We start from the raw sequence: 144,179 nt of genomic DNA, 5'->3' as shown, positions 1-144,179 counted from the left end.
CCCTGCAGAAGTGGTATTGGACAACCAACAAATTACTAGCTACTCCTTTTTTCGGCACGGTCATGTCGGAGTACAAATTTTCTCTGATAATGAAGTATTTGCACTTTCAAAATAATGAAGAATTTGATAAGACTTCTCATCCAGCACCAAAACTGAAAAAGATTTGGGAGGTATATCAAATTATTCAGAAAAATTTCCAGCAGACCTATGTACCAGATAGAGACATCAGTATCGACGAAAGTCTAATGGCCTACAAAGGAAGACTCAGCTGGATACAGTATATCGCGTCTAAGAGAGCACGATTTGGCATAAAATCATTCATGGTCTGTGAATCCAGCACTGGTTACATATGGAATTCGGTCCTTTACACCGGGAAAGGAACCAAATTCAACAAAAGATTCAGTAATTATTGAATGGCAACTGCTTCAGTTCTTACTTTGATTGAGCCATTGCTGAATCAGGGCTACTGTGTAACCAGATAATTTTTATACTTCTCCAGAACTCTATGAGTTCCTTCTAGAGCACAAGACGGATGCATATGGGACCGTTAGAGCTAACCGGTGTGACATGCCGCCAACCTTTGTCAATAAAAAGCTCAAGGCAGGAGAAATAGTTGCCTGGCAGAAAGGCAAAATGATGGCACTGAGATGGTGCGACAAAAAAGATGTGTGCCTAATTTTATTTATTATTTATTTATTTCAGGTACTTATATAGCGCCGTCAATTTACGCAGCGCTTTACATATACATTATACATTCACATCAGTCCCTACCCTCAAGGAGCTTACACTCGAAGGTCCCTCACATTCATACATACTAGGGACAATTTAGACAGGATCCAATTAACCTACCAGCATGTCTTTGGAGTGTGGGAGGAAACTGGAGTACCCGGAGGAAACCCACGCAGGCACAGGGAGAACATGCAAACTCCAGGCAGGTAGTGTCGTGGTTGGGATTCGAACCAGCGACCCTTCTTACTGCTAGGTGAGAGTGCTACCACTACACCACTGTGCCGCCCCGCCTAATGAGTACAATCCATAACACCTCCGCTGTCATGGTACACACAAAAGGTGGAAAAGACATCATGAAACCACAAGTCGTGATGGACTACAACAACACCATGAGAGGTGTTGACAGAGCTGACCAGGCCATGACATTTTATCTAGCCATGAGAAAGCAGCAAAAAAAATATTACAAAAAAATCTTCAGGCATCTTCTTGAACAGTGCCTATGGAATGCGTTCATTCTTCTAAAAAAAAAAGAGTGACAAGCCTGTGGTTCATGTGGACTTTGTTTGGAAAGTTGCCGAACTTATATTTCTCAACTACCAAACACCAACGACTGTAAATAGATCTGGACGTCGTGCTGCTGGCGTTGTGAACCCGGAACACCTGACTGGTCGTCGCTTTATGGACCCCATTCCACCAACGGAAAAGAAGTCAGCACTCACAAGGATGTGTGTGGTTTGCTGCTCTAAGAAATGTCAGTGTTTTTGATTATATTATTTACTAAAATTTATTGAATAAAAAGTATTATTATTATTATATTATTATTTGTTATTATTTATAGTTATTTATTATATTATAATTTATGATTCTGTGTTTCAAACTTTATCATACCCAAGATGTCTACTAGACTCTGGTTTGGACAGATTTAAGTGAGTTATTCCTAAGAATTACAGGCCTACAATATAAAACTCCAAATTTCCATGCAAAATAATGGTACCGCTTTCAGCACCTAAAATCTGAAACAATCATACCGCCAGGGAGGTTAACTGATACTATACTATACCCTATTGCAGTATATACCATATATAAATACTTTATATTATCTGTACATTTGCTCAAATGAAGAAAAAAACACTGTAACAAGTCTCACGTTTTAAACAGTCACATATAACACAGAAAAAAAAATCATGTTAAATCATTTTTTTCTTTAACAGAAAAATTAAATGTACACTAAAATAAAACTCAACTGTTAAAACTACAAGCTCTCCTTCATTGAAGGGTCGAGTTCGTGAGGTGAGAGGCCATCCTGTGTGTGGTGGAGGGGTCACTGTCACCGGATTTGACACCTTCTACCTTATATATCTCTGCACCTTATCCACATAACTGTGTGCACCAGCTGGGATTTATCATCATGATCTTTAATATTGCTATTCTATGGACTATTTAGAATTGTGCAACACTTTTTTACTTTTATAGGGCATACACACGGTCGGACTTTGTTCGGACATTCCGACAACAAAATCCTAGGATTTTTTCCGACGGATGTTGGCTCAAACTTGTCTTGCATACACACGGTCACACAAAGTTGTCGGAAAATCCGATCGTTCTGAACGCGGTGACGTAAAACACGTACGTCGGGACTATAAACGGGGCAGTGGCCAATAGCTTTCATCTCTTTATTTATTCTGAGCATGCGTGGCACTTTGTCCGTCGGATTTGTGTACACACGATCGGAATTTCCGACAACGGATTTTGTTGTCGGAAAATTTTATCTCCTGCTCTCCAACTTTGTGTGTCGGAAAATCCAGTGGAAAATCCGACCATGTGTACGGGGCATTATGCTTATTTGAGGTATTTTTTTAATTACCCTTGAGTGTCTGCCAGCAGTCAAGTTTTTGCTGTGTCCATTTATGTCAGCGCTGAATATCCTCTTTCATTATATGATGTCCCTAGATTGAAAAATAACACTGGGACTGGATGTAATTGCCAGCGAATGAATGCTTGTTAAATGCCATTCACAAATTTCTATTAAAAGTCTATTAAATAAAATACTCTTTATTTTTCTCATGAGCAGGCTTTTTTAGGTTTAAAAGTATTATATGTGCATAAAGATCAGTAATAAAAGGGAACTATAATCAAAAGAAATGGGTAACATAACATGAGCAGAGTTGAATATACAGTGCTCATTTTTCATGTTTTATAAGGTATGAAATTAAACACAGAGCAATAAACGGAATATCATAATAAGCAAAGAAACAACAACTATTTTAAAATTGCTTCCAACTCTAAGGCTGAATTTGCCCTAAGCCACTTCTCATTGACATGTTTTAATTACATAATAAAATTGGCAATAGAATACTTACAGCAATTACAACATCTAGAAAATGAGCTGTCCTGGTAGTAATATGGCTCTCACTGTACTTTTCTCAAGGTGTCTGCGCTCAGAAAGTTTTATTTCATGATTGTAAGCTTCAGATTGTAAGCTCTAATGAGCATGGCCCTCTGATTCCTCCTGTATTGAATCGTATTGTAACTGTACTGTTTGCCCTAATGTTGTAAAGCGTTGTGCAAACTGTTGGTGCTATATAAATCCTGTATTATAATAATATATAGTATTCACAAAAGAGAAATCTGAATAGCAAAAACTTCACAACAAAATTGCTAAAAGATTTTAAGATATAGAAATACATGTAAAAGGGTGTTAGTCTCATTTAGGGCTTTTCCAGCCAGTCTGGACTTTTATCCTCTTAAAGTGATTGTAAAGGATCATTTTTTTTTTTTTTTTATAACAAACATATCATACTAACCCCCACTGTGCAGGTCGTTTTTCACAGAGTGGCCCCCAACATCCTCTTCTGGGATTCTACTTCTGGGACTCTGCGTCATTGGATTTGATTGACAGCAGCGGGAGCCAATGGCTGCACTGCTATCAATCTATCCAATCAAGAGCCGGGACCCCGTGGAGAGAGGGACAGAGCGTCCCCGCCGAAGAGATAAAGGGGCTCAGGTAAGTAGAACGGGGGGGGGGGGCTGGGGGGCCGGTGACTCCCAGGTGTTTTTTCACCTTAATGCATAGGATGCATTAAGGTGAAAAAACACAAGGGTTTACAACCCCTTTAAGCTGGCCATAGATTGGTAGAATTCATAGGAAAATAATGTTCAAAGAAAGTTCATTCATTTTTTTAAGTTAATTTTTGACGAGACAATTTAAAGTGTTACTAAACCCACAACAGTAAAATCAGTCTGTATATGTAATAAAGCATGCTTGTTATACTAACTGTGGAAGCTAAGGGGCTAATCCTCCACATCGTGTAAAAAAGGCTGCTTGATCCTGTATGCACAGATCCTCCCCCTCCCGGCACTGTCCCCCTGGACAAGTCTGGATAAAATAGAGCCTTTGGAGTCAGGCTGCACATGCTTAGTTTGGTGTGTATTGCTAGAGAGGTTTTTTTTTGTTTCTTGGGAGAGTGCATGTGATCAGCACAGGACCAATCAGCACTGTCCAGACAGAGGGTCTGGGGCCCTGCAGCCTCACAGGACAGCTCAGTACAATATGAAAACTCCTCCTACAAGCTTCACCAGGAACTGATAAAAGTCACAAGATTGCTATTTACAGATATAGTGAATGCAGGGTCCTGGGTTTAGTAACACTTTATAGGAGAAGGATGAAAATGTTTTTCTCTGCGGAAGGAGCTGTGATGTAGAGTCAGTAAACTATTCAGTGCTGAAGTTGTGTGCACCCTTGGGAAGTCTGCTATTAGCGAGAGCTAAAGAAGCCAGTGTTCTTCCTATGACTCTCCACTGGATTGTTAAGAATTCCACTCCTAGCCTGGTCTATATTAAGAAAGCAGTACTATATTTTGGACACCAAGGGCACCACTAACCCTCTGTAACAGTACAGGGGGAACTGCGGAAAGTTAGCATTAATTCCCAGGGACTCGCTATATGGGTGAATTGCTGCAATATGTGAATACTACAAATGAAGTAATAAGTTAAGAGAGAAAAGTGGTTGTGCTATTACACCTTGGGCCACCCACAACCAGGCAGACCCTGAAGGCCGCAAGGTTGCGGTGTGTATCCCAGCCATGAGGGAGACTAGGCCTTGCCCTCGTGTTTTTAAGCATCTACAGCCTAAAAAAAAATAGAACACAATCTGTGCAGATTGACTAATGGAAATACATTGACTTTACCTAGGGTCCACCTTGGTTTATAAAATGCCCTGTGTAAAATGTTATTATTGTGCATTCCTACCCCAATGAAAAATGTGAGTCTTGTTTGAAATTGTAACAATCCCCCTAATTCAACAAAAAGTCCTTGAGTCTAAGTGCTAATTTTTAAAGAGGAATTCCACCCTTCCTAGCTAAAATTTTATTCCTTGGTTATTTTTTTTTTATATGTCTATAGAATCCAGCATTCTCCTCTTGTAGCCCAAAGTTCAATCTTGGGGATCTGCTCCAGTGGCACCATCTTGGTTGGATATCCTGAACATGGACAGATACAATTGCCAGTACACTGATCAAATATTGTCACAAATGCCAGTATGCTTACTGCTTATTGCTGCATACCTATGCCTATGTATTATCACCACTTAATGCTATAGTGTCTTCAGATGAGTGTGTGACCAAGTCTATGCTGTTTGTTTTGAGGACCATACCACTTATTTAGCACACCACAGTGGGTTGTTCCCTTTCTAAATGATCTATGGCTTCTGTAACTCCCTAGATATTTATGTCCCTCATGACAATATTCACCAGGGCAAACAGAGGGAATTTCCCCAGCGGGAACACTGTCGGCAATGAAGGCCTGTACAAAATTTGTTTTGACTATGGCAGCACTAGAAGAGGTTTGTTATGGGTCTTGAGCTGCTCAATTTCTATAGGTACTGGGTAAGGCGCTGGTACTCCAGACCAGCAGTTTCTGTGTGTATGGTGAATAGCACCTCAAGTGAAGGGGTGTACACAGGAAGATTCAGTTTGAGATATTATTGATGCTTTAGAATAAAGGTACATCCTAAGAATTTCTGGATATTTAGGCTCGGCCAATCATCCACGTCTCCATGTTTTATTTTGTTGAAAAATCACATTGAACCCCCTCTCTCCTCCTAGCATTTCTGGCCCTGGCCGTGAGTGAGTAAGGGCAGATGATTCATGTAGAATTTACTTCCTGAAATCCACATCTGCCCTTAGGTCAGGCACGCAGGCAGGATGTACTTAGCTGAGAAAAACCCTCCTCCCCTTCTGAAGACTCCTAGGATGTATTACGTCATTTGCCTAGGCCTGGAAACCAGGAAGTAACAAAATAAATGTAAAATTAAATATGATAGGCTTTCTTTTCTATGCGCACACGTATACAGAATCAATGAAAATCTGAAAATGATTCTAACCATTCCACACTCCATCCAAAACTAAAAAAGGGGTTGGCTTTAGATATACTTGCTATAAAGGAAAACTAAGGATTTTTTTGTTATTTACAGTTTCACCCTCCTCCAGCAGTACAGACAGAGAGTCATTAACCAATTAACTGGGCACTTAAACCGCCCTCTTGCCCAGACCAATTTTCAGCTTTCAGCACTGACGCACTTTGAATTACAATTGCACGGTCCTACAACACTGTACCCAAATGAAATTTTTAATATTTTTTCATACAAATAGAGCTTTCTTTTGGTGGTATTTAATCACAGCTGGGGTTTTTATTTTTTGCTAAACAAAAATAGATGGAAAATTTTGAAAAAAAAAATCATGTTTCATAGTTTGTTATAAAATGTTGCAAACAGGTAATTTTTCTCCTTCATTGACATGCGCTGATGAGGAGGCACTGGTGGGCACTGATAGGCTGCACTGATGGGTACAGTTAAGATGGCACTGATAGGCACAGATAAGGCGGCACTGATGGGGACAGATAAGGTGGTACTGATGGGCACAGATAGGGTGGCACTAATGGCCACTGATAAGATGGCACTGATGGGTGGCACTGATAGGTACAACTGATAGATGGCACTGATAGTTGGCACTGATGGGCACTGGTAGGTGACACTGATGGGCACTGGTAGGTAACACCAATAGGCAGCACTGTTGATGAGTCACTGATTGTGGGCACTGATGGGTGACACTGTGGGCACTGGTAGGTGGCGCTGTTGTGTACTGCTAGGTGGCACTGGCAGGTGGCACAGGTGGGCACAGATTGAGCTTGGGGCAATCTCCTTGATAAGGACCAATGTCCCTCTCAAAGCCGCCAGTGATCGGCTTTTTTTCCCCCTCACGCTGTCAGCGCGAGGAGAAAAAATAGCCGATTACCGGCTCTGTTTGCATCACACGATCAGCTGTCATTGACTGACAGCTGATCACGTGGTAAGGGGTCAGGATCGATGTACTCCCGGCAAAGTAGGTCTGCACTGTAGCCGTCATTCACCTATAGCGTGGATTTGAACAAGTTAAGGCTCGGTTCTAGGTGTTGCTATTTTACAGGCAATTTTCAAGCGTTTTTGTACAGGAGTTTTGAAGTTCAAAAGGTCAATTTAAAAGCCGTAAAATGCCTGTAATCTGTCAAAAAAGAAGGTCATGTACTTTTTTTAGCGATGGGTGTTTTGCTTTAGGTCACAGAACACTCAGATGTGAACAGGGGCCATTGAAATAGATGGGATTTGTCTTGTTTGGCGTTTTTAGAGCTGAGGCTTAGAGCAGAAAATCGCCCAAAAATGCCTAGATGTGAACGGAGCCTTATAAGCCATAAGTTCAGGCAAGAAATGGTTAGACTCCATGGTGGCCTGATAGCCTGAAACTGGGCTGACATCTCACTTCTGACACGTAAAATAAAGAACAGCACACACACAGCTATCCCTGAATAGAAATGCTGCAATATTATAACAAAATTCTAATTATTTGAACTAGCTATTACCAGCTTAAGGCGGTTCTAAAAACAAAATGTTTTTTACCTTAATGCATACCCTGCATTAAGGTAAAAAATGTTTTATAGCTTTCTGTTCTCCCTCCTTCCCTGTGTGAAAGGGAAGAGATGGGAAAGGAGATACAGCTCTGTGCAAGGCTTCATCTCTTCTGCCCTCTCTTCCTCTTCACAAAGGGAAGCTAATGGCTCCTGCTGCTGTCAGTCAAATGCAGTGAGGTGGAAGTAGAGCATGGGGCTAAGCCTTGCAGTGTGGGGGAGATTTTCTAAAATGCTGCACATTGAATCTGATGTAGCTGTGCATAGTAACCAATTGGGGTGATGATGACTTCTAAGTCGAAACGTGTCGGGAGGATATGCTGAGACCACTGTCTTCTTTCATACAAGCGCTTGATTTTACTGCTAAACACATGAGTGTATTTCCTTTGCTCTTCATGTATTAAAATTTCCATACGGAGTTACGCTACATGCGTTCCTCTTTCTTTTAATGGTGGGGCTGAATGCCTATATCTACTGAGTCCATCCATACCTTACACCTGTTCGGAGATCCATCTGTAGGTCATATCTGGATAGAGCATCTGATCCCCTTGGTATATTATATCACAAAGCTTGATTGACTCACTAGGTGTACACCTATTTGAGTTTAATCCCTCTGGTAAGCAGCTTCTGGTGTCTTTGGTGGTGGATCTACTATCAACTGTTATTACATCATACATATTTGAAGTTAAAGACTGTCACTATATTATAATCACATGTGGTTGAGGATTATCATCACACATTATTGAAGCTTGTCACTGACTTTTTTCTTTTTTGGACATCACACGTCCAAGTTCCTCTGTTTATAGACATCACATGTCATAATAGAGGACTGCTTGGAGTATTTTTGAGCACATCATTTATTATTCACGTTTTTTGTACTCATATTATTTGTTATGGTTTATAGGATCACATAAGCGCTGCGCATTTCACCCAATTTGTCATTTTTGCAACTTTATCCACTGCTGTGCTGGCTGCTTTAGTTTTTTTTTTATTTCTTTTGTAGACAGCGCGGTATATATTTTTTTATAATTTACAGTGCATAGTAACCAATCAGCTTCTAACTTCAGCTTGTTCAATTAAGCTTTGACAATAAAACCTGGAAGCCGATGGGTTACTATGCACAACTGCACCAGATTCTGTGTGCACCAGTTTTAGTATATTGCCCCAGTGGGTCTATGAAGCACGGCCACATAGACATACACAGCTTGGGAGCGAGCATGCATTGTGCGTCCCCATAGCAAGCAACTTGCTATGGGGGCACACAAAGAAGAGGGGGAGCCAGGATTACCAGCAGGGGACCTCAGAAAAGGAGGTTCCAGGGCTGCTCTGTGCAATACCAGCACACAGAACATGTGAGAAAATGTTTATTAAAATATATACAGTATCTCACAAAAGTGAGTCCACCCCTCACATTTTTGTAAATATTTTATTATATCTTTTCATGTGACAACACTGAAGAAATTACACTTTGCTACAATGTAAAGTAATGAGTGTACAGCTTGTATAACAGTGTAAATTTGCTGTCCCCTCAACACAAAGCCATTAATGTCTAAACCACTGGCAACAAAAGTGAGTACACCCCAAAGTGAAAATGTCCAAATTGGGCTCAAAGTGTCAATATTTTGTGTTGCCTCCAATTTTTTCCAGCACTGCCTTAACCCTCTTGGGCATGGAGTTCACCAGAGCTTCACAGGCTGCCACTGGAGTCCTCTTTCACTCCTCCATGACATCATCACAGAGCTGGTGGATGTTACAGACCTTGCGCTCCTCCACCTTCCGTTTGAAGATGCTCAATATGGTTTAGGTCTGGAGACATGCTTGGCCAGTTCATCACCTTTACCCTCAGCTTCTTTAGCAAGGCAGTACAATAGAAACATTTTTTTCCTCTTATTTGGGATTTTAAAGGGCGGAGGTCTCCAAAAAGTATAACAAAAATTATATAAAAAATGTCAAATTTTATTATATCAAAAAATTAAAAGCATGACACATACTGAATAAAGAATAGCGAATAACAAAAAAAGTATTATAGATGCCAGAGTGTACAAATGATGGTAATACAACAAGGATATACAAGACAAGTTGACAGAGCTACACTTAACCACAGAGGCTGTTTGAGCGAAGGAGCTAATCAACAGTGCAGGCCCAATGCGTTTCGAGGTATTTTATAGTGATTACGACCTCTTCTTCAGGGGCTGGAGGTAAGGTGTATATCTGTCTGGGGAACATTTTTGTAAAAAAAGGGGGAGACAAAAAGAGACACACAGTAGAACATATTATATATCAAAAATAATGCATATATACAACTATTTACATGATCAAGATATTATAGTATAATTACAAAAACGTATTCTAACCATAATATTGCAAGATCAACATCACATGGCATCCGATTCAGGAGAGGGGAGGGAGAGAGTGGTTAGCCACGGGGGTCCAGAACCGAATATCGGCGCCACCGCCGCGAGACCGAGACCGTCAGCAGATCAGGACCGGGCACAAAGGGCGTTGCATCCGTCAGCTAAATAGTAAATGATCTTGTTAGCTAAGGATTGAGCAGGGTATATATAAAAAGAAGGATTGTCCCAAGAGGTGTCCTCGTAGTTTATTAGACATACCCCCTAATGGTAAATTTGAAACACGGGGCTCTGATAGGTGTTTAATCATACATACCTATTGATGTGTAGGGACTAAGGTTATCTCTACTCTGGCTTCAAAAAAATGGATAACCATCAGCTGATAACACCCCGAGTGATTGGGATTATGGAGATGTCATAAACTAAAGACAGGAAAAGAAAAGAGAGCAGAATGGTAAAAGGTAAAAGGTATTGCTCAATTAGATATTTATCTCTTATATGCAAACATCTGCAAGAGTCGAGTAAGCATACCTAAAAATGCATGGTGAGTAGTAAATCCCTGTGCTAACTCACATGGAGGTGTTGTCTATAGTGGCTAATAGATCTCAAAAGCAGTAATCCATGAGGAGATAGTAATAGATAGTAATCCTGTACTGAATTGTATTGTACTTGTATTGTCGGCCCTAATGTTGTAAAGCGCTGCGAAAACTGTCGGCGCTATATAAATCCTGTATAATAATAATAATAATAATAATAGAGCACCTATGGTCAGCAGCTACAATAGAAAGAAGAGAGAGCATGAATGCTAATGGTAAGTGCAGGCTCTTACATGAAGAGCACATAATTTATTAGTATCATAAACTACAGGGACAATAATTGTGCTCAGGATGTAAATACATCCTACAGCTACAAGTGACATTCAAAACACACCTTAAGTGGATAAGAAAGGGGCTAAACTTCTTTACCTTAGACGGTCACAGCAACTGCACATTCAGTTCAGTAGCCTCCCAGCGAGTGAGCTGGCAGCTTTGTGTGCAGCTTAAATAGTGCTGCTTATTGATAGCACATTCAAGACAGCTGACTCCACTAGGAGCAGCGTCATCGCTGACAGGAGGGGCTGCCCTCCGAGTCCCCGGCACGCAGACCAGCCCCCCGCCCCACACACAGGTCCAATCCAGGAGCGGAGTACATCGCATCCTGGAGGGGAAGGAGGACCCGTGCTGGGAGGGGACTGACGTCCGCGTCAGGCACCCGCGGCGCGCTGATCGCCATGGCAACGGGATAAACATATCCCTGTCATAGGCGATCACGTGGGGGTGGCCATAGCGCTGCCGATCCAGAGCCCCGGCGGCACAGACACTCAACCCCTGAGATGAAAAGGAAACACATGATGTTAACCCACGGATGGTCATATGGGGAGAGTAAAGAAAAGAAGCAGAAGAGAAGAACAGGCAGACAAGTTGGCTGAAAATAATACTGCAAAGAGGAAGGGAATAGGGGTGTTTTGGAAAATAGATATATATGCCGACATGTTAGCAAAAGCAATCCATACAAAAGATTATACTTATGGTGACATAAAAAGAAAAGAAAAAACAGAAATCATTTGCTCATTTCTAGTGCCACCATCCTTGTTTAACCGCAGATAGCTGATAACTAGCCGGGTTCATTTAAATGCTGCTGGTACTACAGGAAGAGGGGGGTATTCACGCCGGGGGGTTCCCACTTGGACCCCCCTGAGGTGAAACCCTCAAGAAAGGGTCTAAAGGACGTGGTATCGTTAAGGCCTGGTGCCTTGGTGGCCTGGAGACGAAAAATCCACTTTTGTTCTTTTTGCAGCAAGATTTTGTTCCAGTCCCCCCCCCACGTAAACCTGGATGGACGCGGTCCAGAATCAGGAAGGACAGCTTGGGAAATACCCCAGAGTGGAAAATGGAGACGTGTCTGCCCAGTGGTAGACTGAGATTGCACGTTTTCATAGAAATTATGTGGCGGTAGGCTCTCCGCCAGAACTCCTGGTTCGTTTTGCCAACATAATAGCATGAGCAGTCGCACATAAGTAGACATACTACGCTGATTGTTTTGCAGTTAGCAAAGTGTTTTCGTGTTTATTTACTGCAGGTAGTTTGATGTTTGATTTGGTATTCATAAACTGGAAATATGAGCACCCACCACACCGAAAGGTTCCCAAGCGTTTACAGGGGTCCCGTTTTCCTACCCCACCCCCCACATATTCGCTAGATACCAAGTTGTCCTTAATGGACCTGGCGCGTTTGAAAGTGAAGGACAGTTTGTCTTGTATGAATGGACCAATGGTAGGGTCTAATTTTAAAATGTCCCAATAACGTTCAATGATGTTTTTAACAGTTTTGTGTTGGTTTGAAAACTTAGAGATTATCCGAATAGGATTAGTTTTTTTCTTATTTGATTCAGTACTAAAGACAAGTTCGTATCTTGTCTTCAGACATGCACGTTTATACGCCCTCTTCAGGCATTTTTTGGAGTACCCGCGTGTCAGCAGTCTCTCCATCAGCAAATCGGCCTCTCGTTTAAAGACTTCATCACTGGTGCAGTTACGTCTGACACGCAGGTACTGACTGTAGGGAATCGATTGAATCAAGGATTGATGGTGGAATCCTCTAAAAAAATGTTTCTATTGTATATGAACACAGGGATGTGGGCTGACTGTCTCCTTCCACTAAGTCCGTGTCACCATCCATTGTTCTTTAGCAAGGCAGTGGTCATCTTGGAGGTGTGTTTGGGGTCGTTATGTTGGACATATGCTGCCCTGTGACATACTAAAGCAGAGCATGATCCCCTCAGAGACTGGGCCGCAGGGCATCATGCTTTGCTTCAGTATGTCACAGTACATGTTGGTATTCATGGTTCCCTCAATGAACTGTAGCTCTCCAGTGCCGGCAGCACTCATGCAGCCCCAGACCATGAGACTCCCACCACCATGCTTGACTCTAGGCAAGACACACTTGTCTTTGTACTCCTCACCTGGTTGCTGCGACACACGCTTGACACCATCTGAACCAAATAAGTGTATCTTGGTCTCATCAGACCACAGGACATGGTTCCAGTAATGCTTGTCTTCAGCAAACTGTTTGTGGGCTTTCTTGTGCATCATCTTTAGAAGAGGCTTCCTTCTGGCACGACAGCCATGCAGACCAATTTGATGCAGTGTGCGGCGTAAATTAATTTTTTATCTTGAAACTTCCCTCTTAAAGTGAAGGTGCGTGTTATACGCCGATAAATACGTTATAGCCAAATAACACGCCCAAGCTCATCCTTAGTCCTGAGCAGCGCTTGGGGATTCGTTAGGGCCACAAAAGATATATAATATATCCAAATAACACACCCGACCTCATCTCTTCACCACACACAGCCACAAAGGCAAGAGAATTCTTGTTGGGCAGTGTATTAGTGCTCGGACGAACACACCGCATTTTAATGGTTCAAAGAATGTCAGGCAAAATGGTCGATCCTCACGCATGTTCACTTCATCAAATCTGGCCCTCTTTGAAAAAAGTTTGGACACCCCTGGTCTAGGCCATCTTTATGAAGAGCAACAATTCTTTTTTCAGATCCTCAGATAGTTCTTTGCCCTGAGGTGCCAACTTCCAGTGACCAGTATGAGAGAGTGAGAGCGATAACACCAAATTTAACACACCTGCTCCCCATTCACACCTGAGACCTTGTAACACTAGCAAGGCACATGACACCGGGGAAGGAAAATGGCTAATTGGGCCCAATTTGGACATTTTCACTTAGGGGTGTACTCACTTTTGTTGCAAGCGTTTTAGTTATTTTGAGGGGACAGAAAATTTACACTGTTATACAAGCTGTACACTCACTACTTTACATTGTAGCAAAGTGTCATTTCTTCTGTGTTGTTACATGAAAAGGTATAATAAAATATTTACAAAAATGTGAGGGGTGTACTCACTTTTGTGAGATACTGTATGTTAAGTAATACTTTAAAAAAGGATCTGCAGTACAGTCTTCATTTCCTTTTTAAGATATGTGTGTGTATGTAACCAGCTCAATATAAATATCAAACCAGTATAACATTTAAAAAAATATTTTTTCTATGAACGTATAGGCAGCCATGTTTGAGCAGTACATATGCAGATTGTGCTTTCTGTATGGCCATTGTAAATGTAAGCCATTCTAAGTGAGGAAAAAATCTCTTTAATACCCCCCTTTCAGATAACAGTAAAAAACAGATGGGGATGCTCTGTGCTTTGACCTCAAGTGGTAAACAATTCTGTTTGGCTGTATTGCTGCATTGTTGATCTTCTTTGGGGAGAGTGGGAATAAAGGAAAGTGATTTTATACTGCATAAGCACTATTGTGTGGCAATTCTTTCTTCTATGGAAATGGCTGATCCAAACTTGGCATGAGAATACCTATAAAGTCGAGTACAGAGGAAGAAGGAAAGGTGGAGGATCCCATTTTTACATCTGTGTGAGTCCTTGAGGGACACAAGCATTATTTGACCATACTTAGTAGTGAGGTCATATAAATCCAGTTGAGAGCACACACAGTGGAAGGGGAGCACATTGATTGCTGGATTATAAACACTGCATGGGGATATACTTGTGAAGAATTTTATAATTTTTTTGGATTGCACATATTTTAATTTAAAGGACTTCTTTTGGTTTGTGATTGTGGGCACTCATAGTTTTGGGCTTTGAGCCTATAAGATAGTCCATTACAATTGTTTATAGGTTCACTGGATGTTTCCAAATTGTATAGAATTTTTTTATGTTGTATGATATACGTTAACAGGTTAGAATAGCGTGGCACATCATGGTTTTATGTTTTAGCACTCATGTATATATGGGAATGTGTTAGGTGCTAGCAGGTCACAAAATAAAATTGCACACATAGCAGTTTACAAGGTCTAATACTTTTTTTGTAAAAAACAGACATGGGTTTTAATGCTTACCCACTATGTCAAAAACAAAAAAAAGTTTTGGCTGGACTAACACTTTAGTAGACCTTTCATATGTGCTTACCAATCAGGCCCACCTGTCAGTTTTTCAGGCCGACTTGAAACAGCATGTGAATCAATAGGCAAGTGGATGTAAGAAACACATGTCCGTTTATGTCCGCTTGCTTTCAAGTCCATCCAAATCTGGAAACAGGATGGAAAATGTCTGCATCCTTTTCCTTTTTCTGCACCTAAATGTGATGGATAGGAGGTAGTCTGATGAAAATGGGCGCAAGTCTGTTTATGTTGGGCCACCAATAGATCTATTATGGGTCCCAAAAGCTTTGGTTTTTAAACACTGGATGCACACAGATGTCACAAAAGTGTCCTGTTCTGCTCTGATTCCTCAGAGAATTTGTTCACTGATCCCCTGCTGAACAGACTGGAAGGTGCCGTGTGAAAGGGGCCTTAGGGATTATTCACTTACAATGGAGTTTCCTGAAGAGGCAAAATGCAGGAGGTGTCATAGTACAGTAGCAGTGGTGTTATTGAAATGGTGAGCAGCATGTTTCCACAGGAATCAAAACACTAGATTTATCGTATTATAGAATTTTCTTGTTTATCTAAGACAATCTGCTTTCACACAAAATGACTAAAGTACCAAGGATGCGATGTTCTACAAAGTAAGTTTATTTTTCGGATTATGAGAAGGGTCTGTAAATGAGGTACTACATTTTTTTGTACTTATCTGTAAAATCTCCTATCTGAGACAAGGCCTAATGTTAGATCTAAAAGAACGCCAACAGTTATGCGTAAGTAATTACTATTTATTGAGGCAAGAATGACCCAATTAACATTTACAGTACTGGAAAAGACCAGAAATCCTAGACAAATGTACATATTTAGATAAAATCTTATAGAAACATTTAACATTTTATTGGCCAGTTTACATTGAGGTTCATGACCAAATGTTCATTATTTAGCTGCCTATGAAACAATAGTCTCATTATTTGCCAGTATATCCAAAACAAAAATCTTTTTCAATTGACAGACTGCCATTTTTGCTCCACTTACAGTTATCTTTACATTAAAAAGACTTGGACAGGCAATATGACACTTGTAAGAAAGAATATCATGACAATTTACAAGCAGCACCAATAAAAGAAGAATCTTCCAGAAAATGGAACCTGTCTCAAAAGCTTCTGACAGAAGTAGTCATCCTTTGACTCACAGATTGCCTATTATGGGGCGTACACACGGTCGGACTTTTCAGCTACAAAAGTCCGACAGCCTGTCCGACAGACTTTCGACGGACTTTCGACGGACTTGCGGCGGACTTTCTAACGAACAGACTTGCCTACACACGATCACACAAAAGTCCGTCGAATTCTTACGTGATGACGTACACCGGACTAAAATAAGGAAGTTGATAGCCAGTAGCCAATAGCTGCCCTAGCGTGGGTTTTTGTCCGTCGGACTAGCATACAGACGAGCGGATTTTTCGACCGGACTCGAGTCCGTCGGAAAGATTTGAAGCATGTTTCAAATCTAAAGTCTGTCGGATTTGAGGCTGAAAAAGTCCGTTGAAAGTCCGGAGAAGCCCACACACGATCGGATTACCAGCCAGCTTTAGTCCGTCAGCGTCCGTTGGACTTTTGTAGACGAAAAGTCCGACCGTGTGTACGCGGCATTAGTTTCAAGGAAGTGATCTGTAACCTTTTTAGGTTCACTCCAAGTGAGGTTGCTTCCCTGGAGGTAGCATACCATCTTTGGGTCAGGGAATGGAAGCTTTTATTTCCATGAAAAGCTATGTGGGTTCATGTAAACAGCTAAATAGCAAAAGGTGTAAAGTATTTCTCAGGAGCCTATTAGAACAGAGGCGTATTTATCTACCTAGAGATGACTTTCTGCTAAAATCTCATAGATAAACACTAATGCCCTGTACACACAGTCGGATTTTCCAACGGAATATGTGTGATAGTACCTTGTTGCTGGAAATTCCGACCGTGTGTGGGCTCCATCACACATTTTCCATCGGAATTTCCGACACACAAAGTTTGAGAGCTTGCTATAAAATTTTCCGACAATATAATCCATTGTCGGAAATTCTGATTGTGTGTACACAAATCTGACGCACAAGGTGCCACGCATGCTCAGAATAAATTAAGAGACGAAAGCTATTGGCTACTGCCCCGTTTATAGTCCCGATGTACGTGTTTTATGTCACCGAGTTTAGAACGATCGGATTTTCCGACAACTTTGTATGACCGTGTGTATGCAAGACAAGTTTGAGCCAACATCCGTCGGAAAAAATCAATGGATTTTGTTGTTGGAATGTCCGATCAATGTCTGACCGTGTGTACAGGGCATAATACTTAGATCACTGACAGCTATGACTGATATAACTCTTATAACCCAAAATGACAGCGACAAAAAAGGAAAGACAGCACAGAACATTTGCTGTTCTGGTCAAGTATATTATTTTTTAGTTCAGGTATGACAAGGTAGCTTATAATGCTTGTCTCATAACACTGGTGTCCCTGGTCTGGTTCCCTACCTGCATGGAGTTTGTGTTGGTAGAATCTATATTCTTCATACGTGTAATTTTTGGACATAGAACATACTGTAAACTAAGGCCGATGACACCACCTATAATCTCTACTGTGACAGCTGCCAGGAGCTCCCTGAAGAACCTTTGTGGTATGAGATGGATAGACACACACCTTTCCATAAGGCTGTGGAACATAGCTATTGAAGGGGCCCTAACAACCTTCAGAGAGTCAGTGTTTGCAAAGGAACATTGGGGCACTTCACTCCAGTGGTGCTCTAGTAAGGCATACTGTTTGACAGCACTACAGGTTTATCTAGGAGCATTAGATTGTAAACTCGTTCAGAAGAAGCAACTGACAGTTGGATCTATACACTTTAAGCTGCTTATAAATCTTACATGTATTGCTGCAAATGGGGAGCTCATCCACCTAAGTAACCTATTTTAGACCAAGGGTCTCCAGAAATTTTAAACAAAGGGCCAGTTTATTATCCTCCAGACTTCAAAGGGGCCAGATTGCGGTCAGTGAGAGTAGAAAGTGTTCTGGCGTTGATAACAATGCCACATCATGGGTGTCAGTGGGAGGAATGGTGTCCCATCATTGGTGTCAGTGGGAAGAATAGTGTCCCTAAGGGCCAGATAAACAAAGGGCCGCAGTTTTGAGGCCACTGTTTTAGATTAAGTGTCGATATCTGTTCCTCATACCTGCTACCTCATCTCAATAGCATGGGTCAAAAGCATTTATGTCACTTTGCTTTGATGCACCATGACAGAAGACTGCAGAGTCTAGTAAAAGTGACCTTTCTTTGCCTCCTGATGTATTACAGTCTACGTTTTCAACTGAAGTAAATGCAGGCTATTAGGAATATTGGGCTAGTTGCAGCCAGAGAACCAGGCTATGTATCTGTAAAAGATGCTTCTATAAGCCATATGTGGAAAAGCTTTGGATGCTCATGTTCTGTAAACATTATGTGAGAATTTGGCGGGCACATTGGTCTGAAATTATTAACACATAAGATATGTTTATCTTCTATCGGGTGTTGATGTTTAACTTGCATTCAGGTCAAAGGACACGTTATTCAATTTCACCATATTCTGTGTGAAACCAGCGTTGCGGTAAAGATGATTTCCAGCCCAAATGTCAGAGTACTTAAAGCTAAATCAGACATTTATTTTTTAGCCGGTTAATTAAAATCCCCTTTTGTAATAGTCTGACAATATTATCGTTTTTCTTCCCAGCGGAGCAGAAAAATTTCACAGCTTTTATTTAATCAAGCTTGGCGGTGTGTCCACAGCAAGGCTTTCCATATCCGTCATTAGCACTAAAGAGTGGACCTGCAGAAGGATTTTCACAGGGAGCTTTGTTTTCATGCAATTATTTTAGTAGCAAGACTTTTATATGACTCTAATAAATTGTGAATGCAGTGTTTAAATACTAAGACTGTTCAGCAGACTAATCTGATTTAATGAAGGAACAAAATTATTTACTGAATATTCCAAAATTAAAGGCATGTTGCAACAGGGTGGTTACCGTAGTTCCAGTCATAATCCCCCCTCCCCTAAGCACAAAGCACTTTGGCTTTTGAAAGTTATTGCGGTCATTTATGGGGTGGGAACATTGGCATACGGAATTTTAGCATATAACTTTTCATCTGCAATAACTTTTTGCTGAACATACAGTAAATACATAACACTTCCATTGCATAAGATGTTTGGCATTGTTATAATTATACCAAAAAACCCAGTTCCTGCTTACCCTACCAGCTAAGCAGAACACTTGTCAAGGCTGGGCTCAGCCCTTCCTTCTCTGAGCTGGCCTCTCAGCTGTTGGCTAATTGCCAGCTCCTTTCTCTCCACAGTGACTCAGCTGTTGATGATCTGCTCGTCAGTCCTGGCTACTTAAAGCCATCCAGTTCACTTCATCTCTGCCTTCGCCTTTGGTCACATCTCAGAGACTTTCTCCTGCGTTCCTGTGGAAGACTTGCTGGCTGACGTCCCTTCTGGCTCTTGATCCTGCTTGCTGTACTACTACGTTGATCTCTGGCTCTCTGGCATTGGCTGACTACCTGATCTGGTTACTGAACTCTGGCTATGTATTGACTACGCTTACTCTGTTTACCTTTTTATTATTATTAAACAAGTGTGATTAACTGTACTTCTGTCTCGGTCTGATTCATGGTTTTTGACAGTAGGCGAAGGCCATGAATTCAGAAGATGCAGTCAGTCCACTTGTTGGTAATATTTTTTCCAGATTGGAAAGGATCACCACATGGATTAGTTTGCCTTGGCGTTATAAACGCTCCTAAGTCGCACGGCTCACTTGGAATCTTCCACTATGGCTGCTCCGGTACAACCTGTGTTGCAGGCCGTCCCTGCTGCTGCTCCAGTCTCTGTGCAGGCACCCGCCTCGAGTATTACCTCTATAAGAGGCATGTCTGGTTCTGCTCCACTTCCCCAGCGATTTGGGGGTGATCCAGTTCAATGCAGAGGGTTTCTCAACCAGGTATTTTGAGATGCTGCCCCAGGCGTTTCCCACGGACAGAAGCAAAGTAGGTTTCGTGATATCTTTGCTTTCTGAGAGAGCTTTGGCCTGGGCAAACCCTCTATGGGAGACGCAAAAACCCGTGGTCCTGAGTTACCCAGAATTTGTGGCTTCCCTCAAAAAGGTATTTGACGTTCCCGCACGGTCCGCTTCTGCTGCTAAGAGCCTCATGTCCATCAAACAGAGTACGAGAACGGTTGCCGATTATGACATTGAATTCCGTACTCTGGCAGCAGAGGTTGCTTGGAACAATGAGGCCCTCGTGGCTGCTTTCTCTCATGGTCTTTTATGGAGCACTGGCGCAAGCCTCCTGTACATCTGTCTCAGAGCTTTGCAGTCCCACCCTTGCCTCCCTCACCTCCCATGCCTCCTTATACCAAGTCGATCTGTGAAGATGAACCCATGCACTTGGGCTTCACGCGTCTCTCTGCGGATGAGAGAGCCCTTAGGAGGAAGGAGAGATTGTGCCTTTATTGTGGCCAGGCTGGTCACTTTTTGAAGTCTTGTCCTACCATTTCAGGGAACGCCCGAACCTTGAGGTCCTGTCACAGACAGACCTTAGGTGGCGTTGTTTCATCTCCAGTTTACCAGAAAGATAAACCCCTGGTTTTGGTTACCCTGTCTTGGGCTGAGTCATCCGTCAAGATACAGGCTCTAATTGACCCTGGGGCTGCAGGCCTGTTCATTGATGCTGCCTTTGTATCGAAGCACTCGATTCCCATAGAGCTGCGTGACACTCCACTTGCCATTGAGGCTCTTGACGGGAGACCTCTACAGCCTGCCCATGTGACTCATGAGACTGTTCCGTTGTCCATGGCCGTAGGGGCCCTTTACCATGAGATAATTCAATTCCAAGTTATTTCCTCACCTAAGTTTCCGCTGGTTATTGGTTATCCTTGGTTACAGAGGTACAACCCTTCTTTTGATTGGCTCCCTGCTGAGGTTCTGTCCTGGTCGCCACAGTGCAGTGAGAGATGCTTCCAGCAGGTAGCCAAGGTCCTGTGCACCTCTTCACTCTCCTCCCTGCCGGAGGAGTACAGCGATTTTAGCGATGTCTTTGACAAAGGACAAGCTGGTACTTTGCCTCCACACCGGTCGTATGATCGCGCAATTGACCTTCAACCTGGTGCCGTACCCCCTCGTGGCCAGGTTTACCCTTTGTTGATCTTGGAGGATAAGGCCATGGAGGAGTATTTTGCAGATGCACTTTCTCTAGGTTTCATCTGCAAATCCTCGTCTCCTGCTGGTGCTGGTTTCTTTTTTGTGAAGAAGAAGAGTGGTGAACTGAGACCTTGTATCGATTATAGGGGTCTCAATCGTTTCACGGTTAAGAATCCCTATCCAATTCCGTTGATTACGGGGTTATTTGACCGCCTCAAGGGAGCAACGGTTTTTATGAAGCTTGATTTGAGAGGGGCACACAATTTCGTCAGGATTAAGGAAGGCGACGAGTGGAAAACTGCGTTTAATACCAGATCAGGTCATTATGAGTATCTCGTAATGCCTTTTGGCCTTTGTAACGCTCCGGCAGTTTTCCAGGAGTTCATTAACAACCTCCCTCGAGATTTGTTGCAGTTATGTGTGGTGGTTTATCTCGACAATATCCTCATATTTTCCAAGACCCCGGAGAGCCACCACACAGATGTCTGTCGTGTGCTTCAGAGACTAAGAGAACAATCTCTATTGTAAATTGGAAAAGTGCGAATTCATTGCATTGTCATTTCCACTGCTGGTTTTTCGATGGACCCAGTGAAACTTTCCTACAGTGGCCTCGACCCGTGGGTTTACATCCTCTGCAGCGTTTTCTTGGCTTTGCCAACTATTATCAGAAGTTTATTCATAACTTCTCATCTCTGGTCAAGCCCCTGACTGATATGACCAGGAAAGACGGCAACCCACAGAGTTGGTCCCCGGAGTCCATTAAGGCTTTTGAGTCTCAAGGCTGCCTTTGTTTCTGCTCCTGTGTCGGCACATCCTGATCCTACGTTGCCTTTTATCCTGGAAGTTGATGCTTCTGAGACTGGAGTTGGCGCCCTTCTGTCTTATAGTCCTAACTCTGAGTGCGCTATGCATCCGTGTGGCTACTTTTCCAAAAATTGTGACCGGCAGAGTGCAATTACGAGATTGGTGACAGAGAGCTGTTGGCGATCATTTTAGACCTGAAAGAATGGAGACATCTCCTTGAAGGCACCACTGTGCCGATTCTCATTCTTACTGACCATAAGAATCTCACATTCTTGTCTGAGGCTAAGCGCCTCTCTCCCAGGAGGGCGCGATGGGCTCATTTCTTGTCAAGTTCTAATTACATTGTCTCATTCTTACCCAGTACTAAGAATGTAAGGGCTGACGCCTTGTCACGACAATTTTCCTCCACTTCCAAGATGGAGTTGGTTCCAGTCCCTGTGATTCCTCCTGATCGTATTCTGGATACGGTTCACACCAGTCTTACTTCTCCTTTGGGTGACAAAATTCTTGCTGCTCAGGTCGATGCTCCTCCTGAGAAACCTTGTGGCCGCTGCTTTGTTCCTGAGAGTCTCCGTACTGTTGTGCTCCAGACTTACCATTCTCCCAAGGCTGATGGCCACCCTGGGAAGAATCAACTCTTTTGGGCCATTTCAGAAACAATTCTGGTGGCCTAGTCTCTGTGCTGATGTAACCGCCTTCATAGCTGCCTGTTCCGTGTGTGCTCAGAGTAAGACTCCACGACACCTTCCAGTGGGCCTCTTACAACCCATACCCAATGAAGAGAGGCCCTGGACCCACCTGTTGTAACGAGCCCCTTGCTCGCTCGGTTCCACTCTCCCGACACTCCTCTGCTGCTATAGAATCAGATTGCAGATCGCACCATCTGATTGCTCGGTCATCCGATGCTCCGGGATTAGAACTACAGCTCTGTGCCGTTCTAACCCAGTTGTGATAGTTCAGAACAAACACCAGGCAGGCTGTATGTAAGTTCAACCAGGAATCTCACTTTATTGCAAAATACAGGCTTTTATACACTAAAAGTGGAGGTGCAGACTTCCTGCTCATATTACTCTAACAATACAGCTGTAACCTAATTAACCTAATTAACATGAGCTAATTAACTAATCCCTTTAGACAGCCTAGATGACTCAGACATGACTTTTAGGCCAGACTGGCCGTCTTGTAGTTGAGAAAATCCAATCAACATTTTCACAATCAACATAGACTCTTCTTCACACAATAGCAGAGTTAATTAACACAAACAACAATGGGGATCTAATGACTCTTAGATCCCATGCTATAGACTTATTTACAATACACATTTTATCAGACAAAAGACAGACAGGTGCTGGAATTTACATCAGCATCTCCTAACAGTATCTGTCCCAGCATTATGAATCAGCCACTATTCCAATATGGCAAATCCAGGGTCCCCAGGGTCTGTGTATCCTGGGGGACCAGGACCCGAATCCACAGTAATACCACCTCAAGGGTCCCCAGGCATACAGCTCACAAAGAGCACCGTTCCCCCAAATGCAAGGGCCCCCGATCGATTGGCAAGAGGCTAGCATACAGTCCCCTCCAAAAGTCTCTCTCCCGGCTAGGTCTGTCACACCTGTCTATGGATTTCATTGTGGAGTTACCCAACTCCCATGGCAACACAGTTATCCTTATGGTGGTTGACCGGTTCTCGAAAATGTTGCATTGTATTCCACTCAAGAAGTTGCCTACTTCTAAGGAACTGGCTTCTATTTTTGCTCGGGAGATCTTCCGCTTACATGGGCTACCCAAGGTGATTGTCTCAGACAGGGGTAGTCAGTTTGTGTCCCGGTTCTGGTGAGCCTTTTGTGCACAGTTGGGTATTCAGCTTGCTTTCTCCTCTGCGTATCACCCACAGTTTAATGGGGCAGCAGAACAAGCCAATCAGTCCTTGGAGCAATTCCTACGTTGCTATATTTCTGACCATCATAACAACTGGTCAGACCTCTTACCGTGGGCAGAGTTTGCTCACAATAGTGCCTTGAATTCAGCTTCCCGTTTGTCCCCGTTTATGGCGAATTATGGTTTCCAACCTTCCATTTTGCCTGCCTCGTTTGTTCTGCAGAGTATTCCTGCATTAGAGGAGCATCTCCGTGGCCTTCGTTCCACTTGGGCACAAGTACAGGAGGCTTTGCGACATACTAACGATAGGTACAGACTCCATGCTGACCGCAGACGCCTGCCTGCGCCTTCCTACCAGATTGGAGACAGAGTCTGACTGTCGTCTCGCAACCTCCAACTTCGTGTTCCTTCTTTGAAGTTTGCACCTCTGTTTATTGGGCCTTTCCGTATCCTTCGCAGGATTAACCCAGTGGCTTACGCTTTGGACCTTCCTCCTAGTATGCGCATCCCTAATGTGTTTCATGTCTCCTTATTGAAACCTTTGGTCTGCAACCGCTTTACCACCTCGGTGCCACGTCCTCAATCTATACAGGTTGAGAACCATGAGGAGTATAAAGTACAATCCATTGTTGTTGTGGTCCATAGGTTCTGTGGGCGCATACAGTACCTTGTGCATTGGAAGGGGTACGGTCCGGAGGAACGCTCTTGGGTCTCATCCTCAGACGTACATGCCCATGTCGTCCTCCGTGATTTCCATAGACGTTTTCCCCTCAAGCCCGGTGGTCCTCCGAGGGGGAGGGGTCATTGAGGAGGGGGTACTGTCAGGGCTGGGCTCAGCCATTCGTTCTCTGAGCTGGCCGCTCAGCTGTTGGCTAATTGCCAGCTCCTTTCTCTCCACAGTGACTCAGCTGTTGATGATCTGCTCATCAGTCCTGGCTACTTAAAGCCGTCCAGCTCACTTCATCTCTGCCTTCGCCTTTGGTCACATCTCAGAGACTTTCTCCTGCGTTCCTGTTGAACACTTGCTCAGCTGATGTCCCTTCTGGCTCCTGATCCTGCTTGCTGTACTACTATGTTGATCTCTGGCTCTCTGACATTGGCTGACTACCCGATCTGGTTACTGAACTCTGGTTATGTATTGACTACGCTTACTCTGTTTACCTTTTTATTATTATTAAACAAGTGTTATTAACTGTACTTCTGTCTCGGTCCGATTCATGGTTTCTGACAACACTCAACCTAAATTCTGGCCTCCAGGTAACCACAAATTTCAAACTAAAGTCATCCCTTAATCCTAAAATAGCCATAATATCGCTGCAGATATTACTAAATATTTTTATCTTAATTTTGGTGTCAAAATACTATGATGTTAATTCAATTCAATTAAGAACTGTTTTGTGTGAAATATCAAAAAACACATTTTTTATATTTGTCGATTTATGAGCTTATAATAAAAACATGAGCAGGGAATTTAAAACAGAGTAGCAAATGAAAGCCTTATGTTTGCTTAAAAAAAAAAAGAAATGTATGTAAAAAAGCATTAAGGTAAGCAAATGAGTCAGTTTGGCAAGTTAAAATAACTGTAAAGCTTTTTTTTTTCATTATAATAATAATCATGCTATACTTACCTGTTCTGTGCAAAAGTTTTTCAAAGCAGCCCCGATTCTTCTCCTCTTGGGTCAACCCACTGCCGCGCCTGGCTCCTCCCTCCCACTGAATGCCTTCCTAAGGGTGGCACTCGTGCTTGCTCGACCCTGAGTCGCGCTGTTCGCGTCTATTCAAACACATGGCCTGGCTCGGGCCGCCCCCCTCTCACAGGTTTTGACTGACAGCCAAGCCTGTGAGAGAGGGGAGAGGGGATAAGAGCTGCTGCAGATTTGCACAGCAATGGATTGAGATCGGGCTCAGGGGAGTATTTGGGGAGGGGGAGCTACTAAGTGGGGGAGCTACTAAGAAAAGGTGTTTTTTTTACATTAAAGCGGACTTCCACCCATTTAAAAGTCAGCAGCTACAAAAAGTGTAGCTGCTGACTTTTTTTTTTTTTTTTAAATAACAGTTTTTATTATTGTTATAATTCGTGTTAGCAATACAGAATAAAGAAGCATAACAAGTCTCAAATATTATCCAGCATATCTTATCCACAATATCAAACATATACTTATGAAATAAAGGTATTGAGTTTGTGTTAAATTTCAATGATGTCTCAATGTTTAACTTTTAGCAGTTCCTTTTGTAGATAAAGAATGTTAATTCAGTTACTCTGTTGCCAAATAATGCCTGTGGTAAAACATATCTTTAGAACCTGTGGTGTAGAGGGATAAGTGGGAGTAAAGGAAGAAGAGAAAAGGAAAAGAGGGGAGAAAAAAAAGAGAGATAGGCCATCTGAGTAAGGTTGGTACCTGGTCATGGTGGATCCTCCCGGAGATTGCCACAGCTCCCAAACCCCGTTGTGTGCCTCCAATCTATCTTGTATTCTAGCCGTCATTTTCTCCATCAGTTCAACATCCTTAATTCTAGAGTAAAGATCTTCGACAGAGGGTGGAGTACTGCGTTTTCAATTTAGGGCTACAAGGCATCTGGCTGCTGTGAGTATGTGCCTTACTAGTTTCTTATATGGTGTGCGAAGTTTAAGTGGTGCTAGTCCTAAAAAGAAGAACTTTGGGGACGCTTGAACCTGCATTTCCAGAAGGTGGGATAGTAGGTGTTGGACCTTGTCCCAAAAAGGGGTAATCAGTGGGCAAGCCCAATAAATATGTATGAGGGTGCCTTTTGCTCCCTGACATCGCCAACACCGATCTGAACTAGTGGAGAAAATTACACGGAGCACATCTGGAGTCATGTACCAGAAGAACAGGATTTTACATGCATTTTCTTTATAAAGTGTGCACATTGAACTCTTAGCTGTCTGTGTCCATATCGCCTGCCATTGTGCTATAGGGAGTTCCTCATCAAGGATTTTCTCCCACTTAAGCATATAAGAGTGTTTGCCTTGCTCTTCTAGGGAGATGGCATTTAAAATCTTATAGATTCCAGATATGATACCTTTCTGTGCATTACCCGCTAAAATTATAGTTTCAAACGAGGATGGGGAAGAGAACTGCAAGTTCGAGGTTATAGTCAATGCATAATGTCGAATTTATAGGTACCCATAGAATGCCTGTCTCGGTAAATCGTGTTTAGCCTGTAAGTCAGAAAAAGATAGTAATCTACGGGTTCTGGGGTCCACTATACTTCCGAAATGGAATAAGTTTCTAGAGGACCAAGGGTGGGACATTTGGTGTGTTAGGCTATCTGGCACTTTAGGATTACAGACAAAAGAGGTCAGTGGTGATCTCTCTGAGGATAGTTTATGAAGCCGAGCCAATGTACGCCAAGTCCGTCTTAGCAGAGACATGGGGCCCAGCAAGCGGTCAGGAGCTACTTCTGCATTCGAACTCCATAGAAGATTGTTCGGGTGTATTGGAGCTAGCCAGAGCTTTTCGATTTCTGTCCATTTATTATATGATTTTTGAATAAACCATGAGGCTACCGCTTTCAATTGCGCAGCCTGGTAGTATTTGATAATATCAGGAAAAGCTAGGCCTCCCTCACTAAGTGACGCCAGCATTACCGATTGCGGTATCCTATGCCTCTTATAGTTCCAAACAAAATGGAGTAAGTCTGACTGAAGTTTTTTCAGGTGTTTAAGTGGTATGGGTATAGGGAGAGTTTGGAAAAGATATAAGAGCTTCGGGAGGATGGTCATTTTGATAGAGGCTATACGGCCTAAAAGGGAGATATGGTGCTTTTTCCACTGAAGCATTAAGGATCTAATGGAACGGAAAGGGGGGGGGGAGTTTTCTTGGTATAGGGTATCATATTTTGGGGTGATATAGGTCCCCAAATACTTCAGAGCAGTTGTTTTCCAGTTATAATTGAAATTGGCTTTTAAAAGTGTGAGCTCAGCTTCAGGGATATTAATGGGTAAAGCTTCTGATTTTGATGCATTGATTTTATATCCTGAGAGAGCCTTGTAACGATCTTATTCCGCATGAAGAACCAGGAGGGTAATAGCTGCTGACTTTTAATAATCAGACACCCACCTGTCCCATGGTCCAGCGATGCGGGCGCATGCAGCTCTGCTCCTCTCCCCCTCCACACCGCAGCGCCGGCATTCTAACTGTGGGCGCCCGGCTGTGGCTTCATAGCCGGGCGCGCAATGCGAATGGCCAGGCAATCTTCTGGGAGCTGTGACTTGTCCCAGAAGATTGCAGGGAGGGAGGGAGGGGGGGGGTGATCTTCCTTCCGGCGCCGTGGCGCCAGGGGAGGAAGTGGGAGCTGGGTGCCTGTAAAAACAGGGTACCCGCTCCCCCCCCTAAATAAATTCATACCAAATGTGGCATGTCAGGGAGTCACCAGCACTTAAAGCGGAAGTTCCATTTTTGGGTGGAACTCCGCTTTAAGGCAGATAATGAATTAAAGTAAAAGACCTTTTACCTTTACATCCACTATAAAGTGGTTCTAACGTCTAATTGTTTTTATATCTTTAATGTGTTTCCTACATTAAGTTCGAAAAACGTCCCAATACTTGTTGTGCCCCCCGCTCCCCCAACACTTACCTGACTCCTCCACCAATCCAGTGCTGTCCCATCTGCAGGACCACTCTCCCCTCTTCCTAGCTTCACAAGGCATAGGAAGGAGGAGCGGAGAACACCAGCAGGGGCCCAGAAAGGAGGAGGTAAGCCACTGCTTTGGGCAATATATAATCAAATATAATCTCTTTTTTTATTTTTATTTAAAAAAACAGTTTTTACAATCACTTTAACAGACGTATACTGAAGCTGCAAAATTAGTTTTGGACACCTAAGCTGCAGTGACCTCTGGTAACTTCAAGGTAGTGGTGGAGCTTACTGCTACCTTTCACCCTCCACAATTCTTATTGGCATATCAGTACCTCACTGGCCTATAGGGGTGTGCAGTAGGCGGGAAGCTAGTTTTGGCACAATGAAGGCAGTCAGGCAACAGATGCAGAGATCTCTCTGAGACAGATTCTCTTTACTGTGCTAGTCTGTCTGTACCTTTAAGTATAAGTTATGAAATGTTAAATGTAAATCATTGTAAACAGGAAAATAAAGATATTTAAGATCTCTAATGATCTTTTGAAATATGTACGTTATTGGAAAAATTAAATTTTACAAAGCCGTACAATTTTTACTTTACAATGTTCACTTTAAAAAGACACAATTTTAAGTAACGTTTCCTGGGGAAAATAATTTCTACACAAACTGCCCGAACTTGATACAGAAGGCCTCATTATGGAAAATGTCTGAAGAAATAACTATTTGTTTTACCCAGGAAACTGTTTGCTTTACTGCTTGTAAAGAATAAAGTGAATTTTAAAAAAGATGTATGGGTTTTTTCTTTTTTTAAAGAATCATATTTACCTAGGTGGATGCAACATCAGCCTCTAACAAGAACAAACTGCACTCCTGTCATCCACAGAAGAAGTACAGCCAAACAAGCTTTGGCTGTACTTCTCCTCTAACCTTCCCTGCTGCCTGTGCCTCTGGGCGATGCTTAGTTGTAAGAAAATCCTCTGCTGAGGTGTCTTTCCAAACCAACACTTCCAGGAGTGTCAATCTGCTCCCCCACCTCCCTCCTCCCCCTTTCCCCACTGTGCTCTATGGTTCCTCCAGGAGACCCCTATGTTGATACTGTAGTGACGTAGGGAACAGGTAGACACTGAGCACTAAACTTTTGAAGCTGGCTGTAGGTGTGAGGCAGGAAGAGAGTCATGTGTTGCCCTGGACCTGAAATCACAGGGTTTTTCAGTAAGTTAAACCAATGGATCAGAACAGCAAGAAAGTGGTGCCTGCTACCAAGCTGTAGTGTGACCTCGATTTGTTTTTTTAAATACAAAGTTACTTTGTGTTACTTTTGTGTTCCTGAAAACCTTTTCCAAACTTTTATTTTTTTTTATCAGGAAACATTTTATTAAAGAAAAGTAGAATATTGTAGAGCAGACAAGTTACCATAGATATCTATTTATTAAAACACGGCTCACAGCAGTGAAGGAATAATCATAGTCAAAATTCCAAATTCTTTTTAGGGATCGTTTAACATCAGCATCATTGTCAGGAAGGATAGACTCTGGATGATCTGGTTTCAGAATAAAATACAAATTGAAAAGTATATTGCTTTACTTAACTTTTGCTTCATATATGATATGGCTCTGTCTTCTATTCCCATTTTTCATCTTAGTGCATTACCAGTTAGTCAGGCTTTCATTCTTCCTGACTATTATATACAATGGTAATAAAGAGTAATCTAACATCATACAGTCTTTGGTGTTTTGAAGGTTTTTAAATTTATGAACGTCCTCCTCCAGAAATCATCATGCTGGGTGAGGTCTCTTTAGAACCTGCGCAAACTGAACAGGGCATTTTTCCTTTTTACTGCTTTTGCTTATTATTGGTTTCCAAGAAGGTCATTAAGTTGTAACATAAACAATACATGGCTGGACAAATGAACTGAATAGTGCTTTTAGGCAGTACTATCGCTTGAAAAATTACAGTTGTTTGAAACATTTGTTGTGCAATGCATAAAGCACGTTTATAAGCTGAAATTAAGAAAAGGCCAAAAAAAAAAAAAAAAGGAAAGATAAAATGCCCATCGCACTTACTAGCATGAGATTAAAAAGCTAAACATGCATCCATTATTTTTAACGTTGATTCTGTAGCAATGTGACTCTCAGTCAGATGACCTGTGCCAAGGCAGACGATGTAGAAACACCAAGGATTTTGGCAGACAGCCATCAGCAATCAGCTCAGGCAGATCCATTCAGTCTCAGGGTCATAACTACAAGGCTGAGGAATTTTGGCCTTCCCAGTTGATGACACATTCCTGATCAGCGAGCGAACAGGCATCTACTATCAGGAAGATGGCTCAAGCAATCAATAACAGTACAGTATTACACAGGAGGATGAGCATGGGACATGATGAAATACAATTGGAGGGTAATCAATTATATTTTTGCATTGCTTCATATATTTGATTTAACAATTGATCAACAACAATTGGCACTAGGTCAGCTTTAGCTATAAAATCTACTTTAATTAAAATATTACAATCTACATATAAATGATATGTAATACTGCTATTTAACGACAATGTAATTTGTAGAAACCATCATAATTGGAATTGTATAAATAACAAGCGCCTAAAATAACGATAAGGTTTTTTTTAACTTTCTGAAAAAAATCATAAAGTAAACATTGTTATATTATGTTACTTACCAAATCATCGATCTTTTTCTGCAAGCTGTATTTTGACAACTGCAACAAGAAAAGTGACATTATTTACATATAGATCACAACAGCAAGAACTAATTAATGAGCACCTTTTCAAAGCAGGTGATGTCAATCAGTGAATATTGGCATCAGCCAGTAAACATTGCTGCTGTGTAAAGTTTAACCTACTCTTCAATAAGGATGGGCTCAGGCGTGTTCGCAAACCGCACGTGCAGAGCCCGCCAGGAATTTGGCACTGCACAGCGCTTATCACAGGCAGTAAGACATTTTCTCGATCCGCAGCTGCACAGATAGGGGAATGTCTCACTGCCTGTGATTAGCGCTGTGCAGTGCCGACTTCCTGGCGGGCTCTGCGCGTGCGGTTTGCGAACACGCCTGAACTCATCCTTACTCTTCAATGCTGACTTACTACAGGACCAGATAATATTGCAATAAATTTACTGAAAATGTATATCAAGAGGAAAAAAAATGCAGTACACCTCCTGAATACATGCACATTTCCTTATGATTTATCCTTTTAAAGACCCTGCAAGTGCAAAAAAATAGATATCGATCTGCTAGAAATGCATTCAGCTTCTGAGGCTAGCCATTAACGAATTGGCTTCCTGCTGATTCGGCCGAAATTCGAGCCATGGGTGGCTCTGTCAGTGCCACCTGGCTCAAGATAGATCAATTAAAAAAATCAAAGGAGCTGAGTGGAAAACTGTTTGCTGAACAGTAACAGCATCCAATTAGATGGAATCACTGTTAAAGCGTTTGTTAACCTAGAAACAAAAAAAAAATTGGATCCTGTTCTCTTAAAGCATGTTATATAGCACAGTGCTTGTGCTGTGTAATTTGGCACCTTCTATCACCTGAAATACCTGGCTGATCCTGCCTGGCTATGTCCTTCCCCCTGTAAACTAACCACGGTTTATTATGGCTGCTAAGCCCTGACACCGGGGTCAGTTTACATGCCTCCATCATCCCCTGCAGCTCCCCTCTGTCCCCCTCTGTCCTCCTTCCCCCTCCCCTCCCTGCCTGTCAGCTCTCACTAGCGCCGCTCTGCTCCTCTCCCTGCTGCTACAAAACTATCTGATATTTATATCATCCCCTCTGTTAGATAAAAACCTATATCCTAGTGCCTGTGCTTTATAAAAAAAAAAAGCAGATTTCTACCTGTTTTCACAGCGGCTCCCGGCGCTCACGTGACTCCCTTCTTTCTCCTCCTCTCCTCCCTGCCTCCCCGACTGACGTCAGTGGGGGGAATCTCGGCCCCACCCACTGGAGCTGTCAGACAGGGAGAGGAGAGAGCCGGGAGTCATGTGAGCACCGGAAGAAACTGTGAAAACAGATAGAATTTTTTTTTTTTTTAATGAAGCACAGGTACTAGGATACAAGTTTTTATCTAACAGAGGGGATGATGTGAAGATTAGATCTGTCTGAATTTAGTTGCTGGCAAAGAACATAAATCCCTCCATGCTGTTCAGTGTGGATGGAGCATCTACTATATTTTTTTTGCTCAGTCTGTGGGCAATCTGTGGGAATTCTACATGTGTATGGCTAGTTTAAATTTTGTTGCGGACTAACAAAACACAACGTTTTTGTGGAGTAAAGCTAAACATAAATAGATCAAAATTCGGCCAGTTCAGTCTGGATGAATTTCGATCCATGTGTGGGTGTCACTGTTTGACAGAAGTCGATCATTAGATTCTGTTGAATGGGAATGGTGGAAAACTTTTGTTGATCGTCGGCTTCAGGTGCTGATCAGTGTATTCAGACAGCGGAGAGTCCCAGCATAAGGGATTCCTCCGTCCACCTTGCTTGTGTGGATGGGGTGAATTGTTCGTTTTTTTTTTATTTAGTCTGCTCACTGAAAAAAAAAAAGATCCATCAATGGCCAGCTTAAAGAGTAACTCCACTTTTATTAAGGAAAAAACAATTCCCTCTGGGTGATCTATGTACATTGCAAAGATTTTAACAAATTTTGTAGCAGAGTCATACCTGTTTCTGTTCTTAAGAAAAAGCTGTATGTTCCACTATGTCCTTGGAATTTTGGTTCCTGAATGTGAATGTCTGTGTTTAATCTAATCAGCTGATGCGCTTGCAGTCTTCCAACAAGGAAAATTGCAATGTCTACATCCCTCATCCCTTAAGTAATTAACCCTTTGCAGTATCTCACAAAAATGAAATTTTTGTTGTAAAAGATGCCTAAAATCGGATTTGTATCTTTATTCAGACTTCTGGGAAAATCAATGACCCAATCACACAAGCAGGAAATGACACACCTGGGGAAGTTCTCTACACCAGCTGTACACAGGAAGCTTCCAGGTTGCCACATTGTACTGAATTTTAGATAAAATTATAGCAATTGAAAAGGAAAGGTCGTTTTTAAAGAATAAGTTCACCTTTGTTGGAACATGTTACATGTTCCACCAATATTTAGGGTGGAACATGTAACATGTTCCAGCTCCTTTCCCCCTGGTCCCCTCTCCTTGTGACAGTGGATGGGGGTTCCTCTCCCTGCACTTACTGTCATTTTAAAATAAAACCACGGCTGTGTAGGGCTCCACCCACACAGCAGCGTCATTCATTCACAGCTTCCTGTGAATGATTAAATTACAAATACCGTCAGCTAACACTCCTTTTCAAATATGTAAACCAAATTATTTTGTTTACAATTTTTTTTTGTACAGTTTTCTTTTTTGTACAACTATAACTATTACTACAAGTAATACAACTATTTTTTGTGTCTGTTTACTACTGTATGATTACTTTGTTATTTCTTCTTTTACTTTTATACTTTTTTTTACATGTTCGAAAAAAAAAAAAAACTACTACTACTACTACTTATAGTTTCAATGGGCTGCAGGGGCGTTGATGGGCGGTCTTGGGGTCCACTGACATGTTCTCTGGCTTTCAAACAGAAAGCTTATACAGAGGTATGGGATGAAAGCCAGAGGATATGTCTGCAGGAGCCCATGATTCCTGGTGCAATGCTTTCCAGAATCTTGCAGGAAAAATAATAAATTCACATTTTTCTTTCAAAATACCGTATTTATCAGCGTATAACGCGCACATTCGTTTTAAGAGGGAAGTTTCAGTAAAAAAACCTTAAATTTTAAATAAGGAACTTTGAAGCAAAATAAGGTTCAGTGCCCATCTGCAGCCTCACCATTGCCATCAATGCAGCCTGATCAATGCCAATCTGCAGCCTCACAAGTGCCATCAATGAAGCCTCATCAGTCCACATCATTGCAGCCTCACTATTGCCATCAATGCAGCAGCCTCGCCATTGCCATCAATGCAGCAGCCTCGCCATTGCCATTAGTGCAGCCTGATTGATGCCAATCTGCAACCTAGAGGGGACAGGGAGGGGTGGCAGGACGAGCACCGACAGAGTACATACAGTGAGAATCTCTTATGATAGACAGAACAGTGGTCCAATGGTGGCCCAGGAGACGGGACTTCCTATTACAGAGGCCGCCAAGTAAACAGGAGATTCTCACTGTATGTAATCTGACGGCCTCATCCCGCCCCCCTGCCTGTCCCCTCCGTGGCAGCTAAAATTGAAGTATTGGCGTATAACACGCACACGCTATTTGCACCCGATTTTCATGGTGAAAAAGTGAGTGTTATATGCCAATAAATACATTATGTGCATTTATTATTTTTTCTGTAAAAGTGAATTTAGCATTTAATAATATGAAATTACAATATAGCTAGTGTAGCAATTGTATTTACTATATTACTTTTTTTTATTTGCTATTTTTTTTCACAAAAGTTAAGTTATCCTTTAAGTGCTCTCAGTCCTGATCATTGTCTTTTGCTAAGCAACTCAACCACTTCCACTCTCAGATCTCTACAAAATAAAGGCTAATGGATTCCACAGTCCAAGATAAAAACTAGGAAGCTCCTTGAGATAACACAAGACATGTGCAGAACATTGAAAAAAATGTACACCTGACGGACTTCAAGGGTCCCACAAAAAAAAAAAAAAAATTAAACCATTTGATTTTATTATTGTACATATAAACATATTGTTACATGAAAGAATGAATAAAATGTTTAGCATATTTATATACATCAGTCTAAATATTGATTAGGATCATCCAAAGGGTATGTTTAGCTAAGGGCCAGCACCCCCCCCCCTCCCCCAGTTGAAGATATTATAAACGCTAATATTTCTTAATAAATATTATTATGAATATAACTCATTACTTATATTGGGGAAGCTGTATTCCGATATTTGGAATTCTGTATATGAATGTGCTATAAATATTATTTATTCTCTCATGTAGCATTGTTTTTATACGTACAAAAATAAAATGAAATGGTTCTGTTTTACCCTGCAATGATGCAAAGAATGGTAATGAAAGTTAAGCATGCTGCATTGCAGTACCAATTATTTTCAATGGTATACCAACAGATCTAGACAATGCACCTGTGAACCATTTGTGTGTTGTGCTGCACTGAATAAAAGTGTCCATGTCTTTTAAAATATGTACCACATTACATCACACCTGTCTAAATGTGCCTTTAAACTTAGCCCTGTAACTCCAAACTTCCAAAGTTCACCTTTAAAAAAAATAATAATATAATATACGCATATTTTTTTGCAGGCTAAAAAAAATGTGCATTTACAGTTTTTTTTTGTAGGAGCCTGGAATGAATTGCACCCACGATCAGCAGATCGTGGGTGCAATGCTGGGCTCCTGCACACTGTCAGCGTAAGCTGTCTGCTCGTACCTTGTACAGGCAGGCAGTAACACAATGGCAGGAAGAAACAATGAAATACAGCACCCTACAAGCTATCAGCTGCAAAAGCTGTTGGTACTTGTAGTTCATTTATTTGCAGAACTCTGTAAATGAATGGCGCGGTTGTATGGATTGAGCCCCCCACGGCGGTGCTCTATTCAGATAATGATAGCGGGTGCTGGAAGAAAATCTCCGACCTGCTGTCACAGGGAGAAAGGAGGAAGGGGGATCGGGTGGGTAGCAGTTGCGGGAACATATTACATGTTCCACCCTAAAAACGGGAGGAACATGTATCATGTTCCCAAAAGTTAACTTATCTTTTAAAAGGAACATATGAGAACAGAAATAATGAAACTGTCATAGCTAACTTGGGGTCTGTAAGAGCCATCATTTTGATCCTGACTTTACTATCTAGTGAACCGGAACAAGAATGCAGGGCAAGAATTCACACTTTTCAGACTTATCTGGCTACATGTGATTCTAGGTGACTGACTCACTAAATAATTAACCTAGCGTGGCAGTGATAGTCCCAGAGCCTTTAATAATCAAGTTAGCATAGTCAGTTCTAACATTTAGATCATCACAGGTTCTATACACACACTTAATCTAGCTAATCCCAAAAACAAACTTTCACATAATGTTTTTCGCTAACAATTACCGCATAAGTTCATACATGACCCACACTAATTCATAGCTAAAATAAATCCCAAAATATACAGATTTCTATACAGCTTCATATGGGAAACTATGACTGGCTGTGCGGCAGCAGGGCTTGTAGAACAATGTACAGTACAGCCATGACTTGTACATGTTATGTGTGGATAGATAGATAGATATTAAATTACAGCTTGTGTATGTGTGTGTGTGTATATATATATATATATATATATATATATAATATTATATATATATATTTTTTTTTTTGCCAAAAAATAGTTATAAGTTAAAACATTTCCTTAGAAATGTGTGTTTCTAAAAATGATAGGTTTTGGATTTTACAGAAAAATGAAAGCAACCAAGCACAGGCGACAGTTTTCAGAAAAGAAAAAAAATTGAATAAATGTAAGATTAGTAAAGGCTAATATTGATAAAATACAAAAGAACAAAGAAAACAGGATGCTGATCTCTATATGTATAATTCCCCTTTAAAACAGATCAGCTATATACAAACACTGCATTATATTTTATTGTGACAGGTATTAGTGTTTCATTTACAGGTCAGAATACCATTTAGTACAAAATGTCATGCCTTCACTTAGACACTGCTACTCAATTTCTCATCTGTCTGTGTATCAGGAGCAGTGGACCATAAGATACACTATACATCACTTACACTGTGGCATGTAGTGAACTAGGCAAAACAAATCCCAACTGATCATGAGATAAGGTCATCCTTGTGGGGGCATTTATTTTGTTTCCAAAATGCAAGAAGCATTAAGAAGATGATTGAGCATGCCCAAGCTGACAGGGAAAACAAGCTATTTGTAGAAGAATTTTAATAAGAATCAAATGCACCCTACCTCTGACAGTACAAATAACCAATTCTAATGGCAAATAATGTTCGAAATCCTTGGGCTGCTACATTCAAATGCCAGATATTTGAAATGTTTTAATATTTCTTCAGGTAAAAGGGACAATCTGGCTTATCTTCTCATGTAAACAAATGTTTAGACAATTTTACATGTCATAATAATTTTGTTCAATCATTTTCACTATTTCCTCATAATTTATTTGACTTAATTGGGCCAATTTTTAAAGCTGTTTTTAAAGTGTACACAGTTTTAAACTGTTTTTTTTTTTTGGTCCGATTTAGCCATATACTGTGCAGTAAACACACAATCTTTGTTTTATAAGTCACTTACTAATCATTAATCTCCTAAACCCCTGGTACCCAAACTGCAGCTCCTTGGTTCTTGCAGCCCTCAGACCCCAGCAGCTAATTACAGGAGCACTGATTTGCAATGTAGCTATAATGACTGATCTAGAAGTCTCAGGTAACATGTCCCTAATATCTAACAGTCTCTTGCAGCATGTCCCCAGCATTTAACTACACCAGCGAAATGTCAACAGTTTCTAACTAGTAGTATGGTCTCAGACAATCCTCTGTAGCATTACATATACTGAATATTATGTGTGGCCCACATGTTGATTTCAGGTTCAAAGATGAGACCCCCTATGTCTACTAAGTTGACAACCTACCTTTTTAGTTTGGTATCCAATTATTGCACCTTCTATAGCATGGGTGCTCAACCTGTGGCCCTCCTCCAGCTGTTGCAGAACTACAAGTCCCATGATGCACTGCAAGGCTGACAGGTGCAAGCATGACTCCCAAAGGCAGAGGCATGATGGGACTTGTAGTCTGGCAAAATCTGGAGGGCCACAGGTTCAGCACTCATGTTCTACGGGGATACAAATAGCAATATGTACTGTAAAAAACACATCAGAAACATACCAAACCAAAAAAAAAAAGAAAATTCCTGGTGTGAATTGGTTTTAACAGGAAACTTCAATGTATGCAGCTACAGTGATGAGTGGGATACTAGTATGACTGGGATAATGGTAGGGATATTATCATGCTACAAATGTCATGCACTTACAATGTATGAATAGCTGTGCACATCACTATTTGTTGAACGTTAGCTTTTTTTTTTGCTTATTTTTTAGTCATTCAATGTATAAAAGCACGTTTGCTGACTTAGTTCACTGGGAGAATTTGTCACTTTACACCTTTTCCAATTTATTATTTGCCAACCTTTTTCACTGTATTTTGCCATATTTTAGTAAACTATGTCACACTTATAAAGATGAAGGGATACAAGGGCTTTGAGAACAAAATGTTGGCATGTTTCATGACATCTCCTTCTAAATAAGCTCAGTTGGTTTATTCCATATTGGCAACTGTGTTCATCTCACTTTTAAAAACTATCCCACTTTTTGCCCAATAATAATACATCAATTTAGATTAAAACTGTAATGACCAGCTTACTGTCATTCCAGTATGTCAGTTGGCCATTTAAGGAAGTAGTAAAAAATGTCACCTGGCAATTTCTTTATAAAATTGAATTTATGAATTACAATTGATTGATTATGCTGAGGGAAATACCTGGATAGATTCAGACATTTTAGATCCACCTCCCATGTCAGGCTTAGCTAATAAGTCACAACGTTTCCCCAGTTTCTCTAATAATAAATATCTTCAGATGTTTTTGGAGGCAACTACGGAGGATATACGAGCTATAAAATGTGAAACGATAGAACCCACTCCGGATAACCTTTCACCTAATGAAAAGAAAACGCTTCAAGAACTAAAAATGCTACTAAATTGTATCATCAAACCTATTGATAATGGAGGGTATGTAGTTCTGTGGCCAAAAAGTGACTACCTGGAAGAAATTTATAGACAGCTGACTGATTCCAGCTGCTATGAAAGATGGCCAGAGAACCCTTTTCCGAATTTGGTCAAGGAAATAAACTACATTTTGACTAGAGCACAGGAAGTTGGTCTATTGACTCAGAAGGAATTTCTCTTTCTGAGAGTGATTAACTTCAATACATCCACTTTCTACATTACCCCTAAGGTGCATAAAAATCTAAAAAAAAACCCCGGTAGACCAATTGTGTCTGGAATGGGGGGTCCCCTTGAAAGGGTAGGAAAATACATCGACAAAAGAATTAAGCACCTTAATCAGGAACTACTGTCCTATGTACAAGACTCTGCAGATATTCTGCGAAAATAACTTGGAGATACCCAGGGATTGCCTATTGGCAGGGATCGATGTGAAATCCCTTTACTCCTCTATTCCTCATGAGGTGGGGATACATACAGTATCGCAATGGCTGGATATCAGACACCCATTGGCATGTCCCCATAACGAATTCCTGATTGAATTGATCGAATTGGTCCTTAACAACAACTATTTCATTTTCGATGGTAAATACTATCGACAAAAACGGGGAGTGGCCATGGGGGCTTCATGTGCCCCATCCTACGGATGCTTGCACTTGGGATGGTGTGAGAGAGAGGAAGTATACAACCACCCAGCATTCCAGAAACATGTGGCCCTTTGGGTACACTTTATCGATGATGTTCTGGTGGTGTGGAGGGGTACTGTGTCGCAGTCTGAGTCATTCATAAATCAATAATAACACCAGAAATATTTTTGTCACCTACAAGGTGGACAGTGTGCAAATTGAGTTCTTGGATCTGTTGATCCGTAAAGAGAATACAAAAATTGTGATCAGCATGTTTAGAAAACCCACGGCCAGAAATACACTCCTCCACGCCACCAGTCCTCATCCATGGCAACTCATTAGAGGGATCCCTGTGGGACAATTTTTGAGAATCCGCAGGAATTGCTCTTGTATCAAGGATTTTCATAAAGAGAGTAACGAATTAAGTCAGAGATTTAGGAAACGGGGTTATCCAAACTCTGTAATAAAACAGGCAAAAAAAAAGCTTGGTCTAAGAGGAGGGAAATCACTCTGGGCAGCGAACAAGATCAGGAAAAATTGAATAAGGCCACCACAGACAGAATAGGTTTGGTGACGACCTACGGTACCCATTGGGATTACCTAAAAAAAGTACTGGGCAGACATTGGCATTTGCTCATGTTAGATAATAGATTAAAGCAGTTTTTGGGCCCCCATCCCAACATGATAGCTAAACGTGCACCAACACTAGTTGACGTACTTGTTCATAGTGAATATACCCATAGAACAAAAAAACAAGAACAAACAAGCTGTCCCTGCCCTTTGCTTCACATGCGGAGGGTATGTACCCCTGTGGGCATTGCTCTATATGTAGTTTTGTTATGAGGACAAATATCTTTAAGGACTCTACTGGTAGAATAACATACAGGATAAAACCCTTTGTGAATTGCTCAACGACCTATGTCATATACCAGATTATTTGCCCTTGCGGGAAAATTTACGTAGGAAAAACCATAAGAGAATTTTGCAAAAGGATGGGTGAACACCTCTCCAGTAAAACTACTGAAGATGACACATCACCTGTGGCAATTCACTTTAGACAACCATGGGGCAAAACCTGATGGTTTGAAATGCATGGTTGTCTATAAACTTGAGATGTCCAATAGGAGAGGGGATTGGGACAAAACACTATTGCAGAAGGAAGCCAAATGGATTTTCTTGCTAAACTCGATGGTGCCGAGGGGGTTAACCACTTGCCGACCGCCTCACGCTGATATACGTCAGCAGAATGGCACGGGCAGGCAGAATCACGTACCTGTACGTGATCTGCCTCCCGCGAGCGGGGGGTCCGATCGGACCTCCCCCGGTGCCCGAGGCGGTCGGCGTTTGTCCCCCGGCGATCAGAGGTGAGGGGGAGGCCATCCATTCGTGGCCCCTCCCTCGCGATTGCTCCCAGCCAATGGAAGCATTCCCCTGCCACAGAGGCAGAGGAAATGATGTCATCTCTCCTCGGCTCGGTATTTTCCGTTCCGGCGCCGAGGAGAGAAGACTGCAATGTGAGTGCACAACACACACACACACAGTAGAACATGCCAGGCATAAATTACACCCCCCTTTACCCCCCGATCTCCCCCAATCACCCCTCCCCCCGTCACACTGACACCAAGCAGTTTTTTTTCTCTGATTAATGCATCGGTGTCCGTTTGTGACAGTTAGTGTGGTAGGGCAGTTAGTGTTAGCCCCCTTTAGGTCTAGGATACCCCCCTAACCCCCCCAATAAAGTTTTAACCCCCTGATCACCCCCCGTCGCCAGTGTCGCTAAGCGATCATTTTTCTGATCGCTGTATTAGTGTCACTGGTGACGCTAGTTAGGGAGGTAAATATATAGGTTCGCCGTCAGCGTTTTATAGCGTCAGGGACCCCCATATACTACCTAATAAATGTTTTAACCCCTTGATTGCCCCCTAGTTAACCCTTTCACCAATGATCACCGTATAACCTTTACGGGTGAAGCTGGTTAGTTCATTTCTTTTTTATAGTGTCAGGGCACCCGCCGTTTATTACCTAATAAAGGTTTAGCCCCCTGATCGCCCGGCGGTGATATGCGTTGCCCCAGGCAGCGTCAGGTTAGCGTCAGTAGCGCTAACACCCACGCACGCAGCATATGCCTCCCTTAGTGGTATAGTATCTGAACGGATCAATATCTGATCCGATCAGATCTATACTAGCGTCCCCAGCAGTTTAGGGTTCCCAAAAACGCAGTGTTAGCGGGATCAGCCCAGATACCTGCTAGCACCTGCGTTTTGCCCCTCCGCCCGGCCCAGCCCAGCCCACCCAAGTGCAGTATCAATCGATCACTGTCACTTACAAAACACTAAACACATAACTGCAGCATTCGCAGTCAGGCCTGATCCCTGTGATCGCTAACAGTTTTTGTGGTAGCGTTTTGGTGAACTGGCAAGCACCAGCGGTCGTAGTCAAACCAGCACTGCAGTAACACTTGGTGACGTGGCAAGTCCCATAAATGCAGTTCAAGCTGGTGAGGTGGCAAGCACAAGTAGTGTCCCGCTGCCACCAAGAAGACGAACACAGGCCCGTCGTGCCCATAATGCCCTTTCTGCTGCATTCGCCAATCCTAATTGGGAACCCACCACTTCTGCAGCGCCCGTACTTCCCCCATTTACATCCCCAACCAAATGCAGTCGGCTGCATGAGAGGCATTTTCTTTATGTCCTCCTGAGTACCCCTACCCAACGAACCCCCCCAAAAAAGATGTTGTGTCTGCAGCAAGCGCGGATATAGGCGTGACACCCGCTATTATTGTCACTCCTGTCCTGACAATCCTGCTCTTTGCATTGGTGAATGTTTTGAACGCTATCATTCACTAGTTGAGTATTAGCGTAGGGTACAGCATTGAACAGACTAGGCACACTTTCACAGGGTCTCCCAAGATGCCATCGCATTTTGAGAGAACCGAACCTGGAACCGGTTACAGTTATAAAAGTTACAGTTACAAAAAAAAGTAAAAAAAAAAAAATATATAAAATTAAAAAAAATAGTTGTCGTTTTATTGTTCTCTCTCTCTCTATTCTCTCTCTATTGTTCTGCTCTTTTTTACTGTACTCTATTCTGCAATGTTTTATTGTTATTATGTTTTATCATGTTTGCTTTTCAGGTATGCAATTTTTTATACTTTACCGTTTACTGTGTTTTATTGTTAACCATTTTTTTGTCTTCAGGTACGCCATTCACGACTTTGAGTGGTTATACCAGAATGATGCCTGCAGGTTTAGGTATCATCTTGGTATCATTCTTTTCAGCCAGCAGTCGGCTTTCATGTAAAAGCAATCCTAGTGGCTAATTAGCCTCTAGACTGCTTTTACAAGCAGTGGGAGGGAATGCCCCCCCCCACCATCTTCCGTGTTTTTCTCTGGCTCTCCTGTCTCAACAGGGAACCTGAGAATGCAGCCGGTGATTCAGCCAGCTGACCATAGAGCTGATCAGAGACCAGAAAGGCTCCAAACATCTCTATGGCCTAAGAAACCGGAAGCTACGAGCATTTCATGACTTAGATTTCGCTGGATGTAAACAGCGCCATTGGGAAATTGGGAAAGCATTTTGTCACACCGATCTTGGTGTGGTCAGATGCTTTGAGGGCAGAGGAGAGATCTAGGGTCTAATAGACCCCAATTTTTTAAAAAAAGAGTACCTGTCACTACCTATTACTATCATAGGGGATATTTACATTCCCTGAGATAACAATAAAAATTATTAAAAAAAAAAAATGAAAGGAACAGTTTAAAAATAAGATAAAAAAGCAAAAAATAATAAAGAAAAAAATAAATAAATAAAAAAGCACCCCTGTCCCCCCCTGCTCTCGCGCTAAGGGGAACGCAAGCGTCAGTCTGGCGTCAAATGTAAACAGCAACTGCCCCATGCATGTAAGGTATCACCGCGAAGGTCAGATCGAGGGCAGTCATTTTAGCAGTAGACCTCCTCTGTAAATCTAAAGTGGTAACCTGTAAAGGCTTTTAAAGGCTTTTACAAATGTATTTATTTTGTTGCCACTGCACGTTTGTGCGCAATTTTAAAGCATGTCATGTTTGGTATCCATGTACTCGGCCTAAGATCATCTTTTTAATTTCATCAAACATTTGGGCAATATAGTGTGTTTTAGTGCATTAAAATTTAAAAAAGTGTGTTTTTTCCCAAAAAATGCGTTTGAAAAATCACTGCGCAAATACTGTGTGAACAAAAAAAAAAAACACCCACCATTTTAATCTGTAGGGCATTTGCTTTAAAAAAATATATAATGTTTGGGGGTTCAAAGTCATTTTCTTGCAAAAAAAAAATAATTTTTTCATGTAAACAAAAAGTGTCAGAAAGGGCTTTGTCTTCAAGTGGTTAAAAGAGTGGGTGATGTGTGACATAAGCTTCTAAATGTTGTGCATAAATTGCCAGGACAGTTCAAACCCCCCCCAAATGACCCCATTTTGGAAAGTAGACACTCCAAGCTATTTGCTGAGAGGCATGTCGAGTCCATGGAATATTTTATATTGTGACACAAGTTGCGGGAAAGAGACACATTTTTTTTTTTTGCACAAAGTTATCACTAAATGATATATTGCTCAAACATGCCATGGGAATATGTGAAATTACACCCCAAAATACATTCTGTTGCTTCTCCTGAGTATGGGGATACCACATGTGTGAGACTTTTTGGGAGCCTAGCCGCATACGGGACCCCGAAAACCAAGCACCGCTTCAGCCTTCCTAAGGGCGTAAATTTTTGATTTCACTCTTCACTGCCTATCACAGTTTCGGAGGCCATGGAATGCCCAGGTGGCACAAACCCCCCCCCCCCCCAAATGACCCTATTTTGGAAAGTAGACACCCCAAGCTATTTGCTGAGAGGTATAGTGAGTATTTTGCAGACCTCACTTTTTGTCACAAAGTTTTGAAAATTGAAAAAAGAAAAAAAAAATGTTTTTTCTTGTCTTTCTTCATTTTCAAAAACAAATGAGAGCTGCAAAATACTCACCATGCCTCTCAGCAAATAGCTTGGGGTGTCTACTTTCCAAAATGGGGTAATTTGGGGGGGGGGTGTTTGTGCCACCTGGGCATTCCATGGCCTCCGAAACTGTGATAGGCAGTGAAGAGTGAAATCAAAAATTTACACCCTTAGAAATCCTGAAGGCGGTGATTGGTTTTCGGGGCCCCGTACGCGGCTAGGCTCCCAAAAAGTCCCACACATGTGGTATCCCCATACTCAGGAGAAGCAGCTAAATGTATTTTGGGGTGCAATTCCACATATGCCCATGGCCTGTGTGAGCAATATATCATTTAGTGACAACTTTGTGCAAAAAAAAAAAAAATTTGTCACTTTCCCGCAACTTGTGTCAAAATATAAAATATTCCATGGACTCAACATGCCTCTCAGCAAATAGCTTGGGGTGTCTACTTTCAAAAATGGGGTCATTTGGGGGGGTTTAGTGCCATCTGGGCATTTTATGGCCTTCAAAACTGTGATAGGTAGTGAGGAGTGAAATAAAAAATTTACGCCCTTAGAAATCCTGAAGGCGGTGATTGGTTTTCGGGCCCCGTACGCGGCTACGCTCCCAAAAAGTCCCACACGTGGTATCCCCACACTCAGAAGCAGCTGAATGTATTTTGGGGTGCAGTTCCACATATGCCCATGGCCTGTGTGAGCAATATATCATTTAGTGACAACTTTTTGTAATTTTTTTTTTTTTTTTGTCATTATTCAATCACTTGGGACAAAAAAAATAATATTCAAGGGGCTCAACATGCCTCTCAGCAATTTCCTTGGGGTGTCTACTTTCCAAAATGGGGTCATTTGGGGGGGGGGGGGTTGTACTGCCCTGCCATTTTAGCACCTCAAGAAATGACATAGGCAGTCATAAACTAAAAGCTGTGTAAATTCCAGAAAATGTACCCTAGCTTGTAGACGCTATAACTTTTGCGCAAACCAATAAATATACGCTTATTGACATTTTTTTTACCAAAGACATGTGGCCGAATACATTTTGGCCTAAATGTATGACTAAAATTGAGTTTATTGGATTTTTTTTATAACAAATTTAGAAAATATCATTTTTTTTCAAAATTTTCGGTATTTTCCGTTTATAGCGCAAAAAATAAAAAACGCAGAGGTGATCAAATACCAGCAAAAAAAAGCTCTATTTGTGGGAAGAAAAGGATGCAAATTTTGTTTGGGTACAGCATCGCATGACCGCGCAATTAGCAGTTAAAGCGACGCAGTGCCAAATTGTAAAAAGTGCTCTGGTCAGGAAGGGGGTAAAACCTTCCGGGGCTGAAGTGGTTAAACAGTGACATGTCTTTGCAGTGCTTTTTATAAAATCATCTGATGTCTGCATTACTCTTTCCCCGTTCCCAACGGTGACATTTCTACTTTCTATAGAAGACACACACTGCCATTGAATATACTACCCCACCCTTTATATTCTTTTTGCAGATATGAGAGTATTCGCTAAATTTCTATTAATGGAGGAGACCACTATATTATATAGATTTAATGCTTATATCCTTTATTGGTGGTACCTGGCATTTCTTTTGATTTCAGAAATTTAATGCTGGTAACCTATAATAGAATAGAATGGGATCGGCTTAAGTGTCTTTATATTCTAGTGTATCTACTAGTAAAAGACTTGGGTCGCACCTCTGTTTCTCTTGAATAGAGTAATCTTCTGCCTCTATTGAAGCCGTGGTATTGTGCCCATTGGGTTCGACACCTTATCCACACCTGTTCGCTTTTGCCATATACCCTCCCTTTTTGGGTGATGCAGTACACAATGTGAGAGATGAGTACAGTATCTGTCTGCGATTATATCTTAGGCATATGTGTTGCAGCATATCAATCAGGTGAATGCTTGTGGACTGATATGGATGCGGTGTTGACGGTGCTGGACCTATCAGGTGCAGTCAGTAGGAAGTTGTCTGGTGTGTGGTTGATTAGTGTGTAAACACACCCCGTTCATCAGAATATATGGAATTCTCTCAAACATGGTATAGATTGATGAATGAGTGAGGAGCCGTGTAGATAGACACTGCTATACCGAGGTGACTTAATATCTCATGAGGTTGCACAGTGATGTGAAACTAGAATGATATGGTGATCTAATTTAGTCAACTTAACAAATTATGTGAATAACGGCAAAACACCTATGTTGGGTGCAAAACGAATGTGTCCAAGCACCGTTGTGGTTATCTTAGATACTGAGTTTGGATTAAATAATGTGGGTTTATCCCCTTCTTTCTCTGGGAATCCGCTGATTTCCTGTTTCCATGCACGACGGATCGGACATCGTTAACAGTATGAATGGATTACTTATGTATGTTCTTTTGTACGATAGAACACTAACATGTAGTAGATCGGTCCATGTATTTACTTGTCACTAATGTGTAGGTTGCCATCACATTGAGAAAGTTAGTAACATCATAAATGCATGTGCTATGTAGCGCTGGGCGCAATCTACAGATTGTTCAATATGGTGTCTTATCTATGAGTGTATGTTTGTCAGATGATGGAATGCATACACCTTGCTCCACCTATCTCTCTATGGGGATACTGGGGTGTTTTGAATAAACACTGGAATGTTTGTCTGGTGTATGAATGGTCTGTTTATGTCCACCTATCGTAATACAGAAGTTGTGATATAGTGCCAATAAGTAGTGAAGACTACCAAATAATGATCGCAACTATATTACTGTGTGTAAATATGACTATAAATTAAACAATGTGTTCTCAGGGAGGATAAGGTGGAGAGCTTGGCAGTCTGAGAGTATTGATTTGTGTGTCTGTCTGAAGTGAACATTCCCTTGATATATGTTATTATCATTATTCCTTCTTTGAATGGGAATTACTGTATGGGAAAAAGTGGAAAGATGTAAGGCGCCTTTCACACGGACGGCTATTCTGCCGCAGTTAAAAGCATGTTTTTTTCCTGTGAAATTCAAGACTCCAGGCACTGCGATCAGCTGCATTTGCACAGTGGGATTAGCTGCGGTTGCCAGTGCGATTAGCTGCGGTTGCGTTTAGCTGGGGTTTGCCATTTCCATGACAACCCAACAGGGTACCAACTCGCACTGCTTGGTATGAATCTTGAGGGGGAACTCAACGCCAAATTTGGTTCCCCCCCAGGAGCATACCAGGCCCTTCGGTCTGGTACGGATGTTAAGGGGAACCCCCTACACCGAAAAAACGGCGTGGGGTCCCCCCCAAAATCCATACCAGACCCTTATCTGAGCACGCAGCCCGGCCGGTCAGGAAAGGGGGTGGGGACGGGCGAGCGCCCCCCCCTGAGCCGTACCAGGCCGCATGCCCTCAACATGGGGGGTTGGTGCTTTGGGGGAGGGGGCACCCTGCGGCCCCCCCACTACAAAGCACCTTGTCCCCATGTTGATGAGGACAAGGGCCTCTTCCCGACAACCCTGGCCGTTGGTTGTCGGGGTCTGCGGGGGGGTTTATCGGAATCTGGGAGCCCCCTTTAAAAAGGGGGCCCCCAGATCCCAGCCCCGCACCCTATGTGAATGAGTATGGGGTACATGTTACCCCTACCCATTCACCTAGTGAAAAAGTGTCAATAAAAAAAAACACTACACAGGTTTTTAAAGTTATTTATTAGACAGCTCCGGGGGTCTTCTTCCGGCTTCGGGGGTCTCTCCGGTCCTTCTCCGCGCTCTCCGGGTCTTCTGCCGGGCTCCTCCGCTATCTTCTGCTCTTTTGCCGCTCTTTTTGCTAGCGGAGAAGCCCGGTCTGCTGCCTTCTGCCTTCTTCCCTCTTCTCTTCTTCCGATGTTGACACGATGCTCTCTCCGGCTGAAATGCTCTCTGTGCGCTCCGCTCTGACTTATATAGGCGGAGACCCCGCCCCCTTATGCCATCACAGTCCCTGGGCATGCTGGGACTGTGACGTTTTAGGGGGCGTGGTCAACATCACCCGGTGACCACGCCCCCTAAAACGTTACAGTCCCAGCATGCCCAGGGACTGTGACGGCATAAGGGGGCGGGGTCTCTGCCTATATAAGTCAGAGCGGAGCGCACAGAGAGCATTCTAGCCGGAGAGAGCGTCGTGTCAACATCGGAAGAAGAGAAGAGGGAAGAAGTCCAGAAGCCAGAAGTCCGGACCTCCGCTAGCAAAAGAGCGGCATGAAGACAGCGGAGGAGCTGGCAGAAGAACTGGAACACCGGGAGAAGAGGCCAGAGACAGCGGAGCAGAACCAACTGGATGCCGGGAGAAGAGGAACCGGAGGGACCCCTGAAGTCGGAAGAAGACCCCCGAAGCCGGAAGAAGACCCCCCAGCTGTCAAATAAATTACTTTAAAAACCTGTGTAGTGTATTTTATTATTGACACTTTTTCCCTAGGTAAATGGGTAGGGATACCATGTACCCCATACTCATTCACATAGGGTGGGGGGCCGGGATCCGGGGGCCCTATTATTAAAGGGGACTCCCGGATTGCGATAAGCCCCCTGCCTGGAGACCCCGACAACCAACGGCCAGGGTTGTCGGGAAGAGGCCCTTGTCCTCATCAACATGGGGACAAGGTGCTTTGTGGTGGGGGGCCGCAGGGAGCCCCCTCCCCCAAAGCACCAACCCCCCATGTTGAGGGCATGCGGCCTGGTATGGCTCAGGAGGGGGGGCACTCGCCCATCCCCACCCCCTTTCCTGACCGGCCGGGCTGCGTGCTCGGATAAGGGTCTGGTATGGATTTTGGGGGGGACCCCATGCCGTTTTTTCGGCGTAGGGGGTTCCCCTTCACATCCGTACCAGACCGAAGGGCCTGGTATGCCCCTGGGGGGGAACCCACGCCCAAATTTGGCGTGGAGTTCCCCCTCAAGATTCATACCAAACAGTGCCGGGCATTGGCGGGGATCCGAGTCGGATCCCCGTGCTTGTCGCTCATTGGGAAAGGAAAAATCATTTTTCCTTTCCCTAAGAGAGGCTCGGCGCTGTTATCCGCAGCTGACACAGTGCACTGCGAATACCTGCGGTTATGTGTGGATAGCTGCGCTAAATCGCTCCTGGACGCAGGCAATTCTATTTTTTCTATCCGCACAGAACCGCAGGCATCAAATTCGCCAGCTAAACGCAGTGTGTGAATGGGGCCATAGGAAAGCATTGTGTGCTTTTAGCTGCGGTAGAAAATTAGAAAATCCGCAGCTAAAAGCACCATTCTATCCGTCCGTGTGAAAGGGGCCTAAGTGTGCGGGGCAGCACACCACACACATTTTTAATTGGTTTGAGCACTTGTGGAATTACTATATTGATTACTAGAAGTAATGGATGGGTGGCACCTGCATTGTTTTTAATATAATTAAAGGTGGGGTGTGGCCCTATATTTAAGCAAGTAACAGCTGACTTATCCCTAGGTTCTGATGAAGTTCCGGTATCAGAGGAATGAAACATGTAAACTTTTACGCTGGGACAGCACCGCTGTCTTATACCAACCCCAGCCTACACCTTGTTCCCTTGGGGACATCGTTTTGAAAGCAAATGATGCACTACCTGAAACAACTAATCTGAAATGCTTCATTAGAGATCTATCCTGTGTACCAGACTCCCTGGACATTGATCTAATTGACCGTTGGATTATCACCAGCCTGCCTTGATAGCATTGAAACACTGCATAAACTGAAAACCTACAGAAAAATCACAGATGAGGAACCATTTGCTGAGGAATTGTATGCATTGCACATACACTGACAAATTGATCTACACACAAGACTAGTGGAGATCTCTGCGTTGCCAGCTGAATCCGTGAGTAACCACTACAGATTGAAAAAAAAAACGTATCACTATATCAAATGCCTATGGGAGTTTACCTGCACGCTGCGGGAAACCTAGCATGTGGTTACATTGAATATACCTGTGAATAAATCTGTTGCTTTGAGACAATATCACTTGGATTTGCAGTGTCTAGGGACTTATATCATCTTTCTGGCATGTGGATATACATCTCTGTCTCCATTTTTGCACTTTAAACACCAGGATGAGAGCAATAGGGATGAATTGATATTGGAGAATCAATACATCTGTCCGTAAGGGAGTCTTTTTTACCATTTTTTTTTGGCTAAACACCTACTTTCACTGAGACCAATAACTTGTGATTTTACTTAGCCCCACTGACTGACCCATGATACTAACAAGCAATATGGGTGCATCAGAATAGTGTGGATCGTGCATCTCTCCATTTTGGAACAATGTGAGTACTATCTGTGTTTCACGGAAACACACTGGTCCCTTTAGGAATCATATGCTGGTTATTTGTTTACAGGTGGCTTGGGGGATTCTTAAAAGGTATTATAGGGGATGCTTTTTATCTAGGGGAGGGAGGGGTCTGTGGACTGTATTTACCCATTTTCTCCCAAGTTTTGTGAGACAGCTATACATTTACAAAGGTTTTCTATTCCTATTGATGTAGGGAAGTATAGAACATTAGGGAATTTCCATAATTCCTTTTTGGCCTATATACAGGGGATAAGTGGGATTTTTGGCTTGTTGTGATGTTTTGTAGTTTGCATTTTTTAAGCAATAAATCAAATTATAGGTAACTCTTTAAGGTGTGTATATATCTCTTTATTTTTTATTTTATTCTTGATTGGGGGTTCTTTATAAAAGACCCTAATGTGTGAAGGAATATGGACACAGAAAGCACCTGTGCATAGAAGCCTTAAATGGACCATATAATAAAATGTGAACTCACCTGCAGTACTTTTATGTCTTCTCTTAAACCTAGATTTTCTCTTTCCTTTGTTTCTGCAGTTAACTGAAACCTTCCCTTAAAAGAATAGAATGGAAACAGACTTATGTATACAGCAATTACAAGACCAGATATGTATATCTGATATCAGATATACTACTTCAGGAGAAGGTTCATGACAGTTTTCTACTCATCCATTTGAAATATCAAAAGCTTGTCCTAACTGAATCACATTAAAAAGTGTTTTCCTATTATTCACACAACTAGGAAATAAATATATTTTTCTTTTCTAAAGCATTTCTGTAAAACTTTTAAATTGAATTTGAAGAATGTGTGAAATCTTGGGTAAAAACATTGACTCTTTGTGTCAAATTTCTTGCTATACAAATAACTTTTGCTAAAATCTTTGCAAATATATATTGCTGGCTGTGTTTATGTGTCAATCAATTCAAGAAGTGATCACTTGAAATCTAAGAACAATAAAGCTTTTTTACAATGGTATCATGTCGATCACAGATCTCTCAAGGGGACTTGTTCCTCATTTTAGGATAGTATCGGTTATTCATACCTTTTCCAGTTCCACTGCACACATTTTTGCATTAAACTGTTTAGAAGAAAAAAATAAAATTTCAGTAAATACAGTACAAACAGCTATTTGAGCAAACAAATGTAAAATGCAATAGGTGCATTCTTATGGCGAGTGCTGTGAATAATTTTGGAAATACAAGCATGTATTAAGCAGCCCATACACTGAGCAAAGTTCTTTCCTGCAATCACGGCTGGGAGAAGACAGTGATAGTATAGCCGCTAGCGATATTGGTATGCAAAATCCTGCAGGCTGGTGGTACCAATATTGATCGATCAACTTGATACATTCAACCTGCCTATACTTGGTTCAAATCTCAGGCAGTTCCTGCTGAACTGGCCAAGGCTCGAGCAGTCTATGGCCGGCCTAGTCTCTATAGTAAATTGTATTTAATCAAATGACATGTAATTTAAATTATATATGATATTTAAATGTAATAAACAATGTTAAAAAAGTAATCTAAAAACAGACTAAAATAACACAAAACAGCGCTAATGTTGAGCAAACTATAATATACATGTGGCCAACTACACATGCAAAAAGGTCCTTTTTTGAGAAAAGTGATGAAAAGTTCAGAGTGCAGTTCATAAAGTGTTCATCAGGTGATCATGAAAAATAATCTCAACGTGCACCTTCCACCGATCACTCCAGATTCCACCCCGTGCGAACACACTCCCCTCAGGGGGTTACACTCACCAGAGCTAGATAGTAATTAAGCATCCAAAAAGGAAAACAATTCACGCCACCAGCTGCTATTAACACCACTCCAGAGGGATCTCAGATGCTCAGGGCTCACAATAAATCTCTAGGGCTTAATAACATGTGTCAGTATTCCTTAAATTTTGCAGAACGTTTGTGATCCCCCGGCACAACACGGCTAATGTATAAAATCTTCAATCCAGAGATTTCCCTCCAGTACCGTTTTCTGCCACTAAAGGTCCTCAGTCTGATAGTCAACCCACTTCCTCTGAATCCAGCTCATCCTGGAACATCTTGAAGAGAAGCGTTGTATACAGCCTGGGCCTAGGATCCAAGGTATTTAACCATATATATTCCTTCAGCTCCTCGTAACGCCTCCCACTGATAGAACCGCGAATGATTCATATCCTCATAGCAAAGAGCGGCTTGAGATGGTCAGAACATAGAATGGCTGTGCGTACCGCGAGCAGCTCCCCGCACAGCTGGAGGAAACAAAGCCTAATAGATTCCCGATGGGCGGCTCACGTCCTCCATACTCCGGGCTTTACAAGCAATTATTTCCAATGTCTGATGTCTTGATAGACAGTGGAAGACATCAGAAGACATCAGACAGTGGAAATAATTGCTTGTAAAGCCCGGAGTATGGAGGACGTGAGCCGCCTATCGGGATTTAGTTTAGATTACTTTTTTAACACTGTTTATTACATTTATGTAGCAATTATTTAAACGGCTGCTTTTCCTGCCTTAGGGCTATACACCTGTTTGCTCATTGGCATATTGGGTGTTATTCATATATTTATTTTTTTGTTTCTGTATTCAAAACAGTATCTTGTCCTGGCGCTGAGTGGTGTATCTGCAGGCCTGGTTTAAACACCTATTTATATTTCTTTTATATATGATATTTAGGTAGAAATTAACTGCTGTTTAAGGCTTTGAAAATATGAAGCCTGATAAAAGATAAGTCCCAAAAGCTTGAATCTTTAATAACTTACTTTAGCCAACAAAAGGTATCATTTAACAACTCACCTACAAACTTTCTGCATTAAACAATGGCTAACACAGTACAAGACTCTATTTAAAAATTAACGATAGTCTGTTTACGGTTTTTCCAATATACATGATCACCTAATTTAAAATAATGTTATCAATGGGTGTTACTGTTTTAAAAACTTTTGCATATATATTTTTACATGTGGGCACTGTTCTCCTCTCTCTGCAAGCTTATGAGTCAAGTATGATGTAAGGAAAATTTTAAAAAAAGGCAAAGGTCTCATTCACTCGCATGTACTATAGCGTACGCTCATACGAGGGCCAGGTTTGCCCACACAGGCATTTCATGCATCTCTGAGCAGACAGCCCCATTTATTTCAATTGGAATGCAGCAGCTGCACAGATGCAGCCATTGCTCCCAGTTTGACAGTCGTGCAAGTGCGAATGCATTGCCCCGAATGCAGACAGTGTACGTTCAGGGTCATGCATGCGCACCCAGATGGCTGGGAGCAGTTGCTGTGTCCATGCAGAGGCTGCATCCAAATGAATTGGACTGCCTACATGGGAATGCATGGAACACTTGTGCATCCCTAAGTAGGTAAACACAGCCCTCGCATGGGCTATAGAACGCTCGTGTGAACATGGTTTAACTGAACTTTTTTCAACAGGTATTAATGTAATTTTTAACTCTACAGTGTACAACCAGGTGGGAGCACTGAAGGTGTTGGAAAAGAGCTAAGGGGAAATACAAGTGGAGTCTACCTATCTCCTTTATTCATACAGCACAGTCACAATGGCTTTGAAGATCTGTTGCAGTTCACTTCATGCGCACTTCTGAATGGACTCTTTATGAGAACTTGACGCTTTTAATTATTACCACTGGGCACTTTTGCTTGATTCTATGTATGGTTTTTGATACACATTGTATAGATAACAAATAATACACACAAGTGGTATTCATTTAATCAGTGTTTATTGGCATTTCACAATCCAGTACAAGCAATTTGCACATAGGGAAAGCACAGCTCTTTTTTTATAATATCAGTAATTATTTAGGATGCTTTTTAAATTATTATATAATGTTCTGAAGCTTCTTTCAATTTTCATAGTAAGGGTGGTTTCTTGTAGGGTCCTGTGGAGCCTGGCTGGAGCTACCAGTTCTGCACACCCAGAATACCTGCTAATGTACCCATCATGCAGCCTGAGATTAAATGGACATGCCTCAAGCAAAACATTGACAGCAGATTGAAAGAGCCATGCATGCCTAGTGACACCATGAAGTATGGAACGTGTACGCCTGAGGAAGGGGAAACAGGTTACTGTGCACAGGGCCAGATTAAGAGCATCATGGGCCTGGAGCTGAGGATTTTGGTGGGCCTTTTTATGGAAATGAATAAAATAAAAACACAAACAGGTATCCAGTGCCCACATATACCACCTTCAGGGCTATGCAAGCTCACCCTATATAGACAATATAAGTATATGTGTTTTCCTCCATGCACAAAGTGTGACTAAAAATCAAATATAAATTATTGTGCTGCTACTTAAAAAACACATTATACATACAGTTGTGCTCATAAGATTACATACTCTGGCAGAATTTATGATTTCTTGACCATTTTTCAGAGAATATGAATGATAACACAAAAACGTTTCCTTTCACTCATGGTTAGTGTTTTGCTGAAGCCATTTATTATCAATCAACTGTGTTTACTCTTTTTAAATCATAATCACAACAGAAACTACACAAATGACCCTGATCAAAAGTTTACATACCCCAGTTCTTAATACCGTGTATTGCCCCCTTTAACTTCAATGACAGCTTGAAGTCTTTTGTGGTATTTGTGGATGAGGCTCTTCATCTTCTCAGTTGGTAAAGCTGCCCATTCCTCTTGGCAAAAAGCCTCCAGTTCCTGTAAATTCTTGGACTGTCTTGCATGAACTGCATGTTTGAGATCTCCCCAGAGTGGCTCAATGATATTGAGGTCAGAAGACTGAGATGGCCACTCCAGAACCTTCACTTTACTCTGCTGTAGCCAATGACAGGTCGACATGGCCTTGTGTTTTGGATCATTGTCATGTTGGAATGTCCAAGTACGTCCCATGGCTGATGAATGCAAATGTTCCTCCAGTATTTTTTGATAACATACTGCATTCGTCTTGCCATCAATTTTAACCAAGTTTCCTGTGCCTTTGTAGCTCCCACATCCCCAAAACATCAGTGATCCACCTCTGTTTCACAGTAGGAATGGTGTACCTTTCATCATAGGCCTTGTTGACTCCTCTCCAAATGTAGCGTTTATGGTTGTGGCCAAAAAGCTAAATTTTGGTCTCATCACTCCAAATGCCTTTGTGCCAGAAGGTTTGAGGCTTAGCTCTGTGGTGTTTGGCGTATTGTAAGCGGGATACTTTGTGGCATTTGTGTAGTAATGGCTTTCTTCTGGCGACTTGACCATGCAGCCCATCTTTCTTCAAGTGCCTCCCTATTGTACATCTTAAAATAGCCACACCACATGTTTTCAGAGAGTCCTGTATATTACCTGAAGTTATTTGTGGGTTTTTCTTTGCATCCCGAACAATTTTCCTGGCAGTTGTGGCTGAAATTTTAGTTGGTCTACCTGACTATGGTTTGGTTTCAACAGAACCCCTCATTTTCCACTTCTTGATTAGAGTTTGAACACTGCTGATTGGCATTCTCAATCAGTGCAGCACTGGATGAAAGATGCAAGGGTCTGTCAGGAGTCCAGAAACTCATTGACCTTTTATACACACATACTAATTACAAGCAAACAGATCATAGGTGAGGATGGTTACCTTTAATAGCCATTTAAACCCCTTTGTGTCAACTTGTGTGCATGTTATCAGGCCAAAATCACCAGGGTATGTAAACTTTTGATCAGTGTCATTTGGGTAGTTTCTCTTGTCATTATGATTTAAAAAAACAGTAAACACAGTTGATTGATAATAAATGGCTTCAGCCAAACACTAACCATGAGTGAAAGAAATGTTTTTGTGTTATTCATATTCTCTGAAAAGTGGCCAAGAAATCATAAATTCTGCCAGGGAATGTAAACTTATGAGCACAACTGTATAAGGTGAAATAATTTTGAAAACAGATTTTAAATAATAAATAGTTAGCATATATCTATTTTTTACAATCTTTTTTCACTTTTTGTTGCGCTACTGTGGAATATTGAGTTAATTATTTCACCTTATATGAATACTGTATAGAGAATATACAGTGCCCATCACTGTACATCACAGTGTGACTTTGAACACATACAGTATATGTAGATGATATATTACGCCAGCCATACACATCCAATATGGACTATAGTGTGTACCCACATTTATACCAATTGCTCACGGTGTTTATTCAGGAAGGGGCTGGTAAATGTGGCATGACATGTTTACCAGCCCCCCGCTCTCCATCTCCTGGTAGCTGCCTGAATCCCGCCCAGTAGCAGCTATAGGGGAGGAGGGGAAGCCGGCCAGCAGCTGCAGGGCGGTGGGCGGTGAGCGCGGGTTGGTGCTGCAGTGGGGAACCCAATACAGGAGGTGCTGAAGCACCATGGGAGGGAAGAGTATACTTAAACAGATTTGGATTTCCTGGCCCAAAGTTTCCGTGCAGTAGCTAAGGCCAGCCGGAGGGAAGCTAGCCAGCAGCGCTGCAGGGAGGTGGCATGGGGCATTGGTGAGGGGGTCAGTGTGGGGGTCAGAGCAGTGGGGGGATCGATTATTGGAGTTAAATCCCCCATAAGTCCCCTGCAGCACTCCAAGTTGGCGGTAAGGGTGAGGAGCAAACAGCTGCAAAGAAGTCACAGGACATCGGTGGTGGGAGAAAGGGGGAGCATAAGCAAGGAGGGGGGGCATCTGGAAGCACAGATGGAGCAGCAGCTCCTCCATGTGTGTGTTGTGTATTAGTAGATCACAGTAAGCCCCCTCAGGGCCTGTGTGCTGCACACATGGATGATACGCCACTGACTATGCCCCCTATACACATTCTATATGGACTGTACACTGTGCCCACATGACATGCAGACTCCATGCAATAGAGGTCACACACAGTCTATGCCCACAGCTTCTCATATACAAACATACAGCCCATGTGGAAAGGTGCCAGGTACAGACCTCCTATGCCCACACTCCCAGCAGATGGCTGTCTGATTGGCTGCACTGCATACTAATTCCATTGAGAACAGCCTTGCCAGGGGGCCGAAGTGATGAATATACAGTTAGGTCCATATATATTTGGCACAATTTTCATACTTTTGGCTCTGTATGCCACCAGAATAAAATTAAAACGAAACAATCTAAATGAATTTGAAGTGCAGACTTTCATCTTTAATTCAAGGTGTTGAACATAAATATCAAGTACAAATTTTAGGAACTGCAACCATTTTTATACACAGTCCCTCCCCATTTTCAGGGGCTCAAATGTAATTGGACAAATGAATATAATCATAAACAAAATGTTAATTTTTAATATTTTGTTGAGAATCCTTTACTGGCAATGACTACCTGAAATCTGGAATCCATGGACATTACCAAAAACTGGGTTTCCTCCTTTCTGATGCTTTTCCAGGCTCTAACTGCAGCTGCCTTCAGTTGTTCTTTGTGGCTCTTTCTGCCTTAAGTTTTGCATTCAGCAAGTGAAATGCATGCTCAATTGGGTTGAGATCAGGTGATTGACTAGGCCATTGCAGAATATTCCACTTTTCCTTCAAAAGCTCCTGGGTTGCTTTTGCAGTGTGTTTTGGATCATTGTCCATCTGTGCTGTGAAGCGCCATCCAATCAACTTTGCTGCATTTGGCTAAATCTGGGCTGACAGTATATCTCTAAACACTGCAGAATTCATCTGGCTGCGTCTGTGTTCTGTCGCATCATCAATAAACATCATGCCATCACACTGCCTCCAACATGTTTTACAGATGACGTTGCATGCTTTGGATCATGAGTGGTTCCAAGCCTCCTCCACACTTTTTTTCTTCCCGTCATTCTGGTACAGATTAATCTTAGTTTCATCAGTCCAAATAATGCTTTTCCAGAACTGGTCTGGCTTTTTTAAATGTTTTTTAGCAAAGTCTAATCTGGCTTTTCTATTCTTCAGGCTTATGAAGGGTTTGCACCTTGTGGTGAACCCTCTGTATTTGCTCTCGTGAAGTCTTCTCTTGATTGTAGACTTTGACAATGATACGCCCACCCTCCTGGAGAGTGTCCTTCACTTGTCTGGATGTTGTGAATGGGTTTTTCTTTACCATAGAGAGGATACTGCAATCATTCACCACTGTTGTCTTCTGTAGACGTCCAGGCCTTTTTATGTTGCTGAGCTCACCAGTGCATTCTTCTTTCCACAGAATGTACCAAACTATTGATTTGGCCACTCCTAATGTTGCTGCTATCTCTCTGATGGATTTATTTTGTTTTTGAAGCCTTACAATGGCCTGTTTCACTTGCATGGACAGCTGCTTTGAACGCATGATGTAGGTTCACAGCAATAGATTCCAAATGCAAATACCACACTTAGAATCAACTCCAGACCTTTTACCTGCTTAATTGATGAAGAAATAATGAAGGAGTACCCTGGACATGAAACGGCTTTTGATTGAATTGTCCAATTACTTTTGGTTCCTTGAAAAGGGTATACTTAAGAGCTGCAATTCCTAAACCCTTCCTCCGAGTTGGATGTGCAAACCCTCAAATTAAACCTGAGAGTGTGCACTTTCAGCCCATATCCATTATATAACTATAGCTTGAATTGGTAAATACCTGAAAAAAATAGAATTGTGCTTGTGTCCAAATATATATGGACCTAACTGTAGAGGAGTTATTGATATAATAATAAAACATTTAGTACTACTTTGGGCAGGGAAGCCAATAACTTCTGGAAGAAAAAAACAATTGCTATTATGGAAATTAGTGATTAAAGCTCAGTACATTGTATCTTTAATCCATTCAGGAAATGTTTATAAAAATGTTACCATAAATGAAAGTTAATACCTAAAATGGTAATCATACAGTACCTGTTTCTTTAACACAGATAAAGCATCCTTGTGCCTTTTTTCAATGATTTCTTCCTGATTTGATAATGATTCCTAATCAAAGATGCAATACATTTTCTGTAATAGCAGTAAAATAACAAAACAGTGGACACTCAAATAACAAATATATTCCAAAAAAGGCACTAACATAGGACTAGCACATATTGGAAAAAAATTACTAAGTAATTGGCTCCTGTCTAAATTGGCACTAGTATGTGTATGTACAGTCATGGCCAAAAATATTGGCACCCTGCATTTCTGTCAGATAATGCACCACTTCCCCAGAAAATTGCTGCAATTACAAATTTAGGCATCCTCATGTTTATTTATTTTGTTTGTGTTGGTATGGCACCTAAAAAAGTGGAGAAACAAAAAGCCAAATCTGACACATTCCACGCAAAACTCCAAAAATGGACTGGACAAAATTATTGGCACCCACAATTTATTATTTGTTAGCACACCCCTTGGAAAAAAAAAACTGAAATCAATAGCTTCATATAACCATCAATGAGTTTCTTACACCTCTCTACTGGAATTTTGGACCACTCTTCTTTCGCCAACTGCCCCAGGTCTCTCAGATTGGAAGGGTTCCTTTTCCCAACTGCTGTTTTGAGATCTCTCTACAGCCGCTCTATGGGATTTAGGTCTGGACTAATTGCTGCCCAGTGCCCAGTTCAGTACTCTCCAGCACTTGGTCTTAAACTATTTCTGGGTGCTTTTTGATGTGTGCTTTGGATCATTGTCCTGCTGTAAGACCCAACTTTGACACTGGGTCCTATTTTGCATCCCAGAATTCTATGGCAGTCTTCAGATTTCATAAAGCCATGCACACAGTCAAGGCATCCAGTACCTGAAGCAGCAAAGCAACCCCAAAACATCAGTGAACCTCCACCATGTTTGACTGTAGGGACTGTATTATTTTCTTCAAATGCCTAATTTCTTTTTCTGAAAACAGTAGAATGATGGGCTTTATCAAAAAGCTGATGTTGTTTCGTCTGTCCACAGCACATTCTCCCAAAGGGATTTTGGCTTTCTTTAGATAGGTTGGAGTTTGCCAAAACTTGACTTTATGTTTCTGTGTCAGCAGTGGGGTCCTCCTGGGTCTCTTGCCACAGCGTCCCTTTTCATTCAGAGGGCGATGTATAGTGCGAGCTGACACAGTTGTACCCTGTGCCTGAAGGTCAGCTGGAATTTGTCTGAAACTTGATCGAGGTTCTTTATCCATCATTTGAACAATCCTTCGCTGCAATCTTTTATTCATTTTTCTCTTTTGTTCACATCCAGGGAGATTAGCTACAGTGCCATGGGCTGCGCACAGTGGACACAGGAACATTAAGATCTCTGAAGATGGACTTGTAACCTTGAGATTGTCCATGCTTTTTCACAATTTTTGTTCTCAAATCCCCAGACAATTCTTTTCTGCTCTTTCTCTTCTCCGTATGGCACACAATGACACACAACAGAAAGGCTGAGTCAATTTTTCACCATTTTAACTGGTTGCCAGTGTGATTTTTATATTGTCAGCACCTGTTAATTGATACAGGTGAGTTTAATTACAAACTACAGGAGCATCACAAACTTGGAATGCAATTATTTCTTACAATTTTGAGAAGGTGCCAATAATTTTGTCCAGTCCATTATTGGGGTTTTATGTTGAATGTGTGAGATTTGGCTTTTTGTTTCTTCACTTTTTTGTGTCACACAATACAAACAAAAGAAACACGAGAATGCCTAAACATTTGTAATTGCAACAATTTCCTGACAAAGTGGTGCTTTATCTGACAGAAATGCAGGGCTGCATTTGGCCATGACTGTATGTATAAGATTCAGGGACCGTAGATTGTAAGCTTCTTGAGCGTAGGGATTGTTGTGAATCTACAATTTATATATATTAAATTGACAGTGAAAATTTACAGCGTTATACAAGTACAAGTAATAAATAATAAAAAAACAAAATATAGTGTACTGCTTCTGTGTGTCTTCCTTTGAAGTATGGGTAAAATTCAGCAATAATTTTTTATGACTGCCTGCTAAACATTTATGTTGTTATGATGCAGGGTGACATTATTTGTTAGTTTCAACATTACATCCTGCTAATGAAAAACTCCTTTTACGGCTTTTTTTATTTGTATAAACTACTACCATTCACTACTAATACAATTCTATAAACTACTGAATCTCTGCCATACAGCAGTCTGATTCTTTACGAGTGTGCCAGCAGACAGCTGGAATTACTGAACAGCAAAATGTAGAAGTATTGATATTCTTCTTGTCAAAAATGGGATAAAGATGTGCTTGTTTGACGTTATTGTTGTGAGAATCAAACTACTATGTAGCAAACCTTTGTCAGTTTTTGACATTTACTTTTTGAACTTGGTAGATTAGTTCAAGTAATTACATGATAGCTTGCTTTCTACAATTACTTAGGGGTACAAAAAATCAGTTGCTGCGAATTGTCAGCCTTACAGTTAGGGTAGATTTAGACGTGCTTCTAAATCTCCCTTGCCTCTGAAGCCCGATCTACATTTGCATTGAGCTCCAGAGGCTACTGATAGGCGGTGAGGAAGTGATGCAATGCCTCCTCACCGCCTGTTTTAACCCCATTCTTGCTGATAAACATACCACAACCGCACGTATTGCATGCGGTTGCGGGGCATTTGTGGCGTTCCCCCATTTACGTGCATGTGAAGCGTTTGGCAGACTTGCCGCCTGCTGATTGCTACAAGTCAGGTTAACTTTGCCGTGGGCAAAAAGCAAAGCATCACGGCGGCAGCTTAAGGGGGGGCAGCAAAAACATTGCTCAGCCACACATTTATGTTGCCCTCCAACTGCATGTCTAAATGATGCCTTAGTGTACACAATAATTTTCATTCATTCACATTTCTTTGTAAAGAATGTTAAAACGAAAGCAAAAAATGGTCACAAACTGACTTCAGAGTGTATGTACAGCCAAAACTTTTTTTTTAACTTTGGTTAGAGTGGGGTAGGATTAGAACAACTGTCAGGTTTTTATTGTAAAGCGCTGCGTAAACTGATGGCGCTATATAAATCCTGAATAATAATAATAATAATATTGTTGTCTGCAGAGATTCATCCTCACTGCTAATCGTAGTGACCACTGCCTCCATATGTGGTGAGCATGTGACTCACACCCCTTCTCAAATTTGAAAATGCTGTCAGCTGGAGATTGGCCACTAATGTCACATGGGGGCAGGAAAGGAGTCCTTATGCCACGTACACACGATCGGAATTTCGGCCCGCAAAAGACCGATGAGAGTTTTTTGTCGGAAAATGCGACCGTGTGTATGCTCCATCGGACTTTTGCTGGCCGAATTCCAGCCAGCAAAAGATTGAGAGCATGTTCTTAATTTTTCGGTCGGGAAAAGTTCCTATCCGAAAATGCGATCGTCTGTGGCAATTCCGACGCGCAAAATTCCTACGCATGCTCGTAAACAATTCGAGGCAGGCTCGGAAGCATTGAACTTCATTTTCTCGGCTCGTCGTAGTGTTGTACATCACTGCGTTCTTGATGGTCGTAAGTTCAGCGAACTTTTGCGTGACCGTGTGTATGCAAGGCAAACTTGAGCGGAATCCTGTCGGAAAAGCCGTCATATCCTTTTCCGACGAGAATTCCGATAGTGTGTATGCGGCATTAGCCCTGTATAAGCTCCAAACAGTTGGTTTAGAGCTCAACAAGGGCTTTCTTTCTCCAGTCCTAGCTTCTAAACAGAGTAGCTCAGGAGTAAAGAACATTTTGTATACAGTATGAGCTTCTGGGGAAATCAAGGGGATAAATTACCCTTTTACTTTTCCCTGAGGCATAGGAAGGGGTCATCATAAACACATTATGCTAGAAGTATAATTTTTTTCTACATACATTTTTCCATGAAAGTTCCTGTTTTTCCATAATAAGTTTGCTAATTTGCTCTTCATACTGAAGTTTTGCAAGCTGAAAAACAGAAAAAAAAAAAAGACTAACACAACCAAAGTCAAAAATCCTAGCTATCCCTGGAAGACCATAACTTGAACTGTTTAAAATGAAATCCATACCATTTTATGTGTACTGTATATATTATAGGTGTACATGCATGTGTATAAGTGTACATGTAAATAATTTTCTTAATGCTTGCAGCACACAGAAGTGCAATGTCAACAATATAATATGCAATTGCCTACTTACCCAAGAATTAGCTCATTAAACAAAAACCATCACTACTAGGTGTGGGGAAGGAAAAATAATATATACAGTATAACTAAACCAAGCCACTGCCAATTCCCTTTAACCACTTCAATACCAGGCACTTAGACACCTTCCTGCCCAGGCCAATTTTCAGCTTTCAGCGCTGTTGCAATTTGAATGACAATTGCGCGGTCATACAACACTGTACCCAAACACATTTTTTATCATTTTGTTCCCACAAATAGAGCTTTCTTTTGGTGGTATTTGATCACCTCTGCGGTTTTTATTTTTTGCGCAACAAATAAAAAAAAAACGAAAATTTTGAAAAAAAAAACAAGTTTTTCTTTGTTTCTGTTAAAATTTTTTGTAAATAAGTACGTTTTCTTCTTCAATGATGGGCACTGATATGGCGGCACTGATGGGCACTGATACGGCGGCACTGATGGGCACCGATAAGGTGGCACCAATGAGGTGGCACTGACGGGCACTAATAGGCGGCACTGGTATGTGGCACTGATGGGTTACTCATAGGTGGCACCGATGGGCACTCATAGGCGGCACTGATGGGCACTCGTAGGTGGCATTGATTGGTACTTATGGGTGGCAATGATGGATACTTATGGGTGGCACTGATGGGCACTGACAGGTGGGCACTGATGGGCACTGACAGGTGGCACTGAAAAAACTGATTGGTGGCATTGCTTGGCAGACATGAAACATGTTGGTGCCAATCAGTGCCCATTTGTGGGCACTGATTGGCACAGATTGGGCACATGTGGATGGCCATGGGGTACATACCTGTCCATCCACATGTTGCCCCTTCCCTGGTGGTCTTAGTGGCGATCCCTGGTGGTCCAGTGTGGTGATCTGAGGGGGGCTGCACTGATAAACAATCAGCGCAGACCCCCCCTGTCAGGAGAACCGCCGATCGGCTCTCCTCTACTCACGTCTGTCAGACGCGAGTGAGGAAAAGCCGATCAACGGCTCTTCCTATTGACATCGTGATCAGCCGTGATTGGACACGGCTGATCACGTGGTAAAGAGCCTCCGCCGAAGGCTCTTTACCAAGATCGGTGTAGCGGTGTGTCAGGCTGACACACAGCTCCACCAATCGCCGCAATGCGCACCCCCATGGGCGCGCGGCGGCATGTTATCCTGCTGGACGTCATATGACGCCCAGTCAGGATAACTGAACCACTTCCCGGACGTCAATCCGCTATAGGCCGGGCGGGAAGTGGTTAAAAATGTATCTGCACTGTATTACATTGTATGCTAAATATACTGTACATTACTAGCAAATCAACAGAGGAAATAACAAACCACCTGAAACAGTGTATGTACAATATGCAGCACTCTATATAGAGGTCACCTGTATATACAAACACACACACAGGGTGGGGTATAGGGGTGAGCTTTTAGCAATAATGGTATTTCAACATCAGTGGTGCCATTAACCACATGACCCCTGGAAGATTTACCCCCCTTCATGACCAGACCATTTTTTGCCATACGGGACTGCATTGCTTTAACTGACAATTGCGCGGCTATGCAATGCTGTAACCAAATAAAATTTATGTCAGTTTTTCCCACTAATAGAGCTTTCTTTTGCTGGTATTTGATCACCACTACATTTTTTTTTTTTTTTTTTTTTACTGTAAACAAAAAAAAGACAGACAATTGTGAAAAAAAACCAAAACAATATTTTTAGTTTCTGCTATAAAACATATGCAATAAAATATGCTGGCACTAAATAACACTTTGTGGGAACCAGTGACACCAATACAGTGATCAGTGCTAAAAATATACACTGTCACTGTGCTAATGACACTGGCTGGGAAAAAGTTAAACATCATGGGCAATAAAAGGGTTAACTGTGTGCCTAGCCAGTGTTTTGGTGTACACAGTGTGCTGTGTTTACTAAGGGAAGTGATGGATTTTATGCAGGGACACAAAACTATCACTTCCCCCTGTCAGAACAGAGCTCTGCTTTGTTTACATAGGCAAAGCTCTGTTCTGTGTCTCTGCCCGATGATTGGTGGGTGCCAGCAGACATTCAATGGCCGGTACCCGCAGATCAGCTTCTGCTGCCAGTAACCACAGCAGAAGAGGTGCGCCCCCTAGGTGGAAGTGCAGAATCACGTATATATACATGTGACTCTGCACAGGAGGGCCACCCTATAGCAGTACATCTGCTATAGGGCGGTCCTTAAAGAGGAGTTACAGTCACCTGTAGAAAAAATAAATGCAAAAAACTGTAGCTGCTGACTTTTAAAAAACAGCCACTCACCTGTCCCACGATCCAGCGATGTGCTTACCCGAGTCGGTCTCACTCGCTGTCTTTGGCCCCCAGCATCTTCACTATGGGCACTCAGCTGTGACAGCTTGCAGATTCACAGCCGGTTGCCCACTGCACATGCACGAGTCGCGCTGGGCATCGTGAATGGTGGATGCAGAAGACTGCAGGGGGGGAGGGAGGAGAACGGAAGTGGAAAGCGGGTATCTGTCAAAAATCAATCAGGTACCTGCTCCCCCCCCCCCTCCCGCTCCTCAAAAAAGCCAATTGTTCAAGAGGAGCAGGGAATAAGTCCTTAATGCGGAACTTCCCTTTTGGTAGAGCTCCGCTTTAAGTGCTTAAATTGTATGACAAGCGGAACAATAAACTTATCTTATTTGCTCCGTTTTTGTTCTGTCAAAAATACCATTAAAAGAATTTTGCTATATCTGTTTTATAAGTGCGAAAATAAATACCTATTGATCATGTCAAAAATTTAGAGCTGTCCTGTGCACACTTCCTGTGCTTTCTCAAAGAGTCTCCCAAGTTCTTATCTTGGATTACTGAAAAATAAGTCCCTATGTTGAGGATACTGAGAGGGCTTCAGTAGCTTAACAAAAGATATCTAGGCTGGGCTGACACCATTCAGTCCACAAACATGTAGCGTTCTATCAGCAAGTAAGAGGAAATCAAAGTCTGAGGGCTATTCTGGCAAATCAATATGTCCTTTTTTTATACTTGGAACATTTTTGGGATAAAACGTGAGGAAATCTGCATTTATAGCAAAGATGTACTGCAGTTTTTTTTTATTATTCTCTTTACACTTTATTATTCTCATCTCAGGTCAGAGAATATTTGTGGGTTTCACTTTTAGCTAACCACTTGTAGTTGTTCGATTTCCTAAACTATAATGTATATTTATATATTTTTTTATAAGTCATGGCAAAGGGTTTGTTTGTACAGTATTTTCTGCAATTTGACATGGCATAATTTATTAAGTTTCAAACTAAAACATTTTGGGAGTAAACGATAAACTGTATCCCCTAAGTCATTTTCATTTTTCCTCATGACCAAACACTATTTGAAAATGTGCAAATGAGTTTCAGGCAATTACAAAAATCACAAACAACATATGAAAAAAAATTTAAATCATTAAAGTCGGATAATTTCCCATCACTAATGTGCAAAAATGACATTAGAAAGAGTCTTTCTTTACTCCTACATGATTTGATAAAATTGAAATTGTTTTGCTTGTCTTAAAAACAGCTTGTGGGTGTAAGTTTTACAAAATGTAAAAATATTATTCAATTCTGATATTTAGTTATAGCTACAAAAAGGCAAATAAAAAAAATGACCAACCTTCCCCAAAATGTATGCTATCCAAATAAATGTATACTTATTTTAGAACAAACAGATTTGAAATGTTTGAAGGGCAAAGTGACATTTTAAATTTCTAGATTAAAATGATTGTAAAGGATATTAAAAAAAAAAAAAAACAAAGACACAACAAACATGTCTATACTTACCTGCTCTGTGCAATAGATTTACACAGAGCGGCCACGAACCCCCTATTCTCGGGGTCCCCCACTGGGGCTGCTGGCTCCTCTTCCAAGTCCGGTGCCCCTATGTGGAGACGCTTCCCATGGGGGCATTTGTGCATGATTGCTCCCGAGCCCCGCTGCTGCGTCCATTGACACAGACAGCAGGACTCGGCCCCCCTGCTCCCTCGTCAATGGATTGGATTGACAGCACTAGGAGCCAATTACATTAGCAAAGCCAGCGAGACCAGGATGTGAGGGGAGAGAAGAGATGCAGACATGCACAGCACTGGATCGAATGGGGGCTTAGGCAAGTATTAAGGGGGTGAGGGGCAAAATAAATTTTTACACATGCATTTAAGAGGAACTTCAGTCTGCTCACATAATTTGTAATAAAAACATCTTTTCCATTCTGAAGCTTCTCTTCAACCACTTTGCATATTATTTTATATATACTGTGATTCTGTACTTACCAAATATGCTGCAGAAATCTCCCTCCACTGAGTCTGGCTGCAACCATTTTACCTGTGGGCAGCTGAAGCTGCTGCCTGTTCACTTCCTGGATTTACACAGAAACATACCCCCAGCTCTGCAGCCCTGCAGCTCTCATTGGCCCTTATATGACTCATCCCCCTCCCTTCCTGTCAAACTCTAACGAGAGTTATGCCGCGTACACACGGTCGGACTTTTCGTCTACAAAAGTCCAACGGACGCTGACGGACTAAAGCTGGCTGGTAATCCGATCGTGTGTGGGCTTCTCCGGACTTTCAACGTACTTTTTTAGCCTCAAATCCGACGTACTTTAGATTTGGAACATGCTTCAAATCTTTACGTCGTAACTACGACGGACCCAGAAATCCGCTCGTCTGTGTGCTAGTCCGACGGACAAAAACCCACGCTAGGGCAGCTATTGGCTACTGGCTATGAACTTCCTTATTTTAGTCTGGTGTACGTCATCACGTACCAATCCGTCAGACTTTTGTGTGATCGTATGTAGGCAAGTCCGTTCGTTAGAAAGTCTGCCACAAGTCCGCCGCAAGTCTCCTGAAAGTCCGCCGGAAGTATGTCGGACAGGCTGTCGGACTTTTGTAGCTGAAAAGTCCGACCGTGTGTACGCGGCATTAGAGAGAGAACTGTGCATGATGTCATAAACCTAGGCTAATGATCAGACAAGAAACAAGAAGTGGGCTTTATAAGGTATTTACTGACAGAAAAAAAATTACTGGATTTTACTATCCAAAGTTAAAAAACAAGGGCAGAAGATTTAATAGATGGAAAGATGAAAAAATGACTGAAGGCCCACTTTAAGGTAAAACATGTTTAAGCTTTATAACCACTTTAATTCTAGATCACCTCAAGAGATGATTTCTGATTAGCAACTTTGGCATTATCAGTGCTTGCTGCCTTTCTTTACTGAATAAGCTTAAAAATATATTTCATCAAGGTAACCTCACATATGAATGCCCAGTTCACATTTATGTGCATGCAGTAATGTGTATTATTATTGTGCATTAAATTCACAGCAGCGTGCATTTTCTATGTGAACATATAAAAAGCTTAATTAACATTAAAGTATACCTAAACCAAAAACTTGTTTTTTCTTGGAATATCTTAGAAGGTTGGAATAGGAAATGGCTTTAAATATACAAAGCCCTGTGGACAGCTGAGACTAATGCCCCGTACACACGAGCGGAAATTCCGCCAGCAGAAGTTAAATCAAACTAAACCCATCGATTTGCTTCTCAAAACAGTTTTATGAAAGGCATGCCGTGAATGATAATGGTCACAGTTGCTTGTGCTCTCAACCCAACTGTTAAGCCTTCAAATGGTTGGTGCAATAACACGTGCAGCACCATGGCAACTGCAAATCAAGTGGATCCTAAGATGACAGTTTCCTTGGCTGTAAAGGATAGGAGGGTTTAGTTCTGCTTTAGGATTGTGAAAAAACAAAAATGTTGTTTTCTCCATATCAGTCACAAGCACCACATACCATGTATAGGTATGGTTGCCACCTGTCCGGGAATCGCCCGGATAGTCTGGGTTTTGAATCATGTGTTCGGGTTTCAGGTGGACTGAAACCCGGACACATTATTCAGACTGGGCTGTGGCTACCAAAGTAACCAAGATAGTCACACACAAATCTGTTGCCATCCGGGAGCTGCGGGCAGCTGTCTGGGGGCAGGTTTGGCATCACTTGGGGGGCAGGTGTCAGCCAGAGCAATTTGGCCACACCCACTGTTCAATGCAGCACGCTATGCACACCGCATTACTACTCTCCTTTTGGCACCCAATGGTGTCCCAGGTTGCTAAAGTGTTCAGGTTTTGATTGAAGAAAAGGTGGTAACCCTATGTGTAGGTGAGAAACCTATGTGACACATATACATCCACAATCCTGCTAGTCAGTGCCTCACAATATGTATAGACATTGATAGATCGTGCAGGGCCCTGCATATATTTTTAGATGGTTTTATTGATGTTCTTGAAGTAAAGATTGTAAAGAAAGATTTGCTAATCTTTGATTGCTGAGACACTTTTTCTATTATGTATGATGATTTGATTTGCTCCCTCTATAAGGTGTCTTATAGGAGACCAGTGTGCTTTCATTTTGTATGACACCTATGATGGTAACATTTCATACTAAATAATTGTTGGGGTATGTAGTGTACCGGCAAGTTTCTGGCCGGTTGCAGCCCACGTTGTGTGGCTTGTTATAATATGTATTGTATAAAACAAAATAAAAATAATTTAAAAAAAAATAATTGTTGGGGTCAGAGGCATAGCTTAAAGCTTTTGGGCCCTGATGCAAAAGTTGAACTGGCCCCTCCCCCCACTACCACCCGCAACTTCCATTGGGCGCCAATATACTTCCACCGTGCCAAGTGGCTAAATAATTATATCAGACCTTTATTTACATATTGAGAGGGTAATTCAAATGAATTGGGGAAGTAAGTAAAAATGTGGACAGTTCAATTTTTTGAATGCCCTGGAGCAGGGGTGTGCAATCTTAGAGAGGTGGAGATCTACATGAACAATGTGAAAGAGATCAAAGATCACTGGAGTTGGGCAAGAAGTCAGTGAGCGGTATGTAGTGACAGGGAAGTCAGTGGGCGCTATGTAGTGACAGGGAAGTCAGTGGGCGCTATGTAGTGACAGAAGTCAGTGAGCAGTATGTAGTGACAGGGAAGTCTTCCATGGCAATGACAAGGACCCCTCCTTCCCCCACCATCCTGGCAATGACATGTCCCACCAGCCCTGATGCTGCTCAAATTGCAAGCCCGCAGCGTGAGCCTGGAGCTGATGTGAGTGCCTGGCGGGCGCGATGACTGCCGGGCACCCGTAATCGCTCATGACAGAGCGAGAACCGGGAACTGTGTGTGTAAACACACAGATCCCGGTTCTTTCAGGGGAATAGAGACAGATCGTGTGTTCATACTAAGTATGAACACCGATCTCTCTCTCCTCCTAGACAGTCCCATCCCCCTTACAGTTAGAACACACCTAGGCAACACAGTTAACTCCTTGATCGCCCCCTAGTGTTAACCCCTTCCCTGTCAGTGACATTTATACAGTAATTAGTGCATTTTTATAGCACTGATCACTGTACAATTGTCAATGGTCCCAAAAATGTGTCAAAAGTGTACAATTTGTCCGTCGCAATATAAAATTGCAGATCGCCGCCATTACTAGTAAAAAAAATTAAATAAATAAAAATGGCATAAATCTATCCCCTATTTTGTAGACGCTATAATTTTTGCGCAAACCAATCAATATACGCTTATTGTGATTTTTTTTTTACCAAAAATAAGTAGAAGAATACATATCGGCCTAAACTGAGGAAAAAATGTTGTTGTGTTTTTTTTGATAAAAAATGTGGGATATTTATTATAGCAAAAAGTAAAAGATATTGTTTTTTTCAAAAATGTCGCTCTTCTTTTGTTTATAGCGCAAAAAATAAAAATCGCAGAGGTGATCAAATAGCACTAAAAGAAGGCTCTATTTGAGGGAAAAAAAAGGACGTCAATTTTGTTACCCTTTGAATAAATTCAGACCAGGTTTAAGAAACAATTCAAGAACTCTTCTTAAAAACGCTTCAGGAACATTACAACAATAAAGTGCATCTCAGTCCAATTCCTAGCTAACTTCTCTGTGACTGCCCAGGCGTACCTGTAGATGTGCGAGTCCATAACTGGTGAATCCCTTGGGGGGTGACAGATTAAAGTTACATCCTTCCAGGTGATATGGACCTTCCAGCTCCCATGCGGTCCCACACAAAAATCTCTCTAGCCCGGCCTTTCCGCAGTGTATATATATCTCAAAAGGGGAAGGATGACAGGACCCAAAAGGCCAGGTAAATCGGTGGCAAGAACTTAACTCTTGCCTAACCAGGGCAGACTAAATTTACTTCCTATTGTACAACATTCTGGTGGCTTTTCTAATGGCTGACATGTCTAAAACCATGGAGTTGCACATTATGCCATGAATTCTAAATCATTAATACAAATGGGCACCTGGAGATGCTTAGTGTTCACATGTAATATTGGTTTCAGAGCCACAAGTAAATCGTTGATACAAAGGAAATTACATAAACAAAGCACTAAGGCCGCTTTTACATGGCTGTAGATTAGGGATACAGCCATACAGAATAAAATATACTTGTTGTTGTGGTGCCCAAGAGCCACAGCTACAGCATATTTTTGCTTATTGACATGCATTACAGAAAAACGTGCATGGCTACATGTGCATAACCACTGGCACTCGTGTTTACATGCGCACAAGTGTGGGAATATTTTTATAACATAAAACTGTACATTTTATAAACTACAGTACGTCCATATGTATGCATGTGTCCATGATAGTGCCTGCGGTTACACGCATATAGCTGAGCAAGACATTTTCTGTAATGCATCTCAATGGGCAAAATGACTCCGCAGCTGTGGCTCCTGTGTGCCACAACAAGCGTGTTTTACTCTGCACATCACCTAATGTACTAATGTGTGTAAGAGCTCTAAAAGAGCTTATCAGACAAATTTTTATCCCCATCTCCCCCCACTTAAAAAGAAGCCTTTTAGCAAGAAAAGAAAAATCATAAACACCATACAAACTTTCCCTGCCAAGATAAAATAATGCCTAAGCTTCCAAACTCTGTTACATAAAGGCAGAAAAAGTCGTAATTCAGGAAACAAGACCTTTAAAATGTTCTATTTTATGACATGCCTTAGGACTACAAGCATTTAAGTGTTTTTCTATAAACACTATCATAAAACTAAAAGATGAGTAATTTGATGGTTTATTTACCAGTTCTAACCTTTACAAAGTGTCAAGCCTTCTTCAAAATGTTTGCTCCAGGCTGTAGTTTTACAAGCTGGACACAGACTTGTTCGGGCCTTTCTGCAATTGACCCAGAACTGATTTAGGAAGAGAATACATAAGACTAGTGTTCTTGATGTTTTTTAAGTTTTTTTTTCTAATGCATAGTCTGCCTCCTACAAAATAAGAAAAGTTTCCATGATGCTTAGTCAATTCCATCTTTCACTTTCTGACTTTTAAATTGTTTTCTCAAAAAAAAAAAAATCAGCTTCAGTAACTGTGTCCGAAGTACAAGAAAAAAGAAAAGCAGCATTTGACTACTTACTCCATTACTATCACATTGTAAATGTATATAAATATGCAAATGTACTATACTGTATATAGATATGCAAATAGGCAGAATACATTTCTATCAACCGTTAGATGCTGAATCTTTGGTTTGTGGCCTAATGTATGGTGACCTAATCCATTTGGAAGAAGAGCTGGTGCAATTTCACCTAGAAACTGGACCCCTGTGTTCTATGTAGTTTCTTATTAAGGTTATTGGGACAAATCAAGCAATATGGTGATGTTCCTTTTGGCTTATGCTTCTGAGGGATTTTGTATCTCTATTCTATCCTCTGTGATCCCATTTTGGGGAAACTATGAAACTGTGACAGAGATATAATATAAGACAAGCATTGTCAAAATTTGCTTGAAGAAGCAGATCCTCTTCTGTGAAACATGTCCAGTTTGCTGGCTGCCCAGGACTTACCTACCATATCTCAACCTACACAACATCTGCAAAATACGCCCCTTCCTAACCAATGACACCACAAAGCTTCTAATTCACTCCATGGTTATCTCTTGCCTCAAATACTGTAACTCCCTCCTCATTGGCTTACTTTTACATAGACTATCTCCCCTTCAGTCCATCATGAATGCTGCTGCCAGGCTCATCTACCTTACCAACCGTTCAGTGTCTGCTACTCCTCTTTGCCAATCCCTCCACTAGATTCTGCTCACCCAACAAATTCAATTCAAAATTCAACTTACAAAGCCATCCACAACTCGGCCTACATCCAACTACATCACTAACCTAGTCTCAAAATACCAACCAAATGGTTCTCTTCATTCCTCCCACAACCTCTTACTCTCTAGCTCCCTTGTCATCTCCTCCCATGTCCACCTCCAGAACTTCTCCTAAACCTCTCCCATCCCATGGGACTCCCTATCCCAATCTGTCTGACTATCTCTTACTTTGTCCACTTTTGGGGGCAATCCCTGAAAACCCATCTCTTCAGAGAAGCCTATCGTTACACACACTAAAATTCAGCTCTCCTGTTCTCCCATCTCTATAAAGCATGTAGTTCCATCAGTGCAGAGACACTGGAAAGAGAACTGAAAAAAAATACTACCCAGCACCACTGAAAGCTGGGCAGTGTAGAGGGGCACCACGCTACATCTGAGGTCTAATCTTTTGATTACTACATATGGTGGCGTGGTGGGACACATAGCTTCACTTTTATATTAAGGTGGAAGTAACACAATCATTCAACATAATGATTGATTCTATGAAAGGCTTGTATCTTCCAGAATTTTTTTTTTTCAGTCATTTAGATCTATAAAAACATACACTATATTGTCAAAAGTATTGGGGCGCCTGCCTTTACACGCATATGAACTTTAATGACATCCCAGTCTTAGTCCATAGGGTTCAATATTGAGTTGGCCCACCCATTACAGCTATAACAGCTTCAACTCTTGTGAGGAAGCTGTCCACAAGGTTTAGGAGTGTGTCTATGGGAATGTTTGACCATTCTTCCAGAAGCGCATTTGTGAGGTCAGGCACTGATGTTGGACGAGAAGGCCTGGCTCGCAGTCTCCGCTCTAATTCATCCCAAAGGTGTTCTATGGGGTTGAGGTCAGAACTCTGTGCAGGCCAGTCAGGTTCCTCCACCCCAAACTTGCTCATTCATATCTTTATGGACCTTGCTTTGTGCATTGGTCCAAATCATTTGGTGGAGGGGGGATTATGGTGTGGGTTTTTGTTTTTCAGGGGTTGGGCTTGGCCCTTTAGTTCCAGTGAAGGGAACTCTTAAGGTGTCAGCATACCAAGACATTTTGGACAATTTCATGCTCCCAACTTTGTGGGAACAGTTTGGGGATGGCCCCTTCCTGTTCCAACATAAATGCATGCCAGTGCACAAAGCAAGGTCCATAAAGACATGAATGAGCGAGTTTGGGGTGGAGGAACTTGACAGGCCTGCACAGAGTCCTGGCCTCAACACGATAGAACACCTTTGGGATGAATTAGAGTGGGGACTGCGAGCCAGGTCTTCTTGTCCAACATCAGTGCCTGACCTCACAAATGAGCTTCTGGAAGAATGGTCCAACATTCCCATAGACACACTCCTAAACCTTGTGGACAGCCTTCCCAGAAGAGTTGAAGCTGTTAGAGCTGCAAAGGGTGGGCCAACTCAATATTGAACTATATATTGAAGACTGGGATGCCATTAAAGTTCATGTGCGTGTAAAGGCAGGCGCCCCAATACTTTTGGTAATATAGTGTATGTCCACTAAAAAGGGATGCTCTGCCATGGCAGAACATCCAAATGAAATTGACCAAATCAATCTTTACTTTGTTGAGTTGAATTATCATTATTAAAGTAAAAGACTGCTTTACACAATTACATCTATAATCAAGCGTTTGTTTCAAAACCTATTTGTGTAAACAACAGAGGGCAGAAAAATATATTAACCACATTAAAAGAGATTTATGGCTTTTTTTTGTTTAAGAATTATACTTACCTAGGTGGATGCAGCATCGCTCTGATGCTGCATATGTCCCCTGGCGCCTCTAACACTGAGAACCGATCGATCGAATACTGCCGATTGCTCGATTCTCACAGGTCCCCAAGCAGAGAACTCTCTGCTCTGCACACCCCCCCCCCTCTTGCGCTCACTGGAGCGCTGGGCTGTAGAGGGGGATTATCTAGAGGCTCATGCCCTCAGCGGCTCTCTGAGAGGCTGAGTTGGCTGCTGGCCCAGGCATGTGGACGGATCATTGTTGCGATCTTGCCTGAGCCTGGACTGGCTCTGTGACATTAGCGGGCTTCAGCCCACTGTCTGCTGAAAATGGGTCACAGGAGTGCAGAATGAACGTCCATAAGATTGTGCTCTAATATAACCCCCCAAAACTTTCCGGATGTTCTGGCCAACATCAACAGAAAGTGTAATCTGAAAGGCAAGCACTAACCCAAATTAAATGACTTAAGCTTCCAGAGTACACACTTCGGCCCTATTCACACCTCAGCGTTTTGGAGCTTCAAGCTCCAAAACGCCGGGGGGGAAAAAAATCTATTATTCCCTATAAAGATGGTTCACATCTCCACTCAAGTCGCCTGAAGCTCAAAAAAGCTCAGGAGCTTTTTTTGTAGCTTGAATTGGGCAGATTTGAGCATTTTTGGCGCGTTTTTATCCACATAGATATGAATGTAAACGCGACATTAGCGTGTTTTTGTGCACATTCTCATGCGTTTTTGTGCGATTTTCTGCTCAAATTAGAAAAGTAAAAAATAAAATAGTAATAATATATGAATAAATAAATGTAAAATAAATACACAAATAGCTAAAAATCATCATGAATAAAATAAATCAATAATATGTAATAAAAAAAGAACAAATAATAATTAAACCCTAACAAATATTAAATTATTATTATTAATAATAATAATAATAAAATAACAATAAACACCCAAATCCGAACAAAATGTTTTGTAATTATTATTAATAATAATGTATTTATTTTGTGTTAGGTTAGGGTGTTTAGTTATTTATTATTATTTTTTTTTTGAAGGGGTAGGGGTTAAAGTTAAGGGTTAATTACTTATTTATTAGTTATTACCGTATTTATCAGTGTATAACATGCATAGGCATATAACACGCACCTTCATTTTAAGAGGGAAGTTTTAGGAAAAAAAACGTATTTTTTAAATGAACAACTTTGAATTAAAATAAGGGTCAGTGCCCATCAATGCAGCCTGATCAATGCCCCATCTCTCATTAATGCCCATCTGCAGCCTTAATGCAGCCTGATCAATGTCCATCTGCAGCCTCAATGCAAGAAAACAGAAAAGAGAGGGCGCACGGGCCTTGTGCATTATCCTTTAACAAGTTTATTTAACAGAACACGTAATAAAAACTACTCACAAAAGGTAGCTGAAAAATCACGCTTAAAATAGTCTTTGACTATCACAGTCTGTCCACTGATAGCAGTTTCCAAATCCTATGAAGAGGACGTACAAACCACTGCTGGCTGACGCGTTTCGAAGGTAGCACCTTCTTCTTCAGAGCCTCAGGCTGGAAGGCAGTCATATGACGGCCTCCTGTGATTGTGCCCGGCGCTGGGCGCAGGCAACGCACTCTGTGATCACAGTGTCCAGAGGACACTGCTGATCACAGATAGGGGTGAAGAGCCAATCAGCGGCTCTTTACCACGTGATCATCTGTGTCCAATCACAGCTGATCACTGATGTAATTAGAAGCCGGGTATCAGCACTCCTTTCCTCATACTGACATGCATGAGGAAAGGAGAAGAGAGCCGATAACCGGCTCCTCAAAAAGGGAAGTCTACACCGATAATCAGGGCACTGATTTCCTGATTATCAGTGCAGTCCAAACAGTGATCACCAGTGCTGTCAATCAGTGCCCATCAGTGCTGCCAATCATTGCCTCCTCGTCAGTGTCACCTATCAATGCTGCCTACCAGTGCCGCCTATCAGTGCCATCTATCAGTGCACGTCAATGCCCATCAGTGCTGCCTATCGGTGCCCATCAGTGAAGGAGAAAAATTACCAGCTTCCAAAATTTGTAACAAACTATGAAAATGTTTCTGTTTTTTTTAAAAAACTTTCGTCTTTATTTGTTTATTTAGCAAAAAATTAAAAAACCCTGTGGTGAATGAATACCACCATAAGAAAGCTCTATTTGTTTAAAAAAAAAAGATACAAATTTTGTTTGGGTATAGTGTTGCATAACTGCACAATTGTCATTCAAAATGCAACAGCGCCGATAGCTGAAAACTGGCCTCGGCAGGAAGAGGGGAAACATGGCCAGTAGGCAAGTGGTTAAGCAAATAGCTTTGTACAGCTGTCTTCCCCCATTCATGTCTAGGGGGGCACAGTACTAAGACATCTGGGACATCAGAAATACGCAGTGTCTTTATGCTGCACAGGTATGTAGCCATTATGTGTTTACTGGTGTTACAGCTTAGCAGGGCCATAATATAGGGCAGTGATGGCGAACCTTGGCACCCCAGATGTTTTGGAACTACATTTCCCATGATGCTCAACTACACTGCAGAGTGCATGAGCATCATGGGAAATGTAGTTCCAAAACATCTGGGGTGCCAAGGTTCACCATCACTGGTATAGGGTGTGACTTGATGATGGGCAGCACTTGAAGCCTACAAAGCCCTTAGCTGCAATCCTAACCCTCATTCCTGTATACCTAGTGCAGGAGAGCCACCTTACAGGTTATGCAGTCAGCAAGCAGTTAAAATATATTAAAACACTCTAACGATGCCTTTGAACACATTTATGCAAATAGGTACAAAATGTCTCCTACCCGCAACATACGCAGTTCTTCCACAGCTTCCAATAAATGTGTTTTAAACTCAAATAGTTGGATAGGCAACAGCGTTTCAGTGGACCCTTTTAATGTAGAGCAAATGTCTTCCGACTTTACTTCATCTTTGTCCATAATTACCAGTACCTACACAATGCAAACAAATATCATTAGGCAACATAAATACTTTAACAACAAAACAAAATTGGTTTATCTCTGGGCAACTGCATGCTTACAGTGGTCCAGCTTGGCATAATGTAATTGTGCATTATTTGCACCTGAGGGAAGGCTGGGGAAGCAGACACTGTAATAGTTGGCACTACTACAGTGATCACTACAATCTTCCTGTGCCAAATGGTTGCCCCACTGCACACTGACCACAGGGGGCGCTCACTCGGCACTGTTGCAATTTACAGAACGCCTTATATTTTTTATTAATGAATACAAGGCGTTCACTGGTTAAAACGAGGTAGCGAATGTGATGTCTCTGTCCCTCCTCTTCACCTCGTTAAATCAGAGAACAGCTTGTGGTGCAGCATGCTGGTTTTAACTTGGCATGTCAAGGTGTCTTTTAGGCCTCATGCACACAGGACTTTTTTACTGCCGGTTTTAAGGGAGTCAGACATTTTTTTTCCTGCTTCCAAACGACCCTCCGTGTTAGCCTATGTGTCCATGCACACACTTTTAGCAGTGTTTGGTGGAAGCGTCTTTTAGAGGCAGGGAAAAAAAAAAATCGCACTGCGTCTAGGCAGAAAAAATGCTTGACACTTGTAAATGTGTGTTAATTCTAGGAGAGCTTAGCGCTTGAGCGTCAATTCATTTCAATGGGCAGAATAAATTATTCTGGCCAATTAAATTCATTAACACCCAAGCGCTTGATGCCTGTAAAAGCTTAAAGCAGGGCACACGAGCTGAATGTTGGGCGGCATTGGCCGATTCAATGGAAACCAGCCAACATTCGGCCCATGTGTACTGCAGCCGGTCCGGCTTCTGTCAAAGGGACATGACTGAAAAAGGTCTGCCGACTGGCTCCAGGATCAGCACTGACCAGGGTGTTCTGGCAGAGGGGCCATCGTCCTGTCAGAACACAATAGCACAGCAGAGATCGGTGTACTAACAACTGATAGTTAGTACAGTGGCTCCTCCTGAGCTGTCAGGTTTTTTTTTCCATTCAGCCCTGCTGGGTTGAACAAAAAGAAACTAGTAGTATGCACTAGGCTTTAGGCACTTTACAGGCATCAAGTATTTTTTCTGCCAAAACGCTGTTGCCAGGCGGAAAGGCTTCTAAGAGTTCTAAAAATTATATTTTGAATTCGCTGTGAATTATATTGTACTGATTTTTTATGCTGATTATACTGTAATAATTTTTCAATGATGATAATAAAAACCTTGAATGAGAAGAGTTCTAAAAATGCCCTATGTGCGTGGTGAGGCCTTATGCCGCGTACACACGGTCAGAATTTCCAACAGAAAAAGTCCGATGGGAGCTTTTCATCGTATATTCTGACCGTGTGTATGCCCCATCGGACTTTTTACGTCGAAAATTCAGACGGACTTAGATAGAGAACATGTTCTATATTTTTTGGACTTTAGTGTGACCGTGTGTATGCAAGACCGCTTGAGCTGAATTCCGTCGGAAAAACCTTCAGAGTTTATTCCGATGGCAAAACCGGTTGTGTGTACAGGGCATTAAAGTCAATCATGTACTAAATGCAACTATAGTGGTTGCAGTGGGGTATTTCAATGTAAAATCTTCTGGAAAACTGGCGTTCAGGAGTCTGCAGTCTGCCTTGTAAACCGGACCTAAATTGAAATCTACTAAAGTGATCCACAACTGATCACTTTTCAGAGCCTGCCACCCATGTGAAAGAAATTCAAGAGGGGATATCCACGTGCTTTGAAGGAACCTCTTACTTCCTTCTGTGTCTCTGGGACAGGAAGTGAAGAGAAATCTTGCAGACAACAAAATAAACCCTGACCTGTTACTGCCGGCCATACACATATATCTGGCAGCACAGAGGTGGGCTTTAGGACCGTGCTGCCACATATATATGTGTACAGCTGACGTTGCTGTTCTGTGCTAGGAATGTGCTAACTTGGCATCTCCAGCATTGTGACTGAGCTGCACCTAAGGTGCAATCACAGACATTGGATGTGATTCACACTGCATTGTTGTGCAGATCACATGCGATATCTGTGCGATGCATATTCAACCATACAATTTGTATAGCTGAATTCGCATTGCATTCAGACCAAAATGGTTCAGGACCCTTCTTTGGTCCGTGCTAGAATTGGATCGCATGGATGTTCACACCCACGTGATCCGATTCCTGTACTATTTCACAGTTCGCACTGCGATCTGTGAACCGATCTGGGGGTGTCATTAACTTTACATTGACGCCCGCAGCAGTTTGCAGATGTCAGCGTGAACCGGCTGCGATTCAGGTGCCATGCGGGAACCCACACAGGAATCGCTGGGTTTCCCGCATCACACCAGTGTGAACTGAGCTTCACGGTTTACAATCAGGAGCCCATAGAATGGGCTGCAGAGTAAAGTACCCCTTAAAGGGCCAGTGGTAAGGGGTTAACCACTGCCTACACTAAGGGTGGGTTCACACTTATGCAAAGTGGATGCAGGTTTTCCCGCATCCAATTTGCAATACAGGAGATTGTGACTGGCTATCAATGGAGCGGTTCGCACTGGAAAAGGGTTCTGTGCGTCTTCTGGTCCGTTTCATGTCCGGTTTCAGGCAAAAATTTGGACCTGATTCGCACAGGGATGCACCGGACCCCCTACTGTAAGCCGTGGCTGCAGCTAGTGTGAACTCAGCCAAAGGGCTCGTTTACACCCGATGCAGTCGGGTGCGTTTTTAAATGCAGTAAGAGGGTTCAATAACACCACAATCCCCATGTTTACTGTGCATTTCTACATGTGCATTCACGTGTTTTTAGTGTGTTTACAAGCATTTGCAGTATGCAAAATTGCAGCATGCTGTACTTTTTTTTTAAAGGCACATCAAAGCACTGCAATGGTGTAAATTAGGCTCATTGGAATAAATTCATTTTTCTTACATAGAGTGAGGGAAAAAATTTTTGACCCCTTCGCTAAACATGACTTAGTACTTATACAAACAAAAAAGGAGACAATAAGCCCTACTCCAATCCTCCTATCTCAGCGCTAAAGGATATTCGGTATATGCAGATTGAAGATAATAATGGTAATAAACCGCAGTGATTTAACCTGATGTCACCATATTCTGAGTGAGATATCTCTCAGCAGCCACTTAATACAAAAAGAAATATAAATATGGATGAATGAATGTACTATATGAAACAGCAATTAACCCATCAAAGCTGCGCTATTTTCAGTCCTCAATGCTGACTGATAAAACAAAGTCTTTGTAAATGCAAGCAAAACACATGCAGGCAGGCAAATTCCAACAAAGACACAGCGGTTGGAGCTCGGTCTGGATTCCCTTATATGAATAGTAGATCTGATGAGTGCACCTTTCACCATCTATTGGGACACCTTGTGCTGCACACACCCCGTAGGGGTTCAAACTCACCGGAGCCAAGAGGTTAACAAGCCTTGGATCAAATCCTCTCTCTGGTTACTCCCGAAGTCCTCCAGGGTTGAAATTCGGATAACAGCAACAATGTCCACATGTAAAAAAGAGACCCCGAATAGTCCAGTACCATTTTGATAATTTAGTGTAAGTCACAAATAAGAGAAAAAACTAATAAAGTAAATACACTGTAAAAATCAGTGGGCGCAGTTCCTTACAAAGGATAGCCTTCTAGCTTTCAGTTGGTTGGTAATAGTGGATAACTCAAACTGCTTCTCTCAAAGCACAAGGGTACTGGTTGCAGACTGGATGGATGATACACACTCACAGCTGATCAGTCCTTCATTCCACTAGTATACAACTACAAGCTTGGAGCGCACTACGTGTCAACCAGGCACAGCTGATCCGCACTTCCTCCCTCTCGTGTCTGAAGCTTCAGGCTAGAAGCACACTGCGTCCTCACGTGATAACGGTTGCCGTGGTATCGTGCTCTGACTAGTTTCGTCAGGAAGACTTTTTCAAAGAGCATGCTCTTTGAATCGTACGATAATCGATTCATTAGTACAGAGCTTTTGAGAGCTGATCATGACAGTTCATCCGATGGGACAAGCACGAAAATATTTCTCGTATGATACCAGATCGTACGATTTGTTGTCCAAAAATGCAATACAACATATAACATCACTTCCGATTTTTTATTCTGTCGTAGGAGAATTTTCGTAACTTTAGCAAACTCTCCATTTTTGGTATGCGACTATCATGCAAAAAAAAACAGACGATCTGACATCCAATTTTCGGATTGTTTGTACGGGTCATAAGAGAGTGCTCCTAATCTTAGCTCGTTACCTGTATAGGAGACACCCGGGAGCCAAAAATCTTGCTGATTGACAGGGGATCAAATACATATTTCGCTCATTAAAATGCAAATCAATTTAGAACTTTTTTCCAAATGCATTTTTCTGGATATTTTTGTTGTGATTCTGTCTCTCACTGTAAAATAAACCTTCCATTAAAATTATAGACTGATCATTTCTTTGTCAGTGGGCAAACATACAAAATCAGAAGGGGAGCAAATACTTTTTTCTTTTTAAGTAGAGTTTGTACTGCCCCGCTCCGCCTCGCCCCGCCTACCCCCCGTCCCGCTGCCAGTCTGTTATGGAAAGGGGCGGGGGTAAAGTAGAAAAGTATCTGCCCTTATCACCGCCCATCACACCTCCCCTTAGAATGTTGTAAGAGCCTCGGGAGCGTGCGGGGGCATGTGACATGAAATGTTATCAAGTGTGCATGCGCCCAGCTCAGCTGTTCATTTTCGGATATTTACGGAGTGTCCCGCTGTGCTTGCGCAGTAGAGAGTGGACAGTATCCGATGGGCCAGCTGAGCTTGCACAGTAGAGGGCGGACACTATCCGATGGGGGACAAAATTCGATAGGACACCGGCGGTCACTACTACACTAGGACACCTCTGAGGTGGGGGGGCGCACCGCTGTGGGAATCTGATGTAAGGGGGGCTCCACTGGGGACACCTGATGCAAGGGGGGCTCCACTGGGGACACCTGATGCGAGGGGGGCTCCGCTGGGGACACCTGATGTGAGGGGGGCTCCGCCGGGGACACCTGATGTGAGGGGGGCTCCGCCGGGGACACCTGATGTGAGGGGGGCTCCGCCGGGGACACCTGATGTGAGGGGGGCTCCGCCGGGCACACCTGATGTGAGGGGGGCTCTGCCGGGCACACCTGATGTGAGGGGGGCTCCACTGCGGACACCTAATGTGAGGGGGGGCTCCACTCGGGACACCTGATGTGAGGGGGGGCTCCGCTGGGGACACCTGATGTGAGGGGGGGCTCCGCCGGGGACACCTGATGTGAGGGGGGGCTCCGCCGGGGACACCTAATGTGAGGGGGGGCTCCGCCGGGGACTCCTGATGTGAAGGGGGGCTCTGCCGGGGACACCTGATGTGAGGGGGAGTTCCGCCGGGGACTCCAGATGTGAGGGGGGGCTCCGCCCAGGACACCTGATGTGAGGGGGGGCTCCGCCCAGGACACCTGATGTGAGGGGGGGCTCCGCCGGGGACTCCTGATGTGAGGGGGAGCTCCGCCGGGGACTCCTGATGTGAGGGGGAGCTCCGCCGGGGACTCCTGATGTGAGGGGGAGCTCCGCCGGGGACTCCTGATGTGAGGGGGAGCTCCGCCGGGGACTCCTGATGTGAGGGGGAGCTCCGCCGGGGACTCCTGATGTGAGGGGGAGCTCCGCCGGGGACTCCTGATGTGAGGGGGGCTCCGCCGGGGACTCCTGATGTGAGGGGGAGCTCCGCCGGGGACTCCTGATGTGAGGGGGAGCTCCGCCGGGGACTCCTGATGTGAGGGGGAGCTCCGCCGGGGACTCCTGATGTGAGGGGGGGCTCCGCCGGGGACTCCTGGTGTGAGGGGGGGCTCCGCCGGGGACTCCTGGTGTGTGGGGGGCTCTGCCGGGGATTCCTGGTGTGAGGGGGGGCTCCGCTGCGGGCACCTGATGTAAGGGGGGCTCCGCTGGGGGCACCTGATGCAAGGACGGACTCTGCTGGGACATCTGACGCAAGGACGGACGGCTGGTGGCAGGCGACGTGGCTAGTGACACGCTCAGGGATCCCACTGATTCTGCATTATGGTGAGTTGAATGATTTCATTTTATATAACAATGTAGTAATAGAAAAAATGCACTTCAATCATCCTGACACCATAACAACCATGGTGCTGGGATGATTGAAGTGCTAACACCAGGTGTTTGGAGTATCTTTATCTGCTGATTGTTAAACTTTCTAGAATACACATATTTTTATTGTGTAGGATCTGGGGCTGCTGTCCCGTCATTTCCCTCTCCCCCACTCCCCCTTTCATCTCAGACTCTAACCTCACCCTCTTGAGCCACACCCATTTAAGCCACGCCCACTATGCCGCGTAAACCACGCCCTTTTTTGGCACGCCGCACTTATATATTTTCCCTAAGCCACGCCTACAAACGAATGCTCGCCCCCTAATTATTGTACGGCTCCGCCTACAGCCACAAAAGTGTCCCACGATTTTTTTTTACAATGTTGGCAACCAGGGGCGGACTGACCATTGAGCCACTCGGGCACTGCCCTAGGGCCCTGGGCCACTAGGGGGCCCCATCAGGGTTGCCAACCTCAGTAAAACCAGGGACAGTATGTATAAATCTGTGTTTTTTTTTTACATCTGTCTGTGTATACTGTGTGTACATGTATGTGTATACTGTGTGATTGTATACTGTGTGTGTGTGTACTGTGTGGCCCTATAATCTCTGATTGCCCGGGGGCCCCATGAGTTATCAGTCTGCCCCTGTTGGCAACTATGGCAGGGCTTTCATGTGTTTATCAAAATACTACAGCATGCTGCATTTTTCCACACCTGAACACAGTGCAAATGCATGGGAACGTACATAAATACACCTCAAACACGCGTGAACACATGAAAACGCACCGTGAATACACGCAAACAAATGTAAATACAACTTAGTGAAAAAAAAAATTATTAAAATTTTTAAAAATCCAAAAAATGCACTGCAAAGATACTACAAAAGCTTGTAAACGCACTGTAAACTCATTGCAAATGCATGTAAACGCACATGCAGAAACGTATGGTGAACGCGGGGATTGTGGTTTATATGAGCCCAAAAAAAAAAAAGAAAAGGATTAGGCTTTGTATATACTTATCAAAGCATACCAACACTGCTATATACAGTATATATTAAAAAAAAAAACATGGCTCAACCACCTGGTTTTACCACCCCCAGCTCTAAGAGATTTCCCCTCACCTTGTTGTGTCTTTGGGACAGAAAGGGCCCCTTCACATCAGCAGGAACAGGCTGTGCTCTGGATAACCTGCACCAAATGGTGTGTGTTGTGTAGATGGGGTGTCATGCATTAGTACAACACCTCACACTTTTTACCTTTTTTTTTTAAACTTTATTTAAATGTCACAAAATGACATTTCATGCAACTCCAAGCGCCGTGCTGTATAAAAACATGCAATTTGTCCTATGTTTTTCTTGCACACATCAATGCAGCACTGACATTGCAGAAGACATAGAGCAAATGTATTGTAAATGTGTCAAGCAACTGGACTGATATGAAGGAACCCAAAGTCAGAATTTCCCCACAGGGTCCCAGACAGCTAAACAAATAAAACCTAGGATTGGTTATAGGCGATCCTTACTCTCCTGAAATATAAAATAAACTGTATAGATATACTTTATTGCCACTTCCTGAGGAAAGTGCATGGGGCTACACAAGGCCTGAGGTAGTGCACACTGAGGTAGCCATATTGCGGTGAAATCAAGGTGACACTTGATTGGTTGCCCTAAGTTACCAAATGTTTTCTATCTCCCGATAAAAGCTTTGCGCCCATCACTTCACAATTGAAAACTGTGATAATGGAGGAAATACAGCCATACGGGAGTGGACATGGCTCTCTGTGGTGACAGAGTACAGACATCACTGGCCACCTCACTGCTCAGAGCTTCCCGCCAAAACGACACTACACACCTCATGGGTGAGAGGGAGGAGCCACCCCGGTTTGGTCTCTTTAACGTTGCTAGTCAGAGATAGGGGCACAAGTTAGGCAGTAATGGGGCAAAGCATATAGTCAGTATAATGGAGGAGAGTAGTATAGGGATATAGGACAGTAATTGGAGGAGAAGAAAAATGCGACTTCTACCTTGTGAATGTCGTCATGGACACAAAGCTTGGCCTGTATTACAGTGTACATGTAAATAACATTTCCCTCATAGGAGCCCTCACCTCATGTATAGCCTTCAGGGAGCAGGAAGACTGAATAAAAATGTACTGACCATAGAGATGAATAGTCTGCTCGTTGCTAAGGGAAACAGCAGTGAAATGCACCTTTCCTGTCTATGGTGGATGTATGTGCAGTCATGCCAAGTTTAGCAGCTTCTTAGGCCTAGTTGACGTGAACATGCAGGCAGTCCCATTCATGTCCATTACTATGTAATGTAGGGGAGTGCGGTGTGGTGCTCAGATTTTAATAGTTAACACATGCTGTGAGGAGGCAATATATTGACTCTGAAAAGTGATCCACCATGGATAATTTTTTCAGAGGATGGCTGCAAGTGTAAATGAGGCCTAGGCTCTTCTGAACGCTTTTCTCCTGACAGGAGAACAGCAGCATTAAAAAGGTACCTAAAGCCGCGATTTTCAAACACGCTTGGGCGCATCAGTGTTTATGGATTTTATTGGAAAGAATATTGATGTATTCTGGCCATTGAAATGAATAAACACTCAAGCAGTAAACATGCCTTTCGTTTAAGCACATTGGGCCTTTTTTCTGCCCATACATTCCACTTCTGAATGAGATTTTGGTGCGTTCAGATTTCTGCTACTAAGGCTGGGTTCACACTTGACATCGCATGTGATTCGCACCACATTGCTGTGCACATCACATGCGATATCTGTGCAATGTGAATTCAGCCATTCAGTTTGTATGGCTAAATTTGCATCAAATTTGGACCAAAATGGTGCAGGATGCTTTTATTTGGTCCGCACTGGAATCGGATCGCATGGGTGTTCAGACCCATGTGATCTTATTACAGGTCGATTCCACAGTTCGCACTGCGGTCTGTGAACCGATTTAGGGGTGTTATTAACTTTACACTGACACTCGCAGTGGTTCGCAGAGAGCAGTGTGAACTGCCTGCGAGTCTGAAAATCGCTACAAATGTAGAATATCAAGGCTCCCAATAGCATAAAACTGCTCGTAAAGACATGTACATCACTGTCAGAAACTCGCATCAATGGACGCAGTTTGGACTCGATGCAGCGTCATGACATCAGCACGCAAGCTCCACCTACTTTTATATTTTTATTTACCATGAGGGATTACACGAGGAGTATTCTTTCAACATAAAAATAGTAATTTTACTTTGAGATTCAGTGTGTGATTGTGTATTACCCCAGGGTTTTATTTTTTCACTTCTAATAGTCAGGCTTTGTTTTGGAAATGAAAGAAAATTATGTTTTTTAATGAATAAATGAATAAATAATGAATTAATTTTAAGAATGGGCACGGTGGAAAGTGAAAATGAACCCAGTCCCCACTAGAAGGCCTGTGCCACTATAATATTGGTGATTGCAATCACAAGGCACAGAGCCACACTGATTGGCTTGAGACCTAATTCACATGGGGCGTATCACAGCATGTGCCCATGCAAGGGCCAGGTTTACCCACATGGGGGTGCATGGAATATGATACTGAACTCATACTGTCTGTGTTCGAGGACCCACACCCGCACAGATATCAAATTGTCCATGTCCAAGCTGTCCATGCAGCTGCTTTGTCTCTATTGATATCAATGGGACTACCCACATGGAGTTGCATTGAACACCTGTGCATCCCTGTGCGGTTAAACACGACCTTTGCACAGGCAAACACTGTAGTATGCCCCGTGTGAACATGGCCTTATGCCATGTACACACGAGCGGACTTCTCGTCCGCCTGAACTCTGCAGGACTTTGACAGAGTTCTGACGAAACTGACTTGCCTACACACGATCCCACCAAAGTCTGATCGTTTTGAACGTGATGACATACGACCGGACTAGAATAAGGAAGTTCATAGCCAGTAGCCAATAGCTGCCCTTGCGTCGTTTTCGGTCCGTCAGACTAGCATACAGGCGAATGTTTTTTTTCGATAGGAATCGAATCCGTCGGAAAAATTTGAAACATGTTCTATTCCTAGGTCCGTCGGAATTTTCGGCAGCAAAGGTCCGATGAAGGTCCGATGAAGCTCACACACGATAACAATTGTCCGACGGAATCGTTCCGTCGGACCTTTGATGCCGAAAAGTCCAGCCGTGTGTACGCAACATTAGATGATAAATGGGTGCGCCTGGAGAGTGCATGCTAATTGAAATCAAGAATATATTTATATATCCTTTGTATACATAAATAGGGTCAAGAAAAAAGTTATAGAGCTCATTTACACCTGCAGCAGCCATTTCCACCCCTTTGAAAAAAGCTGCGCAGTGAAATGCTTTTTAGCAGGCGGTAGAGCAGTGGCTGCCAGACAATCAGGAGCCATTACCGCCCCCCTCCAAAAACCCCAGCAGAATGGAGATCTTGTATGTAAATACCATGCCATGAGCCAAGTGATTGGTTCATAGTTGCGCCATGGACCTATTTACTTGAATGGGTTGTGTGTGGCAGCTTAACCACCTATCTTCTCTACCCCTAGCTGCCCGTGTTTGTGAGGCCATAAAGTAGGGAACCAATGCATATATAAAACTGAAAAATGACCCTCAGGGCCACTTCACACCAGAACATGGTTAGAAAAGTCTGTTCCATGCACGTTTCCCATACTGTGCTCAAAATGCATCTGCTGCGAGAGCCAAGATTGACACTCAAAATGCAAATGGCTTATGCAATTCTTTTCCAACCAAATTGCATGCTACTGCATTACCCTGCAATTTGGTGCGCCTTTTTTTTAAACTACTGCACGCACTACTTTTTGAGCAGTCCATTGCAATTTGCATCCCATTTAAATTAATAGACTGCAAAATCACACCACACTGGTACATGCAGGAATCGCACAGGAACGCAGACCACATTCCTGTGTGAACCAGCCCGTGAGGGGAATTTGGAACTAAAGCAGCCAAGTAAGGTTATTTAACCTAATAAAGGTACAATTGGAGGATAAAGGATAAGGTTCCTAAAAAATTAATGTCCTTTAAAAGAGGACCGGTTTAGAGCTACAACTGTGCGATATGTTCTGCAAATTCAACATTTCTGTAATTAAACAAGTTTTTAGTTTTATGTCATCTTGCCAAGCACAACGAGGTCCTGACACAGAATAAAGCTATGACAGCAGCATCTGGCTTCTTATTATTTAGGGCCTTCCACGTCCCCTGTAGTGACAACCCTGTGTACTCTTCATGCTACATCAGGTGGGAGATGTCCACTGCGGAAGATTCTTTTCTAGAAGGAAAGCGTTCTCCGTTGAACCCATCCAGTTATCAATCACAGGCCTGGACAAATGAGCCCGCTCACTTCTCCAGTATCACAAATGACACAGTGACCCAGGGCCAAGAGCTTTATTTGCTTCTCCAGTGATTCACTTCAGCAGATATTAAGCAATTTTATAATCCATGAAAGGCAAAATTAAAGGACACCATCCATAAAACAGAATAATTCCGATCAGCTACAAAGTGATGTCTGTATTATCTTATAAATTATACGGCCATACTGTGCAGTAATGTAATGAAGGGAAGCTTGTAATAATCAAATGCCCTGGGCAGTTACTAATATGCATTTAATCACACGGCAGGAGGAGATTTGTCACTACAGCTGAGTGAACTGGTACATAAAGTACAAATAACCAACATCCACGTTTAGTCTTACAACAGCAACACCGCCCATGCAGCTTGATATGGAGGCAAACAAATGTCAGACTGAAATATTTGTATATTGAGCCCATTTACACTTCTGCCTTTCGGGGGCTGTGCTACTGCCCTGAACACTTGGCCAAAGCATATGGTAAGATTGTATTCAAAAACACAAAAAAAACCAGACACTATTATGTCATAATTGCAAAATGTAGAAAAGAAAAAAAAAACAACATGCCAGCCCTGGCAGGTATACTTTGGTTCTTGTTTGAAATTATTTATACCACGGATGGTGGAAAGTCCATTTTTCCATCTAAAGCTGAATTTTAACCACTTGCTTACAGGGCACTTAAACCCCCCTCCTATCCAGACCAATTTTCAGCTTTCAGCGCTGACGCACTTTGAATGACAATTGCGCGGTCATACAACACTGTACCCAAATGAAATTTTTATCATTTTTTCCCCACAAATAGAGCTTTCTTTTGGTGGTATTTTATCACCTCTGCAGTTTTTATTTTTTGTTAAAAAAATTCAAAAAGACTGAATTTAAAAAAAAAAAAATTTTTTTTTTTTTTATATTTTGTTATAAAATTTTAAAAAGGGTAATTTTTCTCTTACATTGATGTACGCTGATGAGGCGGCACCAATGGGCACTGATAGGTGGCAGTGATGGGCACTGATGGGTGGCAGTGATGGGCAATGATCTTGTACACTGCTAGGTGGCACTGATTGGCACCACTGGTGGGCACTGTTAGGTGGCAATGGTGGGCATTGATAGGTGGCACTTGTAGGCATTGATAGGTGGCACTGTGGGCACTGTGATGAGGCAATGTAAGGTGGCACTGGCAGGGGGTACTGGTGGCACAATTGAGGCACGTATGAGGCCTTATTGCCTCCTCCTCTTCGGGACCGATGTCCCTTGCTGGTGAGCCGGTGATCGGCTTTTTTTTCTCCTCGCACTGTCAGCGCGAGGAGAAAAAAAAAACGATCACAGAGCTTTTGTTTTGATCATGTGATCAGCTGTCATTGGCTGACAGCTGATCACATGGTAAGGGGCCGGGACCGGCCCCTTACATGGATCGGTGATCACCCGAGTCTCAGTGACTCGGTGATCACAGCGCGCGCGGGGCACGTGCACAGGGGAGGCCGTCATATGACGGCCTCCCGGGAATTCAGGTCCGCGCTGTAGCCGTCATTCGGCTATAGCGCGGATATCAAGCAGTTAAACACAGAATGAATAATCTTGGAGCTACAAGTACCAATTAAGATGGACTTTTTAGGTGCCGTATTCCCCATACTATCGTTACCTATGGCCGCTGCTATGTCTAAATCTACACTAGATATCAAAAGCATTGGGACACCTACCTTTACATACGCACATGAACTTTAATGGTATCCCAGTCTTAGTCCGTAGGGTTCAGTATTGAGTTGGCCCACCCTTTGCAGCTATAACAGCTTCAACTCTGGTGGTATAGCTGTCCACAAGGTTTAGGAGTGTGTCTATAGGGAATGTTTGATCATTCTTCCAGAAGAGCATTTGTGAGGTCGGGCAGTGGTGTTGGATGAGAAGGCCTGGCTCGCAGTCTCCACTCTAATTCATCGCAAAGATGTTCTATCGGAGTGAGGTCAGGACTCTGCACAGGCCACTCAAGTTCCTCCACCCCAAACTTATGGACCTTGCTTTGTGCACTGGTGTGCAGTCATGTTCGAACAGGAAGGGGGCCATCCCCAAACTGTTCCCACAAAGTTGGGAGCATGAAATTGTCCAAAATGTCTTGGTATGCTGACGCCTTAAGAGTTTCCTTCACTGGAACTAAGGAGCCAAGCCCAACCCCTTAAAAACACCCCCACACCATAATTCCCCCTCCACCAAATGATTTGGACCAGTGCACAAAGCAAGGTCCATAAAGACATGGATGAGCGAGGTTTGGGGTGGAGGAACTTGATTGGCCTGCATAAGGTCCTGACCCCAACCTGATAGAACACTTTTGAGATGAATTAGAGAGGAGACTATGAATCAGGCCTTCCTTGTCCAACATCAGCGCCTGACCTCACAAATGTGCTTCTGGAAGAATGGTCAAACATTCCCATAGACACCCTCTTAAACCTTGTGGACAGACTTCCCAGAAGAGTTGAAGCTGTTATAGCTGAAAAGGGTGGGCCAAATCAATATTTAACCCTATAGACTAAGATTGGGATGCCATTAAAGTGCATGTGGGGGTAAAGACAGGTGTCCCAATACTTTTGGTGTGTATTCACCAAACATCATTATGCCTCACAACCAGGAATATCAATATATTGTGCAGTCCCTGGACACCTCAAAAGTCCATCTCATTTGGAGCTTTCTGTAGCGGTTATGTGATCAGGAGGTGATGTCCCTATACATAGCCCACCACCATGCCATATGTCTGTATAAACCAACTTGTCTGCTAAATGATTTGTAATTCTGACCAGCCATCATTGGGATTCGTAAATATCTGCCAGACAGCACCACCAGAAGGGTTTCATTGCTTCCTCTTTAAAGCAATAATAAACCCAAAAGCAAAAGCTGATTATTTTGCTGCACCATTTTTTAGATGTGATGGCTGCAATAGTTTTCTTTTTTATGCTTTTTTTTTTCTTCTTTTATATTCCCCTCTCATCCTGTCAATAAGTCTGTTTTTTTTTTCTCAAAAGAACAAGCTCTCCAGCATAATGTATCAGGTACAAAAATGGAACAAACCATTTAACACTAGCAGAGATGTTTGCAACCATCAGCTTTTATTTATTTATGTAAAAGCTTTATCCTACGAGGAAGAAATCTGTTTGCTGTGAGGCTAGGTTCACATCTGTGTGGGAATGTGTGTAATTGCTTGCATTCCTGCAGCCGCATACAAAACACAATGCTACACAGAAGATGCACAGGAGTACCATTAACTCCTAATGGCACCCCCACACACTGAAAAATGCTGTATGATTTACCACACATGGAAATACATGGTGAAAAAGCATCATTCGATTTCTGTGCGGCCTCCTTTTAAAAAAAGCGCAGGGACCCTGCAGGAAACGCAGACTCGCATAGATGTGAACCTAGCCTAACTGCTTATAGTGTGAGCTGGAGTTTGGCTTTAATGTCTTAAGGTATCTAAATCTGCTAGTACAACTAACAATCCCTTACCCCCCCCCCCCCAGACATACAATGCTGCTGTCCATAGGTGCCCCCTGTGTTCCCTCATTCAGAGTGGGGGAGCTCTAATACAGGAGGAGTGTTACTGGCCAGACTTCCAGGTGAAAACAGAGGGGAAAAAAGCCTAAAAAAAGAAAAACTAATGCAGCCACTACATCTGATTGGTAAGCTGCAATAAATTACACTTTTGGTTTTGGGTTTAATACCGCTTTAAGAGTGAGCGCCGGTTCACACTAGACGCGGCACGACTTGCGAGGCGACTCGGTGAGGCGACCTGCACACGACTGCCGGGGCGACTTGCAAGACGACTTCTGTATAGAAGTCTATGCAAGTCGCCCCCAAAGTAGTACAGGAACCTTTCTTCTAAGTCGGAGCGACTTGCGTCGCTCCGATTAGAACGGTTCCATTGTACAGAACGGGAGGCGACTTGTCAGGCGGCTAGGTCACCTGACAAGTCGCCCCCGTGTGAACCGGCTCTGAGGCCTCATGCACACTGAACGTTAAAATAACATTATATAAACGCAAGTAGCTTTGCAGTGAGTATTTTCAACATTTTTGCAATAGCGTTTTTTAGCGTTTTTCTGCGTTATCGATCAAAAACGCTGGTGAGCTGCGTTTTTGGGGGTTTATCGATGTTTACCAGCGTTAATCAGAATTAGAGCATTTTTACAGCTGAGAAACGTCTCTCAGAACCCACTAGCTTTGGGTTTTTTTTACTGCTCAAAAACCCCACTGCCCAAAACTGCTGATAACAGCCTATGTGTGCATGGACACATAGGATAACATGATGGAGAGTTTAATGACTGTACAAAAAACGTCTACAGCCAAAAACAGCTGCTGTAAAAACGCTAAAAAACGTCCAGTGTGCATGAGGCCTTAAAATTGCATTTCACGTGATATTTTAAAGACCGAGCCTGTTTCTGGGATTTGTTGTTTACAAATCAGTTTTTTTTTTGCTAGAAAATTACTTAGAACCCCCAAACATTATACATTTTTTTTCTAACACCCTAGAGAATAAAATGGCGGTCGTTGCAATACTTTCTGTTACACCGTATTTGCGCAGTGGTCTTACAAGCGCACTTTTTTTGGAAAAAATACAATTAAAAAATAAGACAACAGTAACATTAGCCCAATTTTTTTTATATTGTGAAAGATAATGTTACGCCGAGTAAATTGATACCCAACATGTCACGCTTCAAAATTGCGCCTGCTCGCGGAATGGCGACAAACTTTTACCCTTAAAAATCTCCATAGGCGACGTTTAAAAAATTCTACAGGTTGCATGTTTTAAGTTACAGAGGAGGTCTAAGGCTAGAATTATTGCTCTCGCTCTACCGATCGTGACGATACCTCACATGTGTGGTTTGAACACCGTTTTCATATGCGGGCGCTAATCACGTATGCGTTCGCTTTTGCGCGCGAGCTCGTCGGGACGGGTCGCGTTTAAAATGTTTTTTTTTTTTTCTTATTTATTTTACCTTTTTTTTTTACATTTCAGAATGTAAACATCCCTTGTAATAGAAAAAAGCTTGACTGGACCTCTTAAATATGAGATCCGGGGTCAAAAAGACCTCAGATCTCATATATACACTAAAATGCAATAAAGAAAAATGTCATTTAAAAAAATGAAGAAAAAAAATGGCTTTAAGAGCTACGGAAGGGACGTTTTGACATTGCTTCTGCCCTGCAGTGATATGGAAACGGGTGGGGGCCATCTTCCCCTCACTCGTCTCCATACCCAGCAAGGGGACAGATGTGATTGCAGCTAGCTGCTGCCATAACAACAATATCCTCCTTCAAAGTCATCACGTAAAACGAGGGTGGGCGGTCCGGAAGTAGTTAAAGTAGTATTAAACCCTCAAAATTTCAATGCTGCTGTCAACTGCTCTCTCAGTGCTGCTTCCCTGAACTTTCACTCTTCACAAGAAAAAAGTTAAAGCATAACTAAAGGCATTTTTTTTTTAGTTTTGTACAAACTGTAGGGATTAGAACACCTGTCAGGTTTTTATTGCAGTCTGTTCCCGTTAAGGAAATTCACCCTGTGTTTTTGTCTGGTTTACAGATTTTGGGTTGTGGCCAGAACAGTAATAGAGGGGAAATTGTCCAATAAGGACACTAGTTCTGCTAGAGATGAGCCGAACACCCCCGGTTCGGTTCGCGGTAGAACATGCGAACAGACAAAAAATTTGTGCAAACTCGCAAATTAAAGTCTATGGGACTCGAACGTGAAAAATCAAAAGTGCTCATTTTAAAGGCTAATATGCAAGTTCTTGTCAAAAAAAGTGTTTGGGGACCTGGGTCCTGCCCCAGGGGACATGTATCAATGCAAAAAAAAGTTTTAAAAACAGACATTTTTTCGGGAGCAGTGATTTTATTAATGCTTAAAGTGAAACAATAAAAGTGAAATATTCCTTTAAAGGGGTTGTAAAGGTAAATTTTTTTATCTTTAAAAATAACAAACATGTTATACTTACCTTCACTGTGCAGCTCGTTCTGCACAGAGTGGCCCCGAACTTGCTCTTCTGGGGTCCCTCGGCGGCTGTTTCAGCTCCTCCCCGCAATAATTAACCACCTTAATGCGAGCTCCCTCGCACGGTGGTTAGTTATTGCGGGCGCGCTCCCGTGATACAGCCGGCGGCTATAGCCGCTCGCTGTATCACTTGGCCCCGCCCCCGGCGCGCCGCGTCATTGGATGTGATTGACAGCAGCGCGAGCCAATGGCTGCGCTGCTTTTAATCCATCCACTATAGCCAATCAGCGACCAGGCTGATCGGCTGAATGGAGGTCGGGAACGAGCGGCCGAGTTTCGAGGTGTCAGTTAAGTAAAACGGGGGGGCTGGGGGCGGCGGTATTATCAAAAGTTTTTTCACCTTAATGCATAGAATGCATTAAGGTGAAAAAATGTATACCTTTACAACCCCTTTAAATATCGTGCCTGGGGGATGTCTATAGTATGCCTGTAAAGTGGCACATTTTTCCCATGTTTAGAACAGTCCCTGCACAAAATGACATTTCTAAAGGAATAAAAGTAATTTAAAACTGCTTGCGGCTGTAATGTAATGTCGGGTCCCGGCACTATAGATGAAAATCATTGGGAAAAATGGCATGGGTCCCCCCCCCCCCCTATTACCAGGCCCTTTGGGTCTGGTATGGATATTAAGGGGAACCCCACACCCAAATTACAAAAAAAAAGGCATGGGGCCCCCAAACAAGATAGGGACTGTAGGTTTCTTCTTAAGTTGAATCTTTTTTTAATTTGGAACAGATACATTTTTTAAGTGTAGCTCCAGCCAAAAAATCTATTTTTAAGTTTTTTGGATAACATAGGGAAGGGTTATCACCCCTGTAACATTTGTTTTGCTGTCTGTGCAACTGTTCAGAAGATTTCACCTCACTTTCTGTCCCAATGACAATTGGATTTTGAACATTTTGGGTTATTAGGGAAACAAGGATTAGTGATAAAGCATCAGTGGAGACACCTTTTTCCCATATTAACTCTTACAGGAGAGAATTTCCCTTCCTAGGGGTAGATTTCTTCTCACTTCCTGTTGTCTCCCTCCGTTTGTAAGTCTGATGTTTGAAAATAGGGGACCGCCTGTATATACTATGCGGCCTGCCCTACATACTCTGTGGAAAATTGGGCCTTAGCTGTTGGTGGTACCAGAACACAGTAAGCCCTCACAGTTACTCTTGGTGGGCGCCAGAACGGGCCCTGCTGTGAAATATTATATCAAGAATTGTAATTACATGCCACTGTTAAACAGGGGCAGAAAAATTGGGCCTTAGGTAGTGGTGGTGGTGCCCTGAACCAAAAATATTCTTAGAAGCTATCATCATGATGATTGAAGAGGAATAGGATAGTCACTCAGCATTATAGGATAGTCACTCAGCATAGGCAGTCTTCAAGGAATCCCACATTAAACAGGGGCAGAAAAATTGGGCCTCAGGCTGTGGTGGTGGTGGTGCCACAACACTGTAAGCCTCACAGATACTCTTGTTGAGCGCAGGAATGGGCCCTGCTGTGAAATATTAGATCAAAAATTGTAATTACGTGCCCCTGTTAAACAGGGGCAGAAAAATTGGGCCTTAGGCAGTGGTGGTGGTGCCCAGAACCAAACATTTTCTTAGAAGCTATCATCATAAAGATTGAGGAGTAATAGGATAGTCACTCAGCATATGCAGTCTTCAAGGGATCCCACATTCATAGAAAAATCAATCGGTTATATCAGAATCAGATGCTTGGTAGCTGGTGATCCAAGACTGATTAATTTTTATGAATGTGAGCCGATCAACAGAGTCTGTGGACAGGCGCACTCTGATGAGTTACAAAGCCTCCAGCAGCACTGAATGTGCGTTCAGAAAGAACGCTGGATGCAGGACAGGTAAGTAGCTCAATTGCATATTGAGTAAGCTCTGGCCAGTGGTCCATCCTCAAGACCCAGTAACCCAGTGGATGTTCTGTTGGAAAGGTCTCCCAGTCTGATCTTTCCCCTAGATATTCCTGCACCATGTAATTCAGACGTTGGAGATGGTTGCTGGAACCGATCAGACCTTGGCGCTGAGGACTGAAGAATTGTCTGAAGGCATCGGTCAGCCGGCCACCTTCTCCACCGCTCTTTCTGTGACTGAACGAAGCCTCAGCAACCAGCACCAGGAAATTGTAACCTCCCAGGCTCTGGAAACGCATTGCACAAACCTTTCTACAAGGCCTCCCGAAGATGTTTCATCCTCTGCTCTCTCTGCAAAGGCTGGATAAGTTCTGCAACCTTACCCTTATAACGTGGATCTAGAAGGGTTGCCAGCCAGTAATGATCCCTCTCCTTGATACCACGAATCCTAAGGTCCTTTTGCAGGCTTTGCAGGATCAGGGAGGCCATGCAGCGTAAGTATGCAGAGGCATTCATTCCTGAGTCCTCTGGGTCACTAAGGATCACATGATCCTTAACCACCTCCTCCCAGCCACGTACAACTCCATGGGTTTCTGGGGACTGAAAATTATCCCTTGAAGACTGCTGCTGATGCCGAGTTATCAAAACAATCGAACACCCATCCACTGCAAGGATAACGCGATGTCGTCAGCATGTCCAACCTCCCGACTCGCGTTTTGTCATATAATGACGTTGTCCTGAGGCTTTGTGCTCCAAGACGACGTCATTATATGACAAAACGAGCATCGGGATGTTGGACGTGCTGACGTCATCACGGTATCCTTGCAGTGGACGGTGTTCACTTGTTTTGCCGGCCGGCTTTTTTACCTTGTTACTTTTAAAACCATGTAAGTGCAATTTTTATCTATTAAATTGAATACTGTTACGATCTTACACTATGTGAGTCCCTTCATTTTGGGTAACTGACTGACATATCTGTGGCCTGAGTACTTGTGATAGCTCATCTTGAAACTTGCTGTGGCTTGTCCAATTTGAACTGCCTGGAGGTGCCGTTAATGCCACTCTGGATAAAGAACCCCAGCTGGATTACAGTCATGGGCTTTTTAAAGCTTGCTTTCTGGTAAGCTTGCAATCTGTGTGGTGGAGGTGCACTTGCCCTTTGGTGTATATTAGACCGCCCTGGTTAATCTTCTGGTGAATTATGAACTGACTCTAGTTATATGGTGTTTTTCCAATTATCCTCACCCACGGACTCGTCCACAGTTTTTATTGTCATTTTTATTTATTTTTTTCCTTTATTCACATCATCACTGTATATGATACTCATGATAGTGTTATAGCGCAGTGGTATCAAGTAGAGGGATCATAACTGGCTGGCAACCCTTCTTGATCCACGTTACAAGGGTAAGGTTGCAGAACTTATCCAGCCTTCGCAGAGGGATGAAACATCTTTAGGAGGCCTTGCAGAAAGGTTTGCGCAATGCGTTTCCAGAGCCTGGGAGGTTACAATTTCCTGGTGCTGGACAACGTGTTGCTGAGGCTTCGTTCAGTCCCAGAAAGCGCTGTGGAGAAGGTGGCCGGATGACCGATGTCTTCAGACAATTCTTCAGTCCTCAGCGCCAAGGTCGGATCGGTTCCAGCAACCATCGCCAAATTACATGGTGCAGGAATGTCTAGGGGCAAGATCAGACTTGGAGACCTTTCCAAAAGAATATTCTCTGGGTTACTGGGTCTTGAGGATGGACCACTGGTCCAGAGCTTGCTCAATATGCAATTGAGCTACTGGCCTGTCCTGCATCCAGCGTTCTTTCTGAATGCACATTCAGTGCTGCTGGAGGCTTTGTAACCGATCACAGAGTGCGCCTGTCCACAGACTATGTTGATCGGCTCACATTCATTAAAATGAATCAGTCTTGGATCACCAGCTACCAAGCACCTGATGCTGATGTAACCGATTGATTTTTCTATGGATGTGGGATCCCTTGAAGACTGCCTATGCTGAGTGACTATCCTATTCCGCTTCAATCATCATGATGATAGCTTCTAAGAATATTTTTGGTTCAGGGCACCACCCCCCACTGCCTAAGGCCCAATTTTTCTGCCCCTGTTTAACAATGGCATGTAATTACAATTCTTGATATAATATTTCACAGCAGGGCCCATTCCTGCGCCCACCAAGAGTAACTGTGAGGGCTTACAGTGTTGTGGCACCCCCACCACCACCAAAGGCCCAATTTTTCTGCCCCTGTTTAACAGGGGCATGTTATTACAATTCTTGATATAATATTTCACAGCAGGGCCCATTCCAGCGCCCACCAAGAGTAACTGTGAGGGCTAACCCAAAATTTTCAAAATCCAATTGTCATTGGGACAGAAAGTGAGGTGAAATCTTCTGGACAGGGGCACAGACAGCAAAACAAATGTTACAGGGGTGATAACCCTTCCCTATGTTATCCAAAAAACTTAAAAATAGATTGTTTGGCTGGAGCTACACTTAAAAAATGTACCTGTTCCAAATTACAAACAGATTTAACTTAAGAACAAACCTACAGTCCCTATCTTGTTTGTAACCCAGGGACTGTCTGTATACCACTTTTTTTTTTATTGGGTGCGGGGTTCCCCTTAATATCCATACCAGACCCGAAGGGCCTGGTAATGGGCGGGGGGGGGGGGACCCATGCCGTTTTTCTCAATGATTTTCATCTATATTGCCGGGACCCGGCAATACATTACAGCCGCAGTTTTAAATGACTTTTAATTCCTTTGGAAATGTCATTTTGCTGTAGGGACTGTTCTAAACACGGGAAAAATGCGCCACTTTACAGGCATACTATAGTCACCCCCCAAGCACGATATTTAAAAGAATATTTCACTTTTATTGGTTCACTTTAAGCATTATTAAAATCACTGCTCCCGAAAAAACGTCCGTTTTTAAAACTTTTTTTTGCTTTGATACTTTGATATGTCCCCTGGGTCCCCAAACACTTTTTGTGACAATAACTTGCACATCAGCCTTTAAAATTAGCACTTTTGATTTTTCATGTTCGGGTCCCATAGACTTTAACGGTGTTCGCACAAACTTTTTGTCAGTTTGCATGTTCTGCTGCGAACTGAACCGGGGGGTGTTCGGCTCATCCCTATCCACCACCATATATGGCTCCCTGGCTGACGAGGTCCAGGAGGATCCCGGATCATTCCAGCCCTATGATGCCTCCCCTGATTCCTCGCATAGCGAGATGGAGGGATATGAGTTCATTGGAGGCTTCGACTACTCCCTGGTTTCCCCACTGATTAAGCCGGTCAAAAAAGCCCTTAAGTGGGAAGATTCTTCCACTCCCCCAGTAAAGCAGAGGAAGTTCTTTAAGCAGCTGGGGAAGGAACGTTCTAATTTTACGCTCCTTCCTGAATTAAAGGACATTTTTGACGAGGAATGGGGTAAAGTGGACAAGGTCTCTATGTCAAATAAAACCTCCAGATTATACCCCTTCAAGACTGAAGAAGTGAAACATCTGGATAATGCCCCCCTCGTCGATGCACCTCTGATGCGGCTAGCCAAACATGTCACTCTTCCCTTAGAGGACACGGTACCTGTCAAAGACGGCCTTGAGAGAAGGATAGATCAAGACCTCAAGAGGATCTATGGACTGGCTGGGATGGCTTGCAAGCCAGCCTTGGCTCTTGCGGCCATGTCCAAGACCATGGAGGCCTGGACGGAAAATGTGGACTCTGTACTTAGAGGAGTCTCAGAAGATCTGGCCCGGGGCTCGGCAATCCAGGAGCTAAAGCTGGCAGTGGCCTTCCTGGGGGAGGCCTCGATCGTCCTTATCCATCTGTTGGTCCAGTCTATGCTGTCCTCGGTTGCGGCCAAGCGGGCCTTGTGGTTGCACCCTTGGCTTGCCGACCCAGCATCCAAGCAAGCCTGGTGTAAGATCCCTTTTGAGGGGCCCTCGTTGTTTGGTAACAGGCTAGACAGTGCCATAACTCGGGCTATGGGTGGGAAGTTGGGGTTCCTGCCCCAGGACAGGCGTCTGTTTGGTCAGAAGAGGCCCCAGCGAAGACACAGCACTGAGCGTTCGAGAGAGGCACACTCCTACAAGCCCGGACAGGATTTCAGGAGGAATTGGAGCAGAGGGCAAGTACCCTTCCAGAAATCTGCCAAAAGACAGGCGCCCAGTGGTCGCGAGCCAGCTAAGTCCTTTTGAGATTGGGCCCTGCCCAGGCGGGTTGGGTGGGGGCTTGTCTGCTTTGCTTCCGGCAGGTCTGGGTGGGCATGTCTCCTCAGGCCACACATGGTCCTTCACCAGTATCCCCCCCTCCAGATCAATCTCTACCCTTCTACCACGGTCAGAAGAAAAGAAGAAGGTGTTGCTGTCCTATGTGGATTCGCTGGAATCACAGGGAGCGGTGGTGCCTGTCCCGGAGAATGAAGAATTCCAGGGTGTGTATTCCCCTATCTTCCTAGTGCAAAAGAAAAACGGTTCATGGAGACTGGTGATAGATTTGACTTACCTAAACGAATTCATAAAATACGAGAGGTTCAAAATGGAGACTTTGACTAGCATACAGCAAGCTGTGCAGCCAGGCGATTGGCTTATCTCAATTGACCTAAAGGACGCGTACTTTCATGTACCTGTGGCAGAAAAATTTTGCAAGTACCTTCGGTTCCAGGTCGGGCAAAAACATCTGTAATTCACTTGCCTCCCTTTTGGTCTGACAACCTCACCTCGTGTTTTCTCGAAAATTCTTCTGGCCGTAGTGGCCCTCATCAGAACAAAAGGGGTACGTCTGTACCATTACCTCGACGTCTTCCTGGTGCTGTCCCAGGACAGAGGGCAGCTAATAGAGCTGGTTATCTCTACTCTAACCTATTTCAGATGGCTCCTAAATCTGGAAAAGAGCCATCTAGATCCAGTCCAGTGTCTGGAAATTTGGAGCCCAGTTCGATAGATGGAAGGCACCATCTCCTTTCCAGTAGAGAAGATCCCGGTCATTCAGGAAAGAATCTCTCGGGCCTTGGGCTCCTCACACCTGAAGGCCTCCCATTGCCTGAAAATTGTCGGCACTATGGTCTCTACGACCCCCATGGTCAAGTGGGCGCTGTGGAGGTTACACCCCTTTCAATCAGGGCTTCTCCAACAATGGAAATCAGGGGATGTCAACCAACTAATTTACATAACACCAACAATGAGGAACAGCCTCTTCTGGTGGCTTCAACGCACATGGGTCATAGTCACGTCCGATGCCAGCTGTGCAGGCTGGGGAGCCCTATGCGGGTCAGAACCTGCACAAGGCAGATGGGATGCCCGTCTGCACAACCCAGGCTCGAATGTCCTGGAACTTCGCGCGGCCTGGCGCGCCCTTCAAACCTTTACTCATCTACTGATAGGAAAATCAGTGTTATTGAGGATGGACAACACCACAGCGGTCTCCTACGTGAAGAGGCAAGGGGGCACTCGGAGCGTTACCCTGCTCCAAGAAGTCAAGCCCATTATGTCCTGGGCCCAAAGAAATCTAGCGAATATCTCGGCAGTCTTTATCCCCGGGACTCAGAACATCCCAGCGTACTTTCTATCCCGCAAGCAATTGGACAACTAGTGGTCCCTCCATGCACAGTTGTTCAAGTGGATCCTGTCCCTTGGAGTCGATCCCAAAGTGGATCTATTTGCGTCCCCCTGCAACTTCAAAATAAGCAATTATTACACATGGGGCCATTGCAGCCAGGCCTTCCGAATAGATACCCTGACAGATCAATGGAATTTCAACAGGGCATATGCCTTTCCCCGGCTTCTGATCATCCTCAAGTTCCTGCAGAGACTTCAAGCGGAAGCAGTCGAGGTGGTGGCAATATCGCCCTACTGGCTGAACAGGCCATGGTTTGCCCTCCTGACCCAGCTGAGCTTCAGGGACCCGGTGCCTCTTCCCCTCAGGCCGGACCTTCTTTTTCAGGGGACAGTTCTGCACCCTTGTCCAGCAGTAATGAGACTGATGGTCTGGTTCTTGAGAGGGAGAGGCTGGAATCTCTCGGGTGCGCTTCAGGAGTAATTTCCACTCTCATGAGCTCAAGAAAGTCAAGCACGTATAAAGTCTATGGGAGAATATGGGCCAAATTTGTTGAATTCTCTTCCTCCGCTGGCAGGTCTTGTAGAGATCCCGGAATCCAGGATATTCTCAGCTTCCTCCAGTCCGGACTAGATCTGTCTCTATCCATCAGCTCCCTCAGGGTTTAAGTCTCAGCTCTGTCGGCCTGCTCCAGAACGTCATGGACCGTTCACCCGTTAATTCGGCAGTTCTTTAACTGCTAGCCGACCGTCTCACGGCGATATACGTTGGCAGAAGGGCTCGTACAGGCAGAATCACGTACCTGTACGTTCCCCTTTAAGAGGCAGTCAGCGGGCGCGCCCGCGGCAAGCTCCGCGAGTCGGGTCGCGGGTCCCGCGGACTCAATCGCCACAGGGATACCCGCGATCGCCTCACAGGGAGGAAGAACGGGAAGATGCTAATGTCAACAAGCATCTCCCCGTTCTGCCTAGTGACAGTGTCACGGATCTCTGCTCCCTGTCATCGGAGCAGAGATCAGTAACGTGTCACACACAGCCCAACCCCCTCACAGTTAGAAACATTCCTTAGGACATACTTAACCCCTCCCTAGTGGTTAACCCCTTCACTGCCAGTGTCATTTACACAGGAATCAGTGCATTTGTATGTGACAATGGTCCCAAAAATGTCCGATGTGTCCGCCATAATGTCGCAGTCACGATAAAAATCACTGATCGCCGCCATTTAAAAAAAAAATTATTAATAAAAATGCCACAAAACTATCCCCTATTTTGTAAAGCTATAACTTTTGCGCAAACCGATCAATAATCGCTTATTGCGATTTTACCAAAAATATGTAGAAGAATACGTATCGGCCTAAACTGAGGAAAAAAAATTGTTTTTTTATATATTTTTGGGGAATATTTATTAAAGCAAAAAATAATGCGATTTTTTCAAAATTGTCGCTCTTTTTTTGTTTATAGCGCAAAAATAAAAACCGCAGGGGTAATCAAATACCAACAAAAGAAAGCTCTATTTGTGGGAAAAAAGGACATCAATTTTGTTTAGAGCCACGTCGCACGACCGCGCAATTGTCAGTTAAAGCGACACAGTGCCGAATCACAAAAAGTGCTCTGGTCAGGAAGGGGGTAAATTCTTCCGGGGGTGAAGTGGTTAAGGGGCAACGAGACTTAGGCCCCAATGAAAACCGAGGTTTCCCAAATGGGATCTTCCTCTTGTCCTTGATTCTCTGAATACTCTAAGTACCACGGGACTCACTTCGCTCTCTATTAAGGATTTTTCGGCTAAAGGTTCTTTCCTAGTTGCCATCACTTCGGCCAAAAGGGTTTCCGAGATTAGTTCTCTGGGCTGTCAAGAGCCTTTTCCGACTTTCTTCCCGGACAGGGTGGTCCTCATTTCTATGCTTGGCTCAAACTCGAAAGCTACTTCGGTGTTCAATGAAAAACAATAAATTGTCCTACCTACATTCAGGTACCGAGCCTACCGAAATGCATCCACTGGATGTAGGCAAAATACTGAAGAAATACCTACAAGTTACCTCTTCCTTCAGACGTTCTGACTACCTGTTCGTCTTGCACTCCGGAATTAACAGAGGGAAGCAAGCTTCGTCCAGAACAATTGTGGCCTGGATCATCCAGTCTATTCAGCAGGCTTACAGGGCTAAGGGCTTGGCCCCTCCAGAGGCGGTGACGGAACATTTTACCAGGGGCATGGTGGCTTCATGGGCAGCAGCTCGACACATGGCTCCTAATGTCATCTGTAAAGCGGCCTCATTTGCCTCAATTAACACCTTTATGTCACACCATTGCATAGAACCTGCTTCTCTTTCCTCTGTGAACTTTGGTTTAAGAATACTGTCAGTTGACGGGGCTCTCAGCGAGCTGCTAGAAGAAGGAGCCAGCTGCTCCTGCCCCCTGCAGAGCTCAGCGCTCCAGTGATCGCTGGAGGGACACAGCAAAGTGTCGGTGACTGACAGTCAAAAGCTCTCTGCTCACTGAAGACTGAGCGATCAGCGGTCTTTGATCGCTCAGTTCTCACTCTTTGAAGCTGTAGGGGGTAGATGCAGCATTCGATTGTATCACCTGGGTTAGTATAAAAAAAAATGTAAACCCATACTTCTTTTAGCCCTATCCAGTCCATATTTCAGGAATACCCAGGGACTCTAGGAAACATGTATTGACCCATGACAATGGGCCTAACACTACAAAAAAAAAAGTACCCCTACACACACACTGATCTAAATGGGTTCTCAACGCAAAGTGTGCTAACGCATCACAGACTTTTGAAGCCGGCCTAAAGCCCAATGAAGCTGAAAGTAATGTTATTTCTGCAATAGAGATAAAAACAACCCCACCCCCTTTATTTTCTGGTTGCAGAATTCCCAAATTATTTTAGTTTTAAGCTAAAGCTGTCAAACTGAGGAAGCATGGACACAAATGTCCTCTGGCTCTGACAGGGTAAAGTAATAAAACGAAATCACTCGTTTTAATAATTTCCCTGCCAAAACCTTTCCCGGCAATATTTAGTGATAAAAAGGTAGAATTATTTTGAAACGGCTGATATGCAGTCATTAGTCAGCTCTCACTTAATAAGGAATGAAAAGATGTTTCCAACCAAAAATCAACGTAATGCTGGCAGTCGGTTCTTAGGTCACAGCAGCAGCAGCAAAAAAAAAAAACAACTGAGCATTAGGAACATTCATCTGTTTTTCTACAGATTTCAAAAGTGGAAAAAATCCTTACTAAGACGAAAACAGAATATGGTAAACAGAATATTCCCCAGCTACATCTGTCCATTAACGCGAACCTGTCAGCTAATTTTAAAGTGACTTTGAGGAAAGTATGGATTGAACACTTTATGAGTCACTTACCTGGAACATACCCTATAGTACCAAAAGTATTGTGACGCCTGCCTTTACACGCACATGAACTTTAATGGCGTCTTAGTCCGTAGGGTTCAATATTGAGTTGGCCCACCCTTTGCAGCTATAACAGCTTCAACTCTTCTGAGAAAGCTATCCACAAGTTTTAGGCTGGGTTCACTGGCTGGGTGCACACTGCATGCTGGTCTAAATCAATTGGTGGAGGAGGGGTAATGGGTTGGGGGGGTTTTTCAGAAGTTGGACTTGGCCCCTTAGTTCCAGTGAAGGGAACACCTAAGGGGTCAGCATACCAAGACATTTTGAACAATTTTATTTGGTTGGGGATGACCTCTTCCTGTTTCAACATGACTGCGTACCGCTGCACAAAGCAAGATCCATAAAGACATGGATGAGCGAATTTGGGGTGGAGGAATTTGACTGGCCTGCACAGAGTCCTGACCTCAACTGCCTATAGCTGCAAAGGGTGGACCAACTCAATATTGAACCCTACAGACTAAGACTGGGATGCCATTAAAATTCATGGTGTATAAAGAGAAATGGAATTCTGATACTCATCTATAGCATGCTTGTTCTGAGCCTATGGGGTTGATTTACTAAAGGTTGTTTGCTTTGCAAGGGATTTTCACTTTGCAAGGGAATTTTCCTTTAGGTTAGTGAATGGGGTGAAAATTCACTTTGAAAACAATACCCATTCACAAGCACAGAAAGTTTTAAAAAAAAAAAAGTATTTTTGCTTTCACATGATTGGATGATGAAAGTCAGCAGAGCTTCATCTTATTCACTTATCTAAGGGAAAATTCCCTTGCAAACTGAACAGCCTATTTGCTTTTAGTAAATCAACCCCTGTGATGTAAAGGCATTGAAGCCATATACAGCCAGGTATTTTTCTAAGAGATCCATCAATGGCAGACTTGTACTTTTCTCATGGTAGGGTCACTTTAAACTGTTAAAGTGGATATTGCCCAATTCTCTTTGTACGATGAGCCACCATTACTGAAATCAACAGGCCAAAGTACATATAATGCAGCGTACACAAGGGCAGACTTTTCGACCGGACTGGTCCGACGGTCTGACGGATTTTCCCAACGAACAGACTTGCCTACACACGATCACACCAAAGTCCGACGGATTCGTACGTGATGACGTACAACCGGACTAAAATAAGGAAGTTGATAGCCAGTAGCCAATAGCTGTCCTAGCGTCGGTTTTTGTCCGTCGGACTAGCATACAGACGAGCAGACTTTTCGACCGAACTCGAGTCCGTCGGAAAGATTTGAAACATGTTCCAAATCTAAAGTCCGTCAGATTTTTGACCGAAAAAGTCCGCTGGAGGTCCGATGAAGCCCACACATGGTTGAATTGTCTGTTGGACCAGTCCGGTCTAAAAGTCCGCTCGTGTGTACGTGGCATAAGTCTTACTAAACTGGCCATAGATGGTTTCAATCTCGGCTGGTTCAGCAGGAACCGGCTGAGATTTGATCCGTCTAGGGGCTGGCTGATTTACCTAATTCGATCGACTTGGGTACTACCAGCAAGTTTGATTTCTAGTATGCAATTATTGCCAGCAACTATAGCTGCTAACAATAATCACTGTGTTCTCCAGGCACTCTCCCCATCAGGAGAACACAACAGCTCCACGGGAGGGATTCCCCCATCAACACAGTCAAGGGTCCATTTATTTTCTTTCCCAAAACCTGTGGCTGCAGAAAAGAAAATTGCATAATCTAATTGCACTGTTCACAATTGAGCTGAGCATTTTTTTGGTTGCTTCACATGCATTATTTTACGGGCATCTGAGGCTTTTTTATTATTATTTTCAGCCAATGGAAAGCTAGTTACTAGGCAATAAAATGTTTGCATTTCCGCACAGTTTTCAGGCATTTTAATTGAATACTATTGGAGCCACAAATGTTTGAAGGTTGTGGATCAAAAGAAGCTCAACTACTTTTTTTAAATTCAAGCTTCATGCGACAATACACTCAGGTATGAACAGGAACCATTAAAAACCATAGGATTTTGGATGTTGAGTGTTTTGGAGCTTTAGCTATAAAATGCTCAGGTTTGAATGGGGCCTTAAAGCTAAAATTTTATCTTTTCGCCTTCCCTGGTTCCTTATTTTCTCAGTATGGTAATGGATGCTCATTGTGACACTGGTTATTAACAGTGAAGAGCAACACTCACTGACAGACGCACCGTACCCATTCTCTCAGCTGTGATCTTTAAGTACACTGTTAGGTAGTGAATTTTACATTTACGCTCACACTGATGCAGTGCTGGAACCGCATGCGATTTGCACAGGAATTGCACCACATTCCTGTTTAAATCACATGCGATTCTGCAGAAGTGCAATTTGAGCCATTCAATTATATGGCTCAAATCGCACCACATCCGTGCCAAAATCATGCAGGACCCTTTTTTTTTGCTTCACCAGAATCAGATCACATGGCTGTTCACACCCATGTGATCCAATTCTGCAAATCGCACAGCGTTTTGCAAACCGATTTCGGGGTGTCGTTAATTTAACATACACACCTGCAGCGGTTTGCATTAACAGTGTGCGATTTTGATGCGGTGTGGAAACCCCACAGAATTAGCTGCGAATTCCACACTGAATCGGTGAGAACCGAGCCTTAGCCTCACTGGCATGGGCTACTGTGACCTTGAAAACATTGCTGCAATGTGCCTCTTTTGTTACATCACAGATTCAAATGCACAATTCCCAACGCACACGTTCCTGTAGAAATGACTGTGCATGTTAGTGGGTGCTGAGGCGACCACCGGCTGACCCCGTAAATAGTCAGAGCAAAACAATGTCACCAGCACATCATGGATCTCCAGAACGGGTGCAAAGCTTTAAATCGGTTGTAAACCCTGCTTTGTTTTTTTACCTACAGGTAAGCCTATAAAAAGGATCATTTTACCTACAGGCTTACCTGTAGGAAAAATGAATACCTCCTAAACATGCACCATTTAGGAGATATTCACCCTGCATGCAGCCGCTGACATCAGCGGTGCATGGACTCTAAAGGTTCGGTATACCAAGCCAGAACTTTAGAGCTTCTTGCTTGAACTGCGGGCACGGAAGTGACGTCATCGTGGCCCTGGCCACTCAGCACTGGAGCCTGTGATCCCGGAAGAAAGGACGGGAGAAGACGTCAACTCTCTCAGCGGTGACCGGGCGCCGCTGAGGGCGCTTCGTTCTAAGGTGGGTATTTCATAATGTGCTAGTATGCGATGCATGTTTTTTTTTCCAGAGGTTTATAACTGCTTTAATCAGCAATCACATCATTACAGCAGATAGCAATGTTTCAGAGCCCTGTAAAATGCCTTAATCAGGCATGGACCAAAACGCTGCTGTAACGATGTGATTTACGTGTAAAAATAATAATTGAAGCGCTTAACTCTATAATCAGAAAAAATGCATTGCTGTGCATCCCGCACATAAAATACAACCAGTGTAAAATTCCAATTCTATTCCAAATATCACCATAAACAACTAATAGGGTATATCTTTTTATTTATTTTTTATTTATTTCAGGTACTTATATAGCGCCGTCAATTTACGCAGCGCTTTTATATATATATTATATATATATTATACATTCACATCAGTCCCTATACCCTCAAGGAGCTTACAATCTAAGGTCCCTAACTCACATTCATACCTATACTAGGGCCGATTTAGACAGGATCCAATTAACCTACCAGCATGTCTTTGGAGTGTGGGAGGAAACTGGAATACCCGGAGGAAACCCACGCAGACACAGGGAGAACATGCAAACTCCAGGCAGGTAGTGTCGTGGTCGGGATTCGAACCAGCGACCCTTCTTACTGCTAGGCGAGAGTGCTACCCACTGCGCCACTGTGCCGCCCTAATATCCTAATATCGTGATTATTACACAAAAATATATATGTGAAGGTGCTAAAACATCTAAGTAAAGATAATCATCCACCATAAAAGTAAAATCCTGAAATTAGGATCATAGAAATAGGAGATAAATAGGTGATGTGATTTAAACAAGGAAAAAGTATATATAAAAGGACTGTTTAAAATGGAGATATAAATAGTGTTCCAACAATTGTGGTTTTCGATTGCTTAATTGGAGTGTCAGCTTGTCATTTAGATCATTTCTGCCATCCACCTCCGTTTTCATCAAAGACAGCTTGCCAAACCGTTAGTTATATGTAAACCAAAGGAAACAATCATTGCGCAATGAACCCCATCCAGTACACCAGCAAAAACACACAGAGATTCACTCACATGCACCCAGTAGTTATATGAACGTATGAATCAAGCATTAGCAGTCAGCCGCTGTGGTCGAGAGAAAGGATCGCTGCAGTGCACCACTCTGTGTCAGTCTGCTGAATGCGATCTAGGCTCCTCCCACGCGTTGCATCACCGTCACGTGACTTTCGAGAAGTGATATTTGGAATAGAATTGAAATTTTACACTGGTTTGAATTTTACACTGGTTGTATTTTATGTGCGGGATGCAAAGCAATGCATTTTTTCTGATCATAGAGTTAAGCGCTTCAATTATTATTTTTACACGTTTTTATGAGGGATTATTGAGCACCTTTTATTGATAGCAGCCTTCCTATATATGATCAGTTTATATTTTATATATTATATAATTTTTATTTTTGGTTTGTGGCTATTTTAATCATCACAGCGCTTTGTATTTTTCACAATTTATTAACGATGTGATTTAACCACTTCCCATCCAGGCCAATTCTGACATTTCTCTCCTACATGTAAAATTCATTTTTTTTTTTTGCTAGAAAATAACATAGAACCCCCAAACATTAGATATGTTTTTTTAGCAAAGACCCTAGAGAATACAATGGTGGTCGTTGCAACTTTTTATCTCGCACAGTATTTGCGCAGCAATTTTTCGAACACATTTTTTTGGGGAAAAAAAACTGTTTCATGCAGAGGGAGTCCACCTTAAACAAAAAATATTAAAAGCCAGCAGCTACAAACACTGCAGCTGCTGACTTTTAATAAATGGACACTTACCTGTCCCAGGGTCCAGCGATGTCGGCAGCCGAAGCCGATCAATCGCTCGTCTCTCGGCTGCCCCCACTGCCATCCTTGGTCAGGGAATCAGGAAGTGAAGCGTTGCGGCTTCACTGCCCGGTTCCCTACTGCGCATGCGCGAGTCGCGCTGCGTGTCTACACTGGTCCCTGTTGTGTTGTGGGAACTGTGTGTTTCCCACAACACAACAAGGGGGGGTGGACATTTGCGGCTAGCTATTCCCAGAAGTGGGTGCAGATACCTGTATTATACAGGTATCTGCACCCCCCTCCCCCCTGAAAGGTGCCAATTGAGGCACCGGAGGGGGGGAGGAATCCGATGAGCAGAAGTTCCACTTTAGGGTGGAACTCCGCTTTAAAGTTAGCCCAATTTTTTTGCATAATGTCAAAGATGAAGTTACACCAAGTAAATAGATACCTAACATGTCTTCAAAATTGAACAGGCTCGTGGAATGGCGCCAAACTTAGGTATGTAAAAATCCCCATAGGCGACGCTTTAAATTTTTTTACTGGTTACATGTTTTGAGTTACAGAGGAGGTCTAGAATTATTGCTCTCGCTCTAACGTTCGCGGCGATACCTCACATGTGTGGTTTGAGCACCATTTTCGTATGTGGGCGGGACTTACGTATGCATAAAGTAGTATAGTAGTATAGTGCAACGCTGATGAAAATGAAATAAGCAATAAAATTATACCAATATAAAGTCGATATGATAAATGGATATTCAAAACAAAAATACAAAGCAATAAAATATCACAATGATAATGATAAAATAGTATAAACCAACAGTGTCAGTGCATATAAAGTGCATAAAGTCCATATATGACATCAAATATAGTGACTGTGAATCTGTGTGAACAGGTTGTCTGTAGATACTTCACCACCGTAAGGAAAGAGGCTTACCAGACAGGTTGAACCCAACTAGGCATATGCCTGATGAGTCAACCAAGCTTTTGGTGTAACACACCCAAGCAGGAACAACATCGTACCTTACGTATGCGTTCGCTTCTGCATGCGAGCACACAAGGACAGGGGCGCTTTAAATTTTTTTTTTTTATTGCTAATTTTATTTTTATTTTTTTAGTTTGACACTTTAAAAAAAAAAAATTATCACTTTTATTCCTATTACAAGGAATGTAAACATCCCTTGTAATAGGAATATGACATGATCGGTCCTCTTTACAGTGAGATATGGGGTCAATAAGACCACACATCTCACCTCTAGGCTGGCAAACCTGAAATAAAAAAAAAAAATTAACAATCACGGCTTCCCAGCCGAGGCGCCGCCATTCGTTTGAATGCAGAGGCCGGGTGTGACGTCATAACATCGCGCCCGGCCTCTGAACGATCATAGAGACTCCAGCGACCATCTGGTCCTCCGGAAATCTCTATGATCACCATCCTGGGCCGGCTCACCGATGGAAGTGGTGAGTCGGTAGAAGCACCGGAGGGCAGCTGGAGGGGGGGTAAGAGCGTTCTTATGGTGTAGGGAATCGCCGGCACTAAAAGATGATATCTGAAGATGTCTGTAGCTGCAGGCATCATTCAGATATACCCCGCAAAGTCAAGGACATCCCTGGACGTACCTTGGGCGGGAAGTGGTTAAATAAAATATTTCCATTTTACTTTATTTTAGACCTAGTTACATTATCACTGGGTTTTGCGCTTCTCTATTAAATGCAAGCAAATCATGGCTTGTGGGAGGAGACAACAAGGTGCTGTACATAAAACATCACATCATCCTGCTTCTTCTGTACTCTTCTCAGGAGCCCTTGGCCCTGATGCAAGAAGTGGGCTGATTCTTGGGAGGAGTTATGCATATCACAAATGTCTTGATGGGTTGATCAGCCTGGAGGATTAGGTATCCGCATACCACCCTAGGAAATGCCCACATGTAATGCTGAGCCTCCATGATTGAAAAAAGTAGGCCAAAGACAGCAAGGCTGGGTAGAAAAGCAATAGATGATGTTGGATGTCCCCCAACCAAAAATTAAGGCTGGCTCTATCTGACATGCTGCAGCTTCTAACGTACACCATGAGAAGCTCACAGTGTGCAGTGAAAGTAGAGTAAGCAGTTTCAGTAGAGGAGAGGAGCCTGTACAACTGTGTAAGACTGAAGGTCAGGCTGGAGTTCAGCTTTAAACTCTGGCCAATTTCCAGCTGGAACCTTTCCATATATATACTGTACATATTCTATGTTATTTATACATCACTGTATAGATACAGATACAAGATATGTTACAGCATCGAAAACATATTTATCAAAAGCATCAAAGGAGTGACAGGAAATGGGCAAAATCTATTTTCATTTCCCTGGAGAGTTTTATCACAATCCTGACAATCTGTTCCCTGAGGAATAAATATAAACAGTTAGACATATGGAGCTGGTGGCCTGTTTCCTGTGTGTAGGATATACTATGTGTACGTACACCTTATTTAAAGGAATCTCTATTTTTATTTTATTTTACATGAATATACAATCTAAAGCAGTTGTAAACTGGGGATGTTCAAAAAAAAAAAAAAAGCTGCAAGGCAATGGCATAATATGCTAGTATGCATCAATACTAGCACATTATGAAATACTCACCTTGGAACAAAGCCCTCCAGCACTGTAAAGTCTCTGCTGAGAGGGCTGACATGTTCCTGTCTTTCTTCCAGGTTTGTGAGCTCCGGCGCTGTGATTGGCTGGAGCCACGATGGCTTCACTCCCGAGCATGTGCGTGGGAGTTCTTGGTTCCGGCACAAGCTCTGAAGTACCAGGAAGGTATGCCCGACTCTCAGAACGCATGCGCCAGTGATGTTCCTGGTTGCATGCAGGGTGAATATCTCCTACATGGTGCATGTTTAGGAGATATTCATTTTACCTACAGGTAAGCCTTATTATAGCAGAGTTTACAACCACTTTAAAGAACATTCTTTTTTAAAAAAAAAAAAAAGCCAGCAGCTACAAATCAGATCCTTTTACTTTATTTGATTTATTACAGGTACTTATATAGGGCTGTCAATTTACGCAGCGCTTTACATATATAATGTACTGTAGCAGGGCGGTACTTTGCCAGGACCAGGTCTAGTGAACAGCCAGTACACTAATTGGTCAGCTGTGTTCTGGGCTTGAAGTAATGACCAGACCAGGGTTCTGGGCTCCACCCTGCAGACAAATCTGGCCCAGCAGTCAGGAGGGCTTCACCTAGACGAGAGGTGGGAGCCGGTGTAGCACAAGGCTGCTAGCGATAAGTACGGAGTTGCCGAGTGTCCGGTCTGTGGGAGACCAACCAAGGCCTAAAGCCTTTGATTATTAGCCAAGTGGGCTGAATGTTGTTTATTTCTGTAGCAGAACTGGAATGCTGAACACCCCTGCCAGGGAATCTACTTGAATTGGTTGAACTTTCTTTTGAATAAAAATGGGCAAAACCAGCCCTTAAATTAAGAAAAAGCCGCATGGCAACATCCTTAAAGCTCTACACTTGGAGTGAACCCCTGACAGTACATTCAGTCCATACCCTCAAGGAGCTTACAATCTAAGGTCCCTAACTCACATTCATACATACACATAGTAGGGCCAATTTAGACAGGATCCAATTGGCCTACCAGCATGACTTTGGAGTATGAGAGGAAACGGAGTACCCGGAGGAAACCCACGCAGGCACAGGGAGAATATGCAAACTCCAGGCAGGTAGTGCCATGACTTTTGAGTGAAGTCCGCTTCAAAGTGTATGTAAACCTCAATAATGAAAGTCTGTTACTGCCTTCTTTTGTCCTTACTAACCCTAAGTCTAATGCCGCGTACACACGGTCGGACTTTTCGGCTACAAAAGTCCGACAGCCCGTCCGACAGACTTTCGACGGACTTTTGGCGGACTTGCGGCAGACTTTCTAACGAACGGACTTGCCTACACACGATCACACAAAAGTCCGACAGATTTGTACATGATGACGTACACTGGACTAAAATAAGGAAGTTGATAGCCAGTAGCCAATAGCTGCCCTAGCGTGGGTTTTTGTCCGTCGGACTAGCATACAGACGAGCCGATTTCTGGGTCCGGCGTAGTTACGACGTAAAGATTTGAAGCATGTTTCAAATCTAAAGTCCGTCAGATTTGCGGCTAGAAAAGTCCGCTGAAAGTCCTGGGAAGCCCACACATGATCGGATTGTCAGCCGGCTTTAGTCCGTTGGCATCCGTCAGACTTTTGTAGACAAAAAGTCCGATCGTGTGTACGCGGCATTAGTTTACACTTGCAGAAGACTTTCCCACCCCCTCTGAAAAGTGATTCACAGTGGAATGGTTTTCTGAGGTCTTTGACAGGCAGTGATAATGTATGTCACCTCGTCAGCGCCTATTTTAACCCTTTAGCACCGCACCACAACCGCGGTGGAGGAAAAGAAGAGTAGAGGAGAACAGCTGTTCAGACACAAAAATACTTACAAAATCGCTTGTCCCTCAAGTTTATCGGCACTTCCATTGATGTCTATAGAGCCCAAAACGCACAACATCTCCAAAAAAAGCTCATGTAACTTTCCAAGCTTTGAGTGACTGAGCGTATAGATGTAAGCAGCCTGTGATGAGAAGGATGGGCTTCTTATTGCTGAGTGTTACTGCACATAGGCTTAGGTCCAAAACCACATACAATAACACTAAGATGTGAATGGGGGATAATGCATGCTAATATTATGGAAACAACCTGCCGCAAATACCAGATGAAGAACATGCCAGTCCCTTCATCTTCCTTTAGCTTTCTGACCACGCCAGGTGCAGGAGCAGACCCGCTGCCAAGCCACCTGACCAGCTTGACTGACAGGAGCTGCTAGCAGAAGACATGCTGTCACATTGGTATCAAGCAGTGACCGCATCCAGACTATGAAACCACACCCCCTGCACTTGGAAAAAGTGATGTGAAGGGAACCCATGTGGTCATGTGACCATTAAATAAAACAGAATTGCTGCAGCCGGAAAGGGCACTTAGTGATATGAATGTTCGGGAACAGTATGTGCCCAAAGGGTGAATGTCTGAAGCAAGCAGTCATTGTGCATTTTACATAAGTGAATAAGTGATCATAAGAGATGTAGTCCAGCCAGCATCTTCTACCAAAAGTTAGGAGAAGTGCTGCACCCAGGAGAAGGAATGATTTATATGCAATACTGGTATTTATCATCTTTTTTTTTTTTTTTAAAGGAATACTTGATTAAAAATGGTAATATTTAGGGACACACACCGGTTCCACTTACCACCCTGAGGGAACGCTATGGCAGTTTCCTCTTTGATTTTTGGAGACACCGCCAGCTTGCTTACTTTACCACATTGCAGCATCATGGGTCGCAGATTAAAACTACCCTTACAGACTTTGAAAGCTTATGGGCTGAACAGGACCCTCTGCCACACATGATTTCTGCCCTTCACAAACTACTAGAAGCGGCTAAGCCTAGTCCTAAACCTATTTACATTAGAGAGTGGGAACGAGACCTTCAGTGCGAGTTTACCAATGGACAATTGAACCACCTATTTTACCTAACACACTCAAGTTCAGTGGAGTTAAAAACTCAAGAGACTAAATATAAAATACTTTCACATTAGTATCGGGTGCCTGTGCCCCTGGCTAGGATTTATCCCTCGGCCACTGATTTGTGCTTGAGGGGTTGCGGACAGAGAGGAACGCTTCTTCACACATGGCGGGAGTGTCCCATACTAAAAAACCCTTTTGGTCAATGGTCAGTAAACATATCTCTGATGGTATTGGAGTGGACATTCCTGACTCACCGAGGCACTTCCTTCTCCACATCCCCCCATGCCTCTATCACAAAATAAACGCAGTGCTCTCCCCCACCTTCTTAACGCGGCTAAGCGCCTAATTCCAATTTAATAGAAAAGCTCACGGACTCCGAGCGAGACAGAGTGGATGGGAAAGGTGGGAGAGATCATGGAAGCAGAGGAGTGGCTCGCTACCTGTAGGGGTACTCGAAAAAGATTAAATACCACTTGGGCATCTTGGAGAGACCACATTTCAGGGACGTTCCCAATCACATCCAGCTTGGACACGGCCTTGCTAGCTTTGGCTGATCCCAAATTTAAACAATTATTCCTGGTGAACCAGAATCCCCTTTTGGTTACTGGGTCTAGTTAGCTATCAAACCAGGTGTGAACATGGTCGAACATAGGGGGTTATTTACAAAAGGAAAAACCACTTTGTACTACAAGTGCAAAGTGCACTTGAAATTGCACTGAAAGCGTACTTGTAAGTGCAGTCGCTGTAAATCTGAGGGGTAGATCTGAAATGAGGGGAAGCTCTGCTGATTTTATTATCCCATCATGTGCAAGCTAAAATGCTGTTTTTTATACAGCGACTGCACTTCCAAGTGCACTTTCAGTGCAATTTCAAGTGCAGTTTTCACTTGTTGTACAAAGTGGATTTGCCTTTAGTAAATAACCCTCATAGTGTTCACATTGAGTGAACGACAGGTTGGTACTATTTTATTTCTGGTCATCGATATCGGTATCACAAATAAAACAAAGACGTAGTGAGTTCTGCGTCAGTTAGGATCTTTTTTGAAGTTAACAGGGTTCTCCAGCCTCTTCCTTTGGAGAAGGGGGGTGTCCACAGGAACCAATTGTCCGGGACAAAGGAGGACCTATGTGACCATATAGCTCACTGGTTAATGATATTGGGGGTTATTTACGAAAGGCAAATCCACTTTACACTACAAGTGCAAAGTGCACTTGAAATTGCACTGAAAGTGCACTTGGAAGTGCAGTTGCTGTAGATCTGAGGGCGACATGCAAGGAAAATAAAAAAACAGCATTTTAGCTTGCACATGATTGGATAATAAAATCAGCAGAGCTTCCCCTCATTTCAGATCTGCCCCTCAGATTTACAGCGACTGCAATTTCAAGTGCACTTGTAGTGCAAAGTGGATTTGCCTTTCGTAAATAACCCCCATTTTCTTTCAGAGATGCGGATGATGTTGTCGACTTTTTTGTCGGTTTTATTTCTTTTCTTATTTTATTCTTACTGCTTTGTTTATATTTGATTTTTAAAACACTCTGATTTGTATAACACTTTAAAATAAAGATATATATATATATATATATATATATATATATATATATATATATATATATATATATATATATATATGCAATATTTAACACACTGAATGGATGTAAATAGAGACATTTTAGAAGAGAGTTTAATAGTACTTTGAAAGCTGTATTGATTAAAAAAAAAAAATTGCCTATCTATTCATCCAGCAAAACCACATTTGCTCTGTGTGAATGGGGCAGAATCAAATATTCTCCTATTTCCTCTACAGGACAAATGTTATTATTTCATAAAACAAAGTGGTGTGGAAAATACTACAATTATAGCCACTAGATGTAGTTGGGGATTGTAGTAAATAAACACTTAATACTTCGGCTCCATCTAGTGGTCATGTGGTATTTTACAAACCACTCTGTTTTATGAACGAATAACATTCGGCATGTAGAGGAAATAGAACATTTGGTTTTGCCCCATTCGCACACAGCAAATGTACAAGCGGTTTCACTGGATGAGTAGCTAGGCAATTTTTTTTTTTATAAACACACCCTTAAGCATGAATGGGCCTTGAAAGTGCTTTTATGGCTTGTTCTATGTAAATACTTTAGTGTGCATGACTGAGCACAGGTTTAATGGAACTTTAGTCAGAGAATTAAGTCCTCCTGGGTTTCATTCATGCTGACCCCCTTGTGCAGGTATAGCTATGTAAAACATAAAAAAAATACAGTAAGTTCCCATAATGTTTAAAATCCAGACATACTCTGTCGCAACCTGCTCTGCACATACTCAGTTGCGGTCTATTTTCAGCGCTGTGCCAAATTGTATCAAATGAGGCAGATCTGCTGACAGCCTAAAGAGTTACTGCTGCTCAGGGGCTCTGGGCTTCAGAAAAATGGCAGCTTCCAGCAAGAAGAAACAGGAGCAATGCTGTAGGCAATTTACAGCACACACTATTTTGGTAGCATAATTACGAATGTGGAACATATGTATGTTCCTAGCTAAAGAACATTCTTTTTATCAAGTTGTTATGGATAAAGTTCCACTTTAAAGGACATCTTGTACCAAAGGTATAGTTGTACATAATCCTTTACGTAGCGCATTAACAAGTCTAAAGTCTCGTTTTAAAGGTTTTCAGCTAATATACAGTGAAAGTCTCATTTGTCTGCTTATAAATAAGAATAATATTATTATACAGTACAGGATTTATATAGCGCCAACAGTTTGCGCAGCGCTTTACAATGTAGGGAGACAATACACCAACAGTACAATTCAAAACAAGAGGGTTAGAGAAGCCCTGTTCCTGCGAGCTTACAATCTAAGAGGGAGGGGCTGGTGAAACAAAAGGTAGGGACTGCGAGGGATGAACTGATGAGGGGAGTAGAATTGGCAAGAAAAAAAGAAATGTTTGTTAATGTTGCACTATGCAGTACATGTGTTCTATACATCTGATGAACGATTCACAGGTGAGTATGCGGTGACCGTCACAGTCACTACTTTATTATGTTATAACGTTTATAGCCTCCTTCGTTTATTAGGCCTCTCTGCAATACTGCTGGTCTTAGTTTTTTAAATCCAACATATCTTTATCAGAAAACAGGGTTCCCTTCCTATAGGGGTGAAGAGCTTATAATTAACATTCATAAGACATCTGCTGCCACCTAGTGGAAAATCAACTACAAAAACAGGCAAAATAACACATTCAGAATTCTGTTACAACTTTAAGCCTAGGTTCACACTGCTGCGGGATTTCATTCCCGCACGTCAGTCCGATTTCTGAGGCGATTTTAGAGACATCTATGCGGGTTCCTGCACAGATGTCTATTGAAATTGCACCCAAAGTCACCAAAAGTAGTAGAGAAACTACTATTGGGAACCGGTGTGGCGCCGCAAAGCCGGCGTCGCACTGATTTGGATGGTGCCATGGTTGGCAATAGCCGCCGATTTGACATGTCAGATCATATCAATGTAAACTTAGGCTCAAGGATAAGGTTACCTTTGGGAACATGTTACACCCGATTTTAGAGTAGAACATGTTGTTCCCAGTGCTGCAGCTATCAACCCCCTCCCTTGTGGCAGCAGTATGGGGAGAAATTCCCCATACTAGCTGTCACTGTTTGAAAACAACATCATTCATACACAGAGCTCTACGTGTCTGAATGAACTACAATCCCTGTGGCAGATCATTGAGTCTTCCTTGTCAGTGAGTATCGGCTTACCTGTACAGGATGAACACTGACAGTGGGCAGTAGACCTGCATGGCATCAGAGATCTGCTGAGCTCCGGTGCAATGCTGTACAGGCTCCTAATACAAAAAATAATAAATGCACATTTTTATCCCTGCACATTTGTTTTTTTTTTATTTTTTTTAAAGTGAACTAATCCTTAAAGGCATTCTGCTCTGTAAGGTATTCATTTTTCTTACAACATAGTGTGTGTGTGTGTGTACTGAGGATGTAGGGCCAGCTAAGGCATCTTTCACACTGAGGCGGTTTTCAGGCGTTTTAGCACTAGAAATAGCCTCTAAATAATGACTGAAAACCGCCTCCCATTCATTTCAGTGTGACTTTTCACACTGGGGCGGTGCGCTTGCGGGACGTTAGAGAAAGTCCTGCAAGCAGCATCTTTGGGGTGGTTTGGGAGTGCTGTATACAGAGTTCCCAAAATACCCTGCCCATTGAACTGAATGGGCAGCGCTTCCAAAGGGCTGCAACACGGGGGCTTTTAACCCCTTCTTTGGGGTTAAAAGCACCTCGCTAGCAACCAAAAAGCACCGCTAAAACAAGCGTTGCTTTAGCGCTAACGTGTGAATGGAGTCTTAAAGAGGATGTAAACCCACTCTGCAGGCTTGTGCCTATAATAAGGCTTACCTGTAGGTACTATTAATATTTCTTAAACCTTCACGGTTTAGGAGATATTCGCAATTCATGCAGCGGGTGATGTCCTTGGCGCATGCGCTCTGAAAAGATGGTATACCTGTGCCATCCCTCCAGAGCTCTGTGCTGCGGTCTGTGACTCCCATGCACTTACGCGGGAGTGCAATTATCGCGGAGCGGCCAATCAGACGGCTGGAGGATGTGAACCCGGAAGGAAGACCGGGTGAAGATGGAAGTTTCTGTCAGAGCTGACAGCGGGGCAGTGCAGGGCTTCGTTCTAAGGTAAGTATTTCATAATGTGCTAGTATGCGATGCACACTAGCACATTATGTCTTTACTTTGCAGGGTTTTAAAAAAAGAAAAATTGGGCATGGTTTACTTCCTCTTTAAGGCCTTCTTATAACAGAAGGTGTTCAGCTGGGCTATGTGATGGAATGAGATATGTGAATACCTTTTGCTTTAGTTAAGCCTTACTGTGCTAACACATTGATTTGGTTGGAGGGCATTGTGACTGCCTAAATCCAATCTCACAATAACCTGTATGGTTACACTGTCTTATTGGGCCCCGAGCCCTACTCCACAGAAGTTATGGTTTTCATACACTGCACTGATGATGGCCAAATAGCCTTAAACATTGCTCTACAGTAATAGACTATACAAAAGCAGTTCTGGATGTGCAACTGGCCAGAGGGACAAAAAGTAATAATTTGTATGGCTCCCCCACTGCCCTGAAATGACTAATAATCGGCTTGTTTTGAGATGTGATGGAATGAGACATATGAATACCTTCTATTTCAGGAAGACCTTATTGTGTACATATTGGAAAGATTTCCACTCTCTTCCTGTCCTGGTAACCAGGCATGTACTGGCCATCAGGACAACCGGGAGTTTCCCGGTGGGCTAATGGCTCAGTGGGCCAGTTTCAGTGACAGCTTCTCTGGTCCACCACCCCCTTCCCCGCAGCGCTCGCCTCCGCTCCCTGGATAGTTGTGCGGTATGTGCTGAATATAGACAAGATCCTCAGGAGTCGGCACTGAGAAGCTCATTGTACGATCCAGAAGGAGAGCAGCCAATCACAGCTGTAACATAACCTTCCTCGGAACTCGTTCTCCTGGTCTTTCCTTCCCCCCGCTCTCCATCTAGATTCCCCGTGGCAGCAGACAGGATGGAGAGCGGGGGGAAGGAAAGACCAGGAGAATGAGTGCCGAGGGAGGTTATGTTACAGCTGTGATTGGCTGCTCTCCTTCTGGATCATATGATGAGCTTCTCAGTGCCGACTCCTGAGGATCATGTCTATATTCAGCACGAACCGCACAACTAGCCAGGGAGAGGAGATGAGCACAGGGGGGGGGGGATCAGAGGAGCGTGTGGGGGACCAGAGAAGCGGGGGGGGGGAACCAGAGAAGCACGGGGGGGACCAGAGGAGCACAAGGGTACAGAGGAGCATGGGGGGCAACAGAGGAGCAGGAGGGGAACGCAGAAGCATGTGGAGGAGCAGAGGGGGCCAGAGAAGCAGGGGGGAGGAGCAGGAAGGGGACCAGAGGAACAGGGAAGGACCGGAGCACGGGGGACTAGAGGAGCAGGGAGGGAGCACGGGGGAGTGGATAGTCAGCTGACTCAACAGCTATGGCCTGGGAGTTTCCCACTTTCCTGCCTAATCTTGTCCCATTGGGGGGAGGCCTAACTGATTCTTTGCCCCGGGTGAAAGAATGTCTAGCTTTGCCACTGGTACTGCCTATAAGAGAAATAAAGTAGAACAGCTAATGGTCAGTGAAGGGGGGGTGTTTGGGTTGGCCGACCGGTATGGGAAAGACCTGTCAAAGTGGGCCAATCTGGATGAAGTCCAGGGCCAAATTTGTGTCCCAGTCCAGCCCTGCTGGTAACACTTTTGGCTGTTCAGCCAGTTTTAGGAAAAAAATAAACATTTTATAAAGATTTCCAGAGTTGTTTGAGATCCTTACCTTTTGTTTATTGGAAGAATGTGTTACAATGTTATTTCTGACACAATCATTAATGGGACACATTATAACCACCTGGGAAAATATCAGTGCGGTAATGAGAAAAGCTGCAGGATTGTCATCTTTCGTAAAGAATCAGCCTTAGCCCACGCCCCAGTCACATCGGAATGATTTGGCAAGTGATTTAACATGCCATATTGCATGCTAAATCGGTGGCTATTGTCGACAATGGCACCATCTGAATTAGTGCAATGCCGACTTTGCAGTACCGCACTGATTCCCAAAAGTAGTTCCTCTACAACTTTTGGCAACTTTGGTGGCGATCTGAATAGACATTTGTGCATGATTCCGCACAGACTGCATTGCTAGTTTGAAATTGTGCGAGTTCAGCTGGACTCGCATGGTTTCAAACCCGTATCAGTGTGAACCTGGGCTCAAATCACCGGTGCTAAATAATGGAAAGCCTGAAAACATGACCTGTTGGGGGTATTGGGGACTGGAGTTGAGAAACATTGGTCCACTCCACCTAGATCACGTAGTTCAATTTTGGAGTAAGGGTTGTACTACATTTGAAGTAGAAGGCAAAAAATACTCCCCCCCACCCGCCCCATTTTGGATAGCTTAAAGGAGGGTTATAACCCCTGTCCATTTTATTTTTGACCATCTGTGTCCCATTGAGATTTCCCTTCACTTCCTGTCCCAAAACAGGAAGTGAGAGGAAATCCCTCCAAAGTGAGGGAATCCCTAGATGTCACCAGAGCAAGGGTACCCACTGGAAGATTTCCCTTCTATTCCTCTCTGACACCCAAAATTTTGGATTTTCTTGGGATATCGGTAAACAAGATAAATAGGAGAGAGTGAATCTACCTAATAGGGACACAAACAGCAATAAACTCCTGACAGGCGTTCTCAGCTCAAAGTAGAAACAAATCTGATTGGCAGGTATGGGGAGCACCCAAATTTGCTACAAATTTTTATACATAAGGCCCTTGTAATGTGCAATAATCACCATATCTACTTTAGTCTGTTATTGTGACATAATACCAAAACAATTACACTTTTAACTGCAAGTAACAAACCTGTGTAATGTTGTATAATTAAATTTGTAGAGCACATTTTGAGAACCGCTTTTCAAAATGGCCAAAAATATGTAAGAAGGCCTTCTGTGTTGAGCATCGATTGCACCTCTGTAATAAAAAGAAATTAGACATTTTAGAAGAAATACTAGTTTGGAAAGATGTGCGGTCATAGCTCCCCCTACCGACTGACTTAAAGAAGTACAGATTACAGTCCAATATGTTCTGGTTTCACATCAAGTCTGTTACATTTAGCTTGCGTGAATGCGTGTTAAATGTGCTTGCATTGACATGTGTCTACATTTTTTTTTCTAACACATTGGGGGAGATTTACTAAAACTGAAATCTGGTACAGCTGTGGATATTAGCCAATCAGCTTCTTAAATTAAAGTGATTCTAGAATCTAAAGGCTCAAAAGGTTTTTTATCCTCATGTATTCTATGCACGACGGTAAAAAAAACCTCTGTGCAGCAGCGCTTATAAAATAAAACCAAAGAACTTCCAAGCTCAACTTACCAACCAGCCTGCGACCAACCGAATTAACGTGCCTAACAGTTTGCGTTAAAAACAGGGGTTTAGTTGCACACATTTGCAAATACATGAGTAAGCTGCAGGCCACGGCAAGGCACCCTGTATCCTGCAGACCCTAACTCTAACTTTGAAGAGTCTCCACAGTGTGAGCACATGTATTCTAATGGATAGATGAAGGGCAGATGACTGGAGGGAGCCCAACCCTCCTTAAAGGCGAAGGAGCACACTGAACATCCAGCACATTGCACAATGGCAGCAAAGGTGTCAGTGCGTTGCCTGATCAATATGTCAACAATACAAAAAAAGGGTCACTGCCCCACCTATAAGCTCCCTGCCCTCCTAATACTCACCCGAGACCCATCTCGATCCAGCAATGCGCACAAGAGCCTCGGCTCTCCGGGGCTTCTGCCTCCTTATTGGCTGATGTCAATCACAGCCAGTGATCCAATGAGCCGGGATAGGGGCTATGCTGCATCTGTGTGTCTGAATGGACAGGCAGAGCAGCGGCTCAGAGGCGAGCTTGCTTGGGTTCCCCACATAGCAAGCTATTTGCTGTGGGGCCATTTGGAGGGAGGGAGGGGCCAGGAGCGCCAGCGGGGGACCCAAGAAGAGGATCTGGGCTGCTCTGTGCAAGACCACTACACAGAGCAGGCAAGTATAACAGGTTTGCTATTTAATATCACTTTAAGCTTTGACAATAAAACCTAGAAGATGATTGGTTACTATAAGCAGTTGCACCAGATTCTATGTGCACCAGTTTTAGTAAATCTCCCCCATTGTGTTGCATTGATATGCACTGTATTAATGTTTTGCATTGAAGTTTCATTTTTTTGTTTTTTCTTTATTATTCACAGTAGAAGACAAAATACATTGTTCTTCTTTCCTAAAACCTTATTCATACATCCTATAAGGTGCAGACAGCGGGATCTGTGTGTCTGGAATCCCGGACAGCTTTAGCCGGGAAGCCTTTACAAAGCAATGACAGGGGTAGTAGCTGTCCATGGCTTTCTGCATGTCTCCACCCATTCAGCGGTTACCGGCAGCAAGGACAGATGATCAGTCTTGGATGCCATCTCTGTTTTGAGGTCTGGTCATCTGTCCACAGCTGTAAGTAACCATTAGATACACTATATTACCAAAAGTATTGGGACACCTGCCTTTACACGCACATGAACTTTAATGGCATCCCAGTCTTTGTCCATAGGGTTCAATATTGAGTTGGCCCACCCTTTGCAGCTATAACAGCTTCAACTCTTCTGGGAAGGCTGTCCACAAGGTCTAGGAGTGTGTCTATGGGAATGTTTGACCATTCTTCCAGAAGTGCATTTGTGAGGTCAGGCACATCACAAGAGAAGGCCTGACTCAGTCTCCGCTCTAATTCTTCCCAAAGGTGTTCTATCGGGTTGATGTGTAGGCCAGTCAAGTTCCTCCACCCCAAACTTGCTTATCCATGTCTTTATGGACCTTGCTCTGTGCACTGGTCCAAACCATTTGGTGGAGAGGGGGGGGATTATGGTGTGGGGTTGTTTTCAGGTGTTGGGCTTGGTCCCTTAGTTCCAGTGAAGGGAACTCTTAAGGCGTCAGCATACCAAGACATTTTGGACAATTTCATGCTCCCAACTTTGTGGGAACAGTTTGGTGATGGCCCCTTCCTGTTCCAACATGACTGCGCACCAGTACACAAAGCAAGATCCATAAAGACATGGATGAGCGAGTTTGGAGTGGAGGAACATGACTGGCCTGCACAGAGTCCTGGCCTCAACCCAATAAAACACCTTTGGGATGAATTAGAGCGGAGACTGCGAGCCAGGCCTTCTTGTCCACTTCAGTACCTGACCTCACAAATGAGATTTAATATCACTTTAATGGCCAATTCAAAGTGAAAAGGGTTGCCTTAATGCACTATGGGTAATACACACATATGTGAGAATGGGCCTTACAGCTGTTTACATCTGGACGGTTAAGAATTAAGAATAACACAAAAGAGGCCAGAGGTAAAAGCTCAAAAGGCATTGCCAACATCCTGATTAGAATATGGAAAAAGGGAAATAAGAATAATGACTTCTTAAAGTGACAAACAATATCCTTATTCAACAAAAATAATCCATATGCATCCACCATGTAATGGTCCTGTAAAAAATTCAGTACATATTATACAGTATTAGTTCCAATCATACGCAAAAAAAAAAAAAAATGTGGAAGGGGCTGAAAGCAATAGAGCAGGGATATGCAATTAGCGGACCTCCAGCTGTTGCAAAACTACAAGTCCCATCATGCCTCTGCCTCTGAGTGTCATGCTTGCGGCTGTCAGAGTCTTGCTATGCCTCATGGGAGTTGTAGTTCTGCAACAGCTGGAGGTCCGCTAATTGCATATCCCTGCAATAGAGGATACTTTTTTTTTTTTTTTTGAGTAGGAATACAGATTTGAAAAGACTGTTTCAAAATCAGAGTTTAGTGTCAGCCCCAAATGTCAGAAGACATCAGCCAGTTAAAAAAAAAGAAAAAAAAAAAAAAAAAAAAAGAAGAAGAACACACACACCCGATATTCAGCCCGTGTGTATGCCACCCTGTCCAACAGAAGCGAGTCATTTGTTTGGCTTGTCAGACAAGCATGCTGGAAAACAAGGAGCCAACTGACTCTCGATCAGAGCTCTGCGCCAATGGTGGAGATCGCTGATTGGCGGGGGGAGGGGTACGCGGGGCATCCCCCCGTCAGGACGTAACAACTCAGCAGGAGAGATCGCTATACTAATTTTTAATAATATTGCATAGTTAGTATAGCAGCTCTGACCAAAGCTGACAGTTTTTTTTTTTTTGTTCAACTAACTGGGTTGATTGAAAAAAAAAAAAAACTCATAGTGTGTACCAGGCTTAAGAAAAAAAACAAAAAACTGACATTTCAGGAGGAGCCGCTGTACTATCTGATGTTAGTACAGTGATCTTCCCTGCTGTGCTATTGTGTTCAGACAGGGGGACACCACCCTACCCCCCACCCTCCAGCAGACCTTTTTTGGTCATGCCCCTTTGACAGAAGCCGGCTTACGTCAGACCGGCTGCAGTACACACAGGTTGAATCCCCCCGACATTCGGCCTGTGTGTACTAAGCTTCAGAGTCCCCTTCCCATCCAAGTATGAAATGATTTGGCTACAACACAAGCATTAATACAATCATTGCATTTCTTTATTCCGAATCATTATTTAACACTTGAGAGTCTATTGTTGTTCTCTCTATGTTAATAAGATACTTAATTTATAGTAAAAAAAAAAAAATTAAATAAAAACCACACACACACACACACAGGTCTGTTAGATTACAGAGAGCACTGGGCAGGATGGTCAAACTCTGGTGCCCACATAGTCATATCTATACAATCTGCTCAACCGTTACAAGGATAGTGGAAGGAAGACAATGAAAATGTGAGTTTAGTATAACAGGCCAAATTCATGAAGCTTTACACAAGTATAAGAAACTATTTTGGCTCATTTTCCAATCATTTTTTTTTTAAATTAGGTTCCTTATACTGATATTAAAGTTTTGCAAGCTGAGCCTCATAACTGGCTGAATATAACTTCAGTGCAGATTTCCAGATACAAGTGACACCACCGAGCCCCATATCTCAATGATGTTACAAGTCTCCGGCTCCTGATGTTTGGCCAACAATGACCTCACAGGGTGGAAACTGGTAGACACTTGTCTAAGGGTGCACTCACACCGAGGCGTCAGCGGTAAAGCGATGCTATTTTTAGCGGCGCCTTACCGTTGTTTTTGCGGAGGTTTTCGGCCACTAGCGGGGTGCTTTTAACCCCCGCTAGCAGCCAGAAAAGGGTTAATATTGCCCGCAAAGCGCCGCTGCAGCAGCGGTTTGGCGGCGCTGCCCAATCATTTCAATGGGCAGGAGCGGTGTACACACCGCTCCTTCACCGCCCCAAAGACGCTGCTTGCAGGAGTTTTTTTAACGTCCTGCCAGCGCACTGCTCCAGTGTGAAAGCACTCAGGCTTTCACACTGAGACTGCAGGGGAGTCGTTTTTCAGGCGCTATTTTTAGCTCAAAAGCGCCTGAAAAACGCCTCCAGTGTGAAAGGAGTCTAAAGAACATTTTAAAACTCGGACAATTTAGTGCAAAAGAGTCAGTCTGAATTCACATTATTCCAGTCAGAAAAGGTTGATACAAACATTTTTATTTATGGAGATGCTACTGTACATTGTATACATTGTGTGATGTCCAGTCTGGGAAGGTGTCTAGAGCAAATATGGGTATTCCCCAAGTATAAAGTCCAAAACATAAAACGCCAGGATGCTGATTAAATTTGTCCCCAATCCAGCTTTCATCTAAAAAAAATTAAAAATAAATAAGGAAACAAAGATAAAGTATTAGAACAAAGCCAATGTACACCATGTTCAAATACAATATATCAAAAGCTGCAATTGTGTCTAAATACAAGAGATGTGTGTATCGTTATTTGAATGTTGGTGTCCTTTGTGCATTTCTTCCAGATCTGTGCAGTAATCCAGCATGCAACAACGTCTGCACTTTTCCCCTGTTCAGGAGCTTCCGATAAAAAAAAAAAAAAAAAAAAAAAAAAAGTCAGTGCTGCTCTCTCCTCTCGTTCAGGGTGACTGGTTTTGTGTTTGCCCCCCTGTAGTTTCTTGCAGGTAGCCTGTAGTTTAAAGTGATTCTAAAAGGCAGAAGGTTTTCACCTTAATGAATTCTACGCATTAAGATAAAAAAACCTTCTGTGTGTAGCAGCCCCCTAATACTTACCCGAGTCCCATCTCTATCCAGCGATGTTGCACGAGAGCCTCGGCTTTCCGGGGACTCTGCTTCCTCATTGGCTGAGACAGCAGCGGGCACCATTGGCTTCCGCTGCTGTCAAAATCAGTGAGCCGCAGCTCTGCGTCTAAATGGGACACAGAGAGCAGCAGCGAGGAAGCCAGCCTACTCGGGTGCCCCCACAGCAAGCAGCTTGCCAGGAGTGCCGGCAGGGGGACTCAAGAAGAGGAAGAACGAGACTTCTCTGTGCAAAACCACTACACAGAGCAGGTAAGTATAACATAAATAAAAATAAATAAATAAGATTAGCCCATATCACTTTAAAGGATAAGTCCACCATTGAGAATGTTCCACACGTGTTTAGGGTAAAACATCTAACATGTTACCAATGCTGCAGCCGCTGCCGATTCCCCCCTCCCTGCGACAGCAGTATGGGGAGAAGTTCAACAAACTACTGGTCAGTTTTCATAGGCTTGCGCAGCCTATTGGATTAGGGTGTGCACCCCAAAACTCACACGTGTATATATATTTATTTATTACACACACACACATATACGCACAGACACACACTGTTAAATAAATGTAAATAAACATTTTGAAATGTGTTAAAACAATTTTTAATATATAAATGCATTTTACATCATATGGCAGAGCTGGTCAGAGGGAGAAAGTGGGGGTGAGAGAGGGGGGACATGGGATCAGTTGGCAGTGGTGGTGGGGGTGATCAGTGGCAGTGCTGGAGGGAGGGGGGGTGATCAGTGGCAGTGCTGGAGGGAGGGGGGGTGATCAGTGGCAGTGCTGGAGGGAGGGGGGCTGATCAGTGGCAGTGTTGGAGAGGGGGGCTGATCAGTGGCAGTGCTGGAGAGGGGGCTGATCAGTGGCAGTGCTGGAGAGGGGGGCTGATCAGTGGCAGTGCTGGAGAGGGGGGCTGATCAGTGGCAGTGCTGGAGAGGGGGGCTGATCAGTGGCAGTGCTGGAGAGGGGGCTGATCAGTGGCAGTGCTGGAGAGGGGTTGATGAATCAGTGACAGTTGTGGTGGGGGGTAATGGTATCAGTGGCAGTACTAGGGTGGGATGAGTGGCAGTGCTAGGGGATTGATGGGATCAGTGGCAGTGCTGGGGGGGATGGGATCAGTGGCAGTGCTGGAAAGTTGATGGGATCAGTGATGTTGATGGTGGTTGTGGTGGGGTAATGATATCAGTGGCAGTACTGGGGGAATGGGATGAGTGGCAAGGTTGGGGGGATCATTGGCAGTGCTAGGGGTTGATGGGATTAGTGGCAGTGGTGGGGGGGGTTCATGGCAGTACTGGGGGGGGGGGGGGTGAGTGGCAGTGGAGGGGGGGGGCAATGCTGGGGGGAGATAGGATGAGTGGCAGTGTTGAAGGGCATGAGATCAGTGGCAGCAGTGGTGGAGGGGTGGGATCAGTGACAGTGCTTGGTGGGGGAGATAGGATGAGTGGCAGTGCTGGGGGACATGGCAGCAGTGTGGAGGGGGATGGGATTGGTGGTAGTGCTGGGTGGGGGTATGGATGGGATCGGTGGCAGTGCTGGGTGGGGGTATGGATGGGATCGGTGGCAGTGCTGGATGGGGGGGTGGATGGGATCAGTGGAAGTGCTGGGTGGGGGGATGGATGGGGTCAGTGGCAGTGCTGGGTGGGGGGATGGATGCTGTCAGTGGCAGTGCTGGGTGGGGGGATGGATGGGGTCAGTGGCGGCGCTGGGTGGGGGGGGGGATGGGATCGGTGGCAGCGCTGGGTGGGGGGGGGAAGGATGGGATCAGTGGCAGCGCTGGGTGTGGGGGAAGGATAGGATCGGTGGCAGTGCTGGGTGGGGGGGATGGACGGGATCGGTGGCAGTGCTGGGTGGGGGGGATGGACGGGATCGGTGGCAGTGCTGGGTGGGGGGGATGGACGGGATCGGTGGCAGTGCTGGGTGGGGGGGATGGACGGGATCGGTGGCAGTACTGGGTGGGGGGGATGGACGGGATCGGTGGCAGTGCTGGGTGGGGGGATGGACAGGATCGGTGGCAGTGCTGGGTGGGGGGATGGATGGGATTGGTGGCACTCACTTGCTCTCAGTGTGGACTCCATGCTTGCTGTGTCTCCGGCTCCCTCCAGGCTTCACGTGTTTCCTCACACAGCGGAGACCTCCTCCGTTCTTCCTAATGGGTCAGCTGGCTATTGCAGTCCCCCGGACACCATGCCCCCATCTGCCTGCTGCTGCAAATTCAATGGCCGGAGCAGCTGGGTGGGCAGTCCTGCAGCAGTTACTTAGAACGAAAGAATCAGGGGGAGCTGGGAGGCGGAGCCAGCAGTTCTAGTACAGTAGCCGATGGAAACATAGAACACCAGGCTGGATGAGAGGGGCAACGGGGCGGTATATAGAACAGCCGATGCTCTGCATTTTCCTCCATGCAGGCCCTGAATGCTCGCTTCTCCTCCTCTTCCTCCCGAAGGCATTCAACGGCTGTAGGGCAGAAAATGCAGAGCATCGGTTGTTCTATATGCCGCCTGCTGCCCCTCTCATCCAGGTGTAGACAAGTATGTCAGGGGATTAGGACCCGGCACCCCCCCCCGCGCACGCCTATGTCAGTATTTTAAATAAGCGCAGGTGTGCGGGGCTCTGCCCACTCGGCCAGGTCATTCATTCTTAGAGATCTGTGAATGAACTACAAGTACCGACATTCTTTGCAGATGTCGGCTTGTAATTCTCAATGAACAACCACGGCGCTGTGCAGCTCTCTAGGTAGTTTATTGATTCTTCCTGTCAGTGTATCTGCTTGCCCATTCGAGATGTACGGGCACACAAATGCACTGACAGGTCTGCAAGAGACCTGCATAGAACCAGCAATCTTCTGATCGCTAGTGCAAAGCTTTACAGGCTCAAAAAAATAAATAAAAAATAAATACACTTTTACCTGCAAAAAAAAAAAAAAAAAAAAGTGCTCTACTTTAACAATTTCCAGCCCAGGTCTATTATGGCACTCCTCTCCTACATGTAAAAATTAATAATTTTTTTGCTTAAAAAAAAAACGAAAATCAGAACCCCCAAACATGTATATTTTTTAGCAGAGATCCTAGGGAAAAAAATAGCGGTCATTGCAACTTTTTGTGTCACACGGTATTTGTGCAGCAATTTTTCAAAATGCGTTTTTTTTTGTGGAAAAAAAACTGTTTCTTGAGAAAAAAAAAAAAAATCAAAAAAAAATCAAAAAAAACACCAAACACTAATGTTAGCCCAATTTTATTGGTCCTGGGCTAGAATTATTGCTCTCGCTCTAACAATCGTGGTGATACCTCACCTGTGGTTTATTCCCATTACAAGGATTGTAAACATCCCTTGTAATAGGAATAGCGCATGGCAGGTCCTCTTTACAGAAAGATGTGGGGTCTATAAGACCTCACATCTCTCCTTTAGACTGGAAAGCCTGAGATCAAAAAAAAAAAAAAAAATTACACAATCTCAGCCTTTCCCGCTGACGTCACTTCACACTATGGTAGCTGTTACAGGTGGCTGTAACGTGCATTTAAAAGAGAAGTATGTGGTTTGGGAGAGTTAATGGGGCATGCATGGAGTGCGCTATGGAGTATAGAAAGGTAAAGGGGATGGGGTATGCATGGAGTGCGCTATGGAGTATAGGTGAGCTAATGGGGCATGCATGGAGTGCGCTATGTAGTATAGGGCATGCATGGAGTGTGCTATGGTGTACAGGAGAGTGTAAAAGGATGTATGGAGTGCACTATGAAATATAGGACAGTTAATGTTGCATGCATGGAGTGTGCTATGGGGTATAGGAGAGTGTATGGAGCATGCATGGAGTGCGCTATAGAATATAGGGGAGTGTATGGGGCATGCATGGAGTGTGCTATGGAGTATAGGATAGTTAATGGGGCATGCATGGAGTGCACTATGGAATATAGGAGAGTGTATGGGGCATGCATGGAGTGTGCTATGGGGCATAGGAGAGTGTATGGGGCATGCATGGAGTGTGCTCTGGTGTATAGGAGAGTGTATGAGGATGCATGGAGTGTTCTATGGAGTATAGGAGAGTTAATGGGGCATGTATAGAGTGCGCTATGGAGTATAGGAGAGTGTATGGGGCATGCATGGAGTGCGCTATGAGGTATAGAAGCGTGTATAAGGATGCATGGAGTGCACTATGGAGTATAGGAGAGTTAATAGGGCATGCATGGAGCGTGCCATGGGGTATAGGAGAGTGTATGGGGCATGCATGGAGTGTGCTATGGAGTATAGGAGAGTTAATAGGGCATGGATGGAGTGCGCTATGGGGTAAGGAGAGTGTATGGGGATGCATAGAGTGCACTATGGGGTATAGGAGAGTGTATGGGGCATGCATGAAGTGCACTATGGGGTATAGGAGAGTGTATGGGGTATGCATGGAGTGTGCTTTGGGGTATAGGAGAGTTACTGGGGCATGCATGGAGTATGCTATGGCGTATGGAGAGGTAATGGGGCATGCATGGAGTGCACTATGTAGTATAGGAGAGCGTATGGGGCATGCATGGAGTGCGCTGTAGAGTATAGGAGAGCGTATGGGGCATGCATGGAGTGTGCTATGGGGTATAGGAGAGTGTATGGATCATGCATGGAGTGCGCTATAGAATATGGGGGAGTGTATGGGGCATGCATGGAGTGTGCTATGGAGTATAGAATGGAATGGGCTATGGAGTATAGGAGAGTGTATGGGGCATGCATGGAGTGCGCTATAGAGTATAGGGTAGTGTATGGGGCATGCATGGAGTGCGCTATGGGGTATAGGAGAGTGCATGGTGCATACATGGTGTGTGCTATGGGGTATAGGGGAGTGTATTGGGCATGCATGGAGTGCGCTATGGAGTATACGAGAGTGTATAAGGATGCATGGAGTGTGTTATGGAGTATAGGAGAGTTAATAGGGCACACATGGAGTGCGTTATGGGGTATAGGAAAGTGTATGGGGCACGTATGGAGTGCGCTATGGGGTCAGGAGAGTGTATGGGGACGCATGGAGTGTGCTATGGTGTATAGGAGATTGTATGGGTCATGCATGGAGTGTGCTTTTGGGTATAGTAGAGTGTATGGGTCATGCATGGAGTGTGCTATGGAGTATAGGGGAGTATATGGGGCATGCATGGAGTGCGCTTTGGGCTATAGGAGAGTGTATGGGGCATGAATAGACTGCACTATGGAGTATAGGAGAGTGTATGGAGCATGCATGGAGTGCGCTATAAGGTATAGGGGAGTGTATGGGGTATGCATGGAGTGTGCTATGGATTATAGGGGAGTGTATGGGGCATGCAAGGAGTGCACTATGGAGTATAGGGGAGTGTATGAGGCATACATGGAGTGCGCTGTAGAGTATAGGAGCGCGTATGGGGCATACATGGGGTGTGCTATGGGGTATATGAGAGTGTATGGGGCATGCATGGAGTGCGCTGTGGGGTATAGGAGAGTTAATGGGCCATGCATGGAGTGCGCTATAGAGTATAAGAGAGTGTATGGGGCATGCATGGAGTGCGCTATGGAGTATAGGAGAGCGTATGGGGCATGCATGGAGTGTGCATGGATCATGCATGGAGTGCGCTATAGAATATGGGGGAGTGTATGGGGCATGCATGGAGTGCGCTATAGAATATGGGGGAGTGTATGGGGCATGCATGGAGTGTGCTATGGAGTATAGAAGAGTTAATGGGGCATGAATGGAGTGGGCTATGGAGTATAGGAGAGTGTATGGGGCATGCACGGAGGTTCGCTATAGGGTATAGGGGAGTGTATGGGACATGCATGGAGTGCGCTATAGAGTATAGGGTAGTGTATGGGGCATGCATGGAGTGTGCTATGGGGTATAGGAGAGTGCATGGTGCATACATGGAGTGTGCTATGGGGTATAGGGGAGTGTATTGGGCATGCATGGAGTGCGCTATGGAGTATACGAGAGTGTATAAGGGTGCATGGAGTGTGTTATGTAGTATAGGAGAGTTAATAGGGCACACATGGAGTGCGTTACGGGGTATAGGAAAGTGTATGGGGCATGCATGGAGTGCGCTATGGGGTAAGGAGAGTGTATGGGGATGCATGGAGTGTGCTATGGTGTATAGGAGATTGAATGGGTCATGCATGGAGTGTGCTTTCAGGTATAGGAGAGTGTATGGGTCATGCATGGAGTGTGTTATGGAGTATAGGGGAGTGTATGGGGCATGCATGGAGTGTGCTTTGGGGTATAGGAGAGTGTATGGGACATGCATAGAGTGTGCTTTGGGGTATAGGAGTGTATGGGGCATGCATGGAGTGTGCTATGGCGTATGGAGAGGTAATGGGGCATGCATGGAACGCGCTATGGATTATAGGGGAGTGTATGGAGCATGCTGTTGCATATAGGAGAGTTAATGGGGTATGCATGGAGTGCGCTATGGAGTATAGGGGAGTGTATGGGGCATGCATGGAGTGCGCTGTAGAGTATAGGAGAGCGCATGGGGCATACATGGGGTGCGCTATGGGATATAGGAGAGTGTATGGAGCATGCATGGAGTGCGCTATAGAATATAGGGGAGTGTATGGGGCATGCATGGAGTGTGCTATGGGGTATAGGAGAGTGTATGGGGCATGCATGGAGTATGCTATGGCGTATGGAGAGGTAATGGGGCATGCATGGAGTGCGCTATGGAGTATAGGGGAGTGTATGGGGCATGCATGGAGTGCGCTGTAGAGTATAGGAGAGTGTATGGATCATGCATGGAGTGCGCTATAGAATATGGGGGAGTGTATGGGGCATGCATGGAGTGTGCTATGGAGCATAGAAGAGTTAATGAGGCATGAATGGAGTGTGCTATGGAGTATAGGAGAGTGTATGGGGCATGCACGGAGGTGCGCTATAGGGTATAGGGGAGTGTATGGGGCATGCATGGAGTGCGCTATAGAGTATAGTGTAGTGTATGGGGCATGCATGGAGTGCGCTATGGGGTATAGGGGAGTGTATTGGGCATGCATGGAGTGCGCTATGGGGTAAGGAGAGTGTATGGGGACGCAAGGAGTGTGCTATGGTGTATAGGAAATTGTATGGGTCATGCATGGAGTGTGCTTTCGGGTATAGGAGAGTGTATGGGTCATGCATGGAGTGTGCTATGGAGTATAGGGGAGTGTATGGGGCATGCATGGAGTGCGCTATGGAGTATAGGAGAGTGTATTGGTCATGCATGGGGCATGCATAGACTGCACTATGGGGTATAGGAGAGTGTATGGGGCATGCATGGAGTGTGCTATGGCGTATGGAGAGGTAATGGGGCATGCATGGAACACGCTATGGATTATAGGGGAGTGTATGGAGCATGCTGTTGCGTATAGGAGAGTTAATGGGGCATGCATGGAGTGCACTATGGAGTATAGAGAGGTAATAAGGATGGGGTATGCATGGAGTGCGCTATGTAGTATAGGGGAGTGTATGGGGCATGCATGGAGTGCGCTGTAGAGTATAGGAGAGCGCATGGGGCATACATGGGGTGTGCTATGGGATATAGGAGAGTGTATGGAGCATGCATGGAGTGCGCTATAGAATATAGGGGAGTGTATGGGGCATGCATGGAGTGTGCTTTGGGGTATAGGAGAGTTACTGGGGCATACATGGAGTATGCTATGGCGTATGGAGAGGTAATGGGGCATGCATGGAGTGCGCTATGGAGTATAGGGGAGTGTATGGGGCATGCATGGAGTGCGCTGTAGAGTATAGGAGAGTGTATGGGTCATGCATGGAGTGCCCTATAGAATATGGGGGAGTGTATGGGGCATGCATGGAGTGTGCTATGGAGCATAGAAGAGTTAATGAGGCATGAATGGAGTGTGCTATGGAGTATAGGAGAGTGTATGGGGCATGCATGGAGTGCGCTATAGAGTATAGTGTAGTGTATGGGGTATAGGGGAGTGTATTGGGCATGCATGGAGTGCGCTATGGGGTAAGGAGAGTGTATGGGGACGCAAGGAGTGTGCTATGGTGTATAGGAAATTGTATGGGTCATGCACGGAGTGTGCTTTCGGGTATAGGAGAGTGTATGGGTCATGCATGGAGTGTGCTATGGAGTATAGGAGAGTGTATTGGTCATGCATGGAGTGCACTATGGAGTATAGGAGAGTGTATTGGTCATGCATGGAGTGTGCATGGGGCATGCATAGAGTGCACTATGGGGTATAGGAGAGTGTATGGGGCATGCATGGAGTGTGCTATGGCCTATGGAGAGGTAATGGGGCATGCATGGAACGTGCTATGGATTATAGGGGAGTGTATGGAGCATGCATGGAGCATGCTGTTGCATATAGGAGAGTTAATGGGGCATGCATGGAGTATGCTATGGCGTATAGAGAGGTAATAAGGATTGGGTATGCATGGAGTGCGCTATGGAGTATAGGGGAGTGTATGGGGCATGCATGGAGTGCGCTGTAGAGTATAGGAGAGTGTATGGGGCATACACGTGGTGTGCTATGAAGTGTAGGAGAGAGTGTATGGGGCATGCATGGAGTGAGCTATAGGGGAGTGTATGACGAATGCATGGGGTGTGCTATAGAGTATAGAGAGGTAATGGGGCATGTATGGAGCGTGCTATGGAGGATAGGGGAGTGTATGGGGTATGTATGGAGTGTGCTATGGAGTATAGGAGAGTTAATTGGGCATGCATGGAGTGCGCTATAGTGTATAAGAGAGTATATGGGGCATGCATGGAGTGTGCTCTGGTGTATAGGAGAGTGCATGGTGCATACATGGAGTGTGCTCTGGTGTATAGGAGAGTGTATGAGGATGCATGGATTGTGCTATGGAGTATAGGAGAATTAATGGGGCATGCATGGAGTGTGCTTTGGGGTAAAGGAGAGTGCATGGGGCATGCATAGAGTGCACTATGGGGTATAGGAGAGTGTATGGGGCATGCATGGAGTATGCTATTGCGTATAGAGAGGTAATGGGGCATGCATGGAGTGCGCTATGGATTATAGGGGAGTGTATGGGGCATGCATGGAGTGCGCTATGGAGTATAGGAGAGTGTATGAGGATGCATAGAGTGCGCTATGGAGTATATAAGAGTGTATGGGGCATGCATGGAATGCAACAGCTTCAGCCCATTCAATTTATTTTTTGCACTACAAACAAAAAAAGAGCGACGATTTTGAAAAAAACGCATTATTTTTTACTATTAGATATAATAAATATCCCCCAAAAATAAATTCCTCAGTTTGGGCCGATATGTATTCTTCTACATATTTTTGGAAAAAAGAAAAAAAAAAAAAAATATCACAATAAGGGTATATTGATTGGTTTGCGCAAAAGTTATAACTTTGGGGTTACTATATCCGACGAGACACGATGAAAGCCAATTCCGGCTTTGGGTATCTGGCTAGCCAGCGGACATATCGGCTGGTCACTGGGGCCTCCCGGTGGGACGGAGATCCTGGACATAGCGGCGATGGGGACGTCCCCTCCAGCTGCTTGTGATAACAATTGAGCGGCTGCTTATCTGCATCTGTTGTTATCCCAAGAAAGCCGACCGTTGGCTCTAAAAAAACAGTAGCGGGGTGATGCCTGCAGCTACATAATACCCGGTACAACCACTTGTAGCAGAATGACGTACAGGTATGAGATTTTGCATCAAAAGGTTAAAATACAACTACTAGAAGTACTTCAGTTTGACTTCCTATCAGCCTCGTAGGTTGCTGGTCACAGATGGAGCAATGTGTCCCATGTTTCCAGATACATGACAACACTGAACAGTAAGGTCTCCATTCTATGAGGCCCCTTCTCATGTGAGTGATGTGCTGTCATCCCAGAGAAGTACAGACACTTCTTTGGGGGAGGATCTCATGTTTTTAGCCCAACAAAAATCAATTGGAGCCCCTGAAATACACACATAACACGTGTTTTTGTGCCTAATAGCCAGTCTCCTCCTCCAAGTCACCTCCTTCCAATTGGCTGAAATAAAGCCCCCTTCCACCTGAACATACATGAAAATCACATGTAAACACAACTGAAGAAGCCGACACTCACGTGTGCTCCTAGCTTTAGCATGTTGTAATTCAGGCAGAACTGGCCAATCAGTCGCTTTGTCTAAATAGTAACCATATTTTCTGCACCAATCATGTGACCAGAGTCTCAGCAGCGCTGGAATGAGCGATTTCCCAAAAAGGATACAATTAGGATTTATTAACCGCTTCCGGACCGTCCCACATATATATATATACTGCAGCAGGGCGGTCCTTCAGAGCAAAATCCTCTACCTGTCCTGTAAATGATTTTTATTTCTTTGGGTCGGGGCGCCGCCGGCGACCGGCTGTGATTGGACACAGTGGGAGACAATCAGCGGGTCCAGTGGACTTGTTGTCTGCTGAGACCCGCCGATCGCTCCCGAGGCAGACGGAACGTTGCTCTGTCTATGTGAACAAGGCAGATCACCGTTCTGTCAGAGGGGAAGATGAAGATCTTGCGTTTCTGCTAATCAGGAAAATGGATCTCTGTCTTCCCCCAATCAAATCACCTCCCCCACAGTTAGAAAGCCCCCCCCCAGGAACATGATTAACCCTTTGATCGCCCCTGATGTTAACCCCGTCCCTGCCAGTGTCATTAGTACAGTGACAGTGCATATTTTTAGCACTGATCACTGTATTGGTGTCCCTGGTCTCCTAAAAGTGTCACTTAGTGTCCGATTTGTCTGCCGCAATGTCGCAGTCCAGCTAAAAATCGCTGTTCGCTGCCACTAATAGTAAAAAAAAAAAAAAAAATAATTCCATAAAAACATCCCATAGTTTGTAGACGGTATAACTTTTGCACAAACCAATCAAAAAACGCTTATTGGGATTTTTTTACCAAAAATATGTAGCAGAATACATATTGGCCTAAATTGATGAAGAAATTTGTTTTTACATTTTTATTGGATATTTTTATAGCTGAAAGTAAAAAAAAATATATATTTTTATTTTAAATTGTCGGTCTTTTGGTTTATAGTGCAAAAAAAAAAGTCGCTGAGGTGATCAAATACCACCAAAAGAAAGTTCTATTTGTGGGGAAAAGGGACATACATTGTATTTGGGTACAACGTCACATGACTGCGCAATTGTTAGAGTAACGCAGTGCCGCATCGCAAAAAATGGCCTGGTCACAAAGGGGGGGGGTAAATCTTCTGGGGCTGAAGAGGTTAATCTTGGTTTCATGTTCTGTTCTATCACTGAGGGTCATTTTTAATAAGATTCTAGTAATGATAAGGTAGAGATCTACATGGATGGAAGAAGCTTTATTGTGGAGACAGACAGACAGTGCAGAGCATAGAATGAGTCTCTTATCACACAGAACAATGTAGTAGTGTGACCTCCATGTGTTATAATGAGCCCTGAGGGGACTGTGTGAGGAGAGGGAAGGTCTGTGCTAAGTTGTCCCCCTTCCCTCCTTCTACTTACCGGGAAAATTCTTCTTTCCTCCAGTCATGTGACAAGGGCATAGAATGAGTGAGAACGGGCAGACTTCCCTCCCTACACAGCGGCGCTCTCTATTTCCACCTGCAGGCTGGAGGGTGAAGAACGCCGAATCCTCTCTCCAGCTTTCTTCTCCTGTCACCGTACATCGGAGGCGATGCTGAACTGCGCCACAGCCCGCGCGCGCCCCCTTCGGCGGGGGGGTCACGTTTCCTCTGATTGGCGGAGGGGGCGGGCGGATAACGGTAATACAGCACGAGACAGCTGAGCGGCGCCATTTTCTTCTGTGCTTTCCTACGGAGAAGACGCGTCATTTCCGCGCTCGTCACAGAAGAGGAACAGCGCCCTACAGAGGAATTTTCGGAGATTACAGCCACAGATTCTTCATCGGAGATATAGTAAGTGTCATTAGAAGTGATTTTGAAAAAAAAAAAAAGAAGTGATGTCACCTTACAAGTGAGATCGGGTCCGGTGCCCAGATGTGTGTGTAAAAAAGAGCTGGACCCGGCTGTAATGATCTGTTTTCTGGGGGGGGGGGCAATAAAGAGCTGGACCTGGCTGCAATGATCTGTTTTCTCTGGGGGGGGGGGCAATAAAGAGCTGGACCCGGCTGCAATGATCTGTTTTCTCTGGGGGGGGGGGGCAATAAAGAGCTGGACCTGGCTGTAATGATCTGTTTTCTCTGGGGGGGGGGGGCAATAAAGAGCTGGACCTGTCTGTAATGATCTGTTTTCTCTGGGGGGGGGGGGGCAATAAAGAGCTGGACCCGGCTGTAATGATCTGTTTTCTCTGGGGGGGGGGGGCAATAAAGAGCTGGACCTGGCTGTAATGATCTGTTTTCTCTGGGGGGGGGGGGGACAATAAAGAGCTGGACCTGGCTGTAATGATCTGTTTTCTCTGGGGGGGGGGGGGGCAATAAAGAGCTGGACCCGGCTGCAATGATCTGTTTTCTCTGGGGGGGGGGGGGGCAATAAAGAGCTGGACCCGGCTGCAATGATCTGTTTTCTCTGGGGGGGGGGGGCAATAAAGAGCTGGACCCGGCTGCAATGATCTGTTTTCTCTGGGGGGGGGGGCAATAAAGAGCTGGACCCAGCTGTAATGATCTGTTTTCTCTGGGGGGGGGCAATAAAGAGCTGGACCCGGCTGTAATGATCTGTTTTCTCTGGGGGGGGGCAATAAAGAGCTGGACCCGGCTGTAATGATCTGTTTTCTCTGGGGGGGGCAATAAAGAGCTGGACCAGGCTGCAATGATCTGTTTTCTCTGGGGGGGGGGGGCAATAAAGAGCTGGACCTGGCTGTAATGATCTGTTTTCTCTGGGGGGGGGGGCAATAAAGAGCTGGACCAGGCTGTAATGATCTGTTTTCTCTGGGGGGAGGGGACAATAGAGATCTGAACCCGGCTGTAATGACCCCTTCCCCCCCTCCTGCTGCTCTCCGGTGCCCTCCGCTGCTTACCAGAGTTGTTGGCAGCGGCGGAGGTGATCGCGTCCTTCTGCTGGCTGGGTATGGATACGAGTGAGGGGAAGAAGACCCCCCACCCCTCTCCATACCATTGCAGGGCACAAGTGACATCAAAATGTCACTTCCCCCCATAGCTTTCAAAGGGACATTTTTTTTTTTTTAATTTTTTCAAATGACATTTTTTTTTTTAATTGCATTTTAGTGTAAAGAGGTCTTTTGGACCCCAGATCCCATATTTAAGAGGTCCTGTCATGGAAAAAAAGTGACACATTTTTTTTCTAAAAAAAGAACAGTGTAAAAATAAAAAATAAAAGGTAAAATAAATAAGAAAAAAAAAAAAAATTTAAGCACGCCCCCATTTCACCGAGCTCGCGTGCAGAAGCGAACGCATACGTGAGCAGCGCCCGCATATGAAAACGGTGTTCAAACCACACATGTGAGATATCACCGCGATTGATAGAGGGAGAGAAATAATTCTAGCCCTAGACCTCCTCTGTAACTCAAAACATGCAACCTGTATAGTTTTTTAAACGTCGCCTATGGAGATTTTTAAGGGTAAAAGATTGCATCCTCTCAGTGGCTGTGCATGGAGACGAGTGAGGGGAAGATGGTCCCCACCCATCTCTATGACACTGCAGGGCGGAAGCGACGTCATAACGTCACTTCCACCCATGCCTCTTAAAGGCACATTTTTTCAATGTCATTTTTTATTTATTTCTTTTTTTTTTATTGCATTTAAGTC

At 43.6% G+C, this 144,179-nt stretch overlaps 1 protein-coding gene across 3 annotated transcripts; it reads right to left on the bottom strand.

Annotated features, from left to right (window-relative positions):
- Positions 1-29,571: 29,571 nt before the first annotated feature.
- Positions 29,572-142,289, bottom strand: CCDC73 (coiled-coil domain containing 73). 3 transcript variants are annotated; one of them, XM_073604479.1, is made up of 10 exons: positions 141,962-142,289; positions 129,940-130,095; positions 125,238-125,345; positions 78,813-78,959; positions 63,786-63,857; positions 59,891-59,962; positions 52,160-52,195; positions 51,595-51,669; positions 31,166-31,204; positions 29,572-30,029 (listed from the first exon to the last, which is right to left on the bottom strand). In XM_073604479.1, the coding sequence occupies exons 4-10, from the start codon at positions 78,945-78,947 to the stop codon at positions 29,976-29,978; spliced, it is 483 nt and encodes a 160-aa protein (XP_073460580.1). In that variant the 5' UTR covers positions 78,948-78,959; positions 125,238-125,345; positions 129,940-130,095; positions 141,962-142,289; the 3' UTR covers positions 29,572-29,975. The 3 variants fall into 3 exon arrangements, with proteins under 3 accessions (XP_073460580.1, XP_073460581.1, XP_073460582.1); XM_073604480.1 differs by lacking the exon at positions 129,940-130,095; XM_073604481.1 differs by lacking the exons at positions 125,238-125,345; positions 129,940-130,095; positions 141,962-142,289 and adding an exon at positions 111,521-111,645.
- Positions 142,290-144,179: the final 1,890 nt, after the last annotated feature.

The sequence above is a fragment of the Aquarana catesbeiana genome, linkage group LG11, assembly GCF_042186555.1.
Source record: "Aquarana catesbeiana isolate 2022-GZ linkage group LG11, ASM4218655v1, whole genome shotgun sequence".
Classification (NCBI taxonomy): Eukaryota; Metazoa; Chordata; class Amphibia; order Anura; family Ranidae; genus Aquarana; species Aquarana catesbeiana.
The sequence above is the reverse complement of the archived record's forward strand: the minus strand, read 5'-3'. Positions and strand labels throughout refer to the sequence as shown.

Bases quoted from the DNA above. Each gene is read 5' to 3' on its own strand.
- CCDC73 (XM_073604479.1), bottom strand. From the start codon at position 78,947: ATGGACAAAGATGAAGTAAAGTCGGAAGACATTTGCTCTACATTAAAA. The intron at 63,858-78,812 runs GTAGGAGACATT...TCTGTTTTTCAG, and splicing joins AAGAACTGCGTATGTTGCGG to CTTGCAAAACTTCAGTATGA. The intron at 30,030-31,165 runs GTAAGTAACATA...TTCTGAAACCAG, and splicing joins AGAAAAAGATCGATGATTTG to ATCATCCAGAGTCTATCCTT.